This window comes from Meleagris gallopavo, chromosome Z (assembly GCF_905368555.1).
Source record: "Meleagris gallopavo chromosome Z, MGAL_WU_HG_1.1, whole genome shotgun sequence".
Classification (NCBI taxonomy): Eukaryota; Metazoa; Chordata; class Aves; order Galliformes; family Phasianidae; genus Meleagris; species Meleagris gallopavo.
This window is the reverse complement of record NC_139435.1, coordinates 11,175,683-11,319,162: the sequence shown is the minus strand read 5'-3', so window position 1 is coordinate 11,319,162 and position 143,480 is coordinate 11,175,683. Positions and strand designations below refer to the sequence as shown.

Genomic DNA, 143,480 nt, shown 5'->3' with positions numbered 1-143,480 from the left:
GGCTGGCTGGTGTTGCAGCCCCTGCCTCCCTGTCTTGGCTGGCTGGCTGCCTGGTGTCGTGACCTCTGCCTGCCTGCTTTTGTTTGCTGTCTGTCTTGGGTCACAACTGCTGTTCTGTTGTCTGGGTTCCAGTATTTGTAGTAGTTGGCAGGTTGGTGGCTCCTGACGTCATTAAGGCCATGACAGTGTGACCATAAGAATGTCTCATGGATGAAACATGGATGTGTTGAGCAGGAAACATGAAACATGGATATGTTGAGCAGGGGGATGCTATGACCTGACAGTTGCCCTACTTGTTAGTACTGGGATTCTGAGGAGCCCATTTTTTGGCCATTTATCTATAATTTCTTCATTGTTGTTTCCAATCAAGATCTAGCAGTTGTATTAAATAAATATTTGGATGATGCGAAGCTGGGAGTAGTGTTGATTCCCTTGAGAGCTGAGAGGCCTTGCACTGAGGTCTGGACAAGTTCAAGGGTGGTCATCATCTGCATGAAGAAGAGCAAGTGCTGAATTCTGCATCTAGGATGGGCTGGTCCTGGTACTGTATACAATTTGGTGGGTGAGGGATTGCAGAGCAACCCTGCAGAAAGGGATTCTAGCATTCTGCTTGGTGACAACTTGAATCTAAACCAGCACTGCTCCCTGGCTGCCTGAAGGGCCAATCATGCGTGCGGTGTGTTGGGTTCAGCACTGCCAGGTGAGGGAAACTGTTACCTGCTGTGCTCTGTGCTGTGTGGCCTCGCCTCAAGCAGGTTTGGGTGCCACTGCATAAGAAGGACATAAAGCTATTAGAGAGCATTCAAAGGAGGGATGCAGAGGTAGGGAAGGTCTGAGGGCACGGCATATGAGGAGCGGCTGATGTCCCTGGGTTTGCTCAGAACCAAGCTGAGGAGCTGAGGGGAAGCCTGATGGCAGCTGCAGCTCCTCACAGGGAGTGGAGGCAGCACTGAACTGTGACAGTGACAGGGCCTGAGGGAACGGCATGGAGCTGTGCCAGGGGAGGGCGGGGGTTGGGAAAAATTCTGCCCCAGAGCGCCCAGGGCAATGGCGATGGCCCTGAGCTGCTGCAACTCAAGGAGTGTTGGAACACGGCTCGTAGACACAGAGTTTGAGTTTCAGTGCTCCTTCGTGGAGCCATTTGTTGGACCTGATGATCCTTGTGCGTCCCTTCCAACTTGGGATATTCTATGGTTCTATACTGAAGCACTGGAAAAAGTTGCCCATAAATGTGGTGGATGCCCTGCCCTCGGAAACACTCAAGGTGGACCAGGCTCTGAGCACCCTCATCTAGCTGTGGACGTCCCTGTTCTTTGCAGAGGTGTTAGACTAAACGACCTTTAAGGGTTTCTTCCAACTCCTATGATTCCGTGATTCTATGATTTTATTCCCAATTCACCTCTTCATCCCATTGAGGAGGAATGAGTGGCAACTGTGTGGTGCTGAGCTGCTGCCAGATTAAACCACAACATGCTGGTATGGGAAATATAATAAGGCTGCATAAAGAGTATTAGAATTATTGCACATGAAAATCTCAAGTTCAAAAAGAACAGGATTGTAACAGAATTAATAACAGATTCTTTAAGGTTTTATCATTTAATCAGAGCTGGTCAAATGTAGGAGATGGAGAGGTTGGCTCAACCTTCTTGACTGTCTTGCTGATAATATGGTGTTGAGAAAGAGAAATGGATAGAATAAACAGGGATGTTCTGTAGCTAGACATAAGATAAGCTCTATGCTGTTTCTGAAGACTTGTTATGGAACTTGCTTGCTTTCTAGCCAATGGATTGTTAGTGGAAATGTAGATGCAGACACAGCAATAAAGAAATCGTCCTTGCACGAGAACTCTATGTCATGTTGCAGTATCTCGTCTGAACAGGGACACGAGCAGGGATTGCTTGTCTTCCTAACTGGTGAGGTCACAAGTTGCCAGCTGTTATTTTATTCAGGGACACTGGTGAATTCAACATATTCCAAATGGTAGTACAGCCATTATAGCATCTAAATAAATACTCAACTTATTGAGTTCACAGCTGCAAATCAGAAGTTGAGTTACTTAATGTTGTTTCCAAATAAACTACTAAAATTTAAATAACTACACTAGCTTTACCTAACCTGATTTAATTTGCACATTTCTTATGTCCTGATCACTGCCCTACCTGCATGCTGAAGAATACGTAGCGGGTTCTGAGCCCTTGTCACTCCTACATGTAATCTACATGATCTTGTGGTGAATTTAGAGTTGACAAACATGCCCACAGCAGGGGGTTGGACCTAGATGATTCCAATCCAAGCCATTCTATGGTTCTACAATCTGTCTCTAGAGCTATGAAAACAGGGACCATGACTAAGGATAAGAGGCCTGAGAATTATACTTGCGCTTACAAACAGTGTTTTCAAGAAGGTTTCTATAGTGGAGAAATAAACTGAGAGGATGTCTGTGATACAGATAAAAAAAAGTCTATAACATATATATTTAAAATATTAGCATGCGGATTAAAATTTAACCTTTACTTTACTCTCTTTATCTCATTTTGTATTAAGGATCTGAAGTCCTTGTTACGCTCACAGGACCGTAATGTTTACAACATTGTTGTAATAATAAAGGCAGCCGTGCAATATAATAATGATAAAAAACATTATGTTAACTGCTTATTTCTGCATAAAAAGCTTTAACATTTTCATTTTCAAGGAACATTGGCAATGTGATTATCATGCTTTGTTTTGGCACAGTGTGCCCCCCTGTGCCTGTTAGTGCCGCATGGGCATTCGTAAGCAGCCACTGCGGTGGCCAGAGCATCACAGGGATGACTGTAACCGCTGTCAAGCATACCTGTCACTTTGAGCTCTTGTTCTCCTTGTCACAGCACATAAGTCAGATCTGGTCTCCCCTGTGAGACCTTCTGAGACCATGCAAACCTTGGGTTCACTGGTTGATCTGAAAATGCTATCATGCCGTGAGATGTTGATTTGTTTGGGCGGATTAGGCTGAAAGTAAATCAGTTGTGCTATGTGACTTCCCGCAGGAACAGTGCAAGGGAAGGTTGGTGTCTACAGCATTATCTTAATTTCCCCAGGGTAATCTGCATCAATAACACCAGGCAAAACAATAAGGCCCAGAAGACCATCTGATTAAGAGCACTGCCATGCAAGTCATGATAAGACGACACATCATTTTAAAATCATGCTATCACATATGGATTGAATCGAATTGACATTATACAGGGTGCTGATGCTCCTGGTCTGTGACTGTACACTGTACATGTCTATACGATATAGCCTCCCCCCGCGGCTCTTTTTCTGGAACCATGATTCATGATTACAATGAATGCCCTTAACATATCCGTATCTCCAGCTTTCCTAGCCTCCCTCTGAACGAGTGTCCAGAAATCATTTGGATCAGGCAGAGACAGACCTGGCTCTTTGTCAGAGTCTGTTGGGCCTGGAAAGGGATCGTGGAGCCCTCAGAAGGGCAGGTGGCGAGCCCCCCCTGCAGCAGTGGTAACGAGGGTGTTTCTCACACAGCAGGTGAATCTGAGGAGCTTCCAGCTCCTTCATTCTTGGGCGGACTGGAGGTTACTAAGATGAGCCTGCATGACTTTTTAAAGCTTCGAAAATTTTTCTCCAGCTTTCATGCAACTCAAACGCCACCTTATCACCTCTAGTGGAAGCATCCCACTATCTCACCCCAATCCATTCTCAAGTCTCTGGATTGTAAACTGTCTGACTCATGATAGAAGGATCCTTCCTGATTGCCCATGAAAGCATTTTCTGTAGACTGGGAGAGGATACTGATGTCCCCTGTTGTTTAAGGATAGAGTGAAAGTTAACTAGGACGTTTTTCTGTTCTGAGGTCACTTTGTACCCAATAGTGCGCACGCTTGCCTTCATCCAGCGAGAGGCAATCAAAGTGGTTAGGGATGATGAATCCTCGCTCTGTTGCATTTATCTCGACACTCCCCTATATCCATGGTTTTCTCAACACCCCTTGCATTTTTCTCATTCCACTCAGTGTGTTCTGTGTTTATCTCAATACACCCTGTGTTTTTCTCAACATGCTCTGGACCGGTCAGCCTTCAAGTCAGGCCAAGTCCCTGCTCTTGTCCCTGCTCGTGTCCCTGTTCAGACGAGATACTGCAACATGACATAGAGTTCTCGTGCAAGGACGATTTCTTTATTGCTGTGTCTGCATCTACATTTCCACTAACAATCCATTGGCTAGAAAGCAAGCAAGTTCCATAACAAGTCTTCAGAAACAGCATAGAGCTTATCTTATGTCTAGCTACAGAACATCCCTGTTTATTCTATCCATTTCTCTTTCTCAACACCATATTATCAGCAAGACAGTCAAGAAGGTTGAGCCAACCTCTCCATCTCCTACATTTGACCAGCTCTGATTAAATGATAAAACCTTAAAGAATCTGTTATTAATTCTGTTACAATCCTGTTCTTTTTGAACTTGAGATTTTCATGTGCAATAATTCTAATACTCTTTATGCAGCCTTATTATATTTCCCATACCAGCATGTTGTGGTTTAATCTGGCAGCAGCTCAGCACCACACAGTTGCCACTCATTCCTCCTCAATGGGATGAAGAGGTGAATTGGGAATAAAATCATAGAATCACGGAATCATAGGAGTTGGAAGAAACCCTTAAAGGTCGTTTAGTCTAACACCTCTGCAAAGAACAGGGACGTCCACAGCTAGATGAGGGTGCTCAGAGCCTGGTCCACCTTGAGTGTTTCCGAGGGCAGGGCATCCACCACATTTATGGGCAACTTTTTCCAGTGCTTCAGTATAGAACCATAGAATATCCCAAGTTGGAAGGGACGCACAAGGATCATCAGGTCCAACAAATGGCTCCACGAAGGAGCACTGAAACTCAAACTCTGTGTCTACGAGCCGTGTTCCAACACTCCTTGAGTTGCAGCAGCTCAGGGCCATCGCCATTGCCCTGGGCGCTCTGGGGCAGAATTTTTCCCAACCCCCGCCCTCCCCTGGCACAGCTCCATGCCGTTCCCTCAGGCCCTGTCACTGTCACAGTTCAGTGCTGCCCTCCACTCCCTGTGAGGAGCTGCAGCTGCCATCAGGCTTCCCCTCAGCTCCTCAGCTTGGTTCTGAGCAAACCCAGGGACAACAGCCGCTCCTCATATGCCGTGCCCTCAGACCTTCCCTACCTCTGCATCCCTCCTTTGAATGCTCTCTAATAGCTTTATGTCCTTCTTATGCAGTGGCACCCAAACCTGCTTGAGGCGAGGCCACACAGCACAGAGCACAGCAGGTAACAGTTTCCCTCACCTGGCAGTGCTGAACCCAACACACCGCACGCATGATTGGCCCTTCAGGCAGCCAGGGAGCAGTGCTGGTTTAGATTCAAGTTGTCACCAAGCAGAATGCTAGAATCCCTTTCTGCAGGGTTGCTCTGCAATCCCTCACCCACCAAATTGTATACAGTACCAGGACCAGCCCATCCTAGATGCAGAATTCAGCACTTGCTCTTCTTCATGCAGATGATGACCACCCTTGAACTTGTCCAGACCTCAGTGCAAGGCCTCTCAGCTCTCAAGGGAATCAACACTACTCCCAGCTTCGCATCATCCAAATATTTATTTAATACAACTGCTAGATCTTGATTGGAAACAACAATGAAGAAATTATAGATAAATGGCCAAAAAATGGGCTCCTCAGAATCCCAGTACTAACAAGTAGGGCAACTGTCAGGTCATAGCATCCCCCTGCTCAACATATCCATGTTTCATGTTTCCTGCTCAACACATCCATGTTTCATCCATGAGACATTCTTATGGTCACACTGTCATGGCCTTAATGACGTCAGGAGCCACCAACCTGCCAACTACTACAAATACTGGAACCCAGACAACAGAACAGCAGTTGTGACCCAAGACAGACAGCAAACAAAAGCAGGCAGGCAGAGGTCACGACACCAGGCAGCCAGCCAGCCAAGACAGGGAGGCAGGGGCTGCAACACCAGCCAGCCAGCCAAGTTAGGCAGGCAGGGACCACAACATCAGCCAATCAGCCAGCCAAGGCAGGCAGGCAAGGGCCAAAACACCAGCCAGCTAGCCAGCTAACAAAAGCAGGGAGAGGCTGCAATACCAGCCAGCCAAACAAGGTAGGCAGGATGGGGATGCAACACGAGCCAGCCAGCCAGCCAAGGCAGGCAGGCAGGCAGGCAGGCAGGGGCCATGACTTCTGCCAGCCAGCAATGGGAGGCAGGCAGGGAACAAAACACCAGCCATTGAGTCAGCCAAGGCAGGAAGGCAGAGGCTCTGACATGCGCCAGCCAGCCAGCTAAAAAAGGCAGGGAGGGTACACAACAAGAGCCATCCAGCCAGCCAGGGCAGGCTGCAAGGGGCCTCAACGCCAGCCAGCCAGCCAACCAAGGCAAGCAGGCATGGGCCGTGACACCAGCCTGCAAGCCGGCCAAGGCAGGCAGGCAGGGACCGTGACACCAGCGAGACAGCCAACCAAGGCAGGTAGGCAGCAAGGGGACGCAACACCAGCCAGCGTGCAAGCCAACGTAGGTAGGAAGGGACTGAAATGCCAGCCAGCCAAGGTAGGCAGGAAGGGGCCAGGACACCAGTCAGCCAGCCAAGGCAAGCAGGCAGGGGCCGTGACTCCAGCCAGCCAACCAGCCAAGGCAGACAGGCATGGGCCATGATACCAGCCATCCGTGTTATCACAGAATGGCCAGGGTTGGAAGGAACCTCAAGGATCATGAATGTCCAACCCCCCTGCCACATGCAGGGCCACCAACCTCCGCACTCAATACTAGACCAGGCTGTCCAGGCCCCATCCAACCTGGCCTTGAACACCTCCAGGGACTGGGCATCCACAGCCTCTCTGGGCAGCCTGTTCCAGCACCTCACCACTCTCTCTGTAAAGAACTTCCCATGACATCCAACCTAAATCTTCCCTCCCTCAACTTAAAACCACTTCCCCATGTCCTGCTGTTATCTACCCTTTCAAAGAGTTGATTCCCCTCCTGTTTGTAGGCTCCCTTTAGGCACTGAAAGGCAGCAAGATTCTTCAGCATAGCATCATTGCAATGAAATACAATTTTTCCTTTGTATGAAGGTGATCCTCCTCATTTCCTAGCTTTAATATATGACAGCTGCTCCAAAAGTAATGCCTCCTATGATATTATGTTGGCCCATGATGCCATAGGCAGAGATATTGAGATATGGAATAGAGGTTGAACCTTTCTTCCAATACTCTGTTACATTTTGCTGTCAAATGGCAGTAGACAGGCACTTTTGACAAAACTGCATCTGACATGGAAGTACATATGAAACAAACTTGTGTAACTGAATTCCTCTATGTGAAAAAAATGGTACCTATTGACATTCATCAATACTTGATGAATGTTTATGATGACCAACCAGTGGATATTGGCACAGTGAGGATGTGGATGCAGTGTTCCCACAATGGTGCCAGCAATATGAAAGACAAACTGTTTTGGACAGCGATGCAGGTTTTTGTGAGCACAGCATGCAGGCCTATGCTGATTGCTGGCAAAAATGAATAGATGGTGGTGATACTGAAAAACGTTATTTTGTAGCTGAAAATTTGCTATATCAAAGCATGTTATTGTGCTCATTTTATCTGATGTAGCATCCATGGAAATAAATAGGAGGCATTACTTTCAGAACAACCTACTTGCATTTATTTAACAGGAAACAAAATGGACTTTCTCATTATCTTCTGGAAGCAATGCCACATGCCATTTTAGAATGACTCAACTCCAAAAGATCTGTAGACTAACTTACCTGAGTGGAAAAAATATGTCTTGGCAGGTTTGACCAGTAATACAGAGAGGTTAAATAGGGGAACCCTTTCTGAGCTCTTTGTCAGCACATTTGTTTATGTATTTGAACAACAACAACAACAAAAACATCATTTAGGACTTCAAATCTGTCTACTGATTGCAATTTATCTTTTACCTTATAATTTTTAATCACTTGAATTTAATTTTTCAGTATTTAAGAGTGCAAAAATAATTCTTTATACCTGGTTTTGCCCCAATAAAACTGTTTCAACAGTCACATAGTTCTTTGTTCGAAATTCTTGGCTCAGAGGTTGATGTCAAGCCAGAAATTTTGTGTCCTTTGATCATGGGGCAGTTTTCTCAGCCCGTGGCCTGTTGTCCATCCATGGAACCCACCCACGTCAAAGGGGGTCATGAATCCTAGCGCAGGAGCTAGTGGGGCTTATCAAAAGAGCTTTAAACTAGTTACAACGGAGGAAGGGGAAAAAACAGGCCTCACAAGAGATGAGCCCAGGGAAACAATGCTTGAGCTGGGGGTGAGGCAGACGACTTGGCTGAAGTGCATCTACAACAATGCATGCAGCATGGGCAACAAGCAGGAGGAGTTAGAAGCGATTGTGCGCCAGGCTAACTATGACCTAGTTGCCATTACCGAAACTTGGTGACACCAGTCCATGACTGGAGTGCTGTAGTAGATGGCTACAAGCTCTTCAGAAGGGATAAACGAGGAAGGTGGAGTGGCCATTTATATAAAGACTGTTTTGATGTTGAAGAGCTTGGGGCTGGGAATGATAAAGATGAGTGTCTATGCGTAAGGCTCAGGGGGACACCTGTAGGGGAGACATCTTGGTGGAGGTCTGTTATAGACCACCTAATCAGGGTGAAAGGATGGATGAGGCATTCTGTGAGTGGAAGTAGCACAATCGCCAGCAGTTGTTCTTGTGGGAGACTTCAATTTCACTGATATATGCTGGAAATGTAAGACAGCACAGAGGAAGCAGTGCAAGAGGTTTCTAGAATGTGTGGAAGATAGCTTCCTTACGCAGCTGGTGGGAGAGCCTACCAGGGGTGATGCCCTGCTAGACCTGCTCTTCACTAACAGAGAAGGACTGGTGGGAGATGTGAAGGTTGGGGACAGTCTTGGGCAAGTGAACCATGAAATTGTAGAATTCTCTATTCTTGGAGATGTCAGAAGGGTGACCAGCAAAACTGCTATCTTGAACTTCAAGAGGGCAGTCTTTGTCCTGTTCAGGACACTTGTAGCACGGGTCCCTTGGGAGTCGTTCCTTAAGGGTAAAGAGGTCCTGGAAGCCTGGATGCTCCTCAAGATGGAAATCTTAAAGCGCAAGAACAGGCTGTTCCCTGAATGCCGTAAGGCGAGCCATAGGGGAGGAAGACCGGTGTGGGTGAGCTGAGAACTATTGTTGAGACTCCAGAAGAAAAAGAGAGTCTATGTCCTCTGGAAGAAGGGGCAGGCTACTTGGGGAGATTACAAGGAAGTTGCTAAGGTATGCAGGGAGGAAATTAGGAGGGCAAAAGCCCAAACTGAACTCAGACTGGCTAGTGCAGTAAAAGAGAATAAGAAATCCTTTTATAAATATATCAACAGGAAGAGAAGAACCGGGGAGAATTTCTATCCTTTATTTGATGCAGCAGGGAATGTGACGGCTGAGGATAAGGAGAAGGCTCAATGCCTTCTTTACATCTGCGTTTAATAGGCAGATCAGTTATCCTCAGGGCACTTTACGCTCTGATCTGGAACCCTAGAATGCTACACAAAATATACCCCCAGTGATTCAAGTGGAGACAGTTAGAGAACTCCTCCTCTATCTGGACTGTCACAAGTCCATGGGACCAGATGGCTCCATCCTAGGGTGCTGAAGGAGCTGGCAGGGGTGTTTGCCGAGCCACTCTCCACCATCTACCAGCACTCGTGGTTATCTGGAGAGGTCCAGGAGGACTGGAGGCTTGCCAATGAGATTCCATCTGCAAGAAGGGCCACGAAGAGGATCTGGGGAACTACAGGCCTTGGTACCAGGGAAAGGTACGGAGCAAATCATCTTGGGTGAGAGTACACGGCGTGTGCGTGGTGTCCAGGGGATCAGGCCCAGCCAGCATGGATTCATGAAAGGCAGGTCGTACTTGACCAACCTCATCTCCTTCTACAACTGGGTGACCAGTTGAGGGTAAGGCTGTTGATGTAGGCTGTCTAGACTTCAGCAAAGCCTTTGACATGGTCTCTCACAGTATTCTTCTGGGGAAACTGGCTGCCCATGGCCTGGACAGGTATACTCTTCTTTGGGTAAGGAACTGGCTAGAGCACTGTGCCCAGCAGTCAGTGGTTAATGGAGCTAAGTCCAGCTAACAGCCCATTACGAGTGGTGTCCCCCAGGGGTTGGTACTGGGGCCCATCTTGTTTAATATCTTTATTGATGACTTAGATGAAGGGATTGAGTTCCCCATGTCCTGCTGTTATCTACCCTTTCAAAGAGTTGATTCCCCTCCTGTTTGTAGGCTCCCTTTAGGTACTGAAAGGCAGCAGTGAGGTGACCCCACAGCCTTCTTTTCTCCAGGCTGAATAAGCCCAGCTCCCTCAGCCTGTCTTTATCTCAACACACCCTGTGTTTTTCTCAACATGCTCTGGACCGGTCAGCCTTCAAGTCAGGCCAAGTCCCTGCTCTTGTCCCTGCTCGTGTCCCTGTTCAGGCGAGATACTGCAACATGACATAGAGTTCTCGTGCAAGGACGATTTCTTTATTGCTGTGTCTGCATCTACATTTCCACTAACAATCCATTGGCTAGAAAGCAAGCAAGTTCCATAACAAGTCTTCAGAAACAGCATAGAGCTTATCTTATGTCTAGCTACAGAACATCCCTGTTTATTCTATCCATTTCTCTTTCTCAACACCATATTATCAGCAAGACAGTCAAGAAGGTCGAGCCAACCTCTCCATCTCCTACATTTGACCAGCTCTGATTAAATGATAAAACCTTAAAGAATCTGTTATTAATTCTGTTACAATCCTGTTATAGCCAGGTAGGCAGGGGCTGCGACACCAGCCTGCCAGACAAGACAGGCAGGCAAGGGCCACAAACCCAGCCATCTAGCCAGCCAAGGCAGGCAGGCTGAGGCCATACCAGCTGGCCAGCCAGATAATGGAGGCAAGGGCCAGGACACCAGCCAACCAGCCAAGGTAGACAGGCAGGGGCCGCAACACCAGCCAGCCAGTCAAGGCAGGCAGGCAGGGACTATGACAGCAGCCAGCCAGCCAGCCAAGTTAGGCTGGCAGGACCTGCAATGCCAGCCAGCCAGCCAGCCAAGGCAGGCAGGCAGGGGCTGTGACACAAGCCAGCCAGCCAGCAAAGGCAGGTAGGCTGGGGTCACAACACCAGCAGCTAGCCAGCCAAGGTGGACAGGCAGGAGCTGCGACACCTACCAGGCTGTCAGTCAAGGCAGGTAGGGAGAGTCCATGACGCCAGCCAGCCAAGGCAGGCAGGCAGGAACCGTGACACCAGCCAGCCAGCCAGCCAGCTAAGGCAGACAGGGGCCGTATCAACTAACCAGCCAGCCAGCCAAGGTAGGTAGACTGGGACTGTGATACCAGCCAGTCAGCCAGCCAATGCAGGCAGGCAGTGGCTTCTACTTCAGGCAGCCAGCCAAGGCAGGTAGGTAGGGGCCATGGCTCCAGCCAGCCAACCAGCCAAGTTCCCCCAGGGGTTGGTACTGGGGCCCATCTTGTTTAATATCTTTATTGATGACTTAGATGAAGGGATTGAGTGTACCCTCAGTAAGTTTGCAGATGACATCAAGTTGGAAGGTGGTGTGGATCTGCCTGAGGTAGGAAGGCCCTTCGGAGGGATCTAGATAAGCTGGATTGCTGGGCTGAGGTAAATGGGATGAGGTTCAACAAGGCCAAGTGCCAGGTCCCTGCACTTTGGCCACAATAATTCAGTGCAGCGCTACCGGCTTGGTACTGAGTGGCTGGATGTCTGTGAAAAGGAAAGGGACCTGGGGGTGTTGGTTGATGCTCGGCTGAACATGAGCCGACAGTGTGCCCAGGTGGCCAAGAGGGGCAATGCCATCCTGGCCTGCATTAGAAATAGTGCGGCCAGCAGGAGCAGGGTGGTAATCATCCCTCTGTACTCAGCACTGGTGAAGCTGCACCTCGAGTACTGTGTTCAGTTTTGGGCCTGTCACTACTAAGAAAAACATTGAGGCCCTGGAACATGTCCAGAGGAGGGCAACAAAACTGGTGAGGGTCTGGAGCACAAGTCTTACAAGGAGTGGCTGAGTGAGCTGGGATTGTTTAGTTTGGACAAGAGGAGGCTCAGAGGAGACCTTATTGTACTCTACAGCTTCCTGAAGGGAGGTTGTGATGAGGAGGGGTTTGGCCTCTTCTCCCAGGCAACAAACAGGAACTGAGGAAATAGCTGCAAGTTGTACCAGTGGAGGTTTAGGTTGGGCGTAAGGAAGAACTTTTTCTCTCAGGGAGTGGTCAGGCACTGGAATGGCTGCCCAGGGAGGTGGTGAAGTCACCATTCCTGGCAGCATTCGAGAGGCGTCTGGATGAGGAGCTATGAGATATGGTTTAGTGCTTGTGGTAGCAATGGTAATGGGAGGACGGTTGGACTAGATGATCTTGCAGATCATTTCCAACCTTGCAATTCTATGATTCTATGATTCTCTGATTCTATGATTTGCTTTTATGTCTTTCATTTGAAAACACAAAGAACTTACTAAATGAAAACATGGTGTTACAATTACCTGTGCCCCCTCCCTATGCAGTAAAGGACCATAAAATTAATCCAGTAGCATCTAGAAAGTGAACTGAGACTACACATTCCTGGTTCTTAGCAACAGAGAAGTAGTAAAAAGAATTTTATTTTAAAATATTGTTTTTCAGTTAAATATGTCAAGAGATCGTGTACCCAAAGTTATGCAATAATCATCTTCTTATTGTGAAAGAGCGGATCATCCTAAATTCAAAGAATACTTAAAAGAAGCAGAAGAAAGTAAGTCTGGTATCAATTACCCTCTATCAGTCAATCATTTATATTTAAAAAATGAGCAGTAGCACAGAAGGAAACAGGGAAGTATTGAAGAACATGTTGTGGTTCTCTGTATGACTGGAATTTTTTTGATATTCAAAAAGAATGAAAAAAAATTTTAATTAATTCATATATACTATTCTTATTTATAAAGAACTCCAGAAATGAATTCTGTTTCACTGGAAAAGCATGAGAAATTTCTGATAAATTCACGATTGACATAGAGGCTGTACATTCAGCCTTCTAGATGAGTTTGGACAATACTCACAGGTAACAATAACTTCCATGAGAGAAAGAGAGAGAGAGAGAAAGAGAGAAAGAGAAAGGAAAGAAGAAGGAAGGAAGGGATGGAGGGGGGAAGGGAGAAAGGGAAAGGGAAAGGGAAAGGAAAAGGGAAAGGGAAAGGGAAAGGGAAAGGGAAAGGGAAAGGGAAAGGGAAAGGGAAAGGGAAAGGGAAAGGGAAAGGGAAGAGGAAAGGAAAAGGGAAGAGGAAGGGGAAAGGGAAAGGGAGGTGGAGGGGAGGGGGAGAGGGAAGGGGAAGGGAAGGATTTAGGATTGAGACTTCAAGAAGTGTCTTCTAGATTTGATTTTATGACGTTTAAATGGACATAAACAACTCTCTGTAGAGTTTAAGAAGGTAGAAGACTAACAATGGCTTTAAAAACTCAAGAGATCTTTCCTCTTATACATGACTGGGATGAGCGTAATCTCACTTCCCCTTCCTGAAAGTGAAGTACAAGCCAAATATAAAGCAAGTTATTTTAAGATAAGTAAGTGTGTCTGAATTCAATACTGAGGAACTCCTGAGAAGAATAAAACTCATGAGTACACCATTTCAATTACTAAGAAAGATGTGTGACTAATATATTACTGTTCTTAAAAGCCTGTTGAGAAAATTGTGCAGTATTACAAATAAAAGTAAATTCAAAGTTTCATAACATGTTTACTTGTCGAAGTACAGAACTTTAAAGAAAACAAATTTTAATTGAAGGCTGTTATTTTTAAACAAATATGAGATTAATGCTTTGTTACTCTTATCCATGGAATTAGCTTGAGTGAATTTCAAAGGAAGGTGTAGTCCCACAACATCGCAGTGGCAATTTTCTTCCCATCTCTCTATGGGCAGTGTATGCATTGGGTCCGGAGAATTTATCCCTTACTCTTTTACTCAACCTATATAGTGTGTCACTCTTATATTCCTTTCTTTTTAAAAATCTTCAAGTTTTCTTTCTAGGACTATATTTTGTGCATTGTATTTGTTCATTATCTGAAGAATCATTTTTCTGTTTAAAGATTTTTCTTGTGCATTTTCAGAATGAGCAGCTATTACTGGTGCTGTGGCTTGGTGCACGATCACTCAGCTCTCTATTACACATTATGATAGCTTTCTGCTTGACTCAGAAGACCTTCTCGCTTGGTTAAGTAGTCTACTGGTTGATTGAACTGCTTTAATGTAGGTGCAGAGTAGGCTATAACACTGGCTAGATCTCATTCATTAGCAGTTTTTCAAAAGTAGATTATCTCCATCATTGTTTTCAATTAAGATATGTAATGAAGCAAAAATACGTCATGACTCATGCTTTGACACTATGAGAATAGGTTTTATTTTATGTGCCAGACACAGAAGGTAGATGTGTGACATCACATTTCCTGCCTGGCAGAAAAAGAACAAACATTTATGTATTTAACAGTGTTGTTTTTACATTTGCTCTTAACCCTCATTAACTCTGCTTTTAATCATTTGCGCTTCTGTCTGGTTGCGCTTCTGTACTGAGGAGTTCAGTGACCATCAATAATGAATTCAGCCTTTCTGGAAATCTATCATTTTCTACTTTAATGGCTATGCCCTCCAAGAAAACAGGAAGTTGATGGAGCATCTGCAATTAGCAGAGACAAAACTACTTGTCTGCCTATGCCCAAATTATTCTGCTTCATTTCATTTCAAAAGAATATAAATACTTCTCTTTTTCTCCCTGATTTCCTGCTATGTGCTAATACATTGCACAAAATCTCCAACAGTGTCTTACTCTTGTATTTGCCATCAATCCCAGTGACTCACTTTATGCTTTCTGGATTTGCGTTTATTGTAACCTTGAACCATAGCTTTTGTTTCAAGCTCTTGCTTGGTGTACTAGGCTGCATGGCCTTCTGATTTTCCTTGAATCAAGGGTAATAAATACCCAACATTGTAACTTGTTTCCTGTTTGTATTTTCTGTAATGAAAAATAAATTAATAATTTTCACTACAGCAATGTTAATGATGGTAATTTTAATACACTTATGACAAGCCATCACAAAAGAATGTAAGCATGCAAAGCTACATCTTTTATGGCCTTGTTATAAAATACTGAAACTGGCAATTGTGGGTAGTTAACTACTTGTTTAGTATGTAATAGTACAAAAGAAGGTAAAGCAAAATGAAGACGTTATCACTAACCAAAATCAATTACTCGTTGGCTAGGAGATTCTGTGGGGCTTGATGAAGCTTCTCTGTCATAAAACAAAACAAAACAAACAAACAAAAAAAACAAACAAAAACAACTATTTATTAGAAGGAAGCTCAGAGCAGCAAAATGAGGCTTTGAGGTGTCTCTCTGTCAGAAGGCCCATCAGTCACTCTGGGCAGTGGAAGTGACCTGCTTCCTCTTCTCTGCACTGAACATCAGAAGACCTTCACAGACAGACAAAGGAGATGGGCTTAAAACTTGCCAGGCCTGCAGCATGCATCATGCACTTGCCTAATGGGGACTGTAAAGGAAGGAAGTCTTCGCATGTTTATTGCCTGTCAGTGTGGTATGGCAGTGGCTGAAATTTAGTTCTCCGGCTCTGAAACCTGCTTATTCATTCACTGTACACACTACCTTAACATAAAATACATTCTCGAAATCACCCCAAAACAGAAAGCAAATGGGGAGCAATGTCAGCATTTATCAGAGATGTATGAAATATTACACTTGCATTACACAGGGCTTTTTCAGGTTCTTTTTAAGATTAAACTTGATATAGGCATAAGTAGCCCAAGTTTTGCTTTGAATATCAACTTCAAATCAATTCCAAAGGATTCAGACTCCAAAGAATATGGAAATCTGAATTCGATATAATGAAATTCAGACCATAGGACAAGCCTGAGAAATTTACTGCTGCAGGAAGTCATCAAAAAAACAGTCTGGATTGTGCATGTGTGTTTTGTTTTCAAAGGAATAGATAATTAAATAATTAGAGAATATAAATAAAACCTCATGTTCCATGTAACAAAGCGGTCTGGTTACCTGCTGCAACAAATATAGAGTTCTATAAGTTTAATAGACTTCAATAAGTTTAGTAGAGTTTAATAGAGGTTTGAACTAGCTCTTGTTGAAATCAAAGATAATTCCCTGACTTTACTAGAGCTGATGTGGTTCTGGCTCTCAGATGCCTCAGATCTGAGTCTAAATCTTGTGAATCATCAGCTGTTGGCCCTCGGTAGTTAAACTGTTTTCATGTACTATGTTGGTGATACAGGTGTTAGAGATATACAGATTCCTCTCCATTGAAAAAATAACTAAGGGAAGACCTATGAAGTGGAAAGTGTTTTATCTCTCCCTTAGAGAAATACTGTTTCTTTTACTGCTGACAGTGTCATACAATTGTCAGAGCTGTACAAGAAACATGGAGATATGGCACTAAGAGTTGTAGGTTAGTGGCCTTCATAGTGATGGGTTGACAGTTAGGCTTGATGATCTTAGAGGTCTTTTCCAACCTTAATGAATCTATGATTCCATGAATTAAAGTTTTTACTATACCCAGATTTTGAAATGTAACATCAAGTTTGGTGAAGGGTACTGCTTATTGTTGGTTTTATCATATCTAATTTTGACTTAATTACATTAGTAGAATGGGATTTTATGTCTTGTTCCTCCTCCTGCATATGAGAAAATGAGGATTGAGTTGAAAGATGCTACCTTGCCACCAGAAGAACAAAACTCCTTATAGCATATTTGAGTAGCTGAAGTACTAGGGAAAGAACTAATTCTGCTTTGAATGTTTCCAGAAGCGAAATGGGATTTTTCTGCATGTGCTAAAACCTAAGAAGCTCTGACAGACTGAACAGTTTTGCTACTCATTTATGTACTGATAAATAGGTTATATTGCTAAAAGGGATCTTTCTGACCATTTCATGTCTTCCTGTATAGTGAAGGCAAAAATTCCAGTTATTCCTGCCCTGTGATCCAGGAAGTTACTTTGTACTTGCAAAGAACATAATAAAGTATGTAAAAATGCAGTACCACAGCTCCATGGAACACTGAATAATTCTCAAACTTCAGTTATTCAGTCTGCAAATGTTAGAAAGATTAACCAATTGATAATAAAACCTAGCTTTGCCTAAAGTCTGAAATAATCATCAAAAGCCTCTGTTCTAGTGGGTGATAATTTGCTGAAGGCTCTTGGTAGCAGAGCTGTACATGGAAACCCTTCCAAGACCACAGAAAGCTCTTGTCTTTCTTTCTTCAGAAAATATGAAGGCTGTAATTGTCTCTCAATTAGTGGGTGTGGTTCTCTTGGGAAGTTTATCCATTGACATAAACAAATGGTGAAATAAAAACCTTATTTTCTATCAGTTCATCCATTTGTTCTTGACCTAACACAAAGGTGAGGTAATAGAGCTCCTACTTTGTGCATTCTTAAAATGCCTCAATTTTCAAGCTATTGTGATAGTAACACCATATCAATATGTGTTATTAGTCAGCAGTAGTTTGAAGATAAACTAAATCTTGTCTCATAGTATTTACTGAAACAGGTAAAAAAAAGTTCTAAGACACTGATAGAAGTTAGTCAGACATCCAGATGCCTTCCAGCAATCACCTAAATTCTTAATATAATCTCTTAAAGTATTGCATTTTTCTAGAGTTAAGTGATATAAATAGTAATAGAACCAGTCAGTGAAACTTTAAGGAAACATCTTTCATTATTGTGATGTGTACAATACCCAGAGTAGCTTTGACCAATCTATGCAGAAATGTGTACACGTTCCTGCAACTATAAGATTTTCCAACACCTTAACTATTAATAAGTATTTCTGCTGTTTTTCACCATACTAAAGCATTCCATACACTGAATACGCATCCTCAGTATTAAAATTTCTGCAGTATAGTGGATCTCACTGTGTTCCAGATGTAGTAAACCTTAGAATATGTACTGCATTTCATTCAAATAGGAAACAAAACATTTATAACTGGTTATGAGAAGCTGTAATTATTAGATAGTGAAATTTTCAATTGCGGAAAAAGGTGGAATTAACATTCTTCTTTGAAGAACACAGTTTCTTGAGAAGCTGTATGATAACAACAGATATGTTTGATTTTGCGTGCTCATTTTCAAGTGTCAATATCTCATTACCACTGCCATCCGCACATCAGCTTGTAGAACTACCACTGTGCACACAGACAGGAAGTGTCTGATGGAATCTTGATGGGAGGTGGGAACTGCACTGCAGTGATGCACTCCTTTGGTGCTCTAGAGAAACAAAACCTTGTAGAGCAGAAACATTTCTGATCAAAGACAGAAGTTGCAGAGTTTAAATTACAAATTCAGGAAGTGACAACATGATGTTTCTAATAACAAGACCACTGCAAATGAACTGAACTTAATATTCCTGTTTCCTTGATTAAGTTTAGTATTTTGGCATATCTTATTTAGTAAATGCCTCCAAAAAAACTAATAACCATCAGCTTCACTTACTGATCAAAACCAGAAGTTGATATTTTTCTGACATGAATATGTGCAAAATTAAGGCTATAATAAGACAACTTCTACATTTAGTATCAACAAAATTTTGAAAGAAAAAGCTGCTTAGGTAAAAGTGTTTGAAATTATGGGATTAATAATTACAGTACTTAAGAACTTCAAATCATGTACGACAATGTCTAGCGTATTAAATGCAGTGCAGCAGAAGCAATAGGAGTTTTTACTCTGAAGTAGTTTTGCAGATTTTCTCAGTTAGAATAAAGGGACAGAAGTGATTTAGTTTTCATAGGGCAAAATTCTTTTTACATAAAAATAATTATTATTTTAAAAAAACGTAGCTTTTCCAAAGACTTCAGAGTTCCTCCCCTGGCCTTCAATATTTTTTTATTTGTAAATCTTCTGCAAGAGCCTCCAAAATTATTACTTAGACAAAAGGAGAAGACACAAACCTACTGTAAACATTATGTGGCTTCACATTTGGACATATTATTCATAATATTCATTATTATACAGAAGATGTCTAATAAATCTGTGAATTGCCTCAGAAAGCAACTTTACACAGAGCTTTCTAGAGATCTCAAAAATTATGTGTAGTACAAAACTTACATGAGTCTCATTGCTTGTTGTGCAGCTGTATTTAATTAGAGGTCTGATGGTAATGAGCCTATTTCCTATCCCAGGTGGAGAAAGAATGAAAGCTGAGTGAAAGAAGTGAGCATTGTGTAGAGTCTCAGATATCAACGGAGAGAACTGAGCTGTTAACAGCAAGGCAAAATAACAGAAAGCACAGTCTTCTCATAAACAACTCAAAAACTTTACGTCCTGTTCATTTCTAATCTTAAGACTTGTTCATTAATTCCTTTTTTTGTAAATGTTTAATTTTTCACTGCTTTTCATTCCTTTAGTCCTATCTCTGGACTACTGCAGAAATCACTGTGGTGTCTAATACAGTCCAGGTCAGATAATGGAGCAGATGGAAGGCCTTTTCAAATCTTCTCTTAATTAGACATGCTGTGCTCTGTTCAATTCTTACTGAGCACTTTCTCCTGCATTCCTCCTTCAATTTTCTTTCAATAATTACTGGAGGCAGGTTAATTAAAACCAAGCCTGTTGTACATAGCATTAAGTATTGTAAGATTGTTCTAGAATATCTATTACACAACCAGTGGAAAGTTGCCAAGGAATTGAATGTAGCTAATATTGTCATGTGTCCTAGAAGAGAATGTACAATATTGTGGTAGTGACCACACAGCACGCTGTCAGGCAGTGTGATGTTACACTTTGTAATGTCATCATGATGTTAATAGTTTGTAAAATAAATCAGTTAAATGAGACAGATAAGAAGAATGGAACAGATAAAAAGAATAACATGAAATGAATCTTCATATTTCTGCATACAATGCTTCAGTTTAAGTAACTAGCAGTAACAAATACTTTAGTTCAAGTAACTAACAAATAAAATAAAACCTTCAAACAATGTCTACCCCTTGTAATTTATCTCATTTTATGTTAAGAAGTGTTGCTCTGCATTTCTGAGCACATAAAAAGTAGGTAGATATGATTCTATAAACATATAACATTCTTGGCTTTTCATTTATTTATATTTATCCATAAACTACAGCAAAAAGTTCTGCAGACTTCAGAGGGAGATTTTCTTGAGTGTGGTCAATGAATGGTAGCAGTGATTTCTGGGATTTACTTAGTTTACTTAATGTCAGCAAAGAGAACACGACAATATTTACAGAGAAAGTCATCCTGTTAGATACAGAACTATTTTAAAAGAAACCTGATGCACACATTCTAGTTGTATCAGTATTAAAACCCAAGTGAGCAGATTGGTTTTGTGACATTATAATGCACATGTGCATTATGCAGTGTGACATTACAATGAAACTTTCTGAAGTTTTGATGTTGTTGTTGTTGATTTGAAGAAGTTTGGCCTGAGTTTCAGTAAGTGGCAATACTGATAGTAAACAATTTCATAAACTGGCTTTGAAATATGTTTCACAAAGTGAAACTTCATGCTGAGCATGGAATGCATTCAACCTAACTGCAGATAGGGGGCATCGAAATCTGGGGAAATGACCCCAGACTGTTTCCTTCAGTTACTGCAGACAAATTTACAACTACAGAGTATGAGTCATCTGACTTTTTTCAAACCTCTGTCACTAAACTACTATACATATGGAGTCTTTTTTCCTTATTTTTGAAGTGAGAAATACAAGTTTGCATCTTCTGTGAGTCTTATTTTTAGGACTTAAGATTGTTACTGATTCTGCAGGAATACTTGTGTCTTCACTCATTACAGTTCAGTCTGGGATTAGACTATCACCATCACAACGTAACCTGTATGTTGGCATCCCAGTACATATTGCCTTTTGCTACAGGACAGTAAACTGCTGTGTGAATAACTGTGAAGTTGCAAAACCCAAAACAACAAGATACATTCATTTTTAAAAAAATGTATAAGTCAAAGTGCTAGCTAGCAGACCAGACCAACTACCAGCACAATAATGTCCACTTCTACAAAAAGTAACACTTTCTTTATCTGTATTGTTCTTATGTACAAGAGTAAAAAGCCTTTTTCCATAAGCCATGCAAATGCTCTGTAATCAACACATTAAATTTGACTCACAGGAAAGATGCTCACGGGAGAGTTCTCACAGATGGTTTGTCAGAGAGAAGGAAAGCAAAGAGGAAGAAAAATAGCAAAGCTTCCCTTTTCCTACTTTGCAGGCTATGTCTACTGGTTTGCATTCAGCTCAGCTTCATCTTACATTCTATCTTCTTACATATCACAAAATCATGGAATCGCTGGAGTTAAAGTGAACTCAAGAGATCATTGAGTTCAAACCCCCTGCTAAAGCAGTACCCTACCTGCCTCATAGGCATCCAGACAGGTCTTGAATATCTCCATAGGAGACTCCACAACCTCCCAGGGCAGCCTGTTCCAGTGCTCCACCACTCTTACCGTAAAAAAAGTCTTCCACATGTTTGGAAGTTCTACAGAACTTTGTATGTACAAGTTTTATAACATTACTCCCTAGCCTATCACTACACACCATTCAGAAGAGCCTGGCCTCATCCATTTGCCTCCTGTCTCCCTTTAAATGTTTATAAACATTTATCAGATTCCCTCTCAGTCTTCTTTTCCCCAAGTGGAACAGGCCCATGTCACTCAGCCTTTCCTCATACAGGAGATGCTCCAGGCCTTTTATCATCTTTGTGGCCTTCTATCATCTTTGTGGCTCTCTGCTGGACACCTTCTAGGAGATACCTGTCTTTTTTGAATGGGAGGAGTCCAGAACTGAGTACAGTATTCTAAATATGCCCTTATCAAGATAGAGTAGAGAGCAAGAAACTCACCGCGTGACCTACTGGTCACACTTTTTTTAAAGCATCCCAGGGTACCATTGGCCTTCCTGGACACCAGGGCACACTGCTGGCTCATGGACAACCTATTGTGACTTCACTTATTTCACTTTGCAGATGTAAAGAGGGTATCTGAAGTAAGGAGCCCTAAGAGTTTAAACTCCTTCTACAGTTACCAGTTGGACAACATCCATCCAGAGGCAGTTCAGATCACAGGAGTAAATCACTCTCCCTGAGTTACAATGTAGAAATAATAAGGAGGCTTTTAACTGGATAAATTACTTATTAATTACTTACTAAAGAGCCTACAATTAGAAGGGGGTAATTTGGGGCAATATTGCTATAGATACAGATAACTTGAGCAGTGTTTTCCTTGAGAAGTTAAAAGGCATTAACAACTCTCACAATAATCGTTAACAGTTTATTCCTGTTTGAAACAGAAATGTCAGTTTTGTGCTGTTACCTACTACATTGATATAGATACTTTGTAGGGTACTTACTCATGATGTACTCAAAAATGTTAGATCAAAGTAAATATTGTCTTGCAAACTGTCATGAGAGATTTAAAATAAAGGTCCAAGTATTCAGACTTTAATCATAACATTACGCCTTAGATTAAAAGTGGATTAGTACATCTGTGCTTGGATTAATAATATGACCTTAATATATTTTGAAATAAAGTTTTGCAAGACTTTTGACTTAGTATCGCATAATGTACTGATTAAAAGGATGTACTCTACAATATAAATACAATAGTAATACACGTAGAATGTATTAAAAATTGGCTGATGTTGCTCAAAAAGTAGGTGTCTTTGGGGAATGACCAGGGAACATGTGTGGGTGTTTCCAGAGGCTGGAATTCCGCAGCTGTTCCACATTTACATCAATAGTAGTAGCACGATTGTTTTGGAGGGGTGGTCTGTGTATATGGCTTTGTAACTCAGGCTAGTTCAAGGAATGTTTAATATGTCAAAGTACAATCCTAAAAGTCCACCCATGAAGGATGCGTGCATATGAACAGAGTGGGAATATGTTTTGTGGACAGCCCCAACTCTAGAAAGACCAGAGATCATACATGGCGCATTTGTAATGTGATATTCAAGTAGTTCTGCTCCCTGACCCTACATGTTCAGAGGATGTGCTGGAATGAGCTAGAGATTTCTACTGAAAGTAGAGCCTACTGGGAGTAGAGAGTGGGAAGACTTAAGGGAGGAAAAAAATGGAAAATTGTGCTTTTCCAAGTTATAACAAATTGGTTATGAATAGCCAATGTGGGTGATTATTCTCCTTTACTCAGCACCTGTTAGGCAGCACTTAGAATACTGTGTTCAGCTCAGGACCCACCTGTCTAAGAAGGACTGATAAACTGAAGCAAGTTCTGCATGAACCATAAAAGTGGCCAGGGTTCTGCTTCACATGCCTTGGAGGGAGAGGCTGAGGGAGCTGTGTTGGTTGATCCTGGAGAGACAGTTCCAGAAGTATCATGCAGAGCCTTCCAAAACATGGGAGCAGACCAAGCCAGACTCTTCACTGCGGTGCACAGCAGAAGCACAAGACAGAGCAGTCATAAAATCAAATAGAGGATCTCAATGAATATTAAAACAAAACAAAACAGAAAGAGAAACAGATCAGATTATTCAGAGAGGTCATGAAATCTCTTTGAGGAAGTTTTCAGAATTTGGTTGGAGCAATCTGGTCAGATTTTAGTGCCCACTCCACTCTGAGCAGGACGTTGAACTACATGATCTCCTGAGCTCCCATCAAAATGGAACCTCTCTGCAACTTCATGTTCATGATATGTAATTTTTAGTATGTAAAAGCAGGGAAAAAAATCCCAGCCAATAATTTAAAAATGGAAAAAAATATTTATGTTCATATATGTAGAGTTCCAGTTCTTTAGTACAAAGTATGTACTATAAATAGTGCATATAATTCTTGCTGTCACAAATAAGCACATGGGAAGCACTGAACATGCACATTCACACAGAAGACATCTGGAAAATTTGTTCTCAAAATGAAGGTGCATTCCTCCAAATCTTAAATGAGACTACTAGTAATAATACATTGCATTTTTATAAAGTCTTTCATATTTTGGACTTCAAATTATTTAGAGGATGAGATAACAAGCATAGAGTTAATTCAGAACTGGATTGTGTATTTTAGTCTCAAATGAGTTTGATTTGGCAGCTGTGGGATAAAAAATGAATGCATAGATACTGAATGAGTAGCATGCCTGGGAAGCAGTGAAAGTCACAAGGATTCAGTCAGTTTGTTTTCCTGAGCTTTTGGTTAAGCAGAACACCACATGGCCCCAGACTGTAAAAAATACTCGGTTTTGCTTTACATGCTTATTCTGGAATACCACACAGGAAATTAAAGTAGCAGATTACTGCCAAATACATCCCTCTTTGGTTTCAACAGTATTCACCACGTTTTCTATCTCCCCCTAATCCTTTGTGAGGCAGCTGTGCTAGGTGACCCAGAAGGGCTTAGAGCCACTTCTTCTTCTGACTCTGCCTCATTTAGGAGTTAGATCTCATTTATCAGCCCTGAAGCTGTCGTAAGCATCTAGTCAGTAGCTATCTCCATCTGCGTAAGCAGTAACTAGAGATGGCAACAAAGTGTTTTCTCACCTCTTTTATGCCTGCTTCCTATTCAAAGGCTGTATGTTGCAACCCTAGGTCTGGCTGTCCCTGTCTGCGGGGCAGGCAAAAGGAGAACATGTTGAGAGGGTTCCCAGCAGAACAGTCACATACTCAGTTACCTCACTGAGCTCCCCTCTGCTCATTTGCTTAATCACACAGCTGAAGAGACAGGCAGGGCTGAAATTCTAGCACGCAGACACATCTCTCTCAAATACAGCCCTGGAATGGGCCTGAGAAAAGATATATGGGAGGTGGTTAAAAATCAATAAAATGTGCCACTGCACTACATCAAACTGAGAAGAATGTAAAATCTGTATTACAGAAAGTCATTAAATGATCAGAGCACTAAGAAAAGTGTTTAAAAGCACGTGTTCCTGGAAAACTAGATAATGGCTGTAATCTCCATCTCATGTCCATCCTTTTGTTGTTTTGGTGTGGATAACAGAAATGTTGCCATAGCTGCAGGGTATTATTATGGACTGTATTTGTTCAGGAAGGTGGTTAGCAAGGTGACAGATACTGTGATACAAGTGGTATTCCCTGCTCAAATTAAAAAAATTGGGGAGTAGTTAAAAGTATGTGATAGGTGCCTTTTGGTTGAGTGATGAATATATCTGAAAAGTAAAATGAATGTATTGAACTAGCTCTATTCTTTTTAAAAATAATAATAATAAAAATCAGAAGTTATCTTTGGAAAATAGAAGTCATGTGAGTAATCATGCTGACACATATAGAATCAGAGCTTTCCTGAGAAGTTTTGTTTAATGGGAGAAACAGATCTGCAAGGAAGAATGCCAGCCGTGCCTATGACCACAGAACACATACAGGCATTCGCCAGATTTTGTTTGAACTCCAATTTCAAATGCTTGATTTTGTTTGTTATACCTGAATGTTCATAAAACTGCTAGATTTGATTACAATGTCTTTGGTCTAATGTTCATAGTTACTTTGTAACAAAAGGACATTTTGCACCATTCAGAGGGTGTAGAATTAATGACTCCAGTTTATGACATAGCTAGGAATACAGCCCAGCTACGCTTCCTCATAGAATCACAGAATGACATAGCTTGGAAGGGACATTAAAACTCAGTTCCAATCCCCTGCAACTGGCAATGTCCCTCTCTCTTACCTCCACCCCCCAGCTCAGGCTGCCTAGGGCCCCATCCAACCCAGCCTTGAGCACCTCCAGCTCTGTGGGCAGCAGTGTCAGCACCTCACCGCTTTCTGACTAAAGAATTTCTTCCTAACATCTAATCTAAATCTCTCTTCTTTTAGTTTAAAGCCATCCCCCCTTATCCTATCACTATCAGACCACATGAGAAGTTGGTCTTTCTCCTTTTTATAAGCTCCCCTCAAGTACTGGAAGGCCACAAGGTCCCCCATACCTCCTTTTCTCCAAGCTGAACATGCCCAATTCCCTCAACTTTCCTTTATAAGACGTGTTCCAGATCTCTGATCATCTTCTTACTTTTATTTCTCTTCCAAGTAGTTCATCTCAACTGTTACATAAATTGCATTTCCACTCTAGAGGATTAGTGATGATACTCTCCCTTCTTTTCCACTCAGCATAATAGTGGTCTATACAAAATAACGTATCATTTTTGTAAAGGCCCACAGCATTTCCCTTTGAGTGCTACATAAGGCTGCAGAAGCAAAATGAACTATGCACAAATACATTTTGCACCAGCAGATATTCAGGTTGGATTTTAGGAAAACTTTCTTCTTCAAGAGAGTGGTAAAAAATTGGAACAAACTGCCCAGGGAAGTGGTGGAGTCACAATCCCCGGAGGTTCACAAGAGATGTGTAGATGTGGTGCTTGGGGCTAAACACAAAGGACGACTTGTTTACAATGCGTGTATTCTCTTGTTAAACTCCCATTTTATGTAGAGTAGAATATATTCAGTCTATCAACGAGATGACATTATTAATTCAAATTGGATTAATGTTTACTTTATTTCTAATTAGTACAAAATGAACTTCAGAATGATTGATGGTGAAAAATATATAGGGATACATTAATTCACATTTTCATAAATGAAATATCAGTAACGCAGGATATGTGCACTTCTTGATTTCCAAACAGTTTATTTTGCTTTTTTTTAGCTTACAGTTTCAGATGATGTCCAACACTCACCTAAGTTGTAATTTATTAAAAATTTTATTATTTGAAGGAATTCTACAATGAAAATGAGAACATTATTAACTCAGGGATCCAATAATGGTGATTCAAGGGTGGATCACAGTATCCTATCTTCAGCAATGGCCTGCAATTAATGCCAAGGCTCAGAACAGAACAGGCTGGTATGTGCTTCCCCAGAATACCTTCTCATTCTCCAGCAGTTTTCAGTTAGGGACATACAATGATCTCAAAAGTATTCTATAAAGTCTATGGAATCATAGACATTTTGAATATTTCTGTCTATTGACTGATGCTTTGCCAGAGATACTAATTTCAGGTGACTTTCTATTTCTGTCAGAGCTAGTGTTTTGTGCAGGCTGACCTCAGGACATTCAATAATTATGTGACTGAAGTTGCCATTGTTCTTATGTTTTCCTTCAGTAATGTCTCTGCACATCAGTAATTCCATGCACACCTCTACCTCAAACTGTCATTTTACTTAGTCACACTTGGTGTAAAATATATTCATTTAAAATAGTATTTATTTAAGTGTTTTTTAAGTGTTTTTTAAACAGTAATATGTTGCCATGGGAAAGGCTGATTACACATAAATCAGAATAGAATCCCAAATGACACCCCACAGGGAACCACTGGATCAGTCTCAGTACATTATTAGACAACAGTAAGCTGCTGCTGATTTCCATCACCTTTATGGATTTTTTAGAAGAGATATCAATCTCCTCATCTTAAGAGTAAAAACTTGTTTTTACATCATTTTTTTAAATAATACTAATTTTGATATCTAAATACAGTGCCCTAATTTTCAATTTTATTGACTTACTGCAACTCAAAGAGAATTCCAAAGAATCGGAATTATTGCTCTTGCTCAAAAAGGGCAAGAAGGATGCCCTTAAAATCACTGCACTCAAAGTAAATTAATCTAACATAGTTTAGAATATGACCTTATAAATTTGGATTGCAAGGATTAAGATTTTCAACTCTGTCAAGTGAGTAGAGTGGCATAAAAAAATCTTTTATTTTTTAGCTAATTAGATACATTAATCATGAGCAGAAAGTGCTCAACATCTTCCAATAAACAGGGCATTGATTTATTAATTTATTCACCATATTAATCACTGTTCACTGAAAGCATAAAGATATTGATCCTGTAGTAGAGTGCACAATCAGATGTGGGAAAACATGTAAATAAGTAAGCACAATTAAAAACTGAGTCCTTAGAAAATCTGTAGACCACTGTGTGCACAGAAGATTTTGTATTTGTAAGTATGAAATCTTTAGCGTATCATCATTAAGTAAAAATCTGTACGTAGTATAGAAAGAAAAGAAGTGTTTTTTATTTAGACATTTGTCAATCTCAGCTCAAAACTACATATTCTTGAAACAAGTGCTAACATGAGCCATAAGTTACCTAATATATGGGGAGAAAAGTAAAAAGAAATTACTAGGTTTGCTGAGTTGAGATGAAAAACAGATTTCATACTGATTACTCTTGGATTGTAGATGAACTGGAAAGGGGTCAACAAAACAGCAGCAGCACTGCAAATGAGTTAATTCAGTCAGTCTGAGAGGAGGTGGTGGTGTTGAGAGGTCTTCCGTCCTACTAAGCAAATAGTCATTAAAATTCTAAAACTGTAAATACTATGACTAATGACTGTTTAGCATTTTTAATATTAAACTTTAAACATTATGAATACATGGAATTCAAAAGTAATTCTTGATAATCTCAAAAATGCAACTGGGCATTATCATGAGCAGTGTGAAAATAGCATGATTCAATCTGCATTATGATAGAAAAACAAATGTTAGGGAGTGTGTTGAAGAGAATAAAAAAATAATTCAGGAGATATGAGCTATGTGTCCGTATCATGGACTTTTTTTTTTTTTTTTTTTTTTTTTTTGCAATTTTCACTGTCCAGAAAAGAGTTCTGGAATTCGATACTATGGAGCTGCGACAAAAACAGGGGCAGTTCTCAGTGGAATAAAAATTGAAAAGTTTGAACCAGTTTGTTTCAGAAGATGAATAAGTGATAAAACTGAAACAATGAAGCATGTTTCAGAAGCTAGAACAGGACTGGTGGAAAGTCCAGAGGGGATGATGGGTGGGGAGTGGCTGAGGGTCCTCGGTTGGTTCAGCCTAGAGCAGAGGAGCTGAGGGAAGCCTGATAGCTACTGCAGCTCCTCACAGGGAGTGGAGGGCAGTGCTGAGCTCTGCTCTGTGTGACAGTGACAGGGCCCGAGGGAAAGGCATGGGGAGGGCCGGGGTTAGGGAAAGGCTTTGCTCCAGAGGATGGTGGGCATGGAACAAGCTGCCCAGGGCAATGGGCATAGCACTGAGTTCATAGAGCCTTGGAACACTGGTCTCAGACATTGGGTTTGGTTATGAGTGATGCTGTGTGGAGCTGGGAGTTGGGTCAGTGATCCTTGCAGGCCCCATCCAATTGATATCTAAATACAGTGCCCTAATTTTCAATTTTATTGACTTACTGCAACTCAAAGAGAATTCCAAAGAATCCAAAGAAATCCAAAGAATCCAACTCATGATATTCTATGATTCCATCAGGAGCGGTAAGGTGGCACTACGAGATCTATGCCAGCACCAACTGCGGTTATGGTGAAGACAAATGATGAAGAGCTGCCTGCTCTTGGACAAGTGGGCATTTCTGCATGCTCTTCTGTGAAGCATCAGGTAGGGCTGTGCTGAGAAGGAAGTCTAGAAGCACAGTTCCGCTAAACTTGAAATAAATTCCTACCTTTTTAGATTACAGGCAATGTAACACTAGGTGCGCTGCCTAGCAGCCTGAGATTGCTACCACTTGAGCAGAAGAATCTGGGATTGTTAGCACTGAAGTGACCAACGTGAGCTGCAGTCTAGGCTTTATCAACGAGCTGCAGAGCGTGAGGTGGAAACCGCAATACCTTTTTTGTTGACACCGCGTTCGGTTTGTGTCAACACGGCAGCGGCGGCAGTACTGGGTGCGGGGTGCGGCGCTGCCGCCCCCAGCCCCTTCGGGCCACGCCTGGACAAGCCACGCACCGCAGGCTCCGGCCGCCTCCCCGCCCGATTATGTTAATCCGCCGGGCTTTACATATCCCCTCCCAAAGGCCCACCCCCGCTACGAGCTGCTTGGAGCTGCCTCGAGCTGCCGGCGCCGCGCCGGCCGCCCGCACTGCCCGCCGGCACCCGGAGCCGCCGCTGCGTGTAGTGAGGCGGTGCCTCCCGGAGGGCGGCTGTTTGGTGCTGGGGGGACTATTGCCTAAGGAGGAATTAATGCGGCTAAATTCGAAGTCACAGCTGAGGCTTATAGATATGTAAACATATATATGTGATTACACGTCTGTTTATAAAGGCGCTTTTGAGGCCGTCATAATGAGAAACCAAGAAATTTCAGCTTGCCTAGGGAATGTTTCTTACGCAGATGTACGGCACTGTGCAGGCTGTGATGCTGCAGCCGGATCCCAGTGCTTTGGGAAGATTAAACGTGGTCTCCCCCAAGGCAGAGACCCCCAGGCTGTGCCCCCAGCTGCAGGCCTGCAGGCACAGACGATGCACAACACTGCAGAGGAGCGCTGCACAGGTACGTCTTGTTGGCTAACATTGGTGTGTTTGCTGTGTGCCCACTGTGCGGAGATTGCTGGGGAATGGGGCAGTGACAGCACAACGTCTGTTGGCCGTGGGATTGGTGGTGCAAAGCAGAGCTTGGCTGGCAGTTTCTTTACTGTAAGTTCACAGTGTGACAGAAATGTTCAAGTTGCATTCAATTTGACAAAAAAAGATGGTGTATGACTGGGGTTTTGCCTCTGTAGCGCCCCAAAGGGGTTCCTCTGTGTTTCCAGTTGGGCCACTTCAACTCTCTAGCTTTCCAAAGCATTAGGCCCTGCATTTATGTCCCGAGCCCTGCACTGATGCACTGTGCCTTGAGAACTGTGGTCCTGCCTGGCTCCTCTGGGAGCTGTGTGGCCGTGGGGATGAACAGCAAAACCCTGTGTCATCTGGGTAGTGAGGAGACTGAGAATCAAAAGCGATTCAGTTGGAACTATAATAATAACATTTGTGAAGATGATGCTTTCAGAAACAAGTACTAGCATTTAGCATGTTTTGCAGGGGATGCTACCAATCGTTTTTAACTGCGCAGATAAATGAATGAGCCAAAGTGAGCAGGAAGAAGTGTGTACCTTCAAGGTCTCAACATGGTGCTGCAATTAATGTACTTCATCATGCTTGGGATAATTAACCAATTAACTGTCCCTTCTAGTCTGTGCTTAGATTTGAGCACACATTCTGCCATTTATTTATATGCCTAAAATGAAGGAATGTGTCCCAGTCGTACTCTATGCAATTCAACTTCTATGCTACTTCATAGGGATTTGTGAAAATTAATATTGGTATAGTGCCTTGGAAGTGGTAAAGCTTTATTTGGCAATAGATTTTATTACCCTTGCAGTTACCATTTTAGAGGCTTTTATAATTTATTAAAAATGTTGAGCACTAGGCTGTTGGAAATGTTTAACAAACAGTTTTTGGTTATGTACCTTGGCACAGTTCTGGTATTGCAGCACTGTAAGAATTATGTGGAAGTGATAAGGCTCCCAAAAATATTTTCTTCACTCAGATGTTTGAAATAAAGCTAACTGAGTTTTCATTGTTCATAGAAATTATGTTAAATATTGCTGGGGGAGGATATTTCTAATTTGTGTGCCTGGAGCTGTTCAAATGCCTGTTTATGTTTTGCCTGTACAGAAATGGATAGGTGCAACATATGCTGTATTTACAAAAGCTTCTGCAGGCTGTCAGCTGAGTTTCTAGGACACAAGCGAAGCATTTTATTTTTCAAATCTAATATTGTATGCTGCAAACCCACACTGAAGCTAGGAGTCATAAGCAGAATTGTTTGGAAGAATCCTTTCCACACTAATCAAGAAAATTGTACTTAGATTCTTCAGCATTTGGAAAAGTAACTGAAGAGAGGCTGGAGAAGCCTTCAAGTGTTAGGGCCCAATTCTGTACAGCTTTGCTTAGATGAAGAATTCTCGCTTCCATAATTGTTCTCACTGACACTGAAATTATTTATGTGGATTATAAACTGTTAGTATGACAATGAATGTGCAAGAACCTTAGCAGTATAGTAGACTGGATTGTCCTTCCACTTCTCTCCCAGAAGTTTTATTGTGCAATGGTCAGTTAGATGAGGATTTCCCTTCCCCTTTCTGAGTACAAGAAGAACAGAAAGCACTTCTTTGACAGTGTACCTGCTGCTGATCCAAACAGGAACATGTAAGGTTGTTTATCTGTTCCCAAGCTGTATGTATAGGAGTCGATCTGAGCCCAAGATAAGCAACATACATACACTTTATATTTAAAACAGGGTGTTTGAACAGTGTGCAGGGCTGTGTTCAGTGGTCGCCTCATTTGCCACTGAAAGGCAGTCATGTCTGTAGCACTCACAGACAGACAAACAAATGTCTGTCATATACAGAAAAGAAATCTAATTCTCAAATATATGTTTTCAAGAAACAAAAGTATTTATCCAAAATTTCTTCTCCATGCATTTGAAATACTTTATTTCAGAAATGCTGAAACTATTTATTCCAATAAGTCACTTTGGTATGGTTTTGGACCAGACACTGGGAATATTTTCTTTTGGAATTTTTGCAAAATGAGAATTTGTGAGAGCTTGTTGCAAACTTGTTGATTTAGTGTCTTTCTTCAGTAGGAGAGTATTCTGACAGAAAAAGTTTAGTTAGCTTACAGGTTGGAAGTGGTACAAAGATCTTAAACATGAAAGCTTGTTGCCTGTACAGTAATAAAGGGTTAAGTATATATTACAAGGTCTCTTCTACCTCTGCATTTGCAAAATTCTTCTGATCAGTACTGGAGATTTGACTGGATTAGTCTTACTTGATTTATAACCTTATTCTATTTTCTTAAGTTGTTTTTTGCAGTTCCTGATTTGAACAAACATAAAGAACACAACAATCAGCATATGGGTATAATAGATTTAGATGTAAATAAATTAATCAATCTTTTCTCAAAATATTGTAGCAAAAAAAGAAAAATCAATTTATTTATTTTTAAAATCGTGCAGTCTTGGCATTACAGCTGGTTTTATTAACTGTGGAAAGAAATAATTTTTAAGCGAGTTGTTCTAGAAAGTAGTGAAGATACTTTACAAACAGAACCAAGAACTGTGAAGGATAGTAAGGGGAAATCTAAAAGTAGGTTTCCTGGTCCCATATTTACATCTTTGAAATAGTGACCCAGTTTTTTCAGAGGTACAGAGCAGCCATGCATTTTCATTCCATGGTAGCTCTCAGCTGCTCAGGACTTACATAGACATGCCATTCAGAGTAAGCAAAGAAAATTTTAGAAGCTTTTTCTGTACGTTTTAAGGTAGGTGGATTTTCAGCCTGTTCTAGGACATCACTATTTTGCCTCGTGTCATCTTCCTTATTTGATTTTTGGCACAGGGAAGCTTGTTATACACTGAGGTCACTGGGAGACCTGAGGTTTTGGCTGCCAACCTCATTGCGCTCTCACTTGGCTGTGAAGTGATTCCATTTTATCTTGCAAAGTTCAGGGAGTATTTATAAAACAGAAACCACAGTTCTATAGCAGCTTTGGCAAATCCTGTTCTTAGTCAGAAAGTTGTACTATTTTTTTTAACTCCTCTTAGATGAAATCGTCCATCTCTGGAAATACAGACATCATCTTCTATCAAAAATAGATTAATAAGAGTAAATATACTTAAACATGAGTTTGAGCATGGATCGCAAAGACTATTTTCTTGATTTATTCTACCGCATATTTTCTCTATTTATTTTCTGCTTGACATTGCAGTTTTATTATCTAAAGTATAGATCATTTTCTGTGCTTTTAGAGCTTATTATCGTATCAGTGTACAGTGTAAATTTGATGGTCCACGAGGTAGTGTGGTAATGGACAGATCATCAGTGAATATAGTAAAATATTTCAGTTTTCTTGGCTGGAACTATGCTAATTTCTCAATCCACATCTTCTACTTGTAAGCGAGGTCACTGTTAGGTTTCTTCTTTTTCTTCATATTGCTACAAAATACCAGGAAAAATATTTTAGTTTTGTTTTTATTTCAAGTAAATGCTCTGAACAGTCTTATGTTTGTAAATGGCAGAGGCCTTGGTGGTTTTCTTCATAGTATTTTGGTAGTGTGAAATTACATTTGGCAGTTAAAAACTCAAAACACATTAAACCTACTTTTTCTCTAAACTTCTTCCCCAATTACATGTTCCTGGTTAGTTAAGTTGTAGTGAAACAAAAAAAATAGTAATGTTGGGTGCAACGTACATAGAAGAATATGCTATTTGTGTTCTGTTTCTTTGAAGCCAGCATCTATGATGTAGCATCGAAATGAAGGAAGATTTCCACTTTTAAATTTGCAAATTACAGTAATAATAAATAGCACTAATGATATTAACGATATGGTGTATCAGAGTGGAGAGACTTGCTCATGGTATGCTGTAGCCTTATCTCCCAGCATGATAGTATGCTAGTCTGATAACACATTTGAATATAGTGTTTTTTGTGTGCTGCATAACACTTAGTAAATTGTGAGCAAAACCTGACAAAGTTAAAGATTTTGTCCATCAGGTATTGGAAGTGACAGTAGAATTGTAGCTTCTCTTTTAGAATAAAAGTTCTCCTATGAAGTCCAAATGGAATTGTTACAAAACCCAAAGAGGTACACATTGTTATTTTCACTTAAAATACAAGCAGAAAATAGAAATTTTTAGGAGTTAGTTTTTGTCATCAGTGTTACACCTGTGTTGGGAGTTATGAGCTACTCTGTTTTTCAGGCTTTGCATTCAACAAATTCATTTCTGTAGTCAAGCCAACCTGAAATACCTGCAGGATTGGTTATTTGTTATGCTATGAAAGTAATAATATACTATTTGGGAATAGTAAAAGCTCAGGAAAAGTCTAGTCGATTGACATTAGGCATTTAAAGAAATTCTTGGTATGAAAGCCTTGAAAGAAACAGTAAAGTCCAGAAAATCCTGCCACCTAACTCGTCAAATGGCACTCAACTGACAAAGCATTAAAAAAACAAAAAAAACAAAAAAACAACTCTTAAAAAAGCCAGAAATAAGAATTTTCTATTGAGAGCACAAATGTATTTTTATTCTCTTGAAGATGCTTGGTTTTTTGTTTGTTTTTTTTTATTTGCTCTGAGAGGAATAAAGCCACAGCACTGACAGCTACTTCTGACATAGGAGTTCAGGATTTTCCTTGCCTGAAAACTGGGAAGCATTGTGTTCAGATCCTCTCTGTAGAGTCTTTAGGTCTCAGAGGTGACACATCATTTTTCTGTCCTCTGTGCAACATGAAACAACAATAATAATAACACTAAAATTGCCAAAGCTGTCAGTGTCCTGCTTTTTGTACGTGTGAAGTTCCTACAGCTTTATGAGGACAAAAGTGAAAGCAATAGAAGTGAGGAGTGTAATGTCACAGTAAAGGCTGAATGACTCCTACAGATGAATAATGCTGGCTCATGGTATGCACGCAAAGTTGCTGAAAGCATTTTTAATGCTATTTCTGGCATGCCATACTGACTAGTGCTTCCTAGACTTAGACAGCAGCCAATGTTCATCTTTCCCAAAATGCATCCTTGCATTTTCTTGCAAACCCCACTTTAGAAATGCAGTTTTCATCAGAGTTTATGGACTAGTGTAATTTACAGATCATCTGCAGGTACTGTTCTAAGGCACAGCACTGAGCAGAAACACGAGGCAGGGACTACAGCACTGGGTGCAGGGCAGGCACCAGCCCTGAGAGCTGTGTGCTCTGTGTACAGGGGCTCAGGTCAAAGCATGTTTTCTTCTTGTGAGGCACAAGCTCCTGGAGCCAAGAGGCCACACAGGTAAAATCTAAAACACGGGAACTGGGCATTTCTAATGCATATTCCAGGCATGGGAGTATTTTGAACTTCAAATGCAGAGAACATTAGGCCAAGACCTTTCTAATTCAGCTACCATAGGGGAACTGTAGTGAGGAAAAGAGAGCCCAGTGTGATTATACATAGGGAGGCTGGCAGGTCCTGTGTCTGGACTCTTGGCTGAGACTGATGGCTTATTCCAGTCCCAGCAGCCAGAGGCAGCCCATTTGGCAGTTTTTTCTGGTAACTTTTTCAGCAGCCCAAGAAGTACCAAGAAGTACCAAGCCACTGAGGTCTGGAGCAACACAGTGTTAACCAGGCAGTAGCCAGCCTGTGTCCAGCTGTGTCCTGTTGGTGAGGAGGAGGAATGATGGCTTCAGAACACCTCATTTTCCCTCCCCGTGTCTGCCTGCATGGAGCCTTGGCTGCTGCTGCTTCGTCCTGAGACAGGGTCGGGCCCTGCCTGGCTGGGTGCCCCCAGCTACTGCCAGGAGAGGAGGCTGCAAAAGTGCTTCTCCTTCTCCGAGCACACTGCTGCCAGCCCTAGGAGCAGCAGCCTTAACACAGAAAACCAAGAAGAAAAACACAGAGTTGCTTGCCAGTGTTAAAATTAGCAGGGTGACATAATTGCTGTAACTCTTTGATGCTGTTGTGTATTAGATCCACAAGTAATTCTGCATTGACTTCTCACTGCAGATCAGCTGTGGGTATTTTGTATTTAGCTAACAGGTTAAAATGCAATAGGAAATGGATGTAAAGGTTATATACATAGCTAATACAAATATACATTTAAAACTCTGTTACAAATGGCCTGATTGAGGATCTAACTGATGAACTATGTGGAGTGCTTTTCTGGAATTACAGAAAGATTTTCTTGGTTTAGGTGGATGCAGATCAGAACCCTAAATATGGTAACTGTGCCAACATCAGCAACCTCTTACTAGATGTACTCAGACCAAGAAAGCTTTCCCTTTGTCTCCAAAATACTTGATGGGAAATACTTTTATATTTATTACTGTGTCAAAATATGCATATTTTTCTTTAGGAGGCACAGTTATATTCTGGCTACACATTTTTGTGTTGGTAATGAAAAAGTTGTGAATTTTTCTTCAGTAACTTCTGTGTTTTAAACTGTTACTGGAATTTTGATGTTGTTTAAATTGCAGTGAACTTTCCCAATTCCTGTGAAGAGCCTTTTAGCTCCAACAAAAATTAACTGAGGAAGAAGGTCACTTCTTTTTTCACAGCAGTTCACTCTTTGTTAATTCAATGCTTTGCAGTAGCAAATGTACTTTTAAAAATATTACTACCTTCAAGAGGACTGTGAAGAATATGAAGGTTCTGTAGTCATGCTTGAGTCATTCTTTTTTGTTTTTCCTTCATTCAAAAGGAGTACAAGGGTTTTTTGTTTTTCTTTTTTTCTTTTTTTTTTCCTCTTGCCATTGAAATACTATTGTTTATGTGAGCCACTCCCCTCTAGTGAATAGAAGTGGAATTGCTCCATCTCATGTCCTGCCATGGACCACCAGCTGCAAGTGAATTATGGAAATTTTCTTTAACTTCTGGTGAAAGAGAATTATCATTATGGGTATTGAACAATGCGTTTTTTTTCCTGCTTTCCCTGTTAAGGACAAATCAGATCACAAAGCCTACCATGTTTGCTAAATTCAGTTATTTGCACAAACGTAATTGCAAAATTAACTTCATTAACAGCAAAAGTATTAGATGTTACTGCTGTATCTATGGATCACTGGCTATCAGTAATAGTGTCATGCTGTTTGCCCCAGGTTACATACATGCAGCATTTGTTTTAACAATGTTTACCTTTTTTGTAATTTTTGTCAGTATTTGAAAATATAATTATTTAGTGACACTAACTCTTCTGTGTTAACAGTTGCTTTAGTAATTGTTTGAATAACTGATACCAAGATACTCTGTTTTGTTCACAGCTAGGTTTGTGAGCCTAAAAACATACAGTTACGCATGAGAGTAACATTTGGGTTCTAGGACTTTGTATGTTTATATGTTGGGGCCCACAACACAGGAAAGATGTGGAGCTGTTAGAGAGGGTCTGGAGGAGGGCCATAAAGATGGCCAGAGGTCTGGAGCACCTCCCCTACAAAGACAGTCTGAAGGAACTGGACTTGTTCATCCATCCAGAAGAGAAGGCTGTGAGGAGAAATCATTGCAGCCTTCCAGTATTTAAAAGGGGATTATAAACAGGAGAGGAATCAACTTTTTACATGTGTAAACAGTGATAGAACAGGAGGGAATGGTTTTAAGCTCAAGGCAGAAGTTCAGATTGGATGTTGAAGGAAGTTTTTCACAGAGAGTGGTGAGGTGCTGGAACAGGCTGCCAGGAGAGGTTGTGGATACTCCATCCCTGGAGATGTTAAAGCCCAGGTTGGATGGGGCCCTGGGCAACCTGTTCTAGTACCAGGTCTGGAGGTTGGTGGCCCTGCCTCTGGGAGGAGGTTGGAACTTGACAATCATTGGTGTCCCTTCCCATTCTATGATTCTATAATTCTGTGTTGTACTCACGTATTAAAACTAACATGATACATTCTCTTACCTAATGCATAAAGAATAGGCAGGGTGAAACTGTTTCCTTGCTCTCCTTCTAAGATGATTTTCATCTCAGATTCCTGCATTTTCCTGAGAACCAGAGATGCAGTTCCTTCTTGTTAAAGCACAGCACGGAAATGTATGCCTCTTGTCTTGTCCCTGCTGCACACAGTGAGAAGTATCACAGTTATAATCTGGAAAATAATATGAAGACCAGGATGGAAATTATGAAAGAAATGGACAGGGAGTTCAACAAACAACCATACCGAACCACAGCATGCAGTGTATTCTGAGTCATTCTTAGTATGAGCATTATGAATTGGACAAAAATGATGTGTCTCAAAGTTAAGAAAACAATCAAACACTGAGGGTATACATTTTTCAAACCTTCTAGTACAGTGACATTTTAGTTCAGTCTCTGCATGCTCACTGTGATCTGAGTATGGTCCCTTTCTGCTGTGTTACTCTGTTTTCGTGCTGATTGCTGAACATAGTTTCTTTATATGTATACATACTGTATTAAGGGAGCATCATGCTTAAATGTGTACATAAGCATTTGGTGGCTCAACATACTGGATTTTGTGTTGTTTCAGAAGTAGATGTGTTTCCTTTGTTCTATTCGATAAACACATGTAATCATAGAATGGTTTGGGTTGGAAGGGACCTTTAAGATCATCTAGTTCCAGCTCCCTGCTATAGGCAGGGATGCCTCCCTTTAGAACAGATTGCTTACAGCTCCATCCAGCCTAGCCTTGAATGCTTCCAGGTTAGGGGCATCCACAACCTCTGAGCAACCTGTTCCAGTGTCTCACCAATCTCACAGTGAAGAATTTCTTCCTAATATCTAGTGTAAATCGGCTCTCTTCCAGTTTAAAGCCTTTTCCCCTCATCCTGTTGTAGTCTGCCCTTATAAAAAGTCCCTCTCCAACTCTCCTGTAGGCTCCCTTCAGGTACCAGAAAGCCACTCTAAGATCCCCTTGGAGCCTTCTCCAGGCTGAAGAGCCCCAGCTCTCTCAACCTGTCCTCACAGGGGAGGTGCTCCAACCCTCTGATCATCTTTATGACCCTCCTCTGGACCCCATCCAACAGCTCCATGTCCTTCTTGTGCTGGGGACCCCAGAACTGGATGCAGTACTCCAAGTGGGGTCTCATGAGAGTGGAGTAGGGTGGCAGAATCACCTCCCTCAAACTGCTGATAGCACTTCTCTTGATCCAACCCTGAATACAGTTGGCCTTGTGGGCTGCAAGCACACATTGCCAGCTCATGTTGAATTTTCATTAACTACAACTCCCAAATCCTCCTCCTCAGGGCTTCCCTCAAGCTGTTCTCTCCCCAACCTGTATCTGTGTTGAGATTGTCCCAATCCAGATGCTGGATCTTCTGCTTAGTCCTGTTGAACTTCGTGAGATTGGCATGGGTCCACCTCTCAAGCCTGTCCAGATCCCTTCCCTCTAGTGTATCAACCGCACCTTGGTGTCATCTGCAAGCTTGCTGAGGGTGCACTCAATCCCACTGTCTATGTTGCCTATAAAGATGTTAAATATCAGTTCCAGCATCGATCTCTGAGGAATGACACTCGTCACTGGTCTCCACTTGGACACTGAGCCATCCACTGCAACCCTCTGAGTGCTGCCATCTAGGCAATTCGTTATCTAGTCAAAATCATTTTTCTCCAATTTAGTGACTGGGATGTCATTCAGGACAACATCAATCTACAATCCAGAGAGATGATGTCAGTTGCTCTTCCTTTATCCGTTGATGCTATAGCTCCATTATAAAAGGCCACCGAGTTTGTTAGGCATGATTTGCCCTTGGTGAAGCCATGTTGATTACCTCCAATCATCTCATCTTTATTTTCCACGTGCTGTAATTTGTTATCCAGAGAATAATCCATCCATCAGATCCATTTTTCTCCAGTTTAGTAGGCAGGATTCATGCAGAACAATGTGAAATGCATTGGACAAGACTAGGTAAATGATGCCAGTTCCTCTTTCTTTATCTGTTGATGTTGTAACTTCATTATAAAAGGCCACTGAGTTTGTCAGACATTGCTTGCCTTTGGTGAAGCCATGTTGGGCCATGGTAGGGCCCTCAGGAGGATACGCTCCATGATCTTGCCAGGCACAGAAGTGAGACTGTGCCTGACAATAAATAAATATGGAGTCTGTATTCCTTCATAAAAATGTAGAAGATAACCATTCATTAAGTAACTGCCAGCAATTGCTCTGGAGCTGATCACATCAAAGAGTCATTTTTATTTTTTTTCTCTGAAAAAAAAGATAGAGCAAGCATCAGTGTGCAGAAATTTTTACACAGGTTTTGGTGCCTTGTGCAGACATTATGAATCAACAGTGTAAAGTCAACTGAGATACTGGGGGAGGGCTGACATAACAGATAGGAAAACAGTAGTAATAACGGCACATATAAGATGATAAGTAATTTTTCCACTCTGCTCAGCACTAGTGAGGCTTCTGCTGTGTTTCTTGCACTGTCTTGGTTGACTGAATTTGCATCTGGCATTGGAGTCCAGAGGAGAACAACTAAAATGATATTTTGAGCATATGCCTTTAAAGGCAGAGTGAAAGAATTTTTAATTTAGGAGAGAATAAAAATGAATTGTGACTTTAAAGACACATATGAGTGCTTTGAAGAAGAAACACATTGCTTCCCAGTCCAAAGAGAACATGCTTAAATGCAGGAAGAAGAATGTCAGACTTGACATTAGGGAAAATTTCTGATGACAGTTCTGATGTGAATCATTTTCCATGTCCATTGTGTATAACTGAACATTGACTAGGAAGGCTGTAGAGTCTCCTTTATGATAGGGTTTCAGGAACAAGTTAGGTGTTAGGCATTCAGTTGTCAGAAATGACACAGGTATAGATGATGTATTAGAGAAACAGGATGTCTCTCCTGAGGACCATTTCTGTTCTATAATTTCAAAATAGATACTCTGATATCATAAGAAACAAATTTGAGAAAGCAATTTGGAAGAGAGGAAAGATGCTTTCTAAGGGAATGAGAAAAGGGTCATACAGCACAAGTGGGAGTAAGTGAATATTACTCTGAAGAGGAGCAGAAGCTGTTGGACACTTTGCACACAGATCCAGCATTATAATAATAGGAGAGATGGTCCAAATTTACATCCATCAAAAATAAAAAGAGCATGCTTTTTAACTACATAGGGGCATAAGCACAAATTACTTTGCACAGGACGTAAGGGGAAGAGAACATGTAATTTCCAAGCTTACTACTCGGTGATATCTAAAAACCAGTATGTCATTACTATTATGTAGTCCCCTAAAACCTATCTGATATCCAGATGGAAATCCACTGTGAATTTTAAGTTTCCTTACACTACAAAATCAGACATGTTTTTTGTAAAGGCTAAAGGCAATTCTTTCTTCTTAACTAAAAGAAGCATAAAAATATCAAAGCCAAATCCTGTGGCCTTCAGTTAGGTAAAGCTTATGCTGGGATTTGTGGGACTAACTCTTTTATTTTTAACTATGGACATCGCTGTACATCACTGTAGCTTTTCTTCATCTCTAATAAAGAGAGAAAGTCTTGCTCATTACCGCATAGCACTGTAAGAACTTTGGTTGGTAAGATGAATCTCTGTTATGAGATTGTTACTTAAAAATATCTCCTTTCCAGAGAGATCAGTGCTTGCCCAGCCAACATTTGTGTTTGGAAAGAAGGACCATCCTTTGAAGGTAAAAACTTCAACTTCTTTTTTGCATCAATGATAAAAGAATACTGGAAATGAAGATTGTATAGACAATGATTCTAGTAGTAATAAAAGATTTAGCCCAGGATAAGGCGTGCAGTAACTGAGAGTAAAATAGAACAAGGAAAAGAGAAAAGTAGAAATGAGACTGCTTTTAATACACGTATGTTGGACTGATATGCTTTGTGACCTGCTCTAGAAAATGGCTGCTCTATTCTCCTTGACCTTTCCACACTTTTTTTTTTCCAGCGACCTGCTGAAGATCCAGTTTGCAAAGCTGAAAATGGTAATAACCACTTCGCTGAAACAGTATAATAATACACTGATATATTCATAGGATCTGACTGGAAAGACATTTGGAACTGGAAAGTGTGTATGGAACTTTATTTTGTATGAACTGGGACAAATGTCTGTTAGTAGTCTAAGATTACATGGGAAGTTGAGCCACCTTCTATATCCTAATATGTATGTCCCTGTCTTACCTCAAGAATGTCTCTTGGCATCTTACCTCTCATGTTCATCAGAAAGTCAGACTACAGGAAGCCCTGAATAGGGTCCAAGTATATTCATCAGCTATATTTGCTCTTAACTGCCCTTTCCTGTTTGTTGAAGCTATAGTATAAAGCTTATCATTTTTAGTGCCTTCCAAGCCTGTGGGCCATGATCTGATTGCAATGACTTAATTTTAGGTCCCCTGAAATCAGCAGAAAGCTCCCTAGGGCTTCCTGCCAGGTGCTGAAAGAGATGCCAAGACCCTGTTTTGCTTTTATATATTGTCTTAAGACTGTTCTGTAAATCATTTCTAGAATTTATTCTGTTCAGGTCTTGATTCTTTATCATAACACTGTGCTGAAATCACCTGCCAATCAGTCCCTGAAGGAAATCGTATTAAATTATATATATTTAAGACGGTTGGACTAGATGATCTCATAGGCCTTTTCCAACCTTGAAATTCTATGATTCTATGATTGCTTTTCTCTAGATTTCATCTGTTCTTCCAAAAAACGTGCAAGATCATCATCTTGTATTTTCCAGAATTCCGGCTCAAAGTCTAACATAGGTATGCCATTTGAGTCCTGTCATGTTGTAATAACTGTAGTTTTGTACTCTTGTCTGCTAAAGAAGTGAAGGAGTTTTTCCGTCCAAGAATTGTTTCTGCATGGCAGAAATGAAAAGTTAAACATTTATGCTAACTTCCATGGTAATTTTTAATAAGTGTCTCTCGAAGTGAAAATACATTATTTTTCTGTATTAACATGATGTTACATAGATACTTAAAAATGTATATATTTCATAAGTTTGCTCGATGAGCTCAAACAGTCAGTAAAAAAAGAGGGCTAGACAGGAATGAGATGCCCTGATTGTGGAAGAGATTGTTGTTCCTTGGGCAATTCCTGAAAATCTGAAGTAATTTTCAGAAGGACTTCTCTTTTCATCTAACTGTCAGGTGACCTCAAAGTTCCTTTGAGGACTGTGGTTTTCTTCTATGACATGCAGAAGAAGTGCACACAAGTCACTGAACACTGTTAAGCAGTAGGACTGGTCACTTTTTAAAAGTATTTATTTAACATATGAGTGGGACCAGGAAGTTGCTTCAGTATTTATGTATTACTATGTGTGAATGATATTTTTGTTTAGTTCTGTGACAAACCTGAACATAGCTAAAAGGATTTAAGATAACCTAGGTTGGGTTCACACTAAAAATTACTCTGAGATCATGTACAAAATATAAAAATACATGGGGCAGAAATTTTAGAGTATGTCTGCACCAAAATATGAAGTAGGATGCAAAAGCAAGCTTTTCTCTTGGTTGTCCAAATATTAACTGATATCTTAACTCCCTGCTTCTCTTTTGAACCTCACCAACTGATGATCTCCAAGACAAAACCACTGTAGAGTAGGCTAGATATAAGCAGTTTATCTGAGCTAGGCTGTGCTACTTGGCCTCAGAGATGCCTTCAGTTCAGCCGTGTAGACATAACATAGCAGTATACTTCAGAAAGTGGTAGATAGCAGAAAATAATTTATTCTGCCATCAATTAAGAAGTGACATCAAACTGTCTAACTTTAAAATTAATCTTGCTTTGTTCCAAATAATAATTTCAGTTTATTATTCTTTCAGATACAACGCTTGCTGAGAAAAGAGGGAGATCATCTTCCTTTACCATTCTTCCTAGATTCCCTCCCTCCCAGCCAGGTGAGTAAGAAAAAAAAAATGACAATATATATTTACACAGCAAAGCATATATAACCTAAAATCAAGAGGTGTACAGAACTGCCTTCCTACAGAACAAGGACAGAACTGGACATGATTGGGCTAGGCTGTTATTTGGAGAGAAGAATGAAATATGTTAGGAGAGTTGGTAGCTCAATAAAAGAAATGTTTTTTGCATTTGGTTTTAGGGAATCCCGCAATGCTGGGGAGGAATCTTTGAATGAGTTGCCAATAGACATTTTATTGTGTTGGTACAAATAGTAATTGAAAAACCAAAATGGTGTTAAAGTAATTAAATTATTTAGTTTGCTTGAAATTTAATGGTTGTTGTTCCTGTACAAGCATCATTTTTTTGTCCCAGGAGCCTGTCTTTGATCTGATTAGTGACATTATGAGCATTTTCTCACTCTTTTATACTGGAGAAGACAGAGTGGACTGAAATCCTAGTCTGTCTTGTCAGGAGCAGGTCTTTGACAGACTTTGGCATGAGGGAATTCTAAACAGTCTTATAAGGACAATATTACAGTAACAAATGACATTCTTCCTGCAATTAAAAAGCAGTGATCATGTGAAGAGTATTTATCACTTGTGTAATTTACAGGATATGATGTATAGTTGCTATTACTGACATGTTTCTGGTTATTATTTTTTATCTTTTTAAAAATGGTGAAAATATCAGTAGTGCAATGCCAGTATTGTAGTAAGTTACAAAATCCTTTTTATAAGAACAAGGGCAGGGTACATTAATTTATTCCCATGTCCTTAGGTTTCATTTACTCATCGTAGAAAATCGTTAGATGGAACGAGATAGTGTTGCCATTTCAATGGCTTTGCTTACCAGCAGCACCTGGTTTTCAAAGCTGAATATTTTCAGAGATTAATGCATCTGTTAATGTTCAAAAAACTTTAGTCTCTGGCAGAACCAGAAAACCCATGGTACTTGCTGTGCGTAAGTCAGTAACAGTTGTTCAGATGGATAAGTTGGGATATTGCTTAGACACTACCAAATTGGGGAGGACTTACAGAAACGTTGAGTAATCATTTAAAGGTTATCCTTATTTGTTAATCAAGTTTAAATTCCTTATTCGTAGCAAGGAAGAGCAACATATTCATGACCTCAGCTCTTCTTCAACGAAACATTGACGTGGAAAGTACAAAAGAAGGTAATTGTCATTGCAATATTCATCCACTGTAGCTCCAAAAATACATTGTTAACAGATTCAGAAAAGATAAAATTGACAGCTGTACTGTAAGCTGAGTGATATGCTAATTGCCTTTATGAGGCTAATTATTTATTTATTTGATGGTGTAGATGTTCCCTGAGCTCTGGTCTGAGATTCTGCTTTGACTATTTAATTCCTTAATGGAGTGAATGTAATCTTGAATAGTGAAATTCCACACTTCTAATACATTACTGAATAGACATAAAACTCTACCCTTTGGTAAGGCAATGAAGTGCCTTCTTGGTGTCTGCATTTTCAGGTGCATGATTAAATATGAAATGCTAGAAGGCAGTATTGATTTGTTTGGACCTAAGTGTGTAATATATGTATAATATATTTAGGTCCAAACATACATTTAGGTTTTAAATATCTTCTATTTAAATAAATATATATATATATATGTAGTGCATTACCATTCTGTCCTGATAGGGTAACGGTGCAGTGTGTGTTTTAGAGGAGTTAAGATTTTTGAGAATGTGTACTAAGGAAACAGTAACAATAGAAGTAATTTAAATAAACTTTGAAGCTTGCAGTTAATGAAACAAAACACATAGCTATTAACTAAACGTGGAGAAAATTTCTGTGTTTAAATATTTTATCTTTGTATTTTGCAAGGTTCGTTGTCAGAAAGTCAGCTGCGGAATGTTATTAGACCTGCCATTTTACAACCCCCACAAGCCCTGACCTGTCCTGAAAATCCTGCAGTGTCTCTAGTGACTAAGAAAGAAGCACATACTCAGGTAAAAAGAAAAGTAATTTTACTGACAAAAATATGTTTGGAGCTCGGTCAAATGAAAAACAAAACAAAACTAAAGCAGTTCAGTATTCCACTGCATGATTTTCAAGGAAGCTCCTCTGTCAGTTTTAGGGGAATCAGTGGAAACTGCTAAACCAGTGCTGTTTTAAAAAAACATGCCTTCTTTGCAGTCTAATGCAACTTTTAGATATTGGAGTGGGCAAATGGAGTTTGGGGATTTTCTGGATTTTTGGTGTATTGATTAAGCGTACTGACTGAGTGTACAGCAGGAAGAAGCCTTTACCAATTTCCACATATATCAACCTCAGTGACTCTGGATTTCTTGCAAACATGTTTATAACAGAAAATAATCTTGGATTGATTAATTCATCCAGTTTTATTATTTTATTTCTAGTTATCTGAAGACAACTCTTATTCCTCATCTGAGAATTCAGCAGGTTCCAGAGCAGCAGCAAAGTCATCTAGTGCTGTGAATATTTCTAGCTCTAAAACAGCACGGTAAGTTTGATTATTATATTTGTACACCATTTGGATACTTAGTGTATGGCCTGCCCTTTTGTCCTGCGTGTCTAAACATATGCTGTCCAAATACACACTGTACTCACTGGTATTTGTGTGTGGTGCCAGGATTTGTGAATGCTGACATGAGTTCTGTATGCCATACGGAATGAAATCCTGCCAGGAAACAGTTCATTTCTCATTAGCAACTCCCAAACCAGAAACTATTTTGGTTCACTATCTCATGCAGCTTTGTCAGTTCAAAATACATCTTGGTTTTGAACGTTTACAGTCATGTTTGTGTTTCTTTGGAGAACTCTGTTGTGATGACATAGCTGCTCCAATGTATGTAAGTATATCAGACACAGAACTCATGAAGAAAAGCATGCAGTACCATCATTGAATAAAGCAGCTGATATGATACATCTGTACACATACAAGAATTTGTGGCCTGAGTGACTAGCTGTGATGACTGCAGTGCATCTTTGTGCAGACATGGGTTGTCCAGGATGAACTTCTGAATTTCTGCATAAAGAAGCTGACTTCTTTGGATTGGGACCATCACCTCCCTGGATAACAGAAAGAAATCGTATCAGTGTGAAAATGGGCCTTTGATTTACTTACCTCTCTCTGAAGTCGGGCTCATGAAAATACTAATGGCCTTTCTGTGGTTAACTAGTTCAGTGCAGACAGGTTATTTTGTATTAATAATGCTTGCTAATGGTGCATGACAATCTTTTACTTAGAAGTTTTGAGTACCAGGAATATCCCTGAAATGAGTTACTGATGAGAGAAGAACATTTCAAAATTGTTAGAGTTAGGGTAGTATGGTTAGATTTTGGTTGGACTTGATCTTTAAGGTCTTTTCCAACCTGAGCAATTCTATGATTCTATGATTTAATTGCTAAGGCCACAGCCAGTATATTTTTGATGTTGCATCCTTTCTCCCTCCCACACAAACTTGGGATGCCAAACTTCAGAGAAGGTGAGGGATTTTATATGCACAAACAACTTAGATTCTTAATCTTTATTGGTAAGAAAAGCATTATTAAAACAGAGATGCACAATGGTGATTTTGGAAGAGTCAGCCTCCCCTTTTCAATCACAGTTAATGATGTGATGAAACCCTGTGAGAACAAGATGGAGCCACACAACATACTGGATTTTTAGGAGATTCAGAATGATGGTAATGCACATATTAGAAAAGCTAAAGGAAGACACTACAACCTTCAGATCAATTGATACCAATATTCCAAATCCACTTACCCTCTGACACCTGCACAGCATCTAGGAAAGGACAACTGAGTGGCTATCTCTTCTGAAATAGATGAATAGAGAAATGCTTTGCTGTGTTTCAGTACTGACCAGTTGCAGGACTTGAAAGTTCTTACAGTGTTAATTTTCCTTTCATTTTTAAAAGGGATTTCTCATCTGCTTGGTGCCTGATTAGTTTAGTGTATCAGAACTGTGGTAAAATGTTTAGTTAATTGCCAAGCTGAATATTCATTTAAAAATGGCCAGGTGCTTTCTGTTCTTCCAGCATTACAGGTGGTGCTAGTGCCTTTCTTCTGATCTGCATAAGCTGCTTGTTTCTTTAAAATACTTCATTAAAATCTTTTCTCTTAGCTCTTTTCTCACAGGTAACTTGACAGATATTCAAACAAACAACTCTATTAAATTCCATATGCATGCTAAAGAGTAGCAACCATTGCAGCCAAGGCCTGCAGATTACAAAGTAAAAAATCTTGTTGGTTTCTTTTTAATTATTAATCATGGTGAAGGTATTGACATTTGTGTACACTTAAAACAAAAAAAAAAAAAAAAAGGAAGGAGACTCAATAGCAGGGATTCCTGCTGCCTGTGGATGTCCTGTTCTGTCTTTCTTCTTCCACTTGTTCTCTACGTAATGCTATTCTTTATAGTGATGAATGAAAATGGTTTCTTAGTCCTCCATAGTTGCTGTGGCTGTCCGTGTTCCATTTCCAACAGTTCAGTTTCCTGAACTGGCTGTAGCTTAGAGCAATTTGTTGAGTTTCTTGAGTCTGATTATGAAATCAGTAATTACATTAAAATTATTAAAATGATTGTTATTAATATTAATTATGAACACTTAAAATTATTAAAAGAATTAAGGAAAATATTATTAAAAAAGGAAATCATTTCTTCAGTGACAAATACAATGCTGGGAAAATGCAGGCTTCTGATGATGTATTCAGTTTTCACAATGATTTACTTGAAAACCTGCAGGGGGTCAGGGCTAGCATTAAAACTGGCAACTTTTTGGACATCGAGAAGGATCAGCTGAATACCTAGATCTGCTTCTATCTCTCCAGGGTCTTTTCCAAGTTTCTCCTTCTATTCTTCTTTGTTCGTGGTAATTCCCTGAATTCAGTGCCTCTGTTTTGCATCTCCATGGCAATGTCATCCCTGGCAGATTTTGTTCTTGCCCTGCAGCAACGTGAGGATACTAAGATTTTAATGAGTCTCTCAGGCTGGTACTTCCAATTTAAGGACAACTAGAAAAATCCTGCACTGATATCTTTTTTCTTAAATTTCTCTAAACACACAAAATCCATTTCACATTATTTGTTTGAGACAATGCTCTGGCTTTAGTTTTTTTTAATCTCTTCTGGAATGCTGTCCTTACTGATTTGCTGGTGCAGCAACCTGGAAATATCAGATGAAATCTTAGGATAGATATTGATTGCAATTCAGTGAAATATACTGGAGAATTTTCTTTACTAAAGGATAAGAAAGTCGTTAGCTTAAACACACTTCAGATTCCCCTTTAATGGTGAAAAACATGTATGAAAGATTTCAAGGCTGCAAAAAGTCTGATTTTCTGATTTTTGTTTCTTATTTTCTCTTTGTCTAGCAATGCATCAAATATGGGATAAAAATAGGAATATCTTTTTTCCTAAGTGCAAGATGGAAACAGTTTGTACTGAAGAATTCCTTCATCCTACTTGAAGAGATTTCAAGCACACTGCCATTGTGAACACAGAAACTTAGTTGTAAACTCAAATCATAAAATCATAGAATTACCAAGTTTGGAAAAGCCCTTCAAGATCATCCAGTCCAACCATTCATCTACCACCAATATTTCCCCACTAAGCCACGTTCCTTAGTACTGCATCCAAACATTTCTTGAGCACCTCTAGGGACGGTGTCTCCACCACCTCCCTGGGCAGCCCATTCCAGTGTCTGACCAGTCTTTCAGAGAAGAAATGTTTCCTAATATCCAATATCAATGCTTCGAGCATGGTGGCCTAGTGGAAGATGTCCCTGCTAATGACAGGTGGATTGGAAATAGATGATCTTTTAAGGTCCCTTCTGACTCAAACTGTTCTGTGATTCTGTGATTCTACAATACTACTGTTCTGTGAAACCTGTATGTTTTTGCAGTATTTATCTGATTGCTTAAGAGGTCATTTTTTTTTGTTTGTCTGTAATAATATAAGATGTGGTAGAGTAAATATATGAACTTATTTATATTCTTTACCAAGTAATATGTTTGTTTTATTTAAAGAAATTGTGTTCCTTACTTAGTTCTAAATCAAATACTTATTTTGTTCTCACAGAATTCAATTATTAGAAGATGGAAGTGTTCTAAGCAGCAACAATTCTGGTTTTGTGTTTGGAGAAAACATGGTTGAGAGAGTTGTGGTAAGATCTGTAAATTCTGGCACACTTTTTGTCAAAATTAACATCATTAAGAATTTATGTTTTTTCAGAGATTGATTCTTTTTAGCTCCTTCTGTTCTTTTAAAGATATGAGTATACAGATTGCAGTGGCTGCTGAAGAGAAAATAACTATTTTCTGTAGGAGGGGTAGGCATCCCTGTTTTTCCATCCTACATAAATACTCTAATTACAAACCTCTAACAGTATGCATTTTTCTTTTGATAAATTTTTGACTTGTAAAACAGTTGCTTAAATATTCCATGTAAAGCATAACAGCAACAATAGTAGAGAAAAGAATGTGTCCTTTATCACTCATATAGTTTCTATCCATCCATTAAGAACTGGGAGATCTTCATTTGAATACTCTTGGGCAGAAGACAATATTTAACACTCACCATAGATACTGTCCACATTAAGATATATTGTGCATGCCATCAAACAGCTTAATGAATTAAATCCTGCTGAGGACTACACCACTTAGAGTTGAATTAAAATTCACTTTCTAGTAAGAGTACAGTGAAAAAAATATGCATATCTGCCAGTGAAAAAGTTTGAGAACTGTAAGGCTGGTTTGCAGCTTCTGACAAAGATTCATATATGATAAGAGTTTAGTCACAGTATTGTAAGAAATCAGAAGTGTTAATTTAAAACATGGATAAGAAGCTTTATCTGACAAACTGAAAGAGTGAAAGTTTTAATTCCTCTGAAATTAAATTTGTGGTGTCTGGAAGTTTTAAGCTCTTCTGGGGAGATTAGCTATTACTTAAACACATAAGTCTATCAACGGATTTAAAGCTTAGTCCAGGATCCTTACAAAGACGCCATTATTCTTGGCAGGATGATGTACTGATTTTATGACAATAAAATTACTTCCAGTGAAGAATAAAATTGTATAATCTATGTTGTTTTTACTCATAATGTATTACAATTCCAAATCTTCTCCCTGCTGTGCATTAAAAGGTTCAGTGTTCTGTCTGATAAGAATATAGCCTCTTTATATAACTAGGAAACCTTATTTTCCTCCTTTTCTTTTTTTCTAGAGCCCTGAAAAGCATTCCGTGTCATGCAATGAAGTTGATTCATACAAAAGAGAAATAACATCACTTTATGTAGAATCTTTTCATGTAACAAGTAAGTGTACTCAGCAAAAAAGTACAACTAGTTTTCATACTGCATGTTTGAGTGTATATTTGAGGGTGTCAAATTAATGGTGCTAAGTAGTTTTCAAATGTTACTGGCATGTCCAGTCTCCAGAATACCATTATGTACTTGCATGTGAAGTCTGTGTTTAGAATCATATAATCATAGAATGGTTTGAGTTGAAAGGGACCTTTAAGTTCCAATTCCTCTGCTTTAGGCTGGGATCTCCTCATAGGGCATATTCTCCAAGCCCTTCTCAAACCTTGTTGCCCTTCTTTGGACCTGCTCCAGCACCTCAGTGTCCTTTCTGTACTGAGGTGCCCAAAATTGAACACAGTACTTAAGGTGAGGCCACACCAGTGCCAAGTACAGGGGAAGGATTACTTCCCTAGTTCTGCTCACCACTCCGTTCCTTCCAGTCTGAGACAAAGAAGTCACTAAGCACTTCAGCTTTCTCCGTATCCCTTGTAACTAGGTCTCTGGTTTCCTCCCAGAGAGGCCCCACATCTTCCCTGGCCTTCCTTTTATCGCTGATATACCTACAGAACAACTTCTTGTTCCCTATTAAATCCTTGGCTAGATTAATTCTACTTGGATTTTAGCTTTCCTAACCTGATCCATGACTGTTTGGACAACTTCTTTGCAGTTCTCCCAGGTATTTTGTTCCTGCTTATACTCCATATAGACTTTCTCTTTGCACCAGAGTAAGTCCAGGAGTTACTTGTTTGTCCACAGAGGCCTCCTGGCATTCTTGCCTGCTTTCCTCTTTCATGGGATGCACTCTTGGGCTTGGAGGAGAAGGTCCTTGAACACTGACCAGCTTTCTTGGGCCCTTCTTCCCTCCAGGGCTTTATCCCATGTCACCCTGCCAAGCAGTTCCCTGAAGAGGTCAAAGCCTGCTCTCCTGAAGTCCAGAGCAGCAAGCTTGCTGTGCACCCTCTTGTACACTCTAAGGATCTTTTAATTCCACTCATGGTCAATGCGGCCAAGACTGCTCTTGAGCTTCATGTCATCACCATCCCCTCCATGTTGGTGAGGACAAGGACTAGCATGACACCTTTTCTTGTGGGTTCCTGTACCATTTGAAAGAGGACGTTATCATCAGCACAGCTGGTGCTCTGCTGTGTCATCCTTACAACATACATCAGGGTGGGTAAAATCCCCCTTGAGAATCCTGTTTTTTGAATGTGAAGCTGCTCAGTCTTTCTGGATCAATGGCCTATAGCATATCCTCACTACAACATCTCCTTCCCCTGCCTTCCCTTTAACTCTAACTTGGGGATGGTTTCTCAAAGTTTCCATGGCTTAAGTAGCTGAAGCCTTGTTCATGACACCTCTCCTTTAACTACATATTGGTGTTTTTTTTAAATTCTATCAGTGCTTTCTCTCCCGTTCCCCTAACTCGGAGGACTGATGAGAAAACTACCTGTGCTCCTAAGTCCTTCACTGCTGCTCCCAGCTCCTTGTAGTCCCTCTTCATATTCTTCATGCAGCTCATAGCTGCATCACTTGTCCCTGTGTGAAACAGCAACAGCAGGTAGTAGTCAGTGGGATGTACAAGGTGTGGCAACCTCTCTTCCCTACCTCTTCCCCTGACTCTCTTCTGGCAGCTGCTCTTTCCTCCTTGATGTGAGCCCTAAGCAGTAGACGTCTATCAGCAATGGATCAGGATGACAAATGAGTGCTGCAGCAGAAAGCAGCTGCAGTTTGGTATATAAGATCTGAACTAGACTGACTTCAAAACAAATTATCTAAGTTACACAGAGAAGATAAAGTTTAACTGCTATGTTTGATACTTGAAAAAGTGCAGTGAGCTTAGTGAGTAACTTTCAGAATGCATTTTGAACTACGGTTTTAAACTATCTGCTGTTTGTATTCATTTGTAACCTATTTGTAGGGCTGAAACTTCTGTAAAGACAGATTTCAGGGGTTATTTGTGACTCCGGGGCAGCTTTTCTGCTAGGCAAGACATAGAAACCTAGGGAATCCCAAATGGGTCCCCATCTTCAGCCATGTTTGCATCCTTCTCTGCTAATGGTTGTAAAGGATCTTCTTTTGCAGCTACATTCTTTGAAATCAAAAGGAAAAAAAAAACAAACCCAACATAGAAAACATGTATAATACATGCATCAATTGGGAAATATGCCTTTCATTATATGTTAATCTCCTGAGCATTATTAGAAACCACTTTTATCTGGAAAATCAATTTCTAATTGTTCAGGGCTTGTTTCTGCAACTTGTCCCTTGGGGCAGATCACTGCATCTTCAAGAGAGCCCCATTCAATTCAGAATGATCATAAATATCTGAGACATTTTGCAATATTCCAGCTTTTTTTCCTTCTAGTTGGACAAAAGTGCAATAACACTAAATGACATTGGATGCCACAGGGAGTACTGAATTCACAGGCCATCATACATGCTAAAGAAACTCATTCTACAGAAATAAAGATTTCCTTCTTTCTTTCCTTACAGAAACAGCTTTGTTGAGGAATACAACACAGACTGAGCCAGCAGCTGCTCATATTTCCAAGCCAGGGGAGAAAATTCTGTTAGATAAAGTTGAAGTTATAACTGGAGAAGAAGAAGAACACAATGTACTACAGGTATGTGTTTCATAATGCCCTGATGGTCAGCAATTTTGTTGGTGAAAAGAATGTCTAAATCTGAATTTACTAAATTTTACTACATTTACAGAATTTACTTCTGAAGCAATCAGAACATCACTATATGTTTTAAATTTTAAGTTTTTTTAAGATACACTTCTGTTTTTTTTTTTCTTAAATTTTCTTTTTATATTATATCCATATGTCATTGTAACTGAAACATCAAAATTAGAAGTAATTTGAGTAAAATTTTTTTTAATGACAAAACATTTTTGGGGAAAGAATGTGTTATTTAGTAATCACCTTTATAAACAACTACATCATAACTTTTTCACTGAATGAGAGGTAATATGCTATTAGAGCGCTTGCAATGCATTAATCTGTCAGTGGATATCACACTGAAGAGTTAATGAAGATGAAATAATTGAAACAGTAAACTAAAATTCATAGAATCATAGAATCGCAAGGTTGGAAAGATCTACAAGATCATCTAGTCCAACCGTACTCTCACTACCACAGCTACCACAAGCACTAAACCATATCTCACAGCTCCTCGTCCAGACGCCTCTTGAACACTGCCAGGGACAGTGACTCCACCACCTCCTGGGCAGCCATTCCAGTGCCTGACCACTCTCTGAGAGAAAAAGTTTTTCCTCACGTCTAACCTAAACCTCCGCTGGTACAACTTGTGGCCATTTTCTCAGTTCCTGTTTGTTGCCTGGAAGAAGAGGCCAAACCCCTCTTCACCACAACCTCCCTTCAGGAAGTTGTAGAGAGCAGTGAGGTCTCCCCTGAGCCTCCTCTTCTCCAGACTAAACAATCCCAGTTGCCCCCTTACAAGCCTCTCCTTGTAAGACTTGTGCTCCAGACCCCTCCCAGCTTCGTTGCCCTTCTCTGGACATGTTCCAGGGCCTCAAAGTTTTTTTTGTAGTGCGGGGCCCAAAACTGAACACAGTACTTGAGGTGCAACCTCACCAGTGCTGAGTACAGAGGGATGATTACCACCCTGCTCCTGCTGGCCGCACAGTTCATGTTGATTGTTTTCAAAGAATAACTTAAAGTTTAGCACAAATCAGGGAGTCCTTTGCCTTATGTAAAAATGTCAATGTATCTATTTAGTATCCATGCATACATATATATATATATATATATATATTCAAAGCCACATCAGAAGATCTAAAAGCATAAAGTTTTAAAGCCAATAAAGTTAACAGCGGGTCACAATTTCCATCATGTGTTTCTCTTTCAGATTAACTGCAAGCTCTTCCTGTTTAATAAACTTTCTTTAACTTGGATTGAAAAAGGCAGAGGATCCCTGAGGCTTAATGACACTTCCAGCAATAAATGTGGCATGTTGCAATCGAGGCTGAGTAAGAATTAAATAACAAAGTAACACTTACACAAAAGACTGATAAACTTGTACTGTTGCTGACTAGAATCAGTTTCTCTCAAATCATTTAAAACTGAGTAGCTAATTTTATTTAAATCAAGCTGCTGAGAATCTTTTTATCCTTACCTGATGGAGTTAGCTTTGTTACAGACTGAGGCACTTCCTTGCGATGGGTTTTTCACTTTGCTTGTGTATGCCCACATACTCATGTTGTGAAGTTCTGTGTCTTTTTACTGGAAAGTATGTCTAGTTTAGCCACCAGTCTGACAGTTTGTGCATCAGCACTGTTTCAAGACACGTCTGGAATGCTGTTTTTCCTGTGCTGTCATTTTTGTAATGCGTTATAGTTTCAGTAAATTATTTTCTTTACATGTCAGATTTATTAAAGAAATTAATGTATTTTGAAAATATTAGTTGCATGGAAGTGCTGGGAGAAACTGCTAATAAAAAAGAAGACAGTTCCAATCCCTTATGTATGAACCTTCTTATTTTAGTTATGCGAAATCAAGGCAGCTTGAGACTGATTCTCAACACCAGACTCTGGGGTCAAATGGTGTTAAAAAGAGCAAACAGTAAAAGCCTGTGTTTCACAGCAACAGATCAAGAGGACCACTCTGTTCAAGTATTTCTAATTCAGGTAATCAAGAGATAAAATCCCACCCAAATCCCCATCTCATCTAGTTTATGAAGACTTGCTGGGGCTATGGTTTTAGCAAATAGCGTTCTATGCCTTGTTAAGCTATGATTAGATTAGGCTTTATATGGCTTTTGTTATGAAATGAATTAGCAGTGTTATCCCATCATTCAAAAAAGATGTGAAGATGTGATATGTGTCTTAGGAGAGACACTTCTTGATTCTGGTTCACATACCACTGAATCAGTATTGTTCCACAGTAAGACATGCATCACTAACTGTTTCTTAGAGAGGCAACATAGTAAGAATTTCTACACCGGTAGTCACGCATTCATAAGTCACCTAGGAACAAGGCAGCAGCTTGCTGCTGTGATTCTGGACACAGTGCTTGCAACACTTCTCATGCTTGACCAACTGACTTCTCTAATTATATGACCAGCCTGATGGATGAAGGTATAACAGTGGATATTGTGTTCCTGCACTTCAGTAAGGCCTTTGCCTTTGAAAATGTGAGATCCTCACAGGTGAGCTACTTAAGCATGGGCTGGAGGAGCAGACAGTGAGGACAGCTTAAAACTAACTGAATGGCTGGGCCTGAAGGGTAGTTGTTTAGTGGTGCCAAGTCTAGGTGGAGGCCAATAACTCCATGATTCAGTACTGAATCCAGCTCCGTGTGACATCTTCATTAATGATCAGGACAATGGGGTAGAATGCACTCTTTGTAAATTCATAAATATCACAAAACTGGGGAAATGGCTGACTCGCCAAAGGGTCATGCAGGCATCCAGAGGGATCTGAACAGGCTGGAGAGCTCAGCTGAGTCCTAGTGAAGTACAGAGTCCAGCAATTGAGGGGGAACAATCTAACATATCAGTGTATGCTGGGGGCTCCTCATCTGGAAAGCAGCTTTGCAGAAAAAGACCTAAGTGTTCCAGTGGACAACAAACTGAACAAGAGTCAGCAATATGTCCTTTCTTATCAGAAGGCTAAATGTATTCTTGGCTGGTATTAGGCAAAGTATCACCAGGTCAAGAGAGGTGATCCTCTCTGTCCTTCTCCTGTAATCAGTGATGGTGAGGCAGTACCAGGAGTCTTGTGCTCAGTTCAGCATCCCCAGTACACAGAGACATGGAACTATAAAGTCTAGAGTAGTGCCACTTATATGAGAAGGGGACTGCAACACCTCTCCTGTGAGGAGGGGCTGAGAGAAGTGGGACTGCTGAGCCTGGAGGTGAGGAGATTTGGGGGTATAACATCAATGTCTATAATAACTGTAGGAGGAATATAAAGAAGATGGAACCAGTCTTTTTTCAGTTTTGCCCAGTTCCAGGGCAAGAGGCAGTCAGCACAAACTAGAACAAAAGAGGTTCCCTCTGAACATCTGCAAACACTTCGGTACTGTGTGGGCATTGGAGCATTGGCACAGGTTTCCCAGAGAGACAGTGGATTCTTGTTTTTGGAGATGTTCAAAAGCCATGTAGATATAGTTCTGGGCTACCTACTGCATGTCCCTGTTTGAGTTGGGTGTTGGACTATGTGGCTTCCAGAGATCCCTTCCAACTCAACCATTCTGTGATTCTGTGATGATCCATCTGGTCTAGGACCTCTATTTCAGAGCTGAGAGAGAACACAGATTTTGTAATGTGACTTTATGTAAGACAGTAGTCTTGGGAATACTGGTTTTCTCTGGCTGGGGCTGGTAAGTAGAGCATGGAAATGTGGTGGACTTACTTGCAAGTAATTAGAACATAGGGGTATGATGTTCCCTATTAGATCCTTCCTGGTTCAACCTCTTGGGCAAGAAAACTGCTGTGTAGAGTAGATGTCACATTTAGCACACAAGCAAAATACCATGCATGCAGTGTTTATGAAAGCACTGTAAGCTTGTCACTTCCTAACAGTGATTGACTAACTCTTAACTGTGCTGTGCAGCCAATCTGCACGTGCACATTAGAAATGTCCTAGATTTCCAGATGTGATGCAGTTTTCTAGTGTATAGAGATGTAAACATTAATAAGATTCTCTCCTGACAATTCTAAACAGTAAAAAAGGGCATGTATTGAGAAACCAAGGTACAGCTGTGTAAGTGTGGCAAAACCTGCAGGAAGCAGCTCGTACAGTTATCAGCAAAGCAGCTAGTGTCCTATAGCTGGTATCTCATCAAACTAAACCATGTCCCTCAGTGTCACATCTACAATTGAACACCTTCAGGATTGGTTTCTCTACCACTTCCCTGGCCAGCCAGTTTTGACGCCTTTATCATTCTGAGTGTCCTTCTTTGTACCATCTTTAATTCTGTCCTTGAGATATGATAACCAGAGTAGAACATAGTAGTCAGGACGTGGCTGCTCTAAAGTTTTATGTACTGGCAAAATGGTGCCCTGTCTGGTTTTCAATGCCTTTCTTGATTTAAAAACAATTTTGATTTAAAAACAGCACGGTTCATTATATTTTTAAGGTTAATAAATATAATTTTTGTGGTTAGGTTTTAAAATTTTAAAGTTTCAACCACTGAAGGGAATCTGACATCCTTTCTGTTTAAATCTATTTTCAGAAATAAATTACTGTGAATCTTATATACATTATTTTGATTTATAAAAAAAACACAACCAAAATAAAGTTATTTTATTACTTTTGAAAACTTCTCAGCCTCTCTGTAAAAATAAGGTTTCTTCTTGGTTAATTTTGACTCTAAATCTTATTTTCTGCAGGCAAGATCAAAAGATGCTGGATATTTGTATGCAGCAATACATCACCGCCTTGTGGCATTGCGAAGCTGTGCTGAGCAAGAATCAGATGCTAATCAAATAGACACAGAGTCAGAAACAGCTTTTCAGCTATTAAACTATGACAGTGATGAAGATGATGAAAAAATAACCCAAGTGAGCAGCAGTGGATCTGGTAAGCAGAATTTTTCCCAGGAATGCTGTAATTCTTACAAGGTTTTTTCCTTCTAAGTAATAAAATTGTACTTTTTTTCTTCAGGTTGACTGTAACTTTAATTAAAATTTATGTTATAGATACTCTTTGCTAAGTAGGTGAGAGTAACTCCTTGCATCTTACTGCTATTACAATGCTAGATTGTACTAGATAAATGGTAGATAGAATAGTTTGGTTAGAATGGATCTACAAAGATCACAGGTCCAGTTGTGTGACCTCTTCAGGTCTAATCAGAAGTTAAAGCACATAACTGAGGGCATTATCTAAATAATTCTTAGACACTGACAGGAGTGGGAATTGCTAGGAAGTCTGCTCTTCAGGAAGCCATTTTTCTTCATGTCCAATGCAACCCTGCCATGGTGCAGCTTTGTGCCATTCCCATCCTGTCGTCAGTTTCCAGGAGCAGAGCCCAGCATTTCTCCCTGCTTCTCCTCCTCAGGGAGCTACAGAGAGCAGTGAGATTGCCTCATGACCTCCTCTTCTCCAGATAGGATAATCTAAATGTCCTTAAACACTCCTCGTGGGATTTGTTCTCTGCCCTTGTTACTAGCTTTGTTGACCTCCGCTGGATTCTTTCAATGACCTTAACATTCCTTTTGTATTGTGGTGCCCAGAACAACACACAATATTCAAGATGAGGCTGCTCCAACAAAAGAATAGTTGGAAAATGATTGCTTTTTAGTGTGCTGTGTTCAGAGCACCCCACAGGGCAAACTTGCCCAGGCGCTCTGCTGGCTCATGCTGAGCTGCTGACCCCAGCACCTAAGTTCCTTCCTGCTGAGCTGATCTCCAGCCATTTATCTCCCATCCCTGCCCATGTCTTGCACTGCTTGTTCCCAAGTGCAGTACCCAGAATTTTCCTGTGTTAAACTCCACGCTGTCACTGACTGCCCAGTGGTATCTAGATTCCTCAACAAGGCCTCTCATCCTCCAGGCAGCCAGCAGCACCTCTCATTTTTTGTGCATTGGCAAATGTGCTGGGGATGCATTCCAGTCCTGCATCATCAGTGTTGAACAGGACTGGCTCTGGAACTGAGGCCTGGAGAACATCACTAGTGATCAGTTGCTGATACCTGTTTGCTTTATAGCAGTGGAATATTTTTTTGAAAAAAAAGTTGAGAGTTAAGGAATTTTAATATTGTCAACCTTTATCTGAAATCTTCTTAAGTACATTTCAGTAGATATGACTGGAGGCACTGAGGTACTTCTTACATGAATGAGTAGGAGTCCATATGCATCAAGTAGTAGTTATTAATGCCTTCAAGCACTGTGTGTTTATTAAGACAATATTTATTTTGCTCTGGTTAACTTTGTTTAAAGCACTGATTTTTGATTGGTTCTAATAACTACTTCTCTTAGAGACTCCTCATTCAAGATTTACATGCCAGCCATGCCAGCTGTTTTGGCAGTTTTTTTTTTTTAACATAATAAGAATGTAGGCTCTTCAAAGTAAGGAATATAGCTAAAACAGGACGTAAGGGACAAACTGACTTAAGAAATGCTCTAGAAAATGAGAGACGTACAAGCTCTTCTGTCTTGGCAGAACACAAGACACATTTCTGGAGGAAATTTACTCACTTGTGCCAAACTGCCACTATGGATACAGAAGCTACCAATTGAATTCTCTTTCTCGTAGGACTAAAGCAGGAAGGTCTGAGTTGTTGCTCTTAGAATTTGCTTCCCTCTTTAAATAACATACTGTACTTATATTATACACACTTCTTTTTAATAAGTATTCAACAGAAATAAGTCACATACAACTGACAGCTGAGAGTAATTGTTTGCTTAAGGAAAACATGCAAGCCTTTTTTCCCCATTTGACAGATTGCAGCTTATAGCCTTGTTCCCATGATCAATTTTTAAATACACTTTAGTAGCATTCAGTGCTCGAAACGAAGTATGATGCTCTCACACAAAATTTTCTCACAAATACCTTCATTCTGTTTAGGAAATGGAAAATTTTGGAAGCTTTGAAAACTGCCTGTACTGCTTCCAGCTAATCAAACATTCCCTCACTAATTCCTAAATAATCTCTATTGACTTTACAAAGATTCAGGTAACTTGAAAACTGTAGATGGAGCTTGATTCCTTTCCAGGATTATTGTGATAAAAACTCTTTGTTGTTTTAGGAGAAAAAAAAGAAGAAGAGGAAGAAGAAGAAGAAGAAGAAAAAGAAAGAGGTGAAAGGGAATATAAAAGCAGTTTGAGAGCACAGATTTACTAGTTAAATATTTACTTTGATTTGCAGAGATTTGTGATACAAATATTCAAATAGCATCCAGCAAACAGATTCTGAAATACGACTGTCAGGTGTTCTTGAGTGTCAAGCCCTTTAGTTTAAGCTTCTATCTTTTATTTGTGTTCAGACAATTCCTGTCAGCAATTTTAGCAATCCCTTTCAAATGCTTTTTGGATGACTTCTATCATTCCGTGCTTATCTCTTCCATTATTCTCAGAGCCACGAGGTTTTAATTTGGCATAAATTTCAGTCAGTGGTATCCAAGTCCCACTTTCTGTGCAGACATTCACTTCTTACATGTGTCTGTCCCTGGAACTTCCATTTCCAAAATGGAAATTGCAGTCATAGCTTTTTAAATAAGGTGAGGTCAGTTTTAAATACTAATGTAGAAATGTGTATTTGGATGCAAGAAATCAGATCCTGCACATTTAAGAACATGTGATAAAGAGCCTACGTTTTCATTTTCATTTAAATATGTATGTTGTTTCATTCATTTCCTTTAAAATTGTAGAATTGCTAAGGTTGGAAAGAATCTGTAAGATCATCCAGTCCAACCATCCATCTACTTCCAATATTGCCCGCTAAATCATATCCCTAGGTATCAGATCTGCCCTTTCCTTAAGTGTCTCCAGGGACGTAACTCCACCACTTCTCTGGGCAGCTTGTTCCAATGCCTGACCAATTCTTCTGAGAAGAAAAAATTTTAATAGCTAATCTTTAGTTTAGGCTACTATGAGAAGCATGACTTCTCAGTTACTGCTTCATTACAATAAATAAGATTTAAAAATATGCCTAGATTTTATTTAATTATGTTCTACCTGTTTTGTCTCAGAAAAAGCAATGACAATTCTCTCTTTTCTTAATACAGGCAATTTTCTCTGCGTTAAACTGAAGTTACATAGTTCCCTAGATTATAATGTATATTTCATGACACTGTAAAAGACATGGAAAAAATTAATCAAAGTTATTTTTGATGTAAAAGATTGAATAAAAGCAAGTAGAATTTATATTAGTGAAGTGTTTGTGAACAGGAAGGTGATGCTATATGCTTGCAATAAATTTTCTTACGTGCAGTTCTTCACTATACTGTCCACAGAACATTAACCCTATATAAGGACGCTGTAAAAGGTAGGAGAGGTATTCCTACTATTCAGTATAGACAACTGTATTGAATTCTGTCACTTCCAAGGAAAGATGTTGTTTTCATAAGATCTGTAAATAATAAGCTGATTTTTCTGATGTTTATGTTACCTTGTATTTCACTAATTCACAACTCAGATACTTTCAGCAACAAAATGATGTTTAAATCTGAATGGAGACAAACTGAACAATTCATCCAACTTCAATCAGTTTTTGAAAGTGGTTGTCATCAATTACTCTCTTAGAAGTGTTTATTTTTCCCACTAACTACAAAATGAGCTGAGGAGATGAATTTAGAATAGACGGCAAACTTCTAGACTGACAAAAGTTAGGCAAATTTCTCCTTCCCTGTATATAACTTGCCTGCTCAATATTTCACTACATTTGCCTCAAATTGTCTTTGTAATATCTAGCTGAAAAGAGATCAGCAGAATTCTTTATCGTACATGGAAAAAATGTTCTCACAGAATGATTTAACAAATAAAATGATGAAAAAAGCTGGTAGGATAATATGCAAATAATTAGAATTAGAGTGTTCCTTTCTGAGGGGAATCCTTTCTTGTTTTTCTTCTCTTGGCATTTGTAAACTTCATATTCTTTGCTGCATAATGGATCTGCTTCTACAGACAGAATGGAGAATTTTCCTTAGCCAAGTGTACAGAATAGCTTGGTAAGGGAGATTGGTCATTGTAGGCAAGAAGGTGGACCCAAACCCTGTGGATAAGGAGGAACTAGTACCCAATATGTGTGCTACAATGAGTAAAATAATGTGCAAACCATTGCCATTTCCTCCTCTACCTTAGTTTATAGATCTCAAACATCTGCTTGGGATTTTCTTGTATGCTGGCAGACCTGTGTCAGGTATCTGTGCAGATTCAGTCTGTGCAGATTGTGAACACCTGTTTTTTAAGTCCTTTGACTACAAGCTGTCACAATTTCAGCACTTGGGAGTAATGAATTCCTCTACTAATACACTTAAGTTCTGGATATATAGTTTTTGTATAGATGATTCTGTAATTTAGGCTCTGAATCTTTTACAAGATGCCTTCATCTTTTCACTGGTCACAAACAAAAGAGGTATCTATGTCAGGCTCAAAGAGTCAACCAGCAAAAACATGGATCTATTATTTAAAACCACAATACCTAAGCTTACCATTGGCAAAAGCTGATCAGAAGTCATTACTTAGACTCCTAAGTAAACAAGATGTCCCTGAGAATATTTTTGCCTCTGATCATTTTAAGAGGTTTTACTGTGTTGTTTTAAGGCTTTTACAGAGATTTCTGTCCTTTCTTCAAAGGGATAATGTTTTGTTTACATCTATAAATATCAGAAATACTGGAAGGTCCGTAAAACGAGAAACTTCCATATTTCCGTGTGAAAAAAAAAAAAACACCAACATTTTATACCTCTCAAATAGTAACAGTTTTTTCTAAATCCAAAATGCTATTATAATACTTCAGGGATAAAGGTGACAGTTACTGGTAGGTAAAGAAATGCTTTATGATTTATGTCTTACACCATACCTCACCATTAACTCCTTTACATTTGCTCCTAAGTTCATTCTGATTGAGTGACCCTCTTGTTTTATTGAAGTGCATTCTCTTACCTGGTATGGAATTTTCTTTTAGACATTATTAGAGTGAATTCAAAGTTGCCGATGTCCAGGACTAGGTAGGTCCCAGGAAGTCTACCCATACGTAACCATAAACCTTAAGAGAAAGCTAAATTGGAGACATACTGTGTCCTGCGTGGATCCACCAAGAATCCACTATGGATTTGGGAGACTAGTGATGCTGAGAGCAGAACAGCATCATGTTATGGAAATGCTTTAGGTTTTGTTCTATCACAGAGAAATTTTCTACTCCACTGTACGCATATCTCCGATATTGGCCTCATTAGGACTCTGTCATTTCCTGTTGTTTATCAAGACATAAGATCTCTGTTAGGAGAGTGTTGTTGCTGTTGCAGTTGCTTCTTACAAAAGCTTTTTAAAGAAACTAATGTTGAGCAATGCTGTAGGAACTCCTGCTATCTTTGTTTGACATTTCTTGTCAATTCAAATTCTTATCCAGTGTTAAAGATTCTAAATCACAAATCGAGCACAAGCACACATACACATTTGTTAGTGATTTCAAAAATGAATGCAATTAAATTTGAATTTTTTTTTTATTTTTTGTGGGGTGTTGGAAGCTCAAGTTTATCTATTCTTTGCAATGAAAATCAGTAATGCCTCAAAAAAAAAAAAAAAAAAAAGAGAGAAATCTGTCTGATTGGCTTTAAAAGCTAACATATCAGGAAGAGTTTTGGGGGGATCAGAGGGGACGGAAGAGGAAGATTCAGATTTCATATTCTGACAAATGCAAGGCTTTTTCAGTTCACCTGTAAAAGGTTTAAAAGTTTTAGTAACTGTTTAGAGGTGGCCAGGTGATAGCAGAAATTTTTCAGCAGATACTGAGGGAATGATGTTACCTGTCAACTATACACACTTCCGCAGGTTTTGCCTTCTAGATTACTCATCAGAACCACCGTGGATATTTTATCATGACCATAGAGTTACTTGAAGATATGTTGTATTTCTCACAGTTTACTGACATCTATTGTTAAGTATTAACATCAAATTACTTAAGTCAGTGTTCCCCTTAGAGGACAAGTTGTTTTGCATCCCAGAAACAGTGTCCTGTCTGGACACCTTATATCCTTAAGTGCTCATGTGCTCATCTTTATTGACATGGGGAGTCACAGGCTTCATTCACTATTCACATGCTCAAATATTTGTGAATAATCCTGTTATCTGGTTAGATATTTATCTAAACCAGGAACTGACTGTATCCAAACTTTAACCTACTGCTTTGGTATTATGAAATGCCAGTTTGCTTCAAAATGTGAATACACTCAAATTTAAAGAAATGTTTCTTAAAATTCTGTTTCAGATCATTCTAGATGGAACCGCAGGCAGCCTGTAGTCTGCTCATGAAATTTACCAGTTTACAACTGACTAGTGAGGACTCATCTTCTCAACATGCTGGAGATGCATCAGGACCTGGAAGAAGGAAATCAGAACAATTTTGTTTTACAACTTCTAAGCAAAGATTAATTTTATAAACAGTTTATGTTCAATACATTGGGAAGGAACTTGAGACACACATTGAGGGTTTCAGTCAGCTTGCTTTGCACTGAGATGAGAATAACATGATGGCTTCCAGTGTTCAAGAACTGTTAAAATAGATTCAGATTTTAAAATTAAATATACTTAGATGCATTATTAAAGTAAGGACTTTTATAGGGAATCTATGTTCATTCATCATCTTGATGGAAAAAAAAACAACAACAAAGACAACACGCATAACCATTAATTAATAATACACCTGATATTTGATATTTTTTGTCTGTTATTTAAAAGATACATTTTTAAGACTTAAAATTGGGCTTCACTGAACACATTTATTTAAATTACCTGCATCAGCATTCTGTTTTTAAGTACATGCAAGCAGAATGGTCAATGGCAGTTCAACATGACAAAGGCCTACAGAAATCTTTTTTTTTTGTTTTTTTTTGTTTCTAATATGTGGAGTAGTCACTGGAAAGTTTTGTTAAAGGGCAAAGAACTAGGTTCTGCTCTTACATCCATACAACCACAACATGAAGAACTGTAAGAAGAAGTTCTAGGGGATGTCTGAGCATTACAGTCTAAAAGTGAATCTGTTTGCACTTAGAACATTTTTTTGCTTGCACAGAACAAGCACCTGCACTCTTAACTGTCTGTTAGATACATAAAAATAAATGCATAGACATTATAACTAGAGATCTGCATACAGATTTATCTTATATTTTTGAGATTGTCTAAGATTATTTCTGCTTTCTTATTAGCCACAGTAATCCCTAAACAGCATGAGATTAATACATTAGTCAAATATGTGCAATAATCCAAACAGTGCTAATGACTCAAATACTCTGTAAAAGTGATTCCACAAACTAGCCCACTACCTAGCCATTCTCATGGTAAACTGGAAGGTCAGTTCTCCAAATGCCACCTGTGAATTAAGACTTTCCAGACCCTTCACAAGCCTATGCACTGTAAAGGCACCATTTAATGTTCTGTGCTTTCTATTCTTTCTCTTAACAGGTACAGAAAGTGTATGTCTGTGGTCATTCTCCTGCAGACTTCTCTTGCCTTGTATATTGTTGGCTACAAAATATTAATTCCTGATCATTCTCAGAGCTGGGAAAAAACAAACAAACAAACAAACAAAAAGGTCTGAAATATCTTAAGTTCTTTTAATTAAGAAATTTGTAAATGTTTATCAGCCTTAAAAGCTGCATTACACCTGAAGAGTCAAGTTACAGTTTAGTCTCCCATCCGAACATATGTATGAAGTTGGAAGAATTCCAGCTTCTTCCTAAATTCTCAAGATTAGAGTCCAATTGAAGCTGAACTAGCAACTGGATTACTCTGAGTCTTACACAGCCTGTCAAAATTAGCACTCCTCTGACTTCTGGATGAGAGCAAGTTTAAGTGGGACTGGATTTTTGCCTTTGCAATGGAGCATCTGTCTCTAGAAGTACTGGAATGCTTTTTCAGCCTTCAGTTTGCTGATAACGAAAATTTCTAGAGCAGCTGTACACTGTGTCCTTCTATGATAGCCTTGCTCTTGAGCACAATAGCATTTCCATTATTGACCTTCATATTTCATTGCTGTAACTCCTACTCAGGAACAAAGCTCCACGTTACAAAAACTTCAGCAGTTGTTAAAAAACAGCAGTCTTATGTATTTAGCAACAGGTCATGGGGAGAACTTTGCCCTGAAGCTCAACTGGTTATGCACTGAATGTAGAGTTTGATTTCAAAGTCTGCCCTGGTAATCAAAGCCATCCATGTAACTGATTTTAAGCACCAGAGTGTCATCATAAAGTCCCACAACTTCTAAATTCTACCACAGTATCCGCAACAGAATTTTTACAAAGGACTTCAAAACTTTGTAATGTACTGCCATAGTGAAAGTAGCAAAGCTTATGATCGTTCACAAATACAAAAAAAAACCCTCTCTGATCTGCCTTTTCCCAAGACTGTATTATACATTCACACACCAGTATACACATTTGCTCAAACATATACACACTTAAAAATGAAGCTACACTTCATACAAGCTGTGGAGGTAAAGAGATGTTTAAATACTGTGAGGACTGTGGAGAGTGTGGTAATAGAAGATGTAAAAATACATATATGTGCAAACATATTTGAGGTTTGAAGTTGTACTCTTGAGATCCTAATCCATTATTTATTTAGTCTCATTGCACTAAATTTTTGTGTTTCTCAAGACTGAAGGTATGCTGGTATGTAATGTATTAACTTGGTTTTGAAAATGTAACATTTGTCATTTTATGACAGCAGAAGCATACATTTCTATGTCCAAGCAATAAACAGTTTTCCTACAGCTTTTATTTCCATCTGTTTGTCTTACTGTGTGTGAAAGTTAGTGCTTTCTACAAACTCTTCCTTCCACAGAACTTCTAGCCTGTTTTCCTAAGGAAAAAAAAGATTCAAATAATCATGTACCTCATCCATCTATCTGGTCAGAACCACTTTGAACCAAATGTTGAATTTGGAAGAATTTGCTGAGAGGTATGATATCTGTTTTTCATGAAAATTGGCATTTGTTGGGTGACGTAAATCAGACCCAGGTATGCTTTGAAGAAACAACTTCTCAGTAAGCTTGGTATCTCCTGTGGTCCTGGGTGTTGCATTCCTGGCTCTGAAGAGGGAGACCATGGAAGGGTGGAACCACAGCTTGAAAAGTGGCGCAGGGACATTTCATGTGGCACAAATCTATATGAAGTTAGAGATCAGTAGTTTTGCTGTTCATGGAGCAACTTGTTCTGTGCTTTTTCAGATGAAAAGTATTCTAAATTTATTATTTAAAGAACATACATTCTGGATACAAAATTTCTGACAAATCTCAGTGATTAATTTGTATACATAGAGGATGCAGAGCTTGAAATTCTTAGGAAATAGTAGAGGAATAATTATCATGAGGAGAGAAAATTTAAAATCCTTAATAAAAGGATACGGATGCAGATACCTGCCATTAAGATTATGACTTTCTGGAAAAATTTACTTGGACAGGATAGCCTTAATGACTTATTCCACACTCTTCATGGAAAAAAAAATCCATAATATCAAATATCCTTGCATTTTATCTTTTCCTTAATTTCAGCACTCTTTCTTTAATGTCATCATCTTTAGTGACATCTTAATTACTGCTGACAAACTAAGAGTCTAGTAATGTTTCTACTGAACGAATAAATGTATGAATGATTTAATGAATCAATGAATACAGGGAAAACCTTTAGCACATCTGATATTGTTTTTAATGTAACCGAGTCTGCACAAAAGAGACGAGGAGGGAGGAGCATCCTCTATTTTCTCTACGTGGATTTTATAAGACTTAATACTAGAGACTACTTCCATGGGCTGATTGCCCCCCACCAGCTCAGGCTGTCCAGAGCCCAACCAACCAGACTTGAGCACCTCCAGACATGGAGCACCCATAGCTCTTTGGGCAACAGTGCCGGTGCCTCACTGCCCTCCGAATGAAAAATTTCCTTCTAACATCTAACCTAAACTTCCCCCTTCTCCTGTCACTAGCTATACATGTAGAAGGTCAGTCTCTCCTTTTTAAAAACAGTATTTATTGAATATTTTGCAAGTAGATCTATTTACAAGGTAATGTTGCACAAAGCAGTTTATGTGCTGTGGAAAGTTTAAACCTTTTTTTCTGTGATTCCGCCTGAAACTTCCTCTTGGAAGTCATAGATGAATCACTTCATTTTCTGTGCCTCAGCTCTTCTTCCAGGAAGCTTAGATCTTAAGCCATCTTGAATTTACATTTTAAAACACACATTCTGGTAATGTATGCACCTATGATATTTGCTGTAGGCCTCAAACGGTATGGCCTCAGAGTAAACTAGTGCTCTGCATTCAAGCCTGACAAAGTGACTGAAGATGATTTGTACACAACGATCAAAGCAGTTCAGTATAAATAGGTACTGTCAGAAGCACAGAATCCTGGAAGAGTAGTTAAATGAGCTATAGGTATCTCGCAGAGCCTCAACATTTCCAAATCTCGTATTTCCATTTGTTCTACCGCTTTATATGATCCAAAAATTAATGGTTAAACAGAATGAGGCATTTTCTGGGGATTAGTTATGTTTAATTACTCTCCTGATAAGCTGGTTTGTGGTAGTGTCCTTCAAGGCTAAGCTAATCAGTAGACAGAAAATCCTTCTGCTTGTCAGTACAGACCAGATTTTGTACTGCTGCAGGATAGTGGGGAGCAGCTGAAGGCCTTCAGCCGTCTGATTTCCTAAGGCTCCCAGATAAAAGTCCCTTAGAAGCGCACTGCATTCACAGGTTAACAGCTCCTGCTGCTTCCCCATGGCAAGAGCAGGCACGGAATGAGAAGTTGGGTAAGTGCGTAAGCAAAGCATTTGGTGTAGACGTACTGTGAATGTGAAACAGAACTCTTGATAAGACAGATATTCATAATGGTGGGAGTGGGGTGGGGGGGGAGGGAGAAATAGCAAACCCAAACGCCAGCACTTCCAGGCGGCTCTCAGTATGACGTTTCTGCTGGGCTCGCGAAGCACGCACCGCCACCCGCGTCACGAATAAAAGGCGCGGCTTCTCAAACAACTCGTTTCTCACCAGATCCTCACAGGACACCGTGTTTAACACTCCTCAACAAAGGGCCTATAGTGGTTTTTCCAACTTTCCAAGTCCTCCCCTGCTAAGAGTCAGCGTTAGCCACGAAGTCAGCCTCACTCGCCAAGGTCCACCCCAGGACACCCAAATTCTGGCTAAGGACCGAGCGCGCATGACCTAAAAGAGGACGCGACCAGCTTTATTTTACTTTATTCTACTTAATTTTGCTCAGTGAGCACGAAAAAAGGGGCTGCATGGAAGGCCGCGCGGGATGCAGCAGATCGGCTCGCCTCACGCTCCCGCACAACCCCCGGGGCCGCCAGGTGCGCGGAGCCGGCACCGCAGCCTACGTGCCAGGAGCTGCGTCCCGCCCACCGAAAACGGGGAGGCGGGAGACGCAGCCGTCCGCCCAGCGCATGCGCATCCCGCGCCCCAGGGCTCGGACGGGAAACCACTCGCCCCACGCTCGCCCCCACCCCTCCGTTGATCAGCAAGAGCGCACGCGCGCTTTGCGCGGGGTCCAGCCCGGGAGCGGCGCCCCGCCCCGCCCCACGTGTCCTGATTGGCGCAGGTTGTGGCTGCGCGCGCGCGGCTGAGGGGGGGCGTGGTGGGCTGGACGCGCCATGTGTGCCGCTCTCCGCACGGGAGCGGAGGCCGCCTCAGAGCGGGGGCAGGCGGCGCCGGCGCCGGGCAGCGCTGTGCCCTCGTGTCTCCGGTGTTGAGGAAAAGCGGGGCGAGGGCGGAGCATGTCCGTCCCGCGGCGCTACCTCTGCGTCGCCGGCCGGGCGGCGGGAGTCACCTCCGCCCCGATGGGACTGCCGCTGCTCGGCGGAGCCCGCCGGCGTTTCCTCACCTCCCGCGGGCTGAGCGCAGCCGGGACCGGGCCGTGGTTGCCGCGGTGGCGGAGCTGCGGGGGTCCGGGTCCGGGGGCGGCGGGCGGCGGATTCCGGCCGGCGCGCGTGGCGGTGGTGGTGAAGACGACGCGCTACGAGTTCGAGCAGCAGCGGTACCGCTACGCGGGTCTGTGCGAGGAGGACCTGAAGCAGCTGGTGAGCGGGGCCGGGAGCCGCCACCGGGCCGGGAGAGCGGTGCGGCCTCGGGCCGGGGCTGTTACCGAGGGCCGGGGGTGCCCGGGTTTGTGCCGGGCTGTGCGAGCTCAGAGAACCCCGCTCTTGTTTTCCCTTGCAGCGAGAAGGCTGTATGTGCGGAGGTGCAGGCGGAGGGAAGCGCTGCGTTGCGAAAATCCCCTCCGACACCTGGAGAGGACTTGGTCGCGTTCCCTCCCACCTCTTTAGCTCTGCTTCACTTCCTCGTTTCATCTTTCGTTACCTAACAACTCCAGCCAAACAGTCGGATCTCCCGTGCGCACCTGTCTGTCCTGCTGCTGCTGCTTTCGGAGATGCCTTTTTCTTTGTTCTTTATGGCGATCGGTGCAAAGGCAGGTGGTTGTTGGGGAAGGCACGCCAAGGGCAGCACCTTCCCGCCGTGCCCGTCGTCGCTCCAAACTGTTACTTTGGATTTGCAGCCTTGGCTGGGCTGAAACTTGCAGAGGGGTTTCATTTCTGTAGGAGGGGCAGGTGTTGTGCTTGTGTTGCCTTCAGAAGTACACTATCTGAAGAAAGAGAGCTCTTGCCACTTTTCAACACTTTCCTTTTTAACCATTTTCCTGGGTACTTCAGGCAGCTGTCCATCTCCTGTGGAATTCCTATTTGTGCATACTGCGTGTTGCATAAATCTCTTTACGTGATCGAACTTCATGTGGTGCCACATGGAACCACCTGCCTGCATTCACACTGTCACTCTGTGCAGGTCTGTGCTGCTGAGTATCTCTCTGTCCCACCAGATCTGCAGAGAAGCAGCATCTCACCCAGCTCACATCAAGACCGCTCCTCTGTTTGCATGCAGTTAAGCTTCTCTCGAGGGAACTTTTTCTGCTGCGAAGTATAGAGAATCAGCTTAGTTCTTCAGCATGCAGCTGAACCCAGGAGGAACAAAACTGCTTGTTTCACCTTTCCCTAACTGCTTTTGTGCAGGCTAGACCAGGACAGGGGATCAATAGCCTGTGTCAGCTGAAGATCCCTTAAAGAAAAGTAACCCCGGATGCACAGTGCTTTATTGCAGTAGTTGCAGAAAAATCTTACATGTATTTTTGGAGAAAATCTCAGGAATACTAATTCTCCAGACTGTGAGTAGTACCTTTTTTTTACATCTAGCTTCCCCCACAGAATACGTCCACGTGAAGAATTGCAGCAATAGAACTCATTATCTCTATGTAGCCAAAGTCTAACTTGCCTGAATACGCGTCCATCAGTATTTATTTAGGCTTTCTGCAAAAATGTCTCTATTTACTGTCTGTTGGGAATCAGGTCTCGTATTCTTCTCGTTCATTTCTGGACTAGCAGCAGTCTTAGCAAATGCATTGGATGAGGATTCTGGAGAGTCTTACCAGCTCTCCTGTGTATCTCCAAAATGCTTTTCCTGCTATAGATAGCTTTGGAGCTCAGTGCTTTTTGTTCCCAATTAGTCACGCTGCTTCCTGCTTCTGGTGTAGGCTGCAGGAGCTGGTCCCCGGGCTGCTGGTCTCTGAGAAGCTGAAGCCAGACACATGGACAGGGTGTCCCACTGGGAGTATGCAAGGTTGGGGGTTTGGTTCATCCTGAAGGCCATACCCTAATGCAGATATGAGTGGTGCAGAAGCTCAGTCGCATGGAGAGGTGAGACAGGGAGCAAAGTGGGCATCTGGGCTGGCGTGAAAGCCTGTGGGCGATGAGATGATGGCAAAAAGCATGAATGTGTGCAGGAAACACTTGTTACAGACCTAAGCGGATGTGCCTGATTGCTGCAGCAAGAAAGCAGGCCCAAATTTAAGTGTTGCACTTGGTGTGTTTTTGCATGAAGATAGAAAAAACAGTAAATCACCTAATGCAGAAGAGACACTTGTATATGCCTTTGAGCCTCAAATTAAATAGATTACACAAACAATTAAATTGTTCTGTATTCACAGAGACTCTAAATCATTGATGTATTTTAATATACATGAAAAAATGTAAATCGGTGTGCATTATATACATGATATGCTGTATAAATTATAACTTACACTGAACAGTACGCTGCCTTGGTATAGAAGCTGGTTTGCCAACACTTCTAATAGAAAATGCAGGCACCTGGGAGCTGTGGCCCTTTTTTTGGGTGTACCAAGTGAGTTGTACTACACAGACACTGTTAAAAGTTGCAGAGTCAAAGTGGCAAGTTCAGAATTCCTTAATTCTTTCTTACTGCAAAGAGGGAGAGGTGAAGAAATAGTCCAGCCAGCAGGAAAATAGAACAGATGGGGGAGACATGCATAGAGAGTAAACACTGAAAGTATTTAGGAGATCTCTGAAAGATTAAATCTTTCGTTGCATCTCTGCATGTACGTCATGCACACTTTTCTGAAGAGGTTGTGTTCCTATATCCTGTGGCAGATGCTCTGCACACTGAAAAATGAGTCTGTTGAGAACTGTGCCTGTTCACGTCTGACTGATCATTCACATCCTATTTCTGACTGGTTCTGGAAAGGATAGGTAAGTGCTGTGAATGCTACTATGCTGGAGAGGATTTCAGAGTCTTTAAAAGCTTAGAAAGTCAAATACATGTAAAAGATTATTTATCTTCTGACACCTTGAAAGAAAAATGCCCTTACATAATCCAGCACTTAAATTTTTACATTAGCAAGTTTTGTGCATCATGTCACACTGGAGCTGTTTTGTTTGCCCTCATGAGATTTTAAGAGACTTTTGTATTTCTAACATTTGCAGATATTGGCTGGAAGTTCAGTAAAAGTCCCGATCATTTTGCAAGCCCCTACACATGGTTTGCTTACCATCACTGACAGTGCTCTTGAATTTCCTCTGCTTGGTGTCTAAAGGTTGATGGTTACTATAACGACTGACCCAGTCAGCTAATAGTGAAGGCTGCTATTGATTCTAGAAGAATTTCAGTGCCACTTAAGGAACCTTTATTTTCTTCCCACAAAACTTGTGAGGAGCAAGCATTGCTGTTTCAGAGAACTCTCAGTCCCAGTACTAGATAATTTCCTCAGCCCTATTTATTTTTTCAGTTTTACAGAGCAGTTGAAGCCTAACTGCTAATCTGTCACTGCTGGAAGGTATCTAGGGGAGATCAACAAAATTAGCTGTCCAAACACACATCAGATTCAGTTTAATTACTTTTGAAAATGTTGTCCAGTGAAAAGTTACAGTTGTGTTTTTCTTCACTGGCGGAAGGTGATTTAATGCAGACCACAGTTGATATGCTGCTGTGACTGTTTTAGGTGTCTGTTTTTGGAGTGGGGAGGGAAAGGAAAGAATTGAAATTTTGGACCACTGCAGCAAGTTGGCTGAGATGGTCATCTCAAAAAACGTGTTTTTTTGATATCTTGAAAATTGGCATATGGTTAGAGAAGGAGTACTCTGGGTATTGCTGCCTCTGAAAGACGCACAGTGTGAGCTCAGTGTTAATATAGGGCACCAAAATAATGCTAAGCAGGGCTGATCCAGAAGGAAGCTCCCCCCAGCAATGCAAAAGCCTCAGCTGGAGCTTGTGAGTTCTTGTGCACCAAAAAGAAAATCATAGAAGTGGAGAGGAATTTGATGCATCCCTACAGTTTAGGTGCATGCAGCACCAGCTGTTACTAATCTGTCCATTAAACTTTCAGTGTTTCTTAGAAGGTCATCTCTTAAGGAAAATGCGCTACTATCTCTCACTGGATAAAGATTTTTTTTTCTTATATTAGAGAAAAAAACTCATTGCTTCTTTTACATCAAATGGCAAAAAGATTTTTTTTTTTTTTTGTGACCTCACCTCTGAATTTCTTTTCCTCAGTACCAGGATTTCTGGTTTCAGGGTGTCACACAAGTACCCACAAGGTACTCTTAGCAACTAGACAGGCTTTTTGTTCTGTAGACTTCTGTTTGAAATCTGCTTTTCACTCCAGATGCCCTTGATCCACTAGAATTCTGTTCAGAAAATGCCACTCAGATATTTTTAATACTAGGGTTTTTATAGATGCAAGGCAGGGAGTAAAAAGGGAAAACTAATGTGCGAACTGAAGAGTTTAACAAAATTATAATTTTCAAATGAAGTCTTAATCTTTTTAGAAAACATAAAGCCCCCCCATGTTTTCTTTTATAACTTGAGACATTCTAAAAAGCAGTGAGCTTTAGAGTGTATATCAGTCCGTATGTTTCCGTATGTTGTATGGATCCAGATGTGTGGTGTGTGAAGGTAGGATGAGGACTCAATTAACAATTGAGGTGGTGCTGTGAAGCTTTTCAGCTTCAGACTAGCCATCTCTGATTGCATGTTCTGTAATGTGAACTATTCCAGCAGATTATCTTCTAGGGAGTGCATAAAAAGGGTTTAAAAACTGGCAGAACAGTAGTTTACTGCCTCACCTTGAAAGGAAATAAATAAATAAATAAAAGAATACTGTGTGCTGAATTTGAAGCATCATGGAGTCAAGAGATGGATTACAGTACGCCAAGATTATATAAACCTAGGACACTTTTCTCACAAAAAGTTTGAGCTGCTCTGCTGGAAGCATTGTGGTGTGTGTAACTGTGGTTCAAATAACAGTCACGGTGTTTTTTTTACTTACCTTTACTTTCCAGAGTTGGTATTTTTGTCTCAGTGTTCGGTAAGTTTAGTTGCTACATTATAGAATAAAATGCCTTCAAGGTTGTTGTTTGGTCATGTGAGGAGTCTGGAAATGACTGAAACAAATGACTGGAACATAACTACTTCTTCCATAGTGTGTGTTTGTTTTTTCCAGCGCCTCATTCATGTATACTTAGTTTATATATAGCAAGTAAACATGAATGTATGGCGTTTTCATGCGTTTAAATTAAATGTCAACTCTCATAATCTAATGCTTAATACAGCCGAGAAAGGCTTTTTTTCTTTTTCTTTTTTTTTTTTTTTTTGGAAGAGCCTTTAAGTAGTTGTGATTTATGTCATTGTTATGTTAGTGTCTACTTGGATTGCTTACATTGTACTGGATTTCTGGAAACCTGCAACTGCAGAAAGAAATTCCTGATTTGTTTATAGTTAACACAACAATTTGTTCTGGATTAGCCCTCAGATTGCAAAGCACTATATGGATTCCTCAGTTGTGGTTAAAGTAACAGTGCTTTAATGTGGTAAACAAAGAACTAGTAAGCAGTTTGTGGTATTTTTAGTTTTGTTCATCTGCAGATAAAATTCTCACCCCCAAAGCAGCATTTCTTTAAAGCTTTGGGAAAGTGATTTTTGCCTGTTTTACTTATCAGGTGAAGAAATAGTCAAGTCATCTGCCAGAGAAGTAATGGAATACATAACGCTTCATCATTGTCATTCTATGGCAGATACAAAGGCAGCCTTTGGAAGGCTGCTGTCCTCATATTACAAAAGTGAGGGGTCTAAACTGCTAGGAGAGAAGGTTTGGGAGGTATAAGCAAAATGGTTCCTTGCTAAAGCAGCCCACTAGGGTGCTGCAGCATGGAGAATGACATACAGAACTAATAGAAACACAGCATGCATAAAGGCCAGGCGCTGGGAACAGTTTGTGAAGTTACTCATGTCCCAGACTTGGACAAGAAAGAAGGAACTGGGCTTAATGCCTGCAGCCTGCAACTCAGTGGTACTTTGAAATGGGATCATGCCACAAAAAAAAAGGGTCTGCTCAAGACACAGCTTAAATCTCTGGGGCTTCTTCAGCCTTGGCTGAAACCAACAGGGGCTTCAGCTCTGTGCTTTCATACAGCAGGAGTCTGGATCTGAGGACAACAGCCATCACAGTGTCAGATCATGCCCACCTTCAGCTTCTGTCAGATGAAGACCAATTACCCAGACAACAGTGACCACTCACAAGTTTCACTGCTGTATTTATTTTACCAGTGATCCTGCCTTTATGGGATTCACCAGGCCTCTTAGCCTTTTCAAATTTCTTAAAGCTGAAACATGTTTCTCCTACTTGCTTCTGCACTACAAATACCAAAATGCATCAAAACTGACCCTCTATGCTTTTGTTAGAGAAAAAGATTGTGTAGTCATCAAATTTAGAAAAAAATGAGTCCAATTTACATCTTCACTGGAGAAAACCAGGCTCACTGAATAGATGTTTTGTTTGATTAGGCTGTGGTTGAAGCTTTTGATAGCAATATGACAGGCTTCAGCAGAATCATGCCTGCAGTATGAGAGCATGAACCCATCTGGGGTCACTCAGACCAGGTAGCCTGACCTAACAAGAGCTCTGAAGCCCTCTTTGAAGCAAACCCAAGCTGTGCTTGGTCATAAGCAAAGAAACTTCAAAACACCTTCACTGATCTTCCAGGTAATTGTGCTTGTTAGCACCACTTTGCTGGGGTGCAGTGTGCTAAGTCCCATGAATTGCCTAGGGTCTCCTCCCCAGATACAATGCTTACACATTCCAATAGACTCTCTGCACAAGAACTCATGGTGCTGCTCTGAGGAACAAAGGTGCAGATGTGGGCAGGGGAAAAATCACGACACTGCAGACAGATACAGCACTACTCACTGCTGGGCTATTTCTCAAATTTACAGAATCCATCTGGAACAGGAAGGAGAAAAGAAAAAAATGTATGTATTTGCTACACACAGACCCCTTAGCACAAAGGTCTAATTTGCTAAAATTTGGATTTTCAATCATACTTTCTGGAGCACTAACTGACCTTGCTTTACAACCAAAAAGAAATCCAAAGCAAATAAACGCTACACTCAAAAAACCTACAGGGTTACAAGGTCAGAGCTCCCATTTGCGTCTCCTTTGGAAATGTACACTGAACAAAACACTGTCACCAACTGAGTGCCTGACTAGCAGACACTTACTGCAGCATATGTTTTTCAGACTGCTAATTTCACAGATTATTTACTTCCACACATGAAATACAAACTCCAGCTTAATGCCTGCGGCCTGCAACTCACTGGTACTTTGAAATGGGAAACTTGGTTCATGTTTAAAGCTTTGTAGAGAACTTAAACCTTGAGCCCAGGTCTTCATTTTGGACAACCGTGTGTTTCTTTGCTACTTCAGCTAAGGGAAATGGTCATTACTAAAGTCATACTGTAAGCAAGACATTGAGTTGGTGAATTGCACTTTTTAAATTAAGTCATTGTGTTTGTTGTAAGTTCATCCAGGACCTGTATCTTAGTCAAGCTGTGGTGTGGGAATCTATATGAAAATGGGATTAGATTCAGCTGTCTGGCACTGCTTGTTCTTGGAAGGCAGTGCAGCCTTGTATAAAAGCACAGAAGTGAATAGCTGGAAATGCCTTTTCAAAGCTTCTGGCACAGACAGATTTCTCTACGCAAACTCAAGGAGAAATTTTTTTCTGCTCTGCAGAGTGGGAAGGGGAAACAGTGACAGCGTCATCTTGGAATACTTCAGGTTAGATGGAAGCAGAAGAGGTGATCTAGTCTAGCCTACTGCTCCAAGCAGGATCTTTTTCATTAGCAATGTATTTACTAACTCCTTTCACTTAATAGCATCTTTTTTTTTCTTCTTCCAAAATTCAGCTTAATCTGCACATAGACATGTATTTGGCATACCAGCACCAAATGAACAGACTAAATAATGAGGTGGAAAATATATGTAGAAAGAGGTGGTGACTGAATTACTTCAATGGAAGCTCATTAAAAAAAAAAAAAAAGATAATGAGGCAGTGGTCTTACCTGCCTCCTCATTCAGGTCTTACCCATGTGAACTTCAGATGTTCGCACAATCTGAAGAGTGTCCTGAGATTAAGTATTTGAATTATTTTGCTTCCAAGAAGAATGGTGCTAGAACGCAACTGCTCACCACAGTTTGTCTTGCTACTGATACGGTTTTGAAAACTTTGGTCTATGAACCAAGGGCCAATATTGAAGGCAGTAGGTGGCTTTAACTTAAGTTTTGCTTTGTTTTTGATGCAAGGGAAGTACTACCTTTGTTACCATTTGGCAGTCTTCCGTTTTGGCTCAAATGCAGTTTGAAGGTTAATGCTATAAGTCTTTCAGAGATACCTGTGTTAATTAAGCATTCGTGTTGCTTTTTCCATTGTCCTCTCTATGTATAGCATGAAGTTTAGGTAAGTAACTATTTGAGCGCTTTCATCACATGCTGGAGGAGGATATTACTAAAACTGTTTTATGTGGATCTACCCAGAGTCTAAAACGCATGAATTTAGAGAAGTGTCTGCAGTGGCATAGAGGTCAGTGTACCATATTTGTTTGCATGATTGTATGCAGCCCTGGAGGTTGATTACTGTGACAGTGTAATTACTTTAATTGGTGAATGTAAGCTGGCTGGGATTTATACAGAGATGTAACTAAAGGGACACTTATAAAAGCATGTATATTTATAATGAGACAAAATAGGTTTTATATAGTTTCTGTTTACATTAGTCACTACAGTAAGTGCTTTTGATTAACTGTTCCATTTTCTGTCTTACAGCTTGCCTTGAAGGGATCTAATTACGCTGGTCTATTAGAACGGCATCGCGTTCATACAAAAAATGTGGAGCATGTTGTAGACAGTTTACGGTAAAAATACATGGATGCTGAGAATTTCAGAACTTGCAACTGTACATAGGTTGTGTGAAATAATGTTAAGAAAGCTTTGTATGACAAGTCTTAATAGAAGAATATTGAAAACAGGATGATGTGGATAGACAGTCATCCCTAAAATATCATGTGAACTAGTTCAGTTTGGTTAACTAACACATGAAATGATTATCTTGAAAACAGATGGAAAAGATAGAAAGCATTTGTGTGGGCATAAAATGCTTATAAGCCAAATAACAGTCTAATTAGTCCTTAGTTACATGCTAGTTTTCCAGAAGGATGTGACAGTAAACGATATAGGACACATTCTGGCTTTTTTCTGCACTTTTCAGGAGCGAGAAGATAGAAGTCCGTCTTGTTAAACGTCGAGAATATAATGAAGAGACAGTTCGATGGGCAGATGCTGTTATATCTGCGGGAGGTATGATTTTATGGAAATGAAGTATTTTATTATGTTTTCATAGATGTGTTTTTCAAATAAAATTTGCAACGTGTGAAGCATCTGGAGATGTTCATACCTTGGCAACAAATTATCCAGTATCTAAAGTTGTAGCAGTAGGAAATAAATGGCAATGCTTGGATATGTTTAGTGTTGTCTTATTTAAAATGGTTAAATTGTTGACTTTTCTATTGCTTTCTACTGAAGAGGATAAAATACTTGCTTTTCTATGATTAAGTGTAGCCCTTTACCTCACTCTGCTTTTGAGAAATGTGAGGTGGAGATTAACAAACTGCCATTTCCTTCGCTTCCCAAACTTTTTTTCTTTCTTTCACATTTAATTCCAGTGACTGACAGACGTATCTATTTGGATAGATAGAGGTATGCAATTTCTGAGCCGCTTCTGTCACTGCTTAGAGCTTTCTAAATGAACCAACAGAGCAGCTATCCTAATTGATTCCTTTTAACACTGGATTGCAGCTGGTCATTCAGTTTTGCTTTTGTAAATTGCTGCAAAATCTACTGTGTGTTGCCGAGCTCTGACATAATGTTCAAGCAGTTGTGGCAGTACCTGAACACTGCCCTGCCTTCTTCCTGTCCATTTTGCCCTTAGTACTCAAAATAGGTCTTAAGTGTGTTTATACCAGAAGCACTCTAATAATACTGCTGTAGATTTCAGTGAAATATTCAAAGTTGAATACTAAAATGGGGGGTTAGTATTTCCTCTGCCAGCTTGATTGTGGCAACATCCCTCATAGTTATGAGAGAAGTTGGCACATCAAGGATTTTCGGAGCTCCTATCTTGTTCTAAAGACTGATTTGGATTAGAATTGTCTTTCTGCTTGACAGAGAACTATATTAAGATCTGAAGAAACAGTGGCACTTAAAGGCTTATAACCTTCTCAATTTAATGTGAGACTTTTTTCCAAACATGGATATGTGGAGCCAAATAAGATGTTTAAATTATGCCTTCTGATATGAAACTAGAGCTGTTGTTTTGATAGGAATCACTGTAAAATCTGATATTGTTTCCTGACTTCTGTGATTTTGTTTAGCATTTTTTTCTAAATGATTCATCTTAGTAGGTAATAAGTGTATAGAAACCTCCATAAATCTTTTCTAACTTTTTCCAGTCACATTTGTTATCTTGAATTTAGTTGGTGGTGTTTTGCTTTAAAAATATTAGTAGTTTTCTGGTCCTCTTTTTGGCGTGTGTGTGTGTTTGTATGTGTACTCCTTAGCTGATTGGCTGTAAATACAGATAGATGGGCAAGGGTGATACGTGCTGCAAAACATGTGAGACTATTTGGATTGGAATGAAATGTGAAACTAACATCTTGTTTTTCTGTAGGTGATGGTACAATGCTGTTGGCAGCCAGTAAGGTCTTTGATAAATTTAAACCAGTTATTGGAGTAAATACTGATCCTGAAAGGTAAAAACACATTTGGGAAAGCAGTGCTCCATTTAATGTCAGGCATAACATGCATCTATTTTCGTGACGCATGTTGCATGCCCGTGGCATTTAGCAACATATATCTCTATTGTACTCAATTGTAGGCATCAAGTTAACTTGTTTTATTATAAAAGTTTCCAAAAAGGGTTATCCCCTCTCATCTGAGAGGATTAAGGTATATTAGATAAGCATTACTGTATGCAGCGCTTTCATACAAATGTAGAAGCGCTTAGAGCTTGGAAACTTGTGTTACTGACAACAAGCTTGGGGCTGGAGGTTGTGGTATAGAGTACTGAATGGAAAGGAGTCTTAGATAGCAAAAGCAACTCAGTGTGGTACCTGAACACTTAAAGAGAAGATGTTGCCTCCTCAACCACTTAATGGCATCTAGTTGTCCTCTATAAACTCCACCTAGCAGTAAGATTGCTTTGGGCAGGTGGATCCGGTGTATTAGTACTGCCCAGTTGGTATAACCTTCAAATGGGTGGCAGATAAAAACTCAGAATTCACCCAGGCTTTATCTGCTGTGATATCCAGATTTAGATTTTTGCTTCTGGTATTACCAATTAAATATTGGTAGATAAGAAAGCAGTGATAAGATATTGTAATTATTTGCATTCCTTGCTTCTCTTAAACATTTTTCAAAGTTTGCTAATAAATTTTCTACAGTATCAAGTCTGAATAGCAGGGTTCAAATAACAACTGCCTTCAAGTTATCAAGTATCACTCATGAAACAGTAACAGTGTTTAGCCTTCTGGCATGGAGGTGCCATTCATTTGATCTTAGGCATGTTACCTGCCTGTCTTGTATCACTAACTTGTGTTAAATATTGTTCCTAACTGGCAAAGTTTTTAACTTTGAATTCCTTGCCTAGAACTGCAGTGACAAGAACTCTTAGAATGTATAATTCTTACAGAATTGCTAGCTGAGCAGCCCCTTGTTAGGAGAAATATGGAAGATCCTCATGTGTGTGCTACAGGAGCTGAAAGATGGGTGTAGTTGCTGATGTACTGTTAATACTATGGGCTTGTAAAAACTCTTGCTTTGCTTTATGTAACAAAAAGGCTTTTTTTCTTTTTTTAAGGCATCATATATTGGTATACTGTCATTTTCCAGTGTCTTTATTCCCTTTTGCTTCCAGATCAGAGGGTCACCTGTGCTTGCCTGTGAGATATACACATTCATTTCCTGAAGCACTACAGAAGCTTTATCGTGGTGAGTTCAGGTATGATCCACTGATTTTTTTGTTTGTTTGTTTGTTTTGTTTTGTTTGTTTTACAATACATTGATTGGATAATGTTTAATAATGTGTGATCTATAAGGAAGAAGTGATGCTTAGAATAATGCTTAATAATGTGTGATCTGTAAGGAGGAAGTGATGCTTAGTAAAATCATAATGGTTCAAATTATTAATTCTGTGTAAATGTTTACTGTATTGAAAAACATATGGTTCAGAGTGGTGCTGGACTGTAAAGGATAAAGTTAGCTACTGGTTCCTGGGAAAAAAAGGCATTTGGCATGACCTTCACCAATTGATTTTCTTTTCTGACTTAGCAAATGCATAAACAAGGGATGGTAGTCTTATGATGGGTGTGTTGCTTTATGTATTTCAACACTCACAAACAATGTACAGTGTACAATTGTACATAGTACAGTGCCTGGTAATGCTAATAGAAGCTGCTGAAGCCTACACAGTTAGGAAATGGTAAGTTTGCTGTAGATGGTTTTGGTGATTAAGGTATAGTGACTTAAATTTTGTTACTAGAGTAGTCTTAGGGAAAGCTTTTCTTTATTATAAAGGTAACTCAATGCTTTCAATACTAGATATTCTCAAAATAGTTAAACTCCCTTGAACTAAGGAGGAAGCAATTTGAATTTTAAAGGACAAACTAAGGGACAGTTTTTCACAGTCTCCTATTTAAAACAAGAGATATTGTTCTGTGGTATCCTCGTTTTATGATTTTTGATTCGTATTCCACATCATAACATCACGCAGTGCACTGTCAGTTGCCAGACTGCCCTCTTTGCTCCCTAGCCGTCTTGCCTACAGCATTAGAGTAAGGACTTCAGTTTTGGAAACTCTTTATTTGATTTATTAGCTTCCAATCCTACTGTATTATATTATCTCACATTCCACTGTTATATTTAGTAAACTAAGTTGTTTTTTTTCTCTTAGCTTGTTGCCACTGTTTTCCTTGTTAGGCCCATCTCACTACCTTTTTTTTTCCTTCCCTTCCTCCGTTTCCTTTTCCAGGGTGTGGGTCTGTGGGTCCCTTCACTCCTTATCACTGAACTAGACTGAACCAGGCCACACGGTGATATGTGGTGTGTTAACATTCCAGAAATAGTTCTGTGATGGCAAGCAGTCAAACAGAAGCAACTCATTCACATTATAATATATTGTAATTATTTTTTGTTATACTTCTAGAATACTTAATTTGTAGCTTGAAGCATTCTCGCATTTGTGCCATGAAAAATTCTAGAATGAGGTGAATATAGACATCAGGTTTGATTATACTTAATTAAAGGAGTTTCAGTACTTGTTACTAAATGAAACTGTATTTTCAAATCAAATGTCGTCAGGCTTAGAAAGCAGAAGCTTTTAACTTTCCATCTTGCTAAGTTGTTTTGTTAAAGCTGTTAAAGTCCCTTGCTACTCTAGCCACTTGTAACATTTTGTTGGATGGCATGTTGAAATTTTTATTGTTTTGCTCCTGTTGTTGCACTAACAGGACTAAAGCCTCACCAGAGCAAAACAGAAAAGATCTTTCTGATTATTGCTTCAGAGTAAGTTTGAAAACTGATATTCCTAAGCAAGGACTTGAGTGGTTGTTCTCTGATTTATTTAAGCATAAGGAATCACAGAATCACAGAATGGCCAAGGTTGGAAGGGACCTCAAGGATCATGAAATTTCCAACCCCCCTGCCACATGCAGGGCCACCAACCTCCACATTCAATACTAGACCAGGCTGCCCAGGGCCCCATCCAACCTGGCCTTGTAGACTTCTAGGAGTGGAGCATCCACAACTTCTCTGAGCAGCCTGTTCCAGCACCTCACCACTCTCTCTGTAAAGAACTTCCCTCTGACATCCAACCTAAACGTTCCCTCCCTCAACTTAAAACCATTTCCCCTTGTCCTGCTGTTATCTACCCTTTCAAAGAGTTGATTCCCCTCCTGTCTGTAGGCTCCCTTTAGGTACTGAAAGGCTGCAATGAGGTCACCCTACAGCCTTCTTTTCTCCAGGCTGAACAAGCCCAGCTCCCTCAGCCTGTCTTTGTAGGGGAGTGCTCCAGACCCCTGATCATCTCTGTGGCTCTCCTCTGGACCCTCTCCAACAGCTCTCTGTCTTTCTTGTACTGGGGGCTCCAGACTGGACACAGTACTCCAGATGGAGCTTCACAAGGGCAGAGTAGAGAGGGACAATCACCTTCCTGTCCCTGCTGGCCACCCCTGTTCTGATGGAGCCCAGGATACCTTTTGCTTTCTGAGCTGCAAGGACACACTGCTGGCTCATTTTCAGTTTTTCATCCACCAGGACCCGCAGGTCCTTCTCTGCAGGGCTGCTCTCAAGGACTGTTCCTTCCAGTCTGTGCCAATGCCTGGGATTCCTCCGTCCCAGGTGCAAAACTTTGCACTTTGCTGTGTTGAACCTCATTAGGTTCACCCAGGCCCACTTTTCAAGCCTGTTGAGGTCCCTCTGAATGGCACCCTACACTCGTTTGGAAGGAAGTTTTGTACTAGGTGGATACCTGGATCAACTTGTCTGAAAGAACGTCTGATGGCTCAGAGTTCTATTAGGATGGTGATGTATATGTTGGAGACTGGACAGACAGGATTTTTTTTTTTTTTTAATCCTTATCCTTGAACTATGTGGAAGTCACTTTACTTGAAGAAATCTGTAAGCATTTACCTTGTTCCATGTAACAACCAATCCAATTGATTTATAAAGGGCAAACTATCAGACTACCTTTGTTTTGTGATGGTAAACAGTGTAACAGGATCCCAAAATAGGGATGTAATAGTCCAGTTCTATAATTTTTTTTCTTTCTGAATTGAAAGTAGTCTTTCTGTTTGGATTGGCAGGAAGAAACCTGATGAGGTTTAACAAAAGCAAGTGTAAAGTCTTGCACCTGGGGAGGAATAACCACATGCATCAGTAGTAATTAAGAGAGGAGCCCTACAGAGAAGGACCTGGGGGTCCTGATGGACAACGGGTTGGCCATGGGCCAGTAGTGTGCCCTTGGGGCCATAAAGGCCAGTGGGATCCTGAGGTGGATTAAAAAGAGCATGGCCAGCAGGTCCAGGGAGGTGATCCTGCCCCTCTCCTCTGCCCTCGTCAGGCCAGAATACTGTGTCCAGTTCTAGGCTCCCCAGTCGAAAAAGACAGGGATCTTCTAGCAGGAGTCCAGCAGAGGTCCATGAAAATGTTTAAGGCTCTGGAGCATCTCCCATATGAGGAAAGACTGAGTAACCTGGGTCTGTTCAGCCTGTGGAAAAGAGCACTGAGAGGGGATCTGATAAATGTTTATAAGTATGTAAAGGGAGGTGGGAGACAAATGGATCAGGTCAGAATCTTCTCAGTGGTGTGTAGTGAAAGAACAAGGAGCAAAGGCCTAAAACTTGTACATAGGAAGTTCCATACAAACATGTGGAAGAGTTTCTTTATGGTAAGGGTGATGGAGCACTGGAGCAGGCTGCCCAGAGAGGCTGTGGAGTCTCCTTGTATGGGAGGTATTTAAGATCTGTCTGGATGCCTACCTCTGTGATCAATTGTAGGGTACCAGCTTTAGCAGGGCGTTGGACTTAATGATCTTTTGAGGTCCTTTTTGACACCTGTGATTCTGCATGATTCTGCGTAATGTAACTTTTGAAGATGTATTTTGGTCAGTATCATCTTATTTTACACATAGGAAAAACATCAGCTGGCAATTTGGTAAGTGTAAAGTATTAACATTTTGATATGGTTAATTTCATAAGTAGAGAATTTATATGGAAGCTATGAAACTTGAAATGTGACCTTGTATTTAGCCTTAAATTGTAAGATGCTCTGCTTTATGAATGAACTGGTACAACCCTTGTGTCTTCAAGTCTCTCTGATCTTACCTAATTCTGTAGTGAGTGTTTTGGGTACTGATAAAAACTTTTCCCCTCTCTAAGGTGGCAGTGGCGACAAAGAATCCGACTGTATCTTGAAGGAACTGGTATTAACCCTGTCCCTGTGGATTTACATGAACAGCAGCTAAGCCAAGAGCAACACAGCAGAGCTCATATAAATGAAAGATTCCAGGATCAAAGTAGGTTAAAGTCTGTGACAAGAATATAATCACTTTGCTATGATAACTTTGAATAAGAGGCATAGATTTGTAAGAACTGAAATATTGAAAGTTTGGTTACTGTGTTTGAGAAACAGGAAGTGACGATACTTGTTAGGTCAAGGTTCAGACCCTGGGTTTTTTAGATGCGAGTATGATCATCTTCTATATTTGTTCTGGACTTAAATATTTAGAACTAGCTTTCAGCATTTACAGTTTCAAGAGATTTCTTGAAATAGTATCACCTGCTGGCAAAATACCTCAGGCTGTTACTAAGTGGTGTCTCTTAGGATTACTTGGGGGTACCATAGGAACAGTTTATCACGAATTTATCAAGTCCACACTGAAAGTGTCTCTGCACACACTTCGCTTCTACTGAATTTGAGGTAGAATACCTCACAACTGAAAAATAAGCTGTCACTGTCTGCAAGCAAACGAAAAAAGTGACAATCTCTTCCTGGGTAATTCCTAGGTCATCAAACATCTTCCACTGTTTTCTTTATGCTGGACTGAGAATTCAAGAGCCTCATTTATCTAGTTCTATATTTCTTTTCTGAGAAGTCCTGTTTATTATGAAAAATTTGTTAATTTCTTTAAATTACCTCTGATGTAACTCGTAATTCTTTGAACTAAATCTAAAATGTTTATTAAGTCACTGTCGGTGACTAGAAGAGGAGATAATCAGTGTGGCTGCCCATTGGTTCTCAGGCAAAGCGATGTCTGAAAATGTGTGGCATTGGTTTACTGACCTTGGTTCAACTACTTGTAGTTTCTACTAAAGGACTATAACTAGGTACAGACTAAACTGGTGATAAAAGTGAGTCCTTGAAATGAAAATTGGACACTGAGAACCAACATCTAAATGCAAATATGGGCAGTAAAGCTTGTCTTCCAATGAATCATGGATTGTTTTTGAAAATCTAGGCTTTGGAGCCATGGTTTAACATGATTCTTTTCAATATCTGCAGGATCTGATGTTTCTGGTCCACATCTTTTACCAGTAAGAGCACTCAATGAAGTCTTCATTGGGGAATCTCTTTCATCCAGGTATGCGTAATTGTTTTTTCTGTTGCAGGAGGGCACAACTGTCTTCATTTCTTTTCATAACGCTGTAGTGGGCAATCACTGATGATGTCTTTGCTGTTGAATTTCTGCTCTAGTTTATCAATCTAGAATCCAATAGGTTGGATTGCTGCTAGTTATGAAGTGTGTATTCAGAAGTTAAGTGCAAAGTGCAGTGCTGTAAGCATCTATTTTTCCATTTTCCAGTCTGGCCATTCTCTCCTCTGTTTTTCTTGTCTGTTATTTTCTTGGCTAGCTATTATCTAATCATATATTTTCAGTTACTGTCTTTACCATGGACTGAAGATTTCAAAAGATGACTTTAAATTGTCTACTCTTCTGCACTTCTTCTTAAATATATTTTTGCTAGCCTAGCATGACCAAACTGAAATACTAATAATAACTTCTTTCCCTGCCTCTGTATTTAGAAGCCCTGCATTTGGCTGAAGCCTTGTTATTGCAGGAAAATGTTCTTGTTCTAAGAAAACAGTTGTATCACATAACGATACTGCATTATGCAATGTACCTTCATGACTGTCCTTTCTGAAGATAAATGCATTTCTGTTAGCTAAACAATAACAAGAAGGATATGGGGAATATGAGTGGGGCTTTGAGGAAGGAGTTAAAACATGATCCTCAGTCAGTGCTTTGCCGAACTTTTACTTGCATTTTATATCCTTTTATTCTGTATTATTTTTTTTTAAACTTTAGTGTGTAACATCTTCTTGTGTTTGTACAGTGCCTGGGACACTGTGATTGCTGCTGGAAACAGTATAAATGTTCCATGAGTGCTTTATCTTCCATCTGGACTGCAGCCTCACACTGGCAGAAGGAATTAGTCTCAAACAGATACATAAATTGCTGTCTACTAATCAAATTCAATTTTATCAAGGTTCTAAAACATTTATTTAATGTACAACGATAGAGGAACACAAAGCTGCTTTCCAACACTTTACAATTGCCCTCTACATCTGAATGTGATAAATACACTAGTTCCTTAGTTCAGTATATTTGAGAGGCAGTGAAGAACACAATACCTGTAGGAACAAATCTCTAGTAATAAATCTTGTGTTAATAGGATTTGAAGACTTCAATAATGATGTCACACAGATGGGTCTAATTTTTAAGGCTCAAATAAATTTTTATTTTTAAGGCTGAAATGCTGCATAAGAAGACAAAATACTAGGTGCATCTTCAAAATGTCAGTTGAGAAAACAAGAAAGTATTACAAGCTTTGTATTTTTAGTTTGTCCAGACCAAAACATCAATCACTAGAAGCTCAGTAAACTTCTTTTATTAAGAAGTTTAGTCATGCTGAACACAGTGAATGGGATGTATTTCCAAGGGGGTTATCTATTTATCTGAGGGCTATATCATACTATTTCTCTTAGGCATCAACAACTGTTCTTAAATATGTCTGGAAGTTCTGAAGCTTATGGAGAGAGATAGGCCTAAGATATGGAATCTTCTGATGCATCAATAATACCATGCAGAATGATGATTATGCCCCAAGACTGGAACACCTGAGTTTTAGGAAGAATTTGTCTTGAGGAGAAACTCAAAAACCTGCTGAATGTTGTTTAAAAAAAAAAAAAAAAAGCTGTTTGTGAAGAATCACAGTGAGTTTTTAATTGCTGAAGTGATCATGAATTCAGCTTGAAGCCATGCTATTATTTACTCTTAGTGTTCCCTGTTGTAATTTTGAGACCCAGTCACAACATAAGAATTTATGCAGTAGTACAACAATTATATAAGGAAGGTAATGTATTTGCAGTTTCATTTCTAAGTATGCAAAGTCATTGCCAAATGATCCAGAGTTCTTTACATGGAATTGAATATTAAAAGTAGTTGTAAGGAAAACTGTCTAAAATATGTCATGCTGGAGATTGCTTTTGTCCATTATAAAAACTGCTATAAAACTGAGTGAAAAGTGGCTACCAAATTGGAAGTACTCAACAAAGCCTGTGAAATTGTCATCCATATTTGAAAATATCTCCTCTAAATTTTTATGTGCCTGATAAGGCTGTGTGTTCTGTCTTATTCAGGGAGAACTTTAAGTCCTGCAAACCCAGTTTTAAATTCTCGCTTCATAGGGCCTCCTATTATGAGATATCAGTTGATGATGGTCCTTGGGAAAAGCAGAAGAGTTCAGGGCTCAATGTGTGCACAGGAACAGGATCAAAAGCATGGTAAGTACATGCTGCTGCTTTGGCACAAAATATTGTTTCAGATAAAAGTAGACTAACTTGTTTTGCTGAAGCATATTGTCCATATTAAGGCTCTGTTGAGCTATGAATAATCAGTGTATATCCAAATAGTCTCACTGTTAGACATAGCATGAAGCTGTTCTGTGTGTTTGAGAGGAGAATTTCTCTCCCTTACAGATGTGGTGAGAAGAGTTGAAAGGATCAGGAGCTGAGGAATTGTGACAAAAGCTTAACTGCAATTTTGCTTGGAAGTTTGTATGCCCCCTCTGGAGAGGAGAGGTTGGGAATGTTGAGGGAGAGATCCTGCTCTGCCTGGCGGGTTTCTCTGAGGTAGTCTTGTTGGTTAAAATTAAACTGCTTAGATTAAGAAGCTCAGGAAACATTTATGAAGACTGAAGCTCTAATAGCAATGGGAAGACTTGTACTTAAGTGTTCTCTGGCACATCTATGTTTTCATTCTTTTTCCAAGTCTTTCAAACTTAACTGAAAAGGCACCATTTTTTTGCCAAAATATTTTTCTTAGATGAAGAAGCATATATCCAAGGAGAGCTGTACTAACCTAATCAAAGGAATAGATTTCCTTAGCAGTAGTTTAAACAAGATGCAGTGCTATATGCAAATCTGACCAATTTAGTTTTCTGTGGAGAGAGAGATTTGGAAATTGAGCTATCCTTATCATTTAAGGTTGTACAAACTGGATTTTTGTGGCAAGCTAAGGTGGACTAAAATTGAAGCTTTTAATGAAATTAGAAAAATGAATATTCATGCTGTAGCCCTTGGTTACTGGGCTTAAATATTCATTGTAACTCAGAATCTTGTATTCAGTCAGCATAACTTTGTCCTAGAGACTGCCAAGAATGAAACTGGCAGATTGCTAGGAGAACTTTCCTAGTGTTTGGTACTTTGGGAACATATAGTCATAGTTCAAAAGCTGTTCTTATGCATTTAATTTGCTTATGTTTTCTACTGAGCAATCTCAGCAGAAGATTCCAGGATTCCATCCAAACTCCAGGATTGCTATCTTCATTGCTGTAACTGGTGTCTGGTTTAGGGGTCTTGTTGAGATTTCAGAGCTCCTCAATATGCGAGGCATTTAAATTTAGATGTCCAAGTACTTCTTCAGCTGCCAAGTTAACTAGTTAGGAGAGAGAACAACCATGCATCTCAATTTCTTCTCAGCATTTGTTCAGGTTTGTAGGCTGGTAGTAAGTGAAGGAGGAATAACATTGGACAAGCATCCATGGCATTTCTGTAGTGTGTTATGTGTGTCGCATTTTAAGGTGTTTTACAGCCATAACAAAAGCCCTGGGCTGAGAGCTAGGCAACTGACATGTTCACAGTACCTCTGCACAGATGCAGCAGTCAGTTTCTGAATCTGGTCTCAGGAGGAAAACTGTTGTCTGCCTATGCTTAACAGCATTCTTAATTTTTCCATTGTCTGAAACCTAGTTTTTTATCTGTATGCAAGGTACTTGGGATTTTTGTTTGTTTCCTTGAGTTTTATTGCTTACCAAACAAGACTTCTACTTTTCTATTTAGGTCCTATAATATTAACAAGGTAGCAAATCAAGCTGTTGAAGAGATTCTTAATATCGGTGAGTGAACAGCCTGGCATCACTGGCTAAGTTTACACAAAGATACTCTTCTCTAATAGGTGCTCTTCTTAATCTTGTTCTAACAGCTAAAAAGCATGGAAGTTTGAATATGCCACTGAACACAGAACTAGTACAAAAAGGTTAGTGAAAAAGCCAAGATTTCTTTAAGATATCATAAATGTTGACCAGTTTATTTTTATATACTCAGCACCACTTCAGCTGTTTTAGTGCTCTTGCAATGTTACTGAATCAGAGAACTGTAGCTGTTAGAAGGGAAGTCTGGAGATCGTGTAGTTCAACTCCCATGCTAATGCAGGTTCTGTAGAGTAGATTGTATAGGAAAGCATCCAGGTGTGTTGTTCCAGAGAAGGGGACTTCACAACCTGTCCTTGATCCTGTGCTCTATCACCATCAAGGTAAAGAAGTTTTTCCTCTTTAATCTTTCTCAGAAATATTATTTACATGAATTTGGTGGAAAAACTTCTGACTTGAAATGAGAGCAGTAATTTGGACTTTAGAATGTGTAGATCTTCATGAGAATTTCAATTGTCCTAAGATTTGGAAGAGTAAATACTTACTCAGCTGAAGAGATTAGTGAACGTAAGTCATGGAATAGAACTTAAGTATTGTAAAATCAGCTGAAAGGTGAAGGCTATTAAACACCTGGCAAGACTCAGTATTATATCTCTAAGTAAGAAGCTGTTCTTTCCTGGACGAAAGACATTTTCTGACATATACAAAAACTAATGGCTGATTTCTACTTACAGTAACAAATGATTACAATGAATCCCTGCTTTATAGTCCAGAAGAACCAAAGATGTTTTTCAGCATTCGAGAACCTATTGTAAACAGAGTTTTCTCTAGCAGTCGGCAGCGTGGCTTCTCTTCAAAGTAAGTGTTGACTGTAGCAGCTAAGGAAGGCCTCTACCATTCTGTATTTTCTGTATGTAGGTAACACAGGAGTTTTCCTTGAAGTGTTTCAACTGCTAGTTTGTCTTCTCAGTGGCTTGAGTATAGTTCTAGTAAGAACAGGAAGATGTTTCCAAGCTGCATTATGCTTTCATAACGTCTGAGCCACACACAATTCTACAGAATAAAAGAATCACAGTGTGCTCACTTCTGCATGTATACCATTGCCCTCACTATGAGACAGGCACTGACAAACTGGAGTGAATTCAGGAATGGGTCCCTAAGAGTATTATGGGGCTAAAACACGTGGTATATGGGAAGGAGTCAAAAGGTATTTTGTTTAACCTGAAGAAGACAAGACAAAGTGGGCAGATACAGTTACTGTCTTCCAGTTACAGAGCGGAAAGACTCTTCAGAACAGAAGTGCAGGAGCAGAGGAGAAGTGTAGTGTCATGACCTATATGTTATAGAATTCTGATAAGGAAATATTTTTCACTGAGAATGGTCTGACAGTAGAATAGGTTGATGAGAGACTACTGGTGGTATTCTTGGAACAGTCCAAACTTGAGAAGGCAAGACCAAAAGCAACATAATATATCTTTGAAATAAGGCCTGCTTTGAGTTGAAGGCTGTGGATTAGATCCCTTCCAAACTAAATTTTTCTGTAATTCAGTCATTTTAACATAGAGCACTTTTTATTGAACTCACTATAGTTAAGTGAATAAAAACATACGCAACTGTTATTGTATGTTTAGAGTAACTATGTTGAGAACAATACAGTGTGTCAATATCAACCAAATGTTAATTCAACCTTTTATGTCAAAACAAAGGAGTCTGACTTTGGAGACTTGAATTCTCCTTTTGAGCCACAACTGTGTTGCAACATTTTATGACATAGTAAAATTATCATGTCTTAAATGTTTACTGCTTCTTCTTCTCAGTCATTTTGAGCTGGGAGGTTTCCAGGTTGAGTAAACCTAGAGAGATGGCACAAGAAGAGTTTAAAATAGAAATAAATAACTGAATTTTCATCTGTAAGTGCTATAAGATCAATTCCTATCCTGTCAACATAAGATATACTATAGAAACTCTCCTGCAGTAAAAAATGTTTACATATCTATGAGGGATATCTGTCCATTTTTCCTCCTTGAAGTAGTTTTTGCTGCCTCTCATGGTTTGTCTTTTGCACTTTGTGCTAAACATCTTGCTACTGCTGTTCTTTCTGAGATACTTTAGCTGTCTAAAGTGAAACGGAGGAATGTACCTCCAGGCTTCAGACTTGGCAGAGACTGGCTAAGTTTTGACATTTGGCCATCCTTCCAAGTTTTTTATCTTTGTGAAAGATGAGTCTTCATGAAGATTTAAGTCACTGCAGTAATTGCTGATTAAATCTTGGAGATCAGAACATGTCTAGACCAAGGCCTAGGTCCGGAACAGTCAGGCACATCCATGTCAGACTGCACTCTTGCAGCTTTTCTGAAATCACTCCTAGTTCCCATCTAGCAATATTAAAAAAAAAATAATAATTGTAGAGAAAAATATTAAAGAGTATTCTTATTTGCTATATATTTGAAAGAAGAAATCTTGACAAATGTTAATTTCACTTATAAGTGAAGAAGATGGTTAGTAGCTTTATTCTGTCTGGACCAGCTGTAGAAAAGCTGCCTTAAAATTTTTCTATTAACCAGAGAACATACTGGTCACACTCTTAATATTAAAAGGAAATTGCTGCCGTAACTACTTAAGTTGTGTGGCAAGCATTCTGACCTTGTGTTTTAAATGACTTTATCTTTTCTGTCAATGATTCATACAGCACAACAGAATACAGTAATATTCAAAGTATTTGAGATACTGCTAGTTTGTAAATGCATGTTGCATTTAACTTCAAGGCCAATTTATTGAAATCATGCTAATTATGTAAGACTTCTTTTCTGTGAAAGATTAGGCAAATCGTTATTAAATGGGATCATCACTAGCTTTGTTTTAAAATGCACCTGAACTCCAGTTTCATTTCAGGTGTAGTATTATAAGAGTCCTCAGACTCTTGGAGCAACAGCCTTCTTTTGAATAGGTCCTCTAATCCTCTCTGCTACAATATTATTACATATGCTCCTGCGTGATTCAGCATTTACTGGCCCATACAAAGAAACATTCAAGAAACAGTCTCTTTGTTCAGGTAAGTGTTTCTCTGAACCATCTCACTTCTAAACTATTTTATTTTTTTGTTGGCAGAGTCTGTGTCCGTTCTCGCTGTTGGGATGCATGTATGGTTATAGATGGAGGAACATCATTTGAGTTCAATGATGGCGCAATAGCGTCAATATTGATCGATAAGGAGGATGCACTGTGCACTGTTTTGCTCGAAGAATGAAAGGGCCCTGGTGTTTTCTGCTGAAGCAATTCTGGATCCAGAGAGAGAACTCCTGGAGAAGGACAGCACATCATAATGCTGCATTAAGTTGAAAGTTGGCTTTTTTTGGTTGTAAGAGAAATTGGAGAAAAACTGAGGTGCTTTTCATTCCTTGGGTTGGGGATATCTTGGAAGCCTATTTATGCTCTTTTTGCATCTGGTGTATAAGAAATGTATCTGAAGTCTTACCTCTAAGTTCAGTGCAGATTGACATTTTTTAACCTGTATGGCAAATGTGAAAGAACATCTTTTTAAACCATAGGTAGATGGGTTTAAATACTAAGTCAGTAGCATTCAGATGTACAGTTTTTTAATAAGTGTGGAACTGGTTAAAAAAAATAAATATCTTCATACATCCACTTTTGTAGAAAATCTGACTGTCAAAATCTAAAGATTTGGTGCAAGGATATATAGATTTTGGTAACTGCTGATGTTGTCATAATAGAAACACAAATCTTTTGTATACTTTTCAAAAATTTTACAACTTTGTAGTTTCATACAATTCATGACAAATATTTTTTGGCTCATCCAGTATTTTTTTCTACTTTGTAGAATTGTATTAAAAGTGAAAGCCTGGTTTAATTTCCAGGTCTTTCATATTTTCAGTGAGGTAGCTCCTACCTTTGCTCTTTGAGTAGAGGGAGACTTGAAACTTATGGCTTTTATTGAGTCCTTTGCTATGAATATGAAACTACAGAAAACGTGCTTAAGACATAGTCCCTCACTGAATGGAGTATGTGGCTTGCGGGTGTCCAGTCACAGTGTGTGCAGTTATCATAAAGAAAAAATACAGACCTTAAGTTGAATGATTTGAAGTTTTAGGTTCTGAGTTTCTTTACAACTGCAGAAGAATGAAATGAGCTCAGCTGATCCCTACTGTATAGGCTGCTCTGAAAGGAATGCTTCCTGTTTCTTTCTGTGGAAACAGCAATGGTATAAAGAGCACAATAACACTTCTTGATGGAGCAAATTCTCAGCTACAAAACACTGTTTCTCAACAGTCACCACTACTGATCAGCAGTGAATGCAAGTCTGTTCATAAAACTGCACCACAGCATGATGACCCACTGTTGCAGCCACTGCTAAAATGTACCACTCACCATGCTGTGTTCACATCCACTGTTTGTTCTCCTTAAACATTCAACAAGCGTCATTGAGTGTCAGTGGGTGCCATTTTTTCCACATGAAAGAATTCAGTTGCATACCTTTGCTTCATCTGCACTTCCATGTCAGGTGCCGTTTTGTCAGCCTGCCCCTTTGCTGCCATCTGTCAAGTGGCAACAACATGTAATGGGATATTGGTGGGAAGGTTCCTCCTCCACTGCCATACATCTGCTTCTAACGTTACAGGCCGGTGTAATAAAAGAGGCGGCATTACTTTTGGAGCAGCCCTTGTAGCTAGAGTGCAAATAATACTTACATGTTACCCTGTTACTTTCCCCACAAAATTTATGCTGAATTCTAACTGATACTGAATTGACAACAAATATGGTTTTATGTGCCTCTGATTATGTATGCTATACAAAAACTGGTTGTAGAAGAGGAAGTGACTTTTTAGATACTGTTTTAGAGAAACTGTGAACTTTGCCTTTGAAAATCTGTGCTGATTAATGCATAGATGAGAGGGCAGAATTTGACAAAATGAAGATTTCTACAGCAGGAACTCTTCTGACACATGACTTGAAAAAAATTTTTTTCCTGTCTACTAGGAAAAATCTATTTCCAAAAGTGAGTTTTTTCAAACTACTTTTGAATGAAGAGACTTCTGTAATAGATGTTCTCAGTTTTAATGGGGATGTTCTCCAGTGTGGCCAATCAATGTATTTATTGCCAATCACAAAATATACTTACTCTTATAGCTGTAGGAAGTGTATAAAGGATTTTTCCTTTACACTGTGTTAGTTTTTGTATTCAGTTAGAAACAGAATTTAGAAACAGGTTTCAGTTCTAAGAAAAACTTTGTATCTATGGAACTTGTTAAAAATAAGCTGTCACTGTGTTGTACACATTTCACCTTTAAGTGTGCTGTACACAAATTTATTCACCTGATCTTGAGTTATCTGGTCTATAGATATAGACGGACCGAGCAGAAGAGGAAAAGCAAAACAGCCAAATATTCTTTCAAAACTATATTAAGAGTAAAGCTCTTAATATCTAAAGTAGTTTGCAGAATTTATCTTATTGTAAAGATGCAAGACTTTGAAACATTGGCCACACAGAATAAGGTTTTAGTTATCGTAATCCCTTCATAGCCAGTTAAGGATGGCCCTATGTGCCTTTTGTCCAGTATACTCATCCACTTGGTGTTAAGATTCAAAAAACAATGTCAGTAACATTAATTTATGATTTCCTAGAACTTTATCAGCAACTCTGAGATTAAAATCTTATTTAGATATTCAGTTTAGCTGTGTAAGTAAAAATTTCTGGCAGAGAACCTATATGCTACTTATTCAGACATTTGTGCCGTAATGTTTTAAAGAAGAAAGATTAGCCTGAGTTGGTTGTGTTCCTGATAAAGATACTCTTATTCTGAATGTTGAGACTAAAACACCATGTTTTCAAATCCTGTGTACCCAAAGTATAATCTGATTTAGGGTTTACATTTCAGAGTTAAGTTCCTGACAGTTACTTAGCAAACCGTAAACCTGACCTACTCATGAGTGGCCTCTACTGGTTTTGTCTGTATTTTAATTGCACTTCTGTTATAGCATTTACTGGTGAATGCTTGATTTAAATAACAAGGATGGGTTAGAGATCTATAATAGATAATCAGTAAGCAGCTACCTTTTCTATTAAAGAATTGTAAAATCCTTTGTTATAAAGGAAAGCAGTAGAGACAACTTACCTTGTAGACAATGTTCTGTGACAGGGCTGAGTATTGGTATAACACTGATTTAATTGGCCTGGACTGGCACTGAACTCTTCTACCTGCTGAATCAAATGAAATCCATAGTGTCATCTTTTAGTGCCAGTCCACACTTGTGTTCTGCTAAACTAAACAGGTCATCTTTCTTTTTTTTTTTTTTTTTTTTAAAGTTTCTACATTATGTAATAAAATTAAAAGTTTAATAGATGCTTGAAGTTGTCGCAGGCCTGATTTCAACTTAAATATATATCTATATATATGTGTGTGTGTGTGTGGGGTGTGTATTTATTGTGCTCACCTTCCTTTCATTTACTAAGCATGACGTTATGATACCCTGTCATCTAAATCACAGTTGGTAAGATACTGATTGGACAAGTTTCTGCTTTTTTAGTCATGCAAAAATGTTGGTGCAAATCATTAGTACAATATAGCAATTCCTTAGCTTTTTATTAAATGCAAAACAAGTTTTATGGGGTTACATTATACAGAGACAGAAGAATTACAAGTAGATACACCTTTCATCTTGAAGTAAACTTTCAAAGAAGTTTAAGGCATGAAAACTAAAACTGCAGACAAGCAATTTTCCACACTACTTTGCTGTGTACTTATTACTAAGCTTTTTATCTTTGGACTGACTTTGGAAGATGCTATACCTATGCAACAGCCTATTTACCACAACAATGGTATATCCCCTACTGTTGCTCACTACTTGCAAGTTTTGTGCTAAAAGACAATAATAATGCTTACCCTTATTTCTGGAACATGCCTAGCCGACAGCAGGACTGGGAGTGGACTGAACCACATCTCTTCCCCAAGAGGTGGGGGACTCATTACTTGTCCTTAGTCTTAGTTTGGTTGGTTTTCTGTTTGTTTTTTGGTTAGTTATTTAGCTTCTTCTGTGACAGTGTTCCCTATTAGTGTTAAAAGATACAGGAAGTTAAATGATACTAGAAACTTAAGCTAAAAGAGAAATGGATATCTCTTAATAGCAACAAAGGAGTTCCTCTCAAAATTCTTACAGCGCAGCCCCAGTTTTTGTTGCTGCTCTGAGTTCTAGAACCAAGATACTTGCTCCTGCAACTTTTTTTTTTTTTTTTTTCAATATACTAAATGCAGCTCAATGTAAGAAGTTTTGAGATTACATTCCTAATATAAGTTCACTTAAGCAAGGAAAAGCAACATGAAGTCTTGCTGAAGAAAAACTTCACAGCAACTCATTTGTATTGCTTCTTATTTGTACAGTATTGAGCTCAAGTGCTTTCCTCCATTCCAATACTTCCTTACTGTTTCCATGTTCAGTGAATTCAGACTCTCTCCTCTGTCCCTCTCCCGAACAGGGTAGCTTCACATCTTAATATACACATCACTCAGTTAATAATTTTAATAGTTTTGATAGCATTATTTGATTTAAGTACTGTAAACTCTAGACCAGCAGTAAACTAAGCCATCTAGTACCCCCACTGATTTTTTCAGGAGTTGCAGAGCTGGAAGAGTTAATTGAAAGCACCTTTACAACACCTAAGAACAATCACAGCTGCATCAAAACCTGCAGCAGTTAATAAAGGCTGTAACAGTTCCATTACAGTGATTGTTTCACAATTTTTTTTTTTTTTTTTTTAAGTAGCTCTCCTAAAACAAAAAGTTTCTACAATTGCTTACAGATCATCAGATTTCTAAAGGCTTTTCTTTTTAAAGAGTATAAACATATTTATAGAACTACATTATGGCATAAGACCAAGATACAATACTTTATAAAAAGAGAACTATGATTAAATGTGCTCTGACATTCTGCTTCTTAAGGAGCTCCACTACACAGTGTATCCATGGCATCCATCATACAAGATCACTAGCCACTAAGGTTTCTCAGTGACAATCTGCATTTGATACCCCAAATTTCATGGTTCTTTTTACTGCCAACAGTTGGCCTTGCAATAGTTGTAAAATGTGAACAATTAATCTTCATGTCAGGAAGCGTCTCCTTGAGGAACTGTAGGGAGCTATCAGTCACTATTCCAAATACCTGAAGAGTCTTTAATGTTGGAATTTCACCAAGTTCTCTAGAAAGACAGCAGTTAGAAGTTAATCATTATACTGAAAGCATTTTTGCAGTCTATACCCAAACTAGATAAATGTACTTGTATTGAATTTTTTAGGCTAAAGGCTCTGTTTTTTTTTACTTGAGGGCATACTATTTCAGATGCAAAACAGGATAGAGCTGAATAGCTGTAATAATGAAAAGCAGGAAAAAAAAAATTCCCTTGAGCAAATACCTCTAAGCTGTGTTTCAGTGCCAACCAATAACTGATGCAGGTGCACAGAAAGGAAAGCTATATGGAGATTCTTACACTGGTCAGCAAGTACTATCCATTCTGTTAACTTTTCTGAAAGCAAGTTATTGATTGCTGCAAAATTAAAAACCTAATGCTGACACTTATACTGTCATTGACAAGACTGGAACCTCAAAGTAATGCCTTTAAACAGAGACATGAGGCACATGTAGAACATGCTGCTCAACAACTACAGATCGATACCATGGAAACATTATCTCCGATACCTTTGGTTCCAGTTTGTATTCTTAAATCTAGTCACCACATTATTTTACTCCTACTTTGTACCAGTAAGTTTATCAAAACAGTCCTTGCAGTTCTTAAGCCTATAATAAAGCATGTTGAAAATTATTTATCCTCTGAATTAGTAAACCAAAGCCATTTAGGGATTACTTACACTAAGGCAGCAGGTGATATTTGGTAGCAACGGCTGAGACAGAGATGTTGCAGAAAGATGAGTTGATGAAAATATTGGAAACACTCCGGTTTCAACATCACACTGTCGCTGTATGAGAGAATATTAATTAGAAGTTATATTTTAATTATAAAACAGAAGTAAATTTGATATCTCTAAAATTCAAGCTGAGAAGTGTAATAAACATCAATTTGTTTTCCTGCCAGTAGAGTACTTCATGCTCAATACAGAAGTAAGCTATTTCTAACGTGTGTGTCATGTTTTGATTTTCACTGAAGGGCAAATGAAGCAAAAAATTCTCTGCACGTAGATTTTCTGCAGCAGAAGTCACACCATGAAAAGGCAGTTACCTTACAGATTGAGATTTTAAAGATTTTAACTGACTACATCAAAATCTTTTTTTGATAAAATCAAAACTGTTCTGGGGCCATGTAGTATGAGAGCTGAAAGAAACTCTCACTAGGGTACCATAAGCTCGTAAACTTTGCATGCCTAAATGCTTCCTTTTATTTTTTGACTGCTATCATTTATTAGTTAACAAATCATTTCTGTACATACTATTTACGCTGAGGTAAAAAAGAAATTTTTAAGTTAGTTACTCCAGATTAAGTCAAAACAGATAGTAATTTTTTTCTAAATTTAACCTAGGAAGCAAATTTTGGCTGTGCAGTCCTACTCAACTATTAATTATTGCTGTATGGTTACTGCAGAGCAGTATTGTTACCAATCCCTGAACCATAAGGACTTAAGGACTGCCTGCACAGGAGTTCTTACCTTAGATCTAAGTGCACAAGGAAAGGACATCTTTCCACCAGCGTTTTAACATCTGAAAAGAGCTCACAGTCAGCCCACCTTTCGGTTATAAAGACATACATGCTTTCAACACCATTCATATTGATATTATTTACCTTCTGAATTAACTGTAAGATCTGTAATGTAGTATCCATAGGGTATTACATTGGGGCAGAACCTAAGTAGTTGTTATGTCTATTCTTTTTTTGAATGACCTTTTAACAGCAGAAGCCTTATCTAAAGAACGCTCCAAAAACTAAGCTCCCTTCATGATGATTCACAGTTAACATGAGATCCATTCCCCTGCTTGTGGGACTTAGTTCAAAAGTGAAGGCTATACTTTTCAAGTGAAGATGAAATGAGTTCTACCTATTTTTAAATTCAGAAGACAAATTATCTCTCATTCCTCAAGGCTAAGCTGGAGAAATTAGTAGGATTCTCTTACAATGCAAACATTATGCTCTGTAAAGAGCATAAAATCAGTCTTAGCACACAGTATTTCTAGTACTTACAGTGGACACCAATCAGAAGTAAATATATATAGCCTGCTGCTTCATTTCTTAGTGGAATAAATATTTTCTATGCTGCTATTTACCTGATATTTGTAGGTTCTGTCTGTATCCACTTAAGTTTAGTTGGGTTACTTTTGAAGTAATGTGACTAACTGCTGTTTTGACATGAGTGGTTGTGAAGTCACACCAGGACAAGTTCAGCTCCTCCAACCTACACACAAACAAAGAATTGTTTGGAAGAATAACCGAAATAGAAGTTTTTGCCTTAGGAGTATCAACTGTATTAGATATATACAAGATCTCAAACTGTGGTACATCTACTACCAAAGTTCCTGTATTCAATAATACAAATTTCTCTATGACAACAATTAAGCTCTGGAGCAGGTTGCCTAGATAGGCTGCGAGAAATCTGTCTGTAGAGGTTTTCAAGACCCAACTAGACAAAGTCCTGACCAGCGCTGAATTTAGAACCTGCTGCAGGCAAAGAGTCAAAGCAACTTCCCAAGATCACTTTCAATCAAAATGATTCATGATCACTGATTTTAAGTTAATGAAGTTAAATGGTCAAGGGGAGACACTTCTTTTCATCTTGTATTTGGTTGATGATGTGAACCTGTTCCCACTGACCAGATCTTCACATTGAGAGGTAGAAACACAAATCTTTTGCTATCACTTATTAGCATTGGTCAGGTGATCAATTACACTGTTATCATAAAATACTTAAGAGTTTTATATAAGCACTGGTCAGGTTGTGACCTTACCTCAACTACATGCTCAGCTGCCAATAGCATTTCACCAGTCATAGTACTGTTTTGTGTGCAGCTGCTAGAGATGTAATCAGAGAACAAAGGCATAGTAAACCGCCTGACTAGAGCCTTCGGCTGTCAATCATTATGTAAATTTAAAAATACTGTTTTTTCAAGCAGATGGCAGACCTAATCTTTATGCACTGTGCATTGTACAGACACTGCCTTTCTTTAAGAAGCTCAGTATCCAAGTAATCAGACCCGCAGCTGTAGGCATTAACTACCCAGCGCAAGATTAAGGTTTTGTCTGTCCACTGGTCTACTGCAGTTTGATTAAAAATATTACTGCGCAGAAACAAATTAAGTAGATTGTCCACCATCTCACATGAACTCAGCAAAGAGATTGGGGTGTAAATCCCAGAGCTACTGAAGCTCAATTCAGTGACTTCCGACAGCAGATGGTTTAATCACTAGACCTGTCCATCTGAACCAGTGCTTCAAAAACTGCAGAACTGTTCTACCATGGATGGAAGGGCATAATGTTTTCTGCCATTCATACTGTTCTGACTGCACAGGGAGCTCTTGTACTCCACATTCAGATGGTAACTTCCTCAAACTTGTATGCTTTCACACTCTGAGAATTACATAGTGCTTTCATTGAGAAAATCAAATATACTAGATAATCAAGTGGATATAGATGGGTTTTTAACCAACCAAGACTTCCTTTAAGGATGATGACTAAAGATACTCACAAATAATTACTGAAGTACCTCTTTGCTATAAAAGAAGAAAATAGCTTGATGAAAAGAAATTATATAATTATTCAAGTAATAACCAACAGTTAAGCATTTGAGAACATAATAAGCCTCATAAGAAACACTGACAGACAAACACAATTAGAATGCCTATCAAAAAGTAAAAAGGACAATTCCTCTCAGGAGTTAACAGTAAGTAGGAATAGCAAAAACTATTTTTGTCTTACATAGAACATTTGCTTAACATCAGCTCCAAGGCTTCTGCAGAAAACCCTGAGCAACCACAAAGATTTAGTCGTATCAGACTGGGATTGTTAGCAATGCTCCTGTAGAAAAGAAAAAAAGATAAAATGTTGGAACATTGCTATTATCGCTAAGACACATGATAATGTTTAGAAGTGAAGATTCCAGGCACAGAATTATTTGTTGCATGTGCAGCACTGCATCTTTAGTAAACTGACATACTAAAAGAGTCACTAAGTATCTCAACTTCTTGCTGCCTCACAGCACAATTTGACAAAGGACACTTATGTACTTACATGATGTTCCTGATATGCTTGTGTGTTTGTAAGTCAACCTTCTCCTGTTATGTATCATTGAACAAACACCATGACCTATTCAAGATCATTGCATCTCTACAAAAGACTAAGCAATCTCACTATTTACTTATTATTATTCACTTAGTGAAGCGTTGGAAGAGGTTGCCCAGAGAGGTGGTGGAAGCCCTGTCCTTCCCAGGCATTCAAGATCAGGCTGAACGGGGCTCAGAGCACACTGGTCTAGCTGTAGATGTCCCCCACTTGGACTAGATGACCACTAAAGGTCCCTTCCAATTCAAATGATTACTCAATTGACTCAATCATCTCATTTTGGAAATCACTTCTCTGTGAAGCAGAGGTTAGTTACGGGGAAAAAAAAAAAAAAAAAAAAGACCACATTTTCCAAACAGTATTCCCCTTACAACCACTATATTTGTACTCAGGGCAATGAAATTCATTAATTGTTGCCTAATTTGTAAACAATTTTCAGATCCTCTTTATTTGGCATCACAAACCAAACAATACTGATTTATTTGCACTCTTTTTTCCTTGTATGAGAAAAACATCAGGAAACTCAAGAGCAAAAAGCAGGTCACCCACAGCATTAGCCATCTAGCCTGGTTCCTAGCACCCCCATAATCAGCTGATGTTACTGGAGTTTGATTGCACACCCATTAGTGTTTTTCCTCTTTAACAAAACAGTTCATGTGCTTGACAGTCTAATTTTTCAGATACCTTTTTCAGTGAAGGTCAACAAAGAAATGAGAAATGGTGCAGAAGCACACAGAGAACCTGGTAGAAAAGTTGCTGGAACTCCTTAAAATATAAAAAAATATATACACTAAACGTGAACATGTCCGGGGAGCACAGAAATTGGAAAAGTAATTCTGCTCTGCAGCTCACATGCAGGAACAGTGAAGAGACACAAACCCCACAGAGATAAGCAGTTTCTCAAGCTTCCTAGTACTCTGAGAAAAAAGGAAAAAAAGAAAAAAAAACAACCCAACAACTCTTCTAGAGCAGTGTTTCTTCCCCACCTGGTCTCTTGAACAGATAGGAAAGAGGCAGCTTGTATAGCCTGCCAGCTAAATCCATTAAGTGACTAGAGCAGGCCATTTCAAACAACTCCTACAAGGGACAACTCCAACTGTATTCTGTCCCTAGCCTGCACAAAAGAATGGCACTGAATGTAAGTTATTTATAAAATATCCCCAAACATTTCACTCACTTGATGATATCATCAGAAAGCACTAGTCCCTCCAAGCTGAGGTTCTCCAGTCTCTCACAACGACAAAGAATACTCTGGAGATCTGCAACAGATACTGTGCAATTTGACAAATCCATATGTTGAACTCTGAGAGGTCTAAGAGATGAAAAACCATGGTTAATAAAACTGCACCAAAAAGCAACTACAAATTTCATACACCATAAATATATGCAATACTGTATAAGTGTGCAAAGCTTACAGAGAGGAGTTGTATTTCTGAATATCAGCTGCACACTATGTGTATTATTAAGCTTGCTGGCTGTACCAATAACCTACCAGCCAAAACTTCAGAACTTTTACCTTTCAGATACTTAGCAGGATTCATCAGAATAGCTGTCTATCCTGCTAGAGTTACACAGGTTTCTTGAGGTTCACAAATAAAAATGCTCATGAGGCTCACATTTCTTGGTTCTAAAAGAATTTGCAAGAGCATGATGGTGCTGGAAGTATACTTCCAAATATCATGTTAGCTTATTTCTTAATAACTGACTGATGAATACAGATCTTATTTCAACACATGCCTCACTACTGATCAGCTATTCCACACTCCACAGAGATGACAAACACTACTATTGGTGAAGATGTTAAAAAAAAAAAAAAAAAAAAACAGAGAGAAACACTGAAGATTTGAGACTCTGATACACAGTGAAAGCCTTACTTCGTGGTTTTAAACAATGGATTCCCAATACAAGATCTTGGGCAGCGGAACACAGTAACACCTGCAGGTAGCAACTGTCCAACAACTCCTGGCAGCAGACTTCTACAAGTCAGATCAAGAGTCTGCCAGAGAGATTCATCAAACCTAGGGAGCAGAATTTTACTCATTAGCAAGGAGAAGTCATATCTTTGTGTACAACTACAGAAACTTCCCAGACTCACAAAAGATTGAGAGGAAGAAAAGCCATTTAGAACAATTTAATAACGCTAAAATAGTTGTCTTTTGAGACTACATGTACTTACAACTCACATAACAGATTGAATTACACTTAAGAAAACCAAATCATTTATCAACCTGTGGAAGCAAAGTTCTTCTTAACATTAAGTGACAAAAAGCAATACTTACGACAGACGATGCCACCTCTTGCAAATCATGGAAACTTTCAACAAGTCATTCAGAGGCAAATATGAAAAGATTGCCAATAGAAGTTCATCTGGAAGTTCATCCCAAGAAACACCTTTAGGGAAAGAGTGAGCATGCCCTAGTTAAAGCTAGCATTTTTCCTGCTGATGCTTTATTCAGTTTGGTTGACAGAAGCACCACTACAGTCTGTCCCTGGACTCTACATACTACTCATCCCTCTTTCAACTCTTCATTTTAAAAAATACACTTCAGGAAATGAGAGCATCTCAGCTATTTCATTTGTATTCTAAGGCTTGTATGCTTCCCCAAATTCAGGAAGGAAAAAACAGGTCCAGAAGGACATCTCAGGACTCCTTGTCTCTATACTCCCCAGCTGAAATGCCCATCCTTGCCGCATACCTTACACCCCCAGAAGGGGCCCAAAGGGAGGTATGCATCTGCAGAGTACACAGATAAAAGTGGGTAATGCAAAGTGCTCTTCAAAACATCTCTCAGGAATTATTTAAGAATGTGTGCGACCCCAAATTCTCACAAACAGGTACACAGCTACCTAGTGTTTCTGTCTGCCCAGAAAAAAATTCTACATGCTGGAGCTCCAGAACAGCTGCCTATGACCCAGAGCTCATTTAATTAAAAGCAGAAAGTGTCTGAGGGTATTCCTACTGCTCTGAGGACTGAATCCTTCCCCTGTCAACCCAGAAATCCTACTGCACCTTTCCTGCAGTTTTCCAGCAGGGACTCTTGCACGCATTAAGAGTCCAACACCAGTGGAGTGAGTGGCTGCCCTGTGGCACCCTGCAAGAGATGCACATCTGGACTCTCATGGTCTGAAGGACCCAGTTTCTCAGTTCTGAGATTTCTATATAAAAAATTCAAGTCCCCAGGTTTCAAAATTATGCTGGGGATGGCTGCTAGTTTAGGTCCTACTAGTTTAGCAGGGTAAATGAAAGAAGGGCCGTCTGCCAATACCTGGCTCTGCCTCTCGGAACAGCCGAGGCCTGCGCCCGATGACGAACTCCTTATCCTTCACTTTCAGCCGCTTGTGGGGTGTGCAAACCGGCAGCAGCGGCTCCTGCAGGGTATTCTCATTGCCCAGCTTGTCCTTCTTCAGCACCGACACTCCCATGCCCGAGAGGAGCTCCGAGGTCTTGCTGGAGTCCCAGTCCCAGCTGAAGCCAGTGGAGACGTTGCTGCCAGAGGAGGAGATCTCCTGGAGATGTTTTCTGCACGGGTTGAGGCATTACGGGATTCAGGGAAACCCGCATTCTGCGAGGCCACTGCCACGTACTCTGTAGGCCGACACGGAGTACAGAAAGGCGGCAGAGAGCTGCCTGGCAGGGAGCAGTTCTCACTAACAACCCGTATCCCCAAGTAGGGCAACAATCCCCCCTAAAAAAAGCTTAATTTTAACCCCAGTTCCCCCCTCCCCAGAGGAGCGGGGCGGTCCCTCAGCTCTCCCTCAGCGCACACCCCGCTTCGCGCGGCCGCTGGGCATCAGCAGCGCGCAGGAGGCCTGAGGGAGCGCGGCGCGCCCTACCGACCCACGCGCCTCAGCGGCCCACGCGCCCCTCGCGCCCTCAGCACAGAGCGCTCCTCGCGGAGCCACGCGCGCTGCCTCCCGCTGCCCCCCCACCCGCCGAGCCCCACGCGCTGCTCTCATCCCTTCTCCAGGTTGATCCGCGGCCTCCCCACGAGGGCCGGAACTGCTCACAGCGCCCGTACCTGAGCATAGCGGTGGATGCCTGGACAAGGGACCCGTGCTCCGCGCAGCGTCCACCGAGCCTCGCGCCGTCCGCCTCGCGCCCGCTAGGCCCGGCCGACCGGAAACCGCTCGGCGCCCGCCGCGAGCGTAGCTGGGAGCAGTAGTTCGCTCCGCCTCATCCTGCGCCCGCCTCCCGACCGAGGCGGTGACGACGGAGGCGGCGGCGGAGAGGAAATGTCGGTGGCGCCGGGCCCCGCGGTGCGGAAGGAGCGGGGCGGAGCTGTGTGCGCGGCGTTTTAAGGCCTCGCGCCGGGGAGAGGTGGCAGCAAGCATGGAAGGCGGCCGAGCCGTGTGGGGGAGCGCCTGCTGAGTGCGGTGAGGGGCGGCACGGGCCAAAGCGCCGAGTCACGGCCGGGGAGGGGTGCGGCGGGGAGCGCTGACGGCCCCGACCCGATCCCGGTTCCCCTCCCTGGGCTGCGGGCGGCCGGTGGGGCCTGGGCTCCGCCCGGCGCTGAGGAAGCGGGAATCCGACGCTTTTCGGCTTTTAGCCCGTTTTCGGGTGCTTTATCTTCCTCCGAGGATGCCGGGCAGCGCATCGCAGCGCGCACTGCGGCCCCGGCAGCGCTCCGGGCTGTGTCACAGCGCGGCTGTCGGTGCTTCGGCGCTGTGTGGAAGCCGGCCCCGCTGCGGCGGCTCTGCACTCGGCGCCCCGTTTCTCGAGCCTCCCATGGTTGGCAGGGCCGTGCCCGCAGCAGCGCGACGCGTGGCAGCCGCGACCGGAGGGGTAAATAAGGCTTAATTATGATTTCAGTTCCGATTTTCCGAACAGTCTGTCTGCCTCACTGCGGCGTTATGGGTGTAACCGCGTGAAGATCTCCTCAGTGACACCTGTTCTGTGTGAGCGTCTCCCAGGCAGCCTGCATCGCAAGTTCAGTTCTTCTGGGTTCATCCTGCAGCTGCACAGCTTTCATGTTGTACATCTTAGTGCTTCCGCACAGTGTGTTCGCTCTGATGTGTTATTATTTCCAGAGTATTACACGCAAAGATTAGTTTAGTTAGTTTTAAAGCTTGTTTACATACATTATCTTAGAATCATAGACTGGCGAGGGTTGGAATGGACATAAAAGCCCAACCAGTTCAAACCCCCCCGCTGGTTGCCCCCACCAGCTCAGGCTGCCCAGGGCCCCATCCAACTTGGCCTTGAGCACTTCCAGGGATAGGGCACCTCAGCTCTCTGGGCAGCAGTGCCTGTGCTTCACCGCCCTCTTAGCAGGGTATCTTTTCCTAACATCTAACCCAAATCCCTTCTCTTCTAGTTTAGAGCCATTCCCCCTTGTCCTTTCACTATGTAAAAAGCTTGTCACACACTTGCTTATAAGTTCTCTTCCTGGACAGGAGCAGGCTCTGCAGGGCATTGGTTGCGACACCAGGCTTGATAGAGTTCAGAAAGTGTTTGGACAGCACTCTCAGACATATGGTCTGGTTTTTGGGTGGTTGTGTATTTAGCCAGGGGCTGGCCTTGATGATCCTTGTGGATCCCTCCAACTCAGGATATTCTGTAATTCTATACATTCCAAGATAATTGAAATTGCAGGTACTAATAAAATACTGGTTGGTGTGTAGTTTGATCACTGTTTCTTAGAAAGCAAAGCTATGCAAATTGTGTCTGTTGGCTCATTTCAGAGATTTTTTCTTCCAAATGGTTCAGCAGGGTAACTGCACTGGTCAGCTCTTGTGGGCAGCTGAAGGCCAGTTTCTTTCTGTAGGTAGTTTTGTCTGTGCTAAGAAGCTCTTCATCTGTCATCTGCTTATCTGTTCCCTGTGGTGCAAGGGTCAGTGTGTACTACAGAAGTTAGGAGGTAACAAAAAAAGAAAATTAACAGACAGAGCAGAGCTGAGTGTGAAAGTGTCTGAAGGGATTGTTTTTCAGTGTGGTGTTACCTTCTCTTCCTTTTAGTATTTCTAAAATGTGAGATAGTCCACTTTATTTTTTAAAGATGAAAGTTTCTAAAGCTTAGGATTAAGAACTTACATTGGTGCAGAAGATTTAAGCATTTCTTTGGGATTCTTACCAGGTGGTTTTGCAGAGTAGGGCAGGCATTAGAGCCCTGTCACAGGTGTTATGGCAGACTATTTTTCTTCTGCCAAATGTGCTCTGTGGCAACTGGGGCTGTTCGACAGAAAGGCAGGAACTCACTGTGGAACTCACCATTGATAGCGTGCTGGAGGTGGCAGCTTTCTTCTTACCTGTGCTCCAAAGCTGTGGATTCAGCTTAAGGTGAGAGGTGCTGCTGCACAGATGGTTTTTTCAACTTGCTTTGGCTGTCTTCAATGTTGTTTTTTACAGCATTTCTTTCACTATTCATTAATTTCCCTGCTGGGCCTTTCTTCTCAGATGTGCCCTGCTGTTTTTAATGCTGTTTTGGAGTACCTTTGCTATAAAATCGAGTGTTATTTAGAATCTTTAAGAAGCGGCAGGGTTGGTTTTGTGCTGTTTCATTTATTAGCACATAATTTCTGTGCCAGGCTGAGTGAGCAGTTAGTTCATTTGTAATGTAAGTACCTCTGCACTTGGATAGTCTCCAGGCTGGCAAGGTAACTTAAGAAGACACGGGGATAGGAAGTCTCCAAGGTTATTAAAGTGTGAACTGACCCTTTCATGGTTCTTGCTAAATCCTTAGCTGTGTTTGGACCTTAGAAGATTTCCTGTAGGAATTTTGAAGCTCTTGTCCTATATGGAGCTACCCAGATTCTTCCATTCATAAGATTCAGAATATATGGTTTTAAAGCCTGTGTCTAAAACAAAACAGCTTTGGATCTAAATTACATTAAGTTGTAGGTGTTTTTTTCTACAGTGATAGTGTCAATAGATACTCTTCCTTTCAGTTAATAAGTTTGTTACTTCTTGTAATTGCTTAACAGAAACGTTGGAGCAGAGAGAGCTCTTTTGAAGTAGTTCACTGATCATAGGAGAAAGTTTTCTGAGGATTCAGGAATTTTAGCCAGCTTATTCTGGGGAGTGCTAATAGTTGAGAAACAGGATTGTGGGCAAGCATCTTATCTTTCTGTGAGCTAACAGCCGGCTTCAGAGGCAAGTGCGGTTTCCCACAGGCAAGCATATCTTTCAGTAATACATTCTAAGTCTTGATTCTATTACCAAGAGTCCCAGATATGGCTGTCCTCGTAAGAAGATTTTGTTCACAATAAGAGCTCCTCTCAAGAAATGTGTTTCTCTCCTTGTAAGACTTTTTTTATTTGTTGTTTTTTTTTTTCTCCCTAGAACTACTTTTTACTGTTTTCTAACATTTTTGAACCAAATCTTTGAAAGCGAGTTGAAGCTGTGCTAAGTTCAATTCCCTCTTGATTTTAGTGTGTTCAATACATGCTTGTAACCTTTTTTGGTTACAAGTTCTCTGGTTAAGAACTGAGTGCAGCATCTTACACAAAAAATTTTCACGTTCTATATGATTACTGTTCCTTAGGTGTGACTGTAGTAAAAAGTTCTATAGGTATGACTCATGGAGGGTATGATGTATAATTTTAATTACATAGCATGAGGTGTGGCTATGATGGGCATCCAAAGCTGCATATGTCAGATAGCTCTGTCTTAATAAAATTGGGTTTTGAGTGAAGAAGAAATGCTGTATTTTTAGTGGAATTTGCTATTACACTATAAATGCAAAAGACTTTGTTTTCTGAGGAAATGAGAATAGTTCATTCTGTTCATTCTGTGTATTCTATTGTACTATTGAGAAGTAGATTAGATACCTTGGATTCATGAGTTACAAATTAGCTGCCTAAAATGCAGTACAGGCCGACAGCAGGGGGATTTTTTGGCTTGATAAAATTACCAATTACTTGATAAATCTATTAAAAAACAAACAATATAGGAAGTGAATATAGAAAGTACATCTTTCATAAAATACAAGAAGGTAATTCAGCGCATTTTCAGAATATGAGGTGCTTTGTGAATATCAGCTGACATGAAGTAAATAAACTGCTTTCACTATTTAGAAATTAAATGCAAAAGGAACAAAATGGGGTAAACAAATCTCCAGGGAAAATTCAGGGAATAACTGTTGTATGTGTCCCAAAGGACTTCCTAAAGGAAGTACTGTGGCATCACAAACTTTGAAATTCTTTACTAGAAATAAAGCAGTTTTCAGTGCGTAGAGCTCTTATAATATATTTTAGCTGTGTACTGTGGGATTAATAAAAGAAACAGTTTATTTGATCAGAATTTGAGTAAATTGAGGGAGATTTTAGTAGTAGCATTTCTTTTAAATCTCTGGATTTCAGTGACAATTAAAAACACTTAAAAATAGAACAGTGAGGAAATGATATCAAAAGATCTTTCAGTTAAATCAAAACAAATAAAATGGTTTCCTTGTTGGAAAAGCAAGTTAATCTGAGCAAGGTAAACTTTTTTTTTTTTTTTTAATGTATGAAGTGTTAAAGATCAGAAGCAATTTTACTAACCATATAACAAGGTGGTGACATTTTCTCTTAGCAGATTTGTGCAGCTCACTGGTCTTTTGCTTGATAGCATGCCTGTGTGAGGACAAGCTTTCTAAGAATTTTTAGCAGTAACAGTAACTGACTGTAATGGTAAGTCATCCCACAGGAAGGGAAAATATAGTAAGTCTAATAATGAGTGGAGACCTGTGTTCTTCTGGAGAAGAGCAGAAGAAAAGTAGGAAGGAGAATTAGCTAGTTAACATATTCTCTCATGAAATTTTAGAAGAGCTGCCTTGGAAGTAGCTTTGCTGTATTTTTATGTTTTATTAACTCTTGAGTAGAGAATATAAATGCATAGTTGATTAACAGTCCATTAAATAGAAGTTTCTGAATAGCTTTTTGGAAACATTTAACTTTAAACCTTTCCTTTGTTCAAATTACTTGAATTCTTCTAGATGAAGAATAAAAGAGAGGTTTTTTTTTTTGTTTTGTTTTGTTTTTTTAAATTTATAGTTATCTTAAAAGTTAGGGTTATAGTCTTATTCACAGACAAGAAAAAATCATTTCAGGATCTTCTGGACCATGAAGATGCAGAAGAGTTCAAAGCATCTTGCGGAAAGTCTTGTCCTCCATTCTTTTTTAATGAGATCAGAAAAACCTGCTACTAAGTTTAAAAATGTATATTGAACACTCTTTTTTGCCTAAATATCTTTGAGAGATTTTAATGTAATTAAATAACATCTTGTCTTACAGTTCTAATCAGCCTTCTTATGTGAACTGTGCTGTGTGTCTGGAGTGAACCTTCAATAATGAGTGGTGCAGCACTGGGCCTTGAGATTGTGTTTGTCTTTTTTCTGGCCTTATTCCTACTTCATCGGTATGGAGACTTCAAGAAACAGCATAGGCTGGTGATCATTGCAACATTACTGGCTTGGTATCTCTGCTTTCTAATTGTATTTATACTGCCTTTGGATGTCAGTACGGTAAGAAGTTTGTAAGATTTTCCACTCTGTTAGGTAAAATGAGGCATTTGTTTTGTTTGTTTTTAAATTCGTATTTGCAGAGTACTATATCTAAAACAGCAAATAAAGTTCTCTAATAGTATCTTTTTAAACTTAGCACATCAGTTTTTGCATGACAACTTCTCTGTTGCAGTTAGTTTTGTTGCTCTTATAAGACAACAAATCTTTCACATGTTTTAGAATTCTTTTTGTTTACAGCAATTTTAAATCTATTTCAGCAGCATAAAAACACTTCCATTTTACTTTCTTTTCCTGCATGCAGACTGCATGTTGAGTGTTTATTACTTTAATTGCTCCCAAATGTAAATTCAAAGGAAAGGAAATGTGTTTAAAATGGGACTTATTGTTTTTTAATTACATGTTGTACTTTTTTCCTGATAAAAAAAAAAATTATCTTTTAGACAATTTATAATCGATGCAAGCTTGCTGTTAACTCCAGCCCTGCAGAAACCAATGGCTCTTTTGTTACTCTTGCTCCAAAGTAAGTCTTCTTCAAATAGGCTTTTCTTAAAGAAATGTTTCATGACTTCCTTTATGTGAGTATTTCCTGTTTGATGTTCTTACATTTGAAGATTGTAGGCATATAGGAGGGTGAGAAAAGAGGTGAAGAAAATTGTATCTGCATCTATTGGTAGGCATTTATTTGTAATAACTCTAGTTCTAATTAATTACCTAAATATTCCTATTAATGTTTTTAATTTCATAATAGATTTCTGCTGTTGTTAAACTGATAGAAGTAAGCTTTTTTTTAACAACTTTGGTTATCTGTCAGGAAATGCCTTGATGAATGCTCCATAATCTTAAAGCTTTGGATATGAAAATCTAATTCTATAAATCATGAGTGTAGAAAATAATAGACTTGTCTTATTTTCAGGGAGCATACGTAAGGATTATTAAAATCGTGCATATATAATAATTGAAGTTAGAACAGATTAGATCATTTGGGTATAGGAATAGTTCAGATGATCTTCAAAGATGAGTGCAGCTGTTGGACCACTTCGGGGGTAACCAGAAGTTAAAGCATATTGCTGAGGGCATTATCCAAATGCCTCTTCAGCAGTGATAGGTATGCAGCATTGAACACCTCACTAGAAAGGCTGTTCCAGTGTTTGACCACTCTTGTGGTAGTTAAGTTTTTCTTAGTGTCCTCCCTGACAAAAAAGAAAAGAAAAAAAAAAATCAGTAATCTGAAACTGCTCACTTGCTCTCTTCTGGCAGGGAGGAAATAATCAATAAAAGATGGGAAATGTGAATGTATGTTGACTCTTTCTGTGTCTCCTTTGCTTCTGTTGGCTCGTTCCACATCTTGCAGATATGTGCAGTGTAGTTACCTTTAAGTTGTCCATTATGTGCAATGTAATGCCAGATTTGTTTTCCAAAAGTAGAGACCGCCAGGATATTGTTATTTATAGAAGCACTGTAAAATGCTAGACCTAGTAACACAACTTTTTACCTTTTGTTTTAGACTGCTCAGTGTATGTTAATTAAACATATTTAGGTAAATACACAATGTGAAAACTATTTAATAGCCTTGTGACTTGCCTGTAATTCCAGAATATGCTGACAACTGTTACACAGTATATGACTTGAGACTATAAAATAGAAATATTAACTTAGTTGGCTAGATAGTGTTAGTATTAATCAGATCTTAAAATTTTGTTTGAAACCTCTAGTCACACCAAGTGTCATACTATCTTAATTTGATAGTTCTGAAAATATTTAGACTGTGTACATAAGGAAAAAAAAAAAACACCTCACAGCACAGGTTTAACTAGTTTGATTCTGGAAAACATCAATTATTTCTCAACAGATACTCCTATTAAACTGGCGGAATTGCCCTTTGACTCACCATTATTTCATTGCTCAGACAAGTGTGGAAAATAACACCACAAATATCTTGGTGTAGATGAGCACTGTGTCATTTGTTCTGCTCTGTCAAAAAGGTTCCAGTGGCTTTTTTTCTGTTTGTGTCCTGAAGCAAACATTACCTTCATTGTAGCTGTTGAAAGGTACAACAAAATCAATTTATGCAGATGCAACTAAGCTGAGCTGGGTTATGGGAGAAATAGCTAATATACTTTCTTGCCACTAAATGGTCTTCTTAGTATATTGAGGTGGTATGCTCCCTAAATACTTTTGAAAAATCTATGGTGCACACTAAAGTTAAATGCTTTTCTTTTTATGAAGAAAGTGCAAAAAGAAAAATTAAAGTCTTAAATTGCTTATTAAAATGTCTCTTTGAGCAGGTTCTTTTTAAAATAAGCTGTCTTGTCCAAATATGTTATTTTTAATGAGTCAAATACTAAATATACTTCAAATCAGGATTCAGTTTATTCTCTTCTGGTGAGGTTGATGGTTAAGTACTTAAAAATAATGTATTATTTCTTTTGCTTTTTTCAAAATCCTCTCTAGGTAGTGGAATTTATAGAGGGGAAAAAAAAATAATTCAAGACTTTTGACTTCACAACTACTAATAAGTTTCTGTATTTTATTACAGCAAGCAAAAATGTTTCAAACCATGGAGTTATATCCCTAATGGAATTATGCCAATTTTCTGGCGTGTTGTATACTGGACATCACAGTTTTTAACATGGTAAGTTAAGCCAAGGAATATGACAGTGTTATACGCATCCAATTTGTAAGTGTGATGTTGCAGCACTCACAATATCATCATTCTGCAAAGCTATCAATGAAGTTTCTTGTTGTGGTTTAACCCGAAAGGTGGTTATTTGCTCACTACCCTTCCTTCCCAGTGGGATGCGGGAGAGAATTGGAGGAAAAAAAGTATATCTTGTGAGTTGACATAGAAACTATTTAAGATAAAGAAAAGATAAAGAAAAGAATAATAGCTATGACAAAATTTCCTTGGCTCTCTAAAGCACTGGTGAGCAGCATCTGAAACATTGACGTGTTATTAATATTCTTCTTCTACTAAACCAAAACATAGCATCACGCCAGATACTATGAAGAAAAACAACTCTGTCTCAGCTAAGATAACTGAAATATTTCTCTAAGTACTGTATTGTGTACTTTTTTTGTGCCTCCCTTCAGGTGACAGCCTTCTACCCGTAGTTCACATTTGTATCTGAAACTGACCAACTTACTCACATATTTTTATGGGGAGATTGTCTGAAAAGATTGCATTTTAGACAGCGTAACATCGAAATAACTCTATGAATAAGTTGGGTAATTTTAATGTAATATTGTAAATTATTTGATTTTATTAAATTATATAGTAAAAAACTATAGATATATCAACTTCAAACTGATAGTGCTTTTGGTTTAGATTATATATAAACAGTGACCAACATGCTCTGAAATAGCTGTTACTTTTTCTCAGTCATGAAAATCAAGATTGGTAGTGAGCTCTTGATAAGGAGTTTTTTCCTAGTAAAGCTAACTATTGCTTTTATCTACAACTTGTTTTTAAAGATTTGCCCTCAAACCAATATATCTGGAATAAAAACTTCATTAGCTCATCTTGACAGAAGCTTTAAACACCTTTGTGTCAATATCTTGCTACTGATAAATTATTATAGGTGTATAGGTATGTATGTATATATATGTGTATTTTTTTTTTTTTGATTGGCTGATCTGTTTTGCTTTTGTTTGCTTTATTCATAGGATTCTACTGCCTTTCATGCAGTCTTATGCTAGATCAGGAGGGTTCTCCATTACTGGAAAGATTAAAACTGCACTGATTGAGAATGCAATATATTATGGCACTTATCTGCTAATTTTTGGAGCATTTTTAATATACATTGCTGTAAACCCAAAGTTCAATTTACAATGGTAAGAATAATATTGTAAGTACTTGCACAAGTGTTTAAAACAAAGCATAATTAAAAAAATTGTCTTATGTAAAAGTCTTCTGTAGATGAAATGGCTCTTTAAAATACATAAAAAACATTTTTGTTGATCCAATTTTTGCTAGACAGATTTTGAATTCTTTTTTATGATATGTTCAGTTTTGGTTTTGATACACAAGGCAGGGGAATTGTTTTGTATCTGCAGTGATTTTATTTTTTCTTATTTGAAAATGCAAGTGTGATACTAGTGCTGAAACTTTCTCAGTGCTTTCAAAACATCTTTGTCAACATTTTGTGTAGCATTTCTTCCTCCTGTTGATTCATTTATAGCTCATGATATAAGTTAATTAATAGAGTATAAACAATGTTGTATACTGCCTAATTGCTGTCAGCTTATGTGACTGACTACAAATCCTGAGTTCTGAGACAGTTTCTTACAGAGTCTTCCAATGTGGTGTTCTGACCTCACTTTTATTAAGTTTGCTAACTTCATATTGTTCCCTAAAGGAACATATTCCTTTGTGGAAGAATATTTTTATCTCCCTCCAGGAAGGGTGTACCCAAAAGAACTTGTGCCACTTCTGGAAATGTGGTAGATGTTAAAATCGTGGTTTAAATCCCAACTAAGTAATGGATTGGGTCTAGGCAACACTTACAGAGTTTGTTTCTGTAAATTTGAAAGCCCTGTTTGTGCACAGAGACTCCAAGGTTGCTTTCTTGTAGGTGGGATGGAGGATTATATCTTGTTAACTTTGCTTTTTTGTCTGTGCTCTGTTTGTTTTCCTTAGGAATCAACTTCAGACTATTGGGATAGCTGCTGCAAATACATGGGGTCTCTTTCTTCTTGTATTGCTTTTGGGCTATGGTCTGGTGGAAATTCCCCGTTCTCACTGGAATGGGGCTAAGAGAGGTTATCTTCTCATGAAGACCTATTTCAAAGCTGCCAAACTGATGACTGAAAAAGCAGATGCAGAGGAGAATTTGGAGGATGTTATGGAGGTAAGTAACTAGCTTATGCTATGAAGTAACTGAAGGTTGCTGTCAGGCTGTCATCATTAATTTCCTGTATTAGGCATCTGTGGCAAGAAAATGCAAGTACTTACTATGAGGTATCTGTAATTTAAGAATATCATCATAGTGTGCCTCTTGATGATACAACATCCTATGTAAATATCAGAAGGGAAGTAGTTCCTAACTAGAAGAATATTTATCTGATGGCAACCTGCTAGTCATTATTTGTTAGGTTTGTTTTTGTTTGTTCTTTTTGTTATTTATTGACCCCTTTGGAATAATGTTGGTGACTAATGAATAACAATCCAGAATGATGCTTGAAAATCTAGTGTACGGATGTTTTGCTAGTGTTCTTGCGAACTTTGTTGTGTATGCTTTTGTACTCATCTTTCAATATGTTTTGGAGTCATAGAATGGCTTGGGTTTCTGGTTCTAACCCTGATGTGATCAGGGCTATCACAGATCAAGCTTCCCACAGCTTCATTCAGTTTGGTCTTGAGTGCTTCCAGGGATGGAGCATTCACAGTGACTCAAGGCAAACTGTTCCTTTATTTTCTGGGTAAAGAATTTGTTCTAACATCTAAGCTAAATTTAAAACCATTCCGAAGTATCACTATCAGACAAAAAGCTGATCTCGCTCTTGTTTACAGGCTCCCTTTAAGTACTGAAAGGCCACAGTGTGGTCTTCCTTGAGCCTTTTCTTCTCCAGGCTGAGCAAGCCTAGCCTTTCTTCAAAATAGAGGTACTGTAGCCCTCTGATCTTCTCTGTGGCCTTGTCTTTACCTGTTTCAACAGCTTTTCAACATCTTTCTTGTGCTGGAGGCTGCAGACCTGGACACGGTGCTGCAGATGGGTCCTCACAAGGGAAGAGCGGAGGGGGCAATCACTTCAACCTACTGGTCATTCCTTGTTAGATGCAGCTCAGGTTAGAGTTGACCTTCTGAGCTACAAGCATATACTTCTGGCTTGCATAAAGCTTTTCATCCACCATAATCTAAGTCTTTTTCTGCATGGCTGCTCTCAGTGACTTCTCCAGGTTGTACACATCTGGGTGCCACAATCCAAATGCAATACCTTGAACATAATGAGTCCCAGTTCATGTCAGCCCACTTCTTGAGCTTCTCTAGGCTCCTTTGGATGACATCCTTTATTCTGTAATATCAGCCACGCCGCAAGCTTGCAGAGGGTGCACTTGATCCCATTGACTAGGTTATAAAGACGTTAAATGCATTGGTCACAAGGCAGAGCCGTGGCGGACATCTCTTGTCACTGACCTCCATCTAAACATAAAGCCTCTGTCTGCAACCATCCAAACAATTCTTTATCCACTGAAGAATCCGCCATTCAAATCCACATCTTAGAGATAAGAATGTAGTTTGGGAAGTTGTCAAAGGTCTTGTTGAAAACCAGGCAGATGACATCACTTATTCCTTCCTTTTCTTTGCTGATGCTGTCTCTCATTGTAGAGGACCACCAGATTTGTCAGGCATGATCTGCAATTGGTGAAGTCATGCTGATTATTTTGGTTCACCTCCTTGTCTCACAGATGCTTTAAAACAGCTTTCAGCAGGATCTGCTCCATGACCTTCCCAGGCACTGGGTTAGCATTCACGATCCTGTAGTTTCTTAGGTCTTCATTTTTCACTTTCTTAAGAATGGGGTAATGTTTCGGTTTCTCCAGTCACTGGAGACTTTGCATGACAGCCAGAATTTTTAAAGTATGATGGAGAGTGGCTTGGTAACCACATCAGCCAGTTCTTTTAGGGCCCTGAGATTAATGTCATTGGTCCCTGAAGGCTTGTACACATTCAGCAGGCAATTCATTGGATAATCTTGTACTTACTTTGGGAGGGATTTTTCTCCCTCAGCCCCCACCTCCAGGTTCAGGGATGTGAGAGGCATGAGAAGTCTGACTACCAGTGAAGGCTGAGGCAAAGAACTCGATGAGTACTTAAACCTTCTCTTTAACTGCTGTTGCTGGTTGTCCCTTTTGGTTTATCACAAGGGGGTACACTCTCCTCTTGCTTTTCTCTTCTGAAAAGTGTACCTGTAGAATCCCTTTTTTGTTGTTTTTCCACATTCTTCGCTAAGTTCAGTTTCATCTGCACCTTTGCTTTCCTGGTACTTTCTGTTTCTTCTGCCTGCACATTTCTTCTTTTCCCTCGGTCTAATGAGCAGGTCTTTGGTTAGCCATGCCAGTTTCCTGCTTCTTGTTTTTGATTTCTTAAGGTGGGGGATGGAGAGCTCTTTTGCTATCAGAAGGGTGTCTGTGAAGAGCTGCCAGCTTGGTTTTGTTCCTATGTACCTGTGAACAGTTTTGCAGGGGAGCTCATCCAACAGTTCCTTAAACAGCCTGGAGTTCGCTCTCCTGAAGTTCAGGGTACTGACTTTGATGAGCTCAGCTGGGGCATGGTTGCTACAGCCCAGAATGCCTCTTTAATGAGCTCATCTGCATTGGTGGGCACCAGTCTTAAGTTACTTCAGAATCTTTGGAGGTACCAAGTTGGATTTGCAGGACAACTCTGTGCTCTTCGAATATGAAGTAGATCAGTGTTTTTTCCAAGATTTTCTTGTGACAGAGATATTATTGTTGCTTGTGTGAGGAAGCAGTATTTCCTAATGTGTTGTAATAACAGAATGGAAATGCTGTTGCCTGCTGTACTGTTGTAGTACTGTGGCTTAGAAATAATACCCAGAGGAGTTGCAGGAGAGGCTAGTAAGTTCTGTGGTGATTCAACATAAAATAGCAGTAAAATCTTAATTCCTTCAGTAACAGCTTTACGATGAAAATGCTAAAAATATTAGAGGTACATAACTATGAAATTTAGTTGAGAAAGAGCAACAGTAACTTTGTTTAACAAGATAGCACTTGTTTTTGTTTTTGTTTTTTACTTGACTGTTCTTTAGTTCCTGTAGGATGATTGACACATTCTGAGCTTATATCTTGTACAAGATAAAATCAATTATATTGTTAATGCATATAAAAAGTTATTTCAAGTATTGAGAACCGGCAGTCACTTGTCTTATAATCTGCAGACATTGCACTTTTCCTTTAGAAAACTTGTCCAATATATATTTTCTTTATTTTCCAGCCTTCAGAGGAACACTGAAACTTGAAAATATTAAAAAAAAATAAAAAAAATCCTAAGAGTACCAGTGCTGACTCTTATAACTTGTGAATATTATACATTAGTGTCGTGGCAATTTAATCACAAAATTTTAACTTTCACCCATTTTAGTTTAGACTTCTGTTTTCTTCCTTTATCTTCTTTCTTTAGAAAGAAATTACTAAAATGCTAGAAATTGTAGTACCAGAGGACACTTAGAAAGCTACTTAGCTATAAAAGCAGAACTACACCATATAAGAAGAAAACTCCTTCACCTTGTTTACAGCTGAAACAGGAAAATAAGTTCTGATTTAGCATTCATGAGTAGAAAATGTTATTCTTCAAACCAGAATAATATTTGCATGCTGATATTGTAGTGTACTTTATAAATACATAACTTCTTTCTAAATTGTCCTTAATTTGTGATTTATTAGGTGTCTAGTAAAAAACTCAGTAAGTTTTGCTGCTTATAGGCTCTGATGGTTATTGTTTTCATTGGTAGGGAAAGAATTCTTATCTTTTCCTGTAAAACTTCATCTACTGACCAAACAACTCTGTATTTTTTTTTCTCAACAGGAAGTTCGTAAAGTAAGTGAGAGTATCAAGTATAATCACCCTTTGAGAAAATGTGTTGACACAATACTGAAAAAGGTAATAAATAACTTAATGTGCTCTTTTTTAGCTATCTTCAGCTGGTTCATGGCAGGAGGGGAAGGGGAGGATGGAGTACTCCCAACAGCTACTGAATGCTTGTATCTTATTTTCTCTTTAACTTGAATTTTCTAATTGGCATCTTGTGGTTTTCAGACCAGCTTTAGAGTTTAAATTCTGGATGGAATGAAGTTATTATGATGAATGTAATTATCTGATGTGTTTTGAGATAAGTAGTGTGTTATGAACAGAATTTGTAACAGTTGATCACTTACAATAATACCTTTTTATTTTTTTTGAAGTATAATTAGGTATGTAGAAAATGCCATGTTTTCCCACTGTATGCCTTATTCTGAATTTTTGCAAAACACAATGCTCTTGAGAAATAATTTTAAGTGCTGTATCTTTTTGATTAACAATGTTGAACTGATCTTTTTTGAGAAGAAAAAAATATTTCTTTTAATAGTAGTAAATAAATGTTAGTATCAGAAGGAAAGATCTGTAGTTAAAGTGAGCTTCTAGTTGCATGAAATGTTTGTAACATTGAAAAACATATAAAAAATAGTTATTTTTCTTTTCTTTCCAGTGTCCTACTGAGTACCAGGAAAGAATGGGTAGAAACATGGATGATTATGAGGATTTTGATGAAAGACAGAACAGTTATCCAAGTGAAAAAAGTTTAGTCAAACTTCACAAGCAGGTATGTTAATAAATGATAGAACGTGCAATTTATTCTAATGTAATGAGAATAAATACAAATCAAACAAATTTTTTTTGAAGTATTTTACCCAAATAGCTTACTGTAGTGCATGATTGTCCAGCTTTTTTGCTTGCCTGGGCTGCATTTAGTGAATAGAAATTGTCTTGGGTGGCATATGCATAGGTTGCTCCAATAGTAATGCCTCTGATTCATTTCCATTGAAACAATAACAGATATGAAGAGCACAATAACACTATTTGATAGACCAAATTCTGAGCTACAAAACACTGTTTTTCCAACACTGTCACCACTATTAGCTGTGCTTTTTTGCCAGCAATGAACAAGAGCCTGCATGCCACATAACAATCTGACCCACTGTCACCACTCCTGAAACACACTACCCACCAACTCACCGTGCTCACATTCAGCCTTGCACCACTCTGGACATGAGCCAGCAGTTCCCTTACAGCCTAGAAAGCCAACCATATTCTGGGCTGCATCATAAGAAACATGGCCAGTGGAATCAGGGAGGTACCCTCTACTCTGTGATAGGGAGTCCTCAACTGAAGTGCTGCATCCAGATGTGGAATCCTCAGCCCAGGAAGAAACATGGACCTGCTGGAGTATGTTCAGAGGATGGATGCAAAAATGACCCAAGGGATGGAAAACTTTCTCTATGAGGACAGGCTGAGAGAGCTGGGGCTTTACAATCTGGAGAAGGCATCAGATAGCTGTTAGTGACCTTTCAGTATCTACAGGGGAGCTGTAAGAAAAAAGGGGACAGACTCCTTAGCAGGGTCTGCTGCCATAGGACAATGGGAAATGATTTCAAACTTGAAGAGGGTAGATTTAAGTTGGGTGTTAGGAAAAAGTCTTTTACAGTGAGGGTGGTGAAGCACCGGCACAGGTTGCGTAGAGATGTGGTGGATGCCTTGTCCCTGGAAACGTTCAAGGCCAGGCTAGACCAGGTTGTGAGCTCCTGATATAGCCGTGCACGTCCCTGTTCAGTACAGGGGATTTGAACTAAATGGCCTTTAAAGGTCCCCTCCAACTCAAAGGATTCTGTGATTCTATTTTCAAATTCCTTTATCACAACAGAAGACACAGCTGCTTATTGAACTCTTTTCAGAGCCCTGTGTTTAGCCGGTGTATCAACATGCATACAATTATTTGCCATCACCTGAGTCAGAACTGCATAGCACTGCCTTCCCTGTACCCTGCTTTCAGTTGACAGTGTTAAGAGCACTGTCTGACTGGCTGTTGCTGAGTGATGGCTGCATACCTGGGGCTGCTCTGTGGGGAAGAGCTGCTGTTTTTACAGCAGGAATGGGATGGGCTGCATTGTGAGCTGGGATGGGCCACTGGTTGGACATACCCGCTATAGTGGGCTTAGCAATGCTACTTAATGACTTTCCATAGAGAAAGAAAGTATAGAAGTTCAATATCTCAAACGATCCAGATCTGTTTTCTGGTTATGTAAAAACTGTTCCTCTTGCAAGATAACTTGACGGTATTTTAGTTGGCCAGATGATTGATAATATTTGGGGCCTTGGAATGACTTATTGGCAATGCATTATAGAAAAGCATCGTATTTGTTGATTTGCAAAAATAAAAAGCTATGTTGGAAAAAGTAGGCTTGATAATGATACAGATTGATTGTTATGAAAATACAGCAGTACCTAGGAATGTGTTTGTTTCCTTATTCCTGCTTACCTATTAAGAGGGTTTGCTGTCTGCCTTTGTGACTGTATGGAATTAATCTTAGCAGTTTTCTGATGCAGAAATTTTTTAGGGATTTCTGCAAAGCTTTTCTCTTGTTTCTTGGAATGAGTATGTTGTAACCATAATTTCTTGGAATTTATGGTAGGTGATTTATTCAGTACAAAGGCATCGTCGTACGCAGGTCCAGTGGCAAATTCTTTTAGAACAAGCCTTTTACCTGGAAGATGTGGCAAAAAATGAAACTAGTGCAACTCGACAGTTTGTTCATACTTTTCAGTCCCAGGAACCGGAGAATAAAATTGTTCAGTATTTCTACACACCAACTATTGGTAAGTGCTGTTATGCAGATTTTGAATATATAAAGGAGTAACTGGTAATGTTGTGTAAGAACAAATGGTTTTATATGAAGATGTTCAGTTAGAATAGAGGAAAACAAATGTACATTTGAAATACTTACATAATGACAGATTCATCAGGCATTGAGTTATGCACCTGACTCTAGGTTTAAACTTTTTAAAATTTAATAGCAGTAGCGTATTTTAATAGTAACTGAAATATTTTGAAACTTTAAATGAAGAAAAATTCAAAATTTCGAATTATGGAATTGTAGCCATCTTCTACATTTGTAAAATATTGTTGGGATATTGCAGCTCTTGTAGTAATGCACAGGGGAAAGAGCTCTTTGTCTGCCCTATGCTGATAATTAAAAATATTGTTGCTTATGCAGTTCTTTAGAAAGTGTTGTCTTGTCACATATTAACTTCTAATTTGCTATAGAATATCAGTGATTTATTTCTTAGAACAATTTTACAGTCTAAGCTTTGTTGGTAATAGAGTAATATAAGAACAAGCAAGTAAAAAGTGGGTCATAGTATTTGGACTGAAAGTGGAGAATCCAGTTCTGCTCCCTCTGATAGTTCTCATCAATAATTTTGCAAAATTTGCAACCCAAACCCATTTTGTTTTCCACAGCTGTGCATATGATTCTCTAGGGTTGAGGCAGCTCTCGAGCCATCATTAAATCTTAGAATTCGAATGTGCAACTCCAAAGATTTAGCCATGATTTTAAGGTTGTTCACGCAGTAAGTTATTAATAAGTTTTTTGTTTTTCTGCAGGAGTTCCATTTCTGGTTGTCTAATTTTCATTAACTATGTAGAGTTGTATGTGTATTTGTTTTTCAGAGTGGTATTGGGAGTGTCTTCTACGACCATGGTTTTACAGGGCTCTTGCAGTTGTTTTGGCCATGTTCTCTGTAATTGTCGTGTGGTCGGAATGCACGTTTTTCAGCACAAGGCCAGTTTTATCACTATTTGCAGTTTTCATACAGCTGGCAGAAAAGACATACAATTATATATACATAGAGGTAAGTTTGAGATAATGACTCAACAAAAAGCTTTAAATTAGATTTGTTTTTACAATAATAGTAGATGAAATTGACTTTAAGTTTCTGTAACAAATTTTTAAGCTTTCAGAAGCTCTGTACAATACATTGTACCAGACTCTGATTTTCTGAGGAAGGTCTGCCTTTTGCCTCTCCGTTACAGTCAGAAACTCATTCGACCTGAATACAACATGTAGAATAATTTGTGAAACATTAGCTTGGAGCCTAAATAGTTAGACCTACCATCTAATTGACCATTTATGTGACCTCTTTTTCCTAAGTAGTAATCCACTGCTGGCCAGAAATCCGGTCCTCCCTGATGGGGCTACAATTTGACTGCAGAAAGTTATCACAGAATCACAGAATGGCCAGGGTTGGAAGGAACCTCAAGGATCATTAATTTCCAACCCCCCTGCCACATGCAGGGCCACCAACCTCCACATTCAATACTAGACCAGGCTGCCCAGGGCCCCATCCAATCTGGCCTTGAACACCTTCAGGGACTGGGCATCCACAGCCTCTCTGGGCAGCCTGTTCCAGCACCTCATCACTCTCTCTGTAAAGAACTTCCCATGACATGCAATCTAAATCTTCCCTCCCTCAACTTAAAACCATTTCCCCTTGTCCTGGGGACAGTAAAGCAGATGAGCAGAAGAAGCTTCAGTATACAAATAAATTGGGTTGAACTTAAAACACCTGTTCTTAATGCTTTTTAAGGGAAGAAGATGTTAAATCATTCATAGTAATTATCAAGGTACTTAAATCAATGCCATTTATGTTACAAAAAAGTAGAATAAGTGTTTCTAATGTCAATTATGATATAACTTACATGAAGTTCAGAATGTTTCAGGTATGTTCAACACAAGTTTAAGGAGCTTTTTTTCCTAGTATTGGTACTGATGTTATTGTCCTATCTCAAAATGAAAAATTACACTGCATTCAATCTGTTGCATATACAGATTGTGTTAACATGTTAATTCCTTTAGTAGAGTTCTTGTGTTTTAACCTGGCAAGCAGTTAAACACCACACAGCTGTTCATTCACTGCTTCCATGTAGCAGAATAAGGGAGAAAATTGAATAGCACAAGAACGTGCAGGTTGAGATAAGCACAGTGTAATAAGAAAGAAGAAAAAGAAAGAAAAGGAAAATAACAGAACTAAAATCATAATAACAAAAAGAATAAACAAAACAAGTGCTGCACCTGCTGACCAGTACCCAGCCAGTCCCCAAGCATGGCAGCCACCCTAACCAAACCCCAGTCCTGTTTTACGGTTCGGCCTGGTGTTGTATGGTATGAGGTGTCTCTTTATCTAGTTTGGATCAGGTGTCCTGGTTCTGTCATCTCCCAGCACCTTGTGCGCCCCTTACTCCTTGCTGATGAGGTAATACAGGGTAATATGTTGACAGTGTAATGAAATGTTCAGCAGCAGCTAAAGCATGGGTGCGTTATCATTGTTATTCTAAATCCAAAATGCAGCACCATACCATCTACTAGGAGGAAAATTAATACTGTCCCAGGCAAAACCAGGATTGTTCTATATTCAAATATTTTTTTTTTCCCCTCTTTTCTAGATGGCCTGTTTTCTTACCATCTTTTTCCTCAGTATCTGTGTTTACTCCACTGTCTTCAGAATCCGCGTATTTAACTATTATTACTTAGCTTCACATCATCAAACAGATGCATACAGTCTCCTTTTCAGTGGCATGTGAGTATGTGGCCTGTATTCTGCAAATTTAGTGTCAAATAATCTATTGAAAATGTCCATCAAGCTTTTACTTATATTCTTTCATTTATACTCACATGTTTGTTTAAATTGTGTCATAGAATGGTTTGGGTTGGGAGGGACCTTAAAGATCATCTAGTTCAAGACTGCCTTGGGAAGGATTGCCTTCATGTAGGTCACATTGCATAAAGCCCCATCCAACCTGGCTGTAAAAGCCATACTCCTTGATACGATTTATTAATATTTTTGGTGTAATAAGTTGTTTTAAATGCTGTTTGTTACCTCTTGCATTTATTCAGGTTATTTTGCCGTCTTACTCCACCATTATGCTTGAATTTTTTGGGCTTGACCCACATGGATGCAACAATCTCTCACAATGATGCTCAACCAACTGCTTACACATCAGTAAGTACAGGAAATAAGGCATTGAGGCTTTGTCATGATTTAGAGAAAAGGAAAGTGCTTTGTGATACTTTTTATAGTAAGATACAGATATTCGTATTTTTGCACTTATTAAACAGGGTAGAAACAGTTATAGAGCAGGAGTTTGGTAATGATTGCTGGCTACAGTGGAGTTGTCAACCAAATGTTTTGTCCTTTGTCCTAGAAAAGTGCAGCTTGCTGAAAAGTGCAGGCTTCTCTTCTTAAGAGCTTTTTAGCTTCCACTGGCTTCTGTATATGGGGTATCTTTGTGGATTAGGAACCAACCTTACTGGCTGCTGAAAATTGCTGAGTTTGGTATTACTCAATAAATAGTTTCTGACAGCAAGTAATATCTATCTTTGTTCTTAGCAAATGGTCTCCTTTTCTTGTACTTCCACATCAGATGAAACACACTAAATTTGTACTGAGTTTGGATTAGGTGAGATGACAAGAATTAGATCTGTGATGATAATACCTATGTTTACATAATCAAAGAATTGTGTATTTATGTGTTGTTAACTGGAAAGAATGAGGTAGCAAAATCTTTCTTGGGTATCATCAGAGCTTCTTGCTCTTCTGGATCTGTTTTCCAGATAATGGGATCAATGAAAGTGCTGTCCTTCATTGCAGATGGATTCTACATATATTACCCAATGCTTGTTGTCATTCTCTGCATTGCCACGTACTTTAGGTAAGTAATGTGCAAGACTCATCCTCTGCATTTCTTTATATTAATAACTTCAATTTTATCACTTAGGAAGAGACTCACTTCCAGATGATGAGATGTGACATATTAACAGAAATGCAAAAAATAAAGAAAGAGTTTTATATTTATTTCCATTAAATGTATACATTTTAGGCGTATCCTTTGTATGAACTCCTAACTTTTTGATTTTCTTTAATACTAATTTCATTTTCCATTAAACATTCATTAGTCAGATTTTGGGTTCTTTTCTGTTCAAACTTTGAAGCCTTCAAAAATTTACATTATGCTATATGAAATTAAATTTACTGTGAGGAAGCTATATTTTCAGCAGTTTTCTGATACAGATTTGCAAAAACTGTAGGTAATGAACATTCCAGCAGACTTGCAACAAATAAATGTGGAACTGAATGTTTAATTAAAATCTGTAAAAGAAAGCTGTTTCCCTTATTTAATCCAGTGGTTACCAGACTAGCTAGTGTTTTAAATCACTGGATCTTTCTCCCTTAAACACAGATTGCTGGAATCTGAAAAGATAATTACAGGAAATACTCTTATGTGTTTGCTTTTCTTTGTTTTATTTCAAAACATCTGCTTCTGACCACTCTAAGAGATACATTTTTGTTTTGTTTGCTTCTTCAGTCTTGCATTGCTGTTCAGTTAGAAGCAGTGTATGTGTTTAGAATTTTAGGGGAAGTAATTTGATGCTAGAAAGTTTGAACATCCACAGATAGCAAGAATACAGTCCTAGTTTTTTTCCCTACCTACTTTCAGGTTAAATGGTCTAGGATTAGAAATGGAGGTTGGTGACCCTGCCTTGCGGCAAGAGGGTTGGAGCTTGATGATCCTTGAGGTTCCTTCCAACCCAAGCCATTCTATGAAGGAAAAAGAATCCCCTGAGCAAACAAGAAAGCAAAAGAGAACTGATTTGTGTAACTTGTCTCTGATGATCTTTCTCTTTGCTGTTACAGTGTAATGAAAGGGAAAGGAAAGGGGGGGGGAAAAATGAAGAATCTGATTTGCATGAACTCTAATAACTTATAAAAAATCAAGTACACATGGGACTGAATGTTTATTAAAATTTATCAAATAAAGCTATTTAATCCAGCAGTCCTAATGCTGAGATAGGACAGGAAAAATCTTCCCATTAAGTGAAGCTGTATTTAGACACAATATTAATATTCTGGGTTAGAGACAGAGAAAAAACAAAAACCAAAAAAACAAACCAGAAAAAAAAACCACACACACAAAAAAGAAAACCCCTCAAAAAAACAGTAGTTGCAGACTCTGGTAGAAAGTTGAAAAGGTTCCTGGATACAATTTCTGCATTAGCTTAATCCTGTGTGAAGGGTGGAGCAAGTTTATTTTCTGACTGCTGTCTGATGGGATCCAAAATGAGAAGTGTTCCTACAGCTGGAGAAAAAAAAAAAAAAAAAAGCTAGGTGTTTCTTCTGAGTGATAACTGAGATGAAAGTAGCTTTCATGTTATTGTTTCAAAAACAGAAATCTTGTTGCATGCAATCTTCACAGTAATTTTCTTCTGGCAGAGGAGAGTCAAGAGGATACATAAGTGTAAATTCTATTCTATTTGAAAAGGTATCAAGTAATTGTTTTAAACCGTTTGTACCACTCTCAGACTATAAGCATTTTTATCCTACTACTTGAGCAAAGGTCTTCCATCCTTTTGATTACATTCAGGAACCTTGTCACTGGTTTGAATTCTCTGATTTCTCAAGTGTATAATTTGTTTTCCTTTTTTCATGTTTAGTTTTTTTTGTTTTTTTTTTCTTAATTGTTCCTAAATTACTGTATTTCTGAAATTTCTGTTTTACATTTTGCAATATAATGTATCCATTTACTCATTGTAAACTAATATGGGAAATTCCTTATCCTTCTGCTTTTACCAGTTTAGGAACTCGTTGCTTGAATCTTTTGGGTTTCCAGCAGTTCATGGGGGACAGTGAAATGACCTCTGATTTGATTGATGAAGGAAAAGAGTTAATCCGAAGAGGTAATTTAGATGCCATATCCTAATCATCCTACAAAATATAGTAATTCTTCCATGTCTGCGAAAAAAAGAAAAGACATAGCTTTTCAATTTTTGAACTATCAAAAATTTGGCAATCTACCCCACAGAACACAACAAGATTAACCATACAGGTTGCTATGTAAATACCATTGGACTTTTTTGACATCTGCAGTAAAATACCAACTTTACTCATTCAGTGTGGGTAATTTTACAATTCAGTTAAGTGGTGGTATCCCTGAAGTCATTGCATTTGTTTAAGAAAAACCTGTTAGTAGTGATTGTTCTTGTATTTAGGTACAGACTTTTTCTTTTTTTATTTCTAGAGAAAAGAAAACGGCAAAGGCAGGAAGAAGGTGAAAACAGAAGAAGGGTAAAAGATTTATTTTATGTAATCAGAATGTTAATATAATAAAAAATCTGCTAGGGATGGTCATTGTTATTTAATTCAGCCTAACTTTTTTCACAAGAAAAAAGTCCTGCTGTCACAGATCAAAACAGTTTTGTCTTGTAGAATAGTCCTGGCTGAGGAAAAAGATAATTTATATTTTCTTTTTAAAAGATAAGAGGGTTATTGTGATCATACTACTTGTACTCTCTTGTTAGTCACTCTATTTTTAGAATCACTTATGGCTGCACACATAGGTCAAGATAACCTGACTCCTGACCTATGAGATTCAGAATAATCTGGAATTGTTTGTTCTCAGTCTCTTCTGTTGATGCTGATCTGCTTGAAATAACTACAGTGTTGCAGTGTTGAAATGTTCTCTTGGAATGGGGACTGTGTGCTCTTCCCAGACTTACCCTGCAGCTTTGTGTAGTTGTTGCTAGTAATTGGCAAAGATTAATTTTTTCCCTTCTGAGAGGGGAAAACATTTAATGTAGTTCCCTTCTTGAAGGAAAATGAGCAGGGAGGAATGAGTACTGTTTCTACCAAGTAACAAACAGAATCTTTGTTTCAAATCATTTTTGAAACATAATTCAGAGAGTTTCGCTTAGGCAAGTTCAGTTAATTGTAGCTTTTGTTTTTGATAAATAATACTTTGAATTCAGTATGGAAAGGAACAAAGATATCTAAGGAGTATGTGTGAAAAATAAACTGACTAAAGCAAAAAGTATTATTTGCAGAAAGCTAGGATAATACTGGGTCTAAAACTCGTGGATTCTTCAAGCTCAGGGATACTTGCCTTCAATTCTTGTTAACAGCTAGTATTGTTAACAGCTAGTACTGATGCTCCTCTCTGCACATTTCATCCCATAGTTTTAAAGCTTTCCCTTAATACAAAACCAAGTACCAGTCAGTGCATTATACCTTTGTTACACACTGAAATGAACTGATATGTAGTCTGCCTAGACTTCAGCAAAGCCTTTGATACTGTCTCTCACAGGCTTCTTCTGGGAAAACCCGCTGCCCGTGGTCTGGACAAGTATACACTACTTTAGATAAGAAACTGGCTAGAGGGCCGTGCCCAACGGGTAGTGGTTAATGGAGTTAAGTCCAGCTGGCAACCCATTATGAGTGGTGTCTCCCAGGGATCGGTACTGGGGCCCATCTTATTTAATATATTTATTGACGACCTAGATAAGGGGATTGAGTGCACCCTCAGTAAGTTTGCAGATGACACCAAGTTGGAGGTGGTGTGGATCTGCCTGAGGGTAGGGAGGCCCTACAGAGGGATCTAGATAAACTGGATCGCTGGGCTGAGATGAATGGGATGAGGTTCAACAAGGCCAAGTGTCAGGTCCTGCACTTTGGCCGCAATATCCGCAGTAACCTCAAGCAGCGTTGTAGGCTTGGGGATGAGTGGCTACATGATTGTGAAGAAGAAAGAGACCTGGGGATGTTGGTTGGTGCTCAGCTGAACATGAGCCAACAGCATGCCCAGGTGGCTAAAAGGGCCAATGGCATCCTGGCCTGCATTAGAAATAGTGTGGCCAGCAGGAGCAGGGAGGTGATCATCCCCCTTTACTCAGCGCTGGTGAGGCCAAACCTCGAGTATTGTGTTCAGTTCTAGGCCCCTCACTACAGGAAAGATGTTGAAGCCCTGAAGCACATCCAGAGAATGGTAACAAAACTGGTGAGGAGTTTGGAGCACAAGTCTTATGAGGAGCAGCTGAGGGAGCTGGGATTGTTTAGTATAGAGAAGAGGAGGCTCAGGGGAGACCTCATTGCACTCTATAAATTCCTAAAGGGAGGTTGGGGTGAAGAGGGGTTTGGCCTCTTCTCCCAGGCAACAAACAGGAACTGAGGAAATGGCACAAGTTGTACCAACGGAGGTTTAGGTTAGACGTGAGGAAAAACTTTTTCTCTCAGGGAGTGGTCAGGCACTGGAATGGCTGCCCAGAGAGGTGGTGGAGTCACTGTCCCTGGCAGTGTTCAAGAGGCGTCTGGACAAGGAGCTGTGAGATATGGTTTAGTAGCTTGTGGTAGCAGTGGTAGTGAGAAGACAGTTGGACTAGATGATCTTATAGGTCGTTTCCAACCTTGTTCTATGATTCTATGACATAAATTAGCAATTCTATTTTCCATAGAAAACTCATTTTCTATTTTTTTGAAATAGAAAAAAATATGAATATGAAAAAAACTGTTTTTTGAGTTTGCATTCTACACTGTAGCACATATATTCTTGAAACTTTTGGAGGATATAAGAGTATTCTTTTGTTACATCATGATAAATACTTTCTCTACAGCTTGAACTGCAAGATCTGTTGGCATAAATCAGCACAGTAACTTTTGAGTATATCAAGGATCCATATAAAAATCTGATCAATATAGAAGTTACAGACACAGTTGGAAAAGTTTCTACTGTGTCATGAACTTGTCTCCTAAAAAGAGCAGGTTTTCTTCTTAATACTTTATAATTCTTCATATTAAAATTATTAAATGCTAAGAGCTTATGTGATAGAAGTAGAACGTTTTTCTTTTTTGTCTGGGTATTCTACCATTCTGCCACTAGATGGAAGTATAAACCAAACAACGAGCATCTGTCTTTACACCATAGCAAGAACTTTGTAGATTTAATATGTGGTTTGTTTCCTCTGAGTATTTTTCTTCTAAAGAGCAGTTACTGAAATTGGTTTTGTGAAGGTACATAAACACTGAGTTAAAAACAAAACAAGAACTGTTCTTGTATCAAGATATCAAGCGGTAACATTTTCAAAGTATTTTCTTTCACTGGGTGGCAAGGTTGACCAGTTAGCTCTAGACTGCAGTATCTCTTGATCCTGTGTATGCTTTAGTTGTGTTACTTTCTTGACAGTTCATGTTTTTCTTTTCTTGTCTTTTTCCAGGAATGGAAAGAACGGTATGGAAATAGAGAGGATTCCACTAGAAACAGGGTTGTCCACACAGAGCAAAAAGAATCCAGCTTCTCAGAGACCAATACTAATAGACGTAAGTTTTGTGGGGGTTTTTTTGTGTTGTGTGGAAATTTTTTGTTTGCTTGCTTTTAGGTTTTTAATATCCTGTCTGCGCAATACTGACTGTAAGTAAAAGTAAATAGTTTCCTTTTTGTCTCAGATCATATATTGATACATTTCCTTCTTTAGGAAGGAAATAGTGCTATCTTAACCATTAAAGACAAGTGCCATGTTTCTTCTCATCTTTTACATTTTGACTAGTTGAGGCTGGAGATTCTGGCTGGTCTAAATTACTTGATTTTCTCATGGGACATACAATTAGAGTAACAGATGTTAACAAAAAAACCCTCTATATTTAAGGTATACCTTGCAGTTGGAAATTTTAAATATTGAAATGTACCTCTTCTACATGCAAATGAACTGATTTGGGTTGGACTAATGACTTATAAAGCCAGAATATACATGAGTGCATGCGTGTCATTTAATAACACATTAAACTAGCCAATTTAGATTGTTACATGTGCAGTAGTATTTGCTTGTAGAAGAAGAATAATATTGAGTTGAAAATGTTTAAAAGTAAACAAACCTTTTATTGTGCACTGAATTTTTTTGTCCTTTTGCTAACTTTTACTGTGTATTTCATGTATTCTTGTAAGCTAACAACAGGTGAGAAATGAAACTTAACAGCTAAATGTGACAGGTTGAATGAAGTGATGGAAAACTGATTAAAGTTTAGAAAATAAAAAGGAGAAGATTCAAGGCAAGTGCTTTCAATAAAAAATAAAGTAGGTCTTTCTCCCACTCTTTTTAACAGTAGGAAACCAAAGTCTTCAGATATAGACTAACTGAAATTGTATTCAATTATATTCTGCTGTTAACTAGGCCCAAAACAAGCTGTAGACACTGGCCTACTGAAGCTGGCAGTGAATTGCCAAAACAGCTGTATTTCATTCATTCTGAGTTTTTCCATTTCAAAACAGAAGAAGAACTTTAAAAATTCCAGCTAAATTTTGCACATAGCATTTTTGTCTGTCTTGGTTAAAAATGGCAAGCAGAGAAGAACGGATGCATCATTTATTTATTTGTTTCTGTATAACTCTTAATTTTCTGTGATTCTTTGCAAAATGGATCTCATCTACTTGTTGCAGCTATGTTGTTCTGCAGATAAACAAGAACAAAAAATCTAAAAAGACCCAAACTTTGAGCATACAGTCAGATTTTATTTAATACTGAATTTACTCTAAATATTCATGATTATGCTTTAGATGAGTTACTGGCAAATTATTGTACTGGTCTTTTAAGTTTGGTATTTTCACACAATGGGAAGTGTTTATAGAACTAAATGGATCTCTTCCCTGCTTTTTACCTATTCAGCACTATCGAAGTACACTCGTACAAATGGTAGGACTGAAAGAGATAGAATAGAACTTCTTCAGGATGCAGAACCTTTGGATTTTAATGCAGACTCAATGAATGATGACCCTCTTGAATCGGACTCTGGAAGGTGAGGAATCCTGTCTTGTACTTACAATTTAAAAATTTTAATAGCTTCTATCTCCTGTCCTGTAACAGCTATGTCAGATGGTTTTTTTGATAATACCCTTATAAACAGTATTTGCTTCTCACATAGCTATTTTTCTTTCTTCTTTGATTATATCAAGTGTTTTCAACCCAATTGAAACCACTGGATTTTATCAGTTTTTATAGAAATGTCTGAGTAAGGCTTGAGATGACCATAAATTTGTGTTAGAATAATTTGGAAACTATTGCATGTAAACACAGTAGTGGAAGAACAGAAAAATGACTTACATATGCTCAGTATAAGTATTTTATTTTTCTCAATTTCCTACAAGACTTCAGAGAGCTTATTATTCCTTGTATAAAGACAATCTTTAAAGATTGAAGGAAATGTCTAATCTAATGTCACCACATTTGGAAAAGTTTAGAATTCTGGAGTTTTTTGGTTTGGGGTTTATTTTTAGCACAAAGTTTAAATAGGAAGCAGTCTAGTGTAGTTCTGTTTTCTACTTCTGTACAGTGTTTGAAATAAATAACAGTCTGCAAAAATGGAAATAGGCACATGTAATTGTTCTGGAGCAGATATGATATCTGAAGTCTTCATTCATAGGTCTTTCTTCTTTTTGCTGTGATATGTTTTCATATTTAAAATTCATTCTGCAGGTACCAGCCTGGTGGAAGATATCTGTCAATGTCTCGAAGCAGAATATTTGAGGATGTCTAATCTAAATCTAAAGAAAAATCATTGGCAATCTATTTCCTATTCACTGCTTGGAAAACATTGTATTTATGATTATTGCTGAACCAGAAAAGATCATTTTCGTTTTATTAAAAAAAATGAAGAAACAACTATATTTTGGAAATGTATCTGTATGATAACTCTACCAGTTACAAGAAGAATATTCTTCTTCTATTTTAGATGTTATTGTGCATCTATATGAGCTCTTTGTAATAACCAAAAGGAGAGAACTAATAATTAAATTAGTAGAGAATAAATTTCATAAAAGAGGCTCAACTTAAATTACAATATTAAGCTTTAGAATGAACATTTTCTGGAAGGATTTTTTTGTATAGAAAAGGATGCTATGAGAAAATCTTGATGCATCCAAAGTGCAGTTATATCAATTACAATAGTGAACACTTACTGAATTTTCTGTTTAAACATTTATCACTAGTCCAAAATTTACAGATTTAAATTAGTCTTCTTTTGGCTTCAGTGGTCTTCAGATCAGACCCTAAGTAAGCAGAAGGACTGAATGGCACTCTGTTTTCATAAATCTTGCTGGCATTAGTTTTAGAACAAAATGTATTTGTGAAGAAAGGTAATATTTTCTTTCCCAGTGTTCAAGGCCAGGCTGGATGGGGCCCTGGGCAAGTGAGTTGCAGCTGTGCCTGGGCAGTGTGTTGGATTGTCCTGATGATCCTACCCAAGCCATTCTAGGATTCTCTGTGTGATTAGATGAATATGGATGAAGGTTTCACTGTCATATGAATGTATGTGCAATAGCAAGGAAATGTTATCAAAGGCATGAAGTTTGCTTAAGATTTTTACAGTTCTAACTGTTGAAAAATATTGACACACTAATGTTTTGGGTTCTTTTTTTTTTTTAAAGCATAAAAGAAATGTAATGTGAATAATTCCGAATGCGAGTTAAATTCGGAAAAAATTTATTTGCATAGACTTCAGACACAGCTTAAAATTTGAGCGTTTCTTTAGAAGAAGGGAAATACATAGCACAACTAGATAATGACGAACACTTTTAATATCCCAAATGTCCTGTTTGCATTATGTATCAGTTCTTAAGGTGCCTGTATTTTGCAGTAAATTGTTGCAAAAAGAATAAATGCATATTCATTTAAATGCCATTCAAAAATGCCAATTATTAACTATGTAGAAGTGCTTCTATTTAATTTAATTGGTGTAGATTCATTTTAAGCTGTAGTTAGTCAAATGAACTTTCAAGTGTAATCATAAGGTAAAAGATGTGATCATAATCATGATATCTTGGGAAATATGATTAACTTAAAATGCTGCTTTATGGGAATTTGTCATATATCCTTGCACTTGGGAGTTTTCTTTTGACCTTATTTCTAAATGATGATGAAAATGGAAAGAGAATATGCTTCCATCATAAATTGTTTATCACGCTTAGAAAGATAGGCATCCATTAAAGCAGTTGAGACTGAGGTAGTCTGAAAAGGAAACTTTCATGAACTATATGTTCTACTAATTTTTAGAAGTAGTCTTTTTCTGAAGTAACTATTAATGGGGATCTAACTCTACCTCCTGCGATTTAGTACACTGTATGTTCTAATAGTAGTGGTATTTATAATGTATTGATCTGCCTGTTTTAAAACACTGTATTTCTGTTATGAAGGAGGAAAAATACTTGTGTAGAAATGATTATGTAAATAAAAGGGCAGACATAAAGTAACCCTCAGTTCTGAGGTGAATACACTGAATTACAGCCATGCTCAAATGTACCCAAGCTCATGTAATTTCTACGTTGCATGTAAGAGGACACTTTTTAGTTTGAGTATTTTATGTCTTATAAAAGCTTGATCAGCATGATACAGCATGGCTGTATCAGGGAATGAAAGTCAAGAAAATAAGACACTTGTTTCTGGATGCAGACTGTTCTATAGCAACTTTGTGATGTTACATATTTAATTTTTATTAGATACACTTAGAAATGCTATTACTAATCCAGCCTGATCTGAAACAGGTTGTATATGCTTTTGGACATCCATCAACAATTAACGTTTCTAGACTTTATATTTCTATTTTTATAGCTTATATGTCATTTAATTGCCCAAAAGTTTATTTGTAATTTGTATTTGTAAAAATACATGAATGAAATAAGATGTAAGTTCTTTATTTAACTCTTGAAATGTCTCTACAAAGGGATCTAATTCAGTGCTAGTGGAAAAATCATGAAAGGAATGTTTATTTTTCAGAGCTCTTGTGAAATACTTCTATCTAGCTGCTGTTGACTTCAGAGTATTGAATCAGCCTTCTCAGGGCATGATTTTTCTGCACTCATAGAAGCATAGAATCATAGAATTGCTCAGGTTGGAAAAGACCTTAAAGATCATCAAGTCCAACCACAACCTAACCATACTACCCTAACTAACAACCCACCACTAAATCATGTCCCTGAGCACCACATCCGAACGGTTTTTAAACACATCCAGGGATGGTGACTCAACCACCTCCCTGGGGAGCCTATTCCAGTGCTTAACAACTCTTTCTGTAAAGAAGTTTTTTCTGATATTCAACCTAAACTTCCCCTGGTGCAACTTGAGGCCATTTCCCCTCGTCCTGTCACCAGGGAGAAGAGACCAACCCGGCTGTCACTGTAAGCACCTTTCAGGTAATTGAAGAGAGCAATAAGGTGACCCCTCAGCAAAGAGCAATAAGGTGACCCCTCAGCCTCCTTTTCCCCAGATTAAACAGCTCCACTTCCGTCAGTTGCTCAGACATCTGTGAAATGGTTGCTAACAGAATTTACAATTGAAACTTGTTGAGGGTTTTATATACAAAAGTTAACCAGTCCATGACATAAGACATCTGTGTGGTTTTCTTCAGGATACAGTAATGGGAGGATTTTACTGTAAATTAATTGCTGTGGGAGTCCATCTGCTAGTATTGAAATAATGAGGTCATTTAGATGAGAGTCTTCTGACCTTTATCATGTTGCAGTGGAATGGTAGAGTAACTAATGGCTGCTTTTTGAAACCACAGACATGAGGGCTTCTAAAATAGCTCAACAGCTCTCTCTGGATAGTGCTTAGAGATCCCCAGTGTCACATACCAGCTGGATACTAAAGGTTTAAATAAGGAGATAAGTGATGTCATCCGTGTGATGTTTCATCCATGTATTCATTTCTGACTAACAGTTATTACTCTTGCTCGAAGTGCAATTTGTAGCTAATTAGTGTTTCAAAAAGTAATTATAAGTTCCTATGACTAAATATGAAAAACTTTTAACTCAAGATGACTGGTTACAATAAAAGAACATTACAGAACCAAACTATATAGCTGCACAACATTTGCTGTGTACTTGAGCTCATTGCAGATTACTTCAGTTACTGCTTATAAAAAATAATGCAGAACTTGCCTGGGGGTTAAGTGCCTGACTGTGGCATCTGTGTTGAGTTCTTTGCTACTGTAATTATACTCTAAAAATAGCCTATATTAAAAGAAATACAAGTAAATAAACTAAAACCAGCTTTGGCATGTTTAAGCAGTGATTGTAATATATGTTAATGTTTTTCTTGCAGCATATTTGATGCTCCAGATTAGATAATTTGAAGTAAAACTACCTTGCAAACTGTGCTTTAGGAAACAGACTGTTAATTTATTAATTCTGTTGGTATGTAGTCATCTTTATTTGCAACTAAAGAATGTCAATTATATCTTTATTTGCCATTCCACTTTTTGAATTACCAAGCAGCTAAAGTATACTTCTTATGCTGTGAACATCACTTACACATAGAAATGGCACCCAGCAACCACACAAGCTTGTAAACCAGTGGAAAGAATCTATGTAAATTGTCACAAACTTTACAAAGTGGGAGTGAAAACAGTAACTATTATAACACTCTATCAGTGTTGGATTTCTTAAAAAGTACGGATAGCAAAAAGCTCTAGTCTAGTCTTACTGTTCCTGCTAGAACTGTAGTTCTGTGTTTTCAGGCATTTAAGCATGTACATGTTATGCTAACTTACATATACTGGGAAATGAGCCCTCTCTGCATGTTAAGGCACAGCACTTAGTGATGTAAAGTCAGGAATTTTTTTTATGAGGGAATATAAAAAACCTGAGCTTCTAGTCTGTGTTAGCAAGTGACAATTTGGTCATAATGTGGTATATTTTTATCATTTGGATACGGCAACAAATTTTATACTACTGTAACTTACACCACTGGAAAAATCACAGTATATAATATGTCTTTGCTTTGCAATCAAGCACTTGTAAAATAAATCGTCATTAGCAGCATTAAAGGGAATGGTGGAAAGCTGCTATCTGTTCAATATTTTTTCTTACTATTTTAAAACAGTCATGATGATTTTTAGATATGAAATATTACTAATTGTTACTCTGATTTTCAGTAATGATGATAATTCTCATTTTACTAAATTTATCTCAGAATATTGTCAATGTTTAATGAAAAATACATTATTTCTTCCAAAGTTCATTACTGCTGTTAATTATTTGCAGTTTGAGGGGATTTGCAGTACCAAATAGAGATCATTTTATGAATGGAAACTTTCTGTGAGGCTTCTTAAGGAAATCTGCCTATTCATAACAGAATTGTTTCCATGTTTATAATTAAAAGAAATGCCACTCATTGCGTATGTTGTCTCCTAGCTTTTAATTTTTGTTTTAGCATTCAGAAAATGATCAATTTTTTTTTTTTTTTTTACAGAGCAACTTACAGGTGTATCTTGTAAATGTTTTGAAATTTTTACATTCCTTTTCCCTAATGAACTCTGCAGGAATATGCTGCTTCATAGCAGTTCTTTTGATATTATCTGTGCCTCTAATTAAGTAGTCTAATCTGAAGCTGAGACACTCCTACACCATTTGATTATGTTGACAGAAACACAGCATCCCTTGCAGAATAGCACCTTGAACTAGATCCCTTTCTAATATATGGATTGCTGTCATTGATTATATTGCATTACATTTGGTATCTTCTGTTTCAGTTGTATGGTAATGCCAATCATGTATGTTCTTTGTCTCCATTAAAATGCACTGGAATGTATTCCTCAGCATGCTCAATTTTGTGTGCGTGTGTTTTAGCTGTAATTGAGAGGCAATAATAATATGCAACTTCAATTATTTCTTCAGAATAGTGTTGTTATACTTGACATTCCTGTGAATTATAGTAGTTCAAGTGTGATATCTTAACTGTCACTGTAGGAATTATTTTCTTTAAGAGATCACATTAAATTTCTGTGGAAGTGTCTGGAAGACAAGGGAAATAATTTTCAAGTATGGCTGTAGTAACAGAAGATGTTTATTCTCCAATGTATATCAAGAGTAGGCTGTAGGAGTGCTGCTCATGGATAGACTAGCTTCTCTTGCCTTATGATACAAGTACACGTGCATAAAGCATTGTTTTAAAATTCACTGAGTTATAAGTTTTCCTGTGTAGTATTTAAATTATTGATGTACTGGATATATTTTTGAAATGTATGTTAAAATATCTAGTCAATGACTTAAGTTGGCATGAAATAAATCATTTCTGCAATACATTTTTTTTTCTTGGTGTATTTTAGATACTCAGACTTCTCTGAAATGTTTTTGATAATGATCTTTCAGAGAAATTCTACCTATTTCTTCTTTCCAGATAGAGAGTTTATTCTATGAGACAATACAACCACATTTTGGTCACCTTCTTTACATCTTTAAAGCAGACTAGAAAGGGAAGTTGCTCAGAAGCCTGCATGCCTTGACATATCATTGTCAGAGCCCAGAGCTGAGGCATGAACCAGTGCTTTCAGTCCAGTTCCTTTACTGACAGCTCTCTCATGGTTCTGCGGATGCAGGGAGATTGTAAGCTTCCCACAGTGCGTACAGAAATGCTGCAAAGAGCCTGAATGTTCCTGAAGCTGATTGGGCCCTTGGTACTTTGCGGGGGGGACAAAAGATGGGCAAAGGGCATGGCTCATCCTTTCCCATCATCACACTGGAACAGAAGTCCTAGATATATGCAGCTGTTGATGACAAGCAAGAGACTTTCCTGTGAGGAGAAAGGTGAAGTGAGGAAGGAGTTAACTCTCATCTCTTCTGCTGCTTGCATGTTTATCATGTTTTTCTATCCTTCCTAAAAATAATAATAATTTTTAAAAATGTTATATACAGTGGCAGGACATGTATTTAGGTTTTATTTTTTCATTCTAATGAAACATCATTTCACTTGGGAATTATCAATTGTCAATTCACTACAGAATTATCTCTTGGTACTAATTTGAAAATCCATATCCTGGAGCAAGCAATTACTCATAACACATCAGGATGTTTGCAACAACTAAGTTTAGGATGACTGCTATATCTAATATATTGTCTCCTACATTAAATCTGTAGCTGCTGTTTCAAATTAGTTGCAGGAAACATTTTGCCCTATCAAGACCAGTGTCTACCATCGCTGCAGTAGGAATGACTTACTATTGGTAAAGACTTCTCCTGTTACATCCCTTCTGGACTGTCACCCTTTATCCCTCTTTGTTGCTGCACTGTCATGTTTCTTTAAATCTTTTTTGTTTACCATTTTATGTATATGCAGGCTCAGGACAATGCAGCAAATGAACTATGCATGCAGATGTTAGAAACTATTAGTAATGAAGTTCATCTCATTTATTACATTCCAGGGGATGACATATCCTCTGTTGACTGGGAAAGAGATAGGAGTAGCTGAGTGATCTTTTACCTTTTCATTGTTCATTGTCAGACTTTTCTGTGGTCCCAGAGCAATATTCATTCTGTTGTTTAGTTCTCAGTGTTTGATAATATACCTATCTTGTTACTCAGTGTACTCAATGAATGCTTTTTGAAATAGCAGTGAATTGTATGAGTTGTGACTTAGTATCACCTCACTTCTCTCTGCCTGCACCGTGCCATGCTGTGTCTGTCTGCTCTGCATGCTGTGATGAAGATCTTGTTCTTTCCTCTTTGTATACATCTTATCATTTGCATTATCTTGTGCTTTTGTTCACTGGACACCATTGCCATCAAGTTTTTTTGAGAGCATTGTTGAGTTAGTGAGAACCAGACTCTGAAGAGACAACTTTTC

At 39.2% G+C, this 143,480-nt stretch overlaps 4 protein-coding genes across 12 annotated transcripts; 3 read left to right on the top strand and 1 right to left on the bottom strand.

The window, feature by feature from the left end:
- Positions 1–29,849: 29,849 nt before the first annotated feature.
- On the top strand, positions 29,850–67,821 carry RANBP3L (RAN binding protein 3 like). Of its 2 annotated transcripts, XM_085213723.1 has the most exons (16): positions 29,851–30,295; positions 41,853–41,911; positions 42,175–42,211; positions 42,908–42,985; positions 44,048–44,122; positions 45,232–45,303; positions 45,979–46,103; positions 46,515–46,618; positions 50,200–50,284; positions 51,343–51,433; positions 53,915–54,045; positions 55,295–55,415; positions 55,930–56,072; positions 58,781–58,970; positions 61,139–61,189; positions 65,320–67,821. In XM_085213723.1, exons 1-16 carry the CDS (start codon positions 30,088–30,090, stop codon positions 65,361–65,363), a joined length of 1,614 nt encoding a protein of 537 aa, XP_085069849.1. In that variant the 5' UTR covers positions 29,851–30,087; the 3' UTR covers positions 65,364–67,821. The 2 variants fall into 2 exon arrangements, with proteins under 2 accessions (XP_085069850.1, XP_085069849.1); XM_085213724.1 differs by lacking the exon at positions 61,139–61,189 and having other exon boundaries at positions 29,850–30,295.
- A 2,839-nt stretch (positions 67,822–70,660) lies between these two features.
- NADK2 (NAD kinase 2, mitochondrial) lies at positions 70,661–95,417 on the top strand. 3 transcript variants are annotated; one of them, XM_085213727.1, is made up of 13 exons: positions 70,998–71,137; positions 72,640–72,802; positions 79,558–79,646; positions 80,000–80,088; positions 81,458–81,539; positions 82,703–82,786; positions 86,721–86,857; positions 87,844–87,922; positions 89,983–90,126; positions 91,684–91,739; positions 91,826–91,879; positions 92,507–92,630; positions 94,881–95,417. In XM_085213727.1, the coding sequence occupies exons 2-13, from the start codon at positions 72,770–72,772 to the stop codon at positions 95,017–95,019; spliced, it is 1,110 nt and encodes a 369-aa protein (XP_085069853.1). In that variant the 5' UTR covers positions 70,998–71,137; positions 72,640–72,769; the 3' UTR covers positions 95,020–95,417. The 3 variants fall into 3 exon arrangements, with proteins under 3 accessions (XP_085069852.1, XP_085069851.1, XP_085069853.1); XM_085213726.1 differs by lacking the exon at positions 72,640–72,802 and having other exon boundaries at positions 70,661–71,137; positions 90,031–90,126; XM_085213725.1 differs by lacking the exon at positions 72,640–72,802 and having other exon boundaries at positions 70,661–71,137.
- Positions 95,418–98,345: 2,928 nt separating this feature from the next.
- Positions 98,346–108,227, bottom strand: SKP2 (S-phase kinase associated protein 2). Of its 3 annotated transcripts, none has more exons than XM_085213728.1 (10): positions 108,081–108,227; positions 107,328–107,581; positions 106,341–106,452; positions 105,936–106,079; positions 105,239–105,373; positions 103,699–103,797; positions 102,054–102,181; positions 101,441–101,492; positions 100,649–100,756; positions 98,346–99,981 (listed from the first exon to the last, which is right to left on the bottom strand). In XM_085213728.1, exons 1-10 carry the CDS (start codon positions 108,086–108,088, stop codon positions 99,771–99,773), a joined length of 1,251 nt encoding a protein of 416 aa, XP_085069854.1. In that variant the 5' UTR covers positions 108,089–108,227; the 3' UTR covers positions 98,346–99,770. The 3 variants fall into 3 exon arrangements, with proteins under 3 accessions (XP_085069854.1, XP_085069855.1, XP_085069856.1); XM_085213729.1 differs by having other exon boundaries at positions 107,328–107,548; positions 108,081–108,225; XM_085213730.1 differs by having other exon boundaries at positions 107,328–107,647; positions 108,081–108,207.
- A 35-nt stretch (positions 108,228–108,262) lies between these two features.
- LMBRD2 (LMBR1 domain containing 2) lies at positions 108,263–141,940 on the top strand. Of its 4 annotated transcripts, XM_085213721.1 has the most exons (19): positions 108,264–108,435; positions 112,574–112,668; positions 113,272–113,501; positions 113,942–114,021; positions 116,038–116,133; positions 117,165–117,332; positions 118,138–118,348; positions 122,044–122,118; positions 122,705–122,818; positions 124,686–124,869; positions 125,723–125,904; positions 127,496–127,629; positions 127,947–128,052; positions 128,664–128,761; positions 130,681–130,784; positions 131,126–131,172; positions 134,091–134,193; positions 135,534–135,663; positions 136,341–141,940. In XM_085213721.1, the coding sequence occupies exons 3-19, from the start codon at positions 113,328–113,330 to the stop codon at positions 136,399–136,401; spliced, it is 2,067 nt and encodes a 688-aa protein (XP_085069847.1). In that variant the 5' UTR covers positions 108,264–108,435; positions 112,574–112,668; positions 113,272–113,327; the 3' UTR covers positions 136,402–141,940. The 4 variants fall into 4 exon arrangements, 3 of the variants coding, with proteins under 3 accessions (XP_085069847.1, XP_085069846.1, XP_085069848.1); XR_014880561.1 differs by lacking the exons at positions 112,574–112,668; positions 136,341–141,940 and adding an exon at positions 134,816–134,919 and having other exon boundaries at positions 108,263–108,435; positions 135,534–135,669; XM_085213720.1 differs by lacking the exon at positions 112,574–112,668.
- The last annotated feature ends 1,540 nt before the right edge of the window (positions 141,941–143,480 follow it).

What these genes read in the sequence shown, in the direction of transcription:
- LMBRD2 (XM_085213720.1), top strand. Translation starts at nt 113,328, where the DNA reads ATGAGTGGTGCAGCACTGGGCCTTGAGATTGTGTTTGTCTTTTTTCTG. An exon ending in TTTGTTACTCTTGCTCCAAA is followed by an intron (nt 114,022 to 116,037) that starts GTAAGTCTTCTT and finishes ATTTTATTACAG; the next exon opens with CAAGCAAAAATGTTTCAAAC. An exon ending in TTTCTACACACCAACTATTG is followed by an intron (nt 124,870 to 125,722) that starts GTAAGTGCTGTT and finishes TTTGTTTTTCAG; the next exon opens with AGTGGTATTGGGAGTGTCTT.
- RANBP3L (XM_085213723.1), top strand. Translation starts at nt 30,088, where the DNA reads ATGAGAAACCAAGAAATTTCAGCTTGCCTAGGGAATGTTTCTTACGCA. An exon ending in CGTGGAAAGTACAAAAGAAG is followed by an intron (nt 45,304 to 45,978) that starts GTAATTGTCATT and finishes GTATTTTGCAAG; the next exon opens with GTTCGTTGTCAGAAAGTCAG. An exon ending in AAGAACACAATGTACTACAG is followed by an intron (nt 54,046 to 55,294) that starts GTATGTGTTTCA and finishes TTTCTCTTTCAG; the next exon opens with ATTAACTGCAAGCTCTTCCT.
- SKP2 (XM_085213728.1), bottom strand. An exon ending in CCATTGTTTAAAACCACGAA is followed by an intron (nt 105,374 to 105,935) that starts GTAAGGCTTTCA and finishes TTCATCTCTTAG; the next exon opens with ACCTCTCAGAGTTCAACATA. An exon ending in ATATCACCTGCTGCCTTAGT is followed by an intron (nt 99,982 to 100,648) that starts GTAAGTAATCCC and finishes CTGTCTTTCTAG; the next exon opens with AGAACTTGGTGAAATTCCAA.
- NADK2 (XM_085213725.1), top strand. Translation starts at nt 70,835, where the DNA reads ATGTCCGTCCCGCGGCGCTACCTCTGCGTCGCCGGCCGGGCGGCGGGA. An exon ending in CATGTTGTAGACAGTTTACG is followed by an intron (nt 79,647 to 79,999) that starts GTAAAAATACAT and finishes TGCACTTTTCAG; the next exon opens with GAGCGAGAAGATAGAAGTCC. An exon ending in GGAACAGGATCAAAAGCATG is followed by an intron (nt 90,127 to 91,683) that starts GTAAGTACATGC and finishes TTTTCTATTTAG; the next exon opens with GTCCTATAATATTAACAAGG.